The following is a 133,284-nucleotide window of genomic DNA, read 5'->3' as shown; positions in this document are numbered from 1 at the left end:
GGATTTTGGAGTTCAGTTATTGATGCAATATGTGCTATTTTTTGTGGGAAAAAATAAATCTAATACTCTTTCCACCTTAATTTGAAGATAAATTTGTCTGATTGGAAACTTTGTCGAGGAAAATCGGTGGTCATGAGGAACATTGTTTCTTTTCTTCAAAATGCTTTCACAGCTTAAACAAATTTAATAAGACTTCTTTTGATTGACAGGAGCGGGCTCTCCCACAATGTCTTCTTTTTGCTCTCACATTCCTCGTCAGCAGCTGTGCGCCGTTTTGAATGAGATGAAGGCTGAAAATCTGCGCTGCACACACACACTATCGACTTGGAACAAGTGGGACTTTTATGCAAGTCTCCGTGGGCCTGAATGTGCTACTCATGACACATTTCAGAAGTGTTATTTTGTTTCATTGAGAGTTTGTAAATTCAGTCGGTTTACACTACAGGCTACAGTCACATCACAGCAATCATCATTAGATGGTGTTTTTTGGGTCAAATCTTTGAATCTGTGAAGGTTTCATATCAATTCATTTGAGTTTTGCTGGTCTGACATTTGCATTTTTGGAGAATGCTGCAAAGGAAGCGATGCATTTAGCATTTTCTGTAGCGGCAACATGCTTATTTGCACTAAATAAAAGGGGAAAAACTTGTTAGCATGAAGACTGACAGACAAAAGAAAGTAACACCACCTGCAGAGGGTCAAAAATAAAAAGGAAAAGGAAGCACAGCGCTGCCAAAACATCAGTGTTTGCTTGAGTGATCTCAAGCAAGGCGAGCACCAAAGATAGCTCACAAATAAAACCCAGATTACCACTTTAATTTGTCGTCAGTGGAGATTATTTGCTAGCTTTTCCAGTTCTCCAGTGCTGTGTTTGAGTGGTAGTTACGTTCGTCAGGTTTCCCAGCTTCAGTGAGTCAGAGGCACAGTGGAGGTCTGTGCAGGTGGCACGGCTGTAGAGCCCGGCGGGAGTTTTCTGCTCCCCCCCCCCCCCCCCCCCCCCCCCCCTTCTCCACAGGTGCTTATTAGCATATATGAGCTGCCACATGTTCCCAGCCCGGCCACCGCCCGAGGGGGCAAAATCAGTCTTTGCCCATAATCTTCACAGGCTGACCAGGCCCTCGCTCCCACTAACAGGGACACATGGCGTAGCGTTTATGAAGCACAGCAGAAGTATTACCCCGGCATTTTCTCTCTTTTTTCTTCTTCCCCTCCCTGAACTGCTGGATAAACTTTCTGAGCATCTACCCCTTTATTTCCATACTCCAAGCTTAAGGTCAGGATGAAAAGAGATATCGATGCGCATGATACATATATGTAAGAGATATCTATTCTCGAAGGCAAAGGGTAATTCAGTCGCAGATTTATTTTTTTTTTGTTGCAAATGTTCCGTTAACAGATATCAAACAGCTTAGGACTTTGCCAGTACTTGAAATGTTTTGCACCTGGTCAGCATGACAGAAACCCATTGTCATCCTAACAGCCCCCCACTCTGTGAGACGTGAATGGTTCCGCTGTGTGTATGTGAGAGGGCAAGAGGGGGAGCGCGGCTGGATGGGAGCTGTCCGTGTTTGAAGTGGGCATATGGTCGTCGCATTTGCATTTAATGCCCTTCAGATTACTTATTTTAACTCGTGCTAAACACCTCACTCGGTTGGGGCTAATTTGATGAGGTCATGGTATGACCCCGTGACCCCCTCTCTCCATGTTCTCTAAGTGAAACCAGCTGAGTCACAGAGTGGGAGAGGATTGGGTTGAGGGGAGGGGGTGGTGGGTGGGAAGGGTCTCCGTGTTGTGGCTGGATTGGCCTGATAATCACTGAGCTTCACTTACCCATCAATCTGGAGCGGCGTGTTTGCCGCTCAGTGGACACTTGGCTGGTGTGCCGCCCTCTCTCAGAGCTCCGCAGCTCCGCAGCTCCTCTCCCAAGCAAAGCATCTAGTCAAAACACATTCAACAGACCTGGAAAGAATAACAAATGCCTCGGTCTCTTATCGCACTACTTTCCACTTTGAAGATGTTTGCAAGAGCAGATTGCGCCAATATACATTCAGCTAGATGTGTGTGTGTGTGTGTGTGAGTGTGTGTGACCTGCAAGACCCCTATTAAGACATTTATTTTCCTTTGGCTGGCTATACTGTCTTATGTTTCAAAATCCTTAACAAGAGGTTTAACAATGACTTTTCCAACACAAGCAATCTTCAAATTCTAGTTTTTAAATTGGGGACAGTATGAACAGCGTTGATTGATTTTTACACAACGTATTTGCTGTGCAATGTAATATCATTTTGAAATAATGTTAGGATGTTAATAACAACGCACCCATAAGCATGCATAGATGTGCATAAGAAAACACATACACACGCACACACGCAGATGCACGCGCAAACCTCTTTCAACATGAAAGGCCGTCCATAGAAATAGTAAAAGCCCTCTTATGGAATGTTAGTGAGGCCCATTGAAGCACTGATCCACAGCGGCAAACCGGCTCTTTTCTATTGCTGCAGACTCAAGTGTTGTCCAGACTCCAGAGAATAGTCCCGTTTGGTCTGAGGGGCTACATTTTCCTAACCTCCAAGGCCACCGCCGCGAAGGCGCCTCAAGAGAGCCTCTTTCGTGTCAAAGGGGGAAAGCCATTCAACTCGAGAATGGCCTCTGGCTTTTGATCAGTTCACAAGTTACAGTTTTGCAGAGGCCCTTTTTTCATGCAAATGGGAAATCTTCAAACACTGTGCGGAAATACATCTCTTTCGGATGTACCTTAATAGGTAGTGCTTTAACATGGGAACTTTCACAGCCAAGGACTTGCTTGAAAGCCTCCTCAGAGTAGTGAAAAGCACACTCAGCGCCCAGGTGTAGATGGTCCCCTTTAAGAGCTTCTTTCTGTCCCGGGTTCCTTCCCGCCAGTGGCTTTGTATGTTCACTGGAGACTATATTGACTCCCAATTAAGGGATTAGGATAAAGATTATTGGAACCATTTTCAAAACACATAACATTTACTGGCTTTCCCACAGCACTTTTGTTTTGGCACACTTTAACTTTATTGTTATAGATGGAACAGCTGTTCCTGAGCACAAAGTGTTATGAAAATCATTGCTCTAATACTTGCAGCATCCAGGATAAACTGTTTTCATTCCTTTTCAACATTGTTTTTTCTAAGCTTGTGCGCATGCATAAATTACACATTCCCTTTTACTCTGCTCAAATCCATACATAATCCTAATTTGAGGAGCTATTTGCAGTGTGGGGTTGCGCAAATACAGTGCGAACTCTATTCCGAGAGGTCTTTCCCATGTGGGTTCAAATTCAAAGGTGTTGGAATGTCAGGTTTTATTTGGGGTGTCTCTGCGTTTCACATGTTTCTCTTGGCACCCTGAAACTGCCCATTATGCTCCTATTAAAGTTGCTGGAATATTGGGAAGAGGGGGGGGGGGGGTGAACCAAACTCTCGTCAAGGTCATGTTCCAATGGAAAGAGCCAACAATGCCAGTGCTAATCCCTCCCCCTCCACCGCGCTCTGACCCCATCCCGTGGCTTGTAGGACTCTGTGGTGGGAGAGGACAAGAGGCCCGGCTTGTTCCTATACTCAGCCCGGCATTAGGCAGCCCAGAGCTCCTGGATTATCTGCCAATTAGCACCAATTGTGCCGGACGGCATTAATGTAATGTTCTATATTTTTTAATACCATTTAATTTTTGCTCCTCTTCTCTCCCCTCCTTCTCTTTCGTCTAATCAAGATTGTCAGCACTCTCTTTTGCCTTTTCTCATTTAAAATAAAAGAGTTGGGGTTTAATTTGGCATTAAGGAGCGTAGAATATGCCTTGCCAGCAGAGCGTTTGTTGGAGGGAGAGAGTTAGGAGGGAAAAGGGGGGAGAGAGAAAGAAGGGAGAAAATCATTTTATGGGAGATACTGTGAAGGACTTGTTTGAACAGGCCACAAGCCTCAGTGTCCTGCTATATTAGCGGGGAAGTCAGCTTTGTGCCGGAATAACGTGTTGCCTCACTATTGTGCCCCCTACGGTGGAAGGGTTTGGATTAGGAGACTCCATTACATTACCCTAATAACTGGATAAAGCCGCCTCATCCAGTGCAACTGATCCTCAAGTATTAGCGCTCATGGCTCGTTACAGCATTTCAGCAGCTGATCTGCAGACAGTTGATTTCTCATTATAACAGAGTGATAGAAAACACACAGCAGCAGGAGACGGTGCCCGAGCATGCCAAGATGTGCAACTTTCATCTCAGAGCAAATGTGTTACTTGTAAAAGAATTCCAAGAAACTATTACAGTCGTTTCCCACTGATTTAGATTGCAGTGGCAGCAAACAAAGTCAACAAACCTCTCCCCAATTTAAGAGGCTAAATGATAATCTTTAGTCTGCTATGAGGGAATTTCCACAGAGGTGAATTTTATTACATGTTTTACACTTTACACATAATTGACTCTGTACTATCCACAAAAGTAGCTAATCATTATAAAGCATGGCAGTTTCACACAGTTTAATTATATATCTGTTGCAGGTGTTAGGGCATGTCAGAGGCTGCATTATGAGACTCACGGTGCATTTTTTTGTGATTTTATTTTTTTTTTCAAAATACTCTAATTTACTTTTATATAAGCTGTTGGAGTTGTTTTCACAAGGTGGGAGAGAGAGAAATAAAGACTAGAAGAAAGAGGGGGAGAAAATGAAAAAGTGAGTGAAAGGGTGTGTAAGACGACAGCAAACCGAGCGGTGAAAGCGACGAAGGATTTTTTTATTAAAATGCAAAATTTTTGTCATTTTAGATCAAAGTGAATTGATGGAGAATGACCTTCATTACAACGTTTGAACATACAAAAAAAGCGCCGGCATGAGAATGTGGCAGAGGAGCGAACAGATTACATATAAAGCCCAGCTTCTTTGATGTTAACTGTCCAGACCAATTAGGCCCGAGGACATGTGTGAATCCTGACGCTTTCATGGATGGATTCAGGTTCACTCTCTATGCTCTGCAACCACACACCAACCCATCCCCGAAATTCCAGCTGAATTAAATCACATTTTTTCTGATGAGTTTTAAAATATGAAATTATTTTTATTAGTTGTAGCAGAATTAGTCGTAATAGCAGTTTCTGGTTTAATGTGCATGTGGGAGTTCTCCACATATCTACATAAAAGTGAATCAAAACACGCAACTAAACATTCCTACAATAAAAGTAATCTACATCTTATTTCTACTTCATGTGTTCAGACTGTAAATGAAAAGCGTTCAATCTCCCTACGTGTACTCACGTCTGTCAGTGTGTCCGGAGGTTTGGCTGCTGTATGGGAGGAGCTCAGGTGAGGCCAGAGGCCAGCGGTCATTAGCGATCCAGCTTCCCTTCATAGTGTTAATATGGGGTCAGGCTGTGGACTAGAAATCCACAACCACAGCTGGCACATTCAGCATCTCCACGGTTGCTGTTTTCACTAGTGGAGTGAAAACAATCTGCCTGCTGTTCCCCCCGGTCCGCCGGGCTGACCTTGCCCTTGGGCCACACCACCGTACACCACCCCAGCTGTTGTCACTCTGCAGCCGGGGAAAAGAGCCCCTCCGCCTCGCCTGCCCCTCTCGCTGAGACCTTTTTCTTTGCTGTGGGCCCTTCCTGCAGGTGTGCTAAGGTCCTAGCTCCCCCTGTTTGATTACTGCGCAGGCCAAACACCAGGGCTTGCCTCCACCCGGGTCCTGCTGGTTTGATTCAGGGCCTCCAAATGCCTTTTAGATCCCTAATCCTAAACACTTAAGCCCTTCCTGATGGGTTCAGCTCCAGGTCCCAGCGATTTAACCAATCCAAATAGTGAGAGCACTGAGGGGTCGAGTTCGGCCGAGTTGCCTTTTGCCCTTTTTTTCTTTTAATTCAGTGTATTAACCCCTTCCCATTGATTAAAGAGCTATAGATGCAGTTGTAAAAACATAAGTGTTGCTCATATATTTTAGGAAATGTTACTCTTCGCTCCTTTTTAAACTGCCACTGGCGCTTCTATCCTCACAATTGCGTCTTCATTTTACAAGTGAGTCCTGCTCATTCAATCAGAGTTGCCTTTAAGTGTGACAGCAGATGAAACAGCTTCTAGTAGAAAGTCTGAAAGAGGCATGAATAGATTCTGAGATCACTCGACTGCGAGAAGAATCAGTGTCGGGTACAGTGCTGCACATACATGACCAAAAAAATGCCTGTAAACTTCACAGTACAGTTATTCTCACCAGGCGTTCGTGTTGGTTTAATCTTTCCCATTCTCCACCGTGCTGTTTGAGTAAACAGGGCTGTCCGGGCCTCCACCTGTTTCAGGGCGCTTGAGAAATGGACTTTTCCTGAAAAGTCTGTGACCTCTGACCTCTGCAGAGCAGGAAGGGGCTGCCAGCAGGCAAATGCCCTCCTGTGTGGCCAACTGCCATTTAACCCCATAATTGTTACAAGGCAGCTCCTGGCCGTCCAAAACTTGGTTTCCGGAAATCGCTCTTAAACAATCAAATAAACGCACATGCAGGGAATTTGCCATGCCCAAGGCCCCGATGGAGCTTGTGAAGCAGTGATTACAGATTCACTGCTTGAACTTGACACCTTTGTAAACATATAAAACATTAAGAATATATATTATGGAAGAAATACGATTTTAAAAAAAGCTTGTTTTGAAGTTATTTCAACCACGAAAAACATCAAAAGCTCAAAAATATAAATTTTTCGTGTAAAAAAATTGCTGACAAGTAAGGTTTTTGTGTCAGTGTGAGTTATACAAACGAGTGATAAACTAATACAGTTCTTTAATGAAATAACGGGTGAAATAATTCTCTTATTTTAGCCAACATTTCACCTGTTAAGATCGTTCAATTTTTGTGTGGTGTTGAATCACAGCCGGCCTCAGGCTGTGTTGTAGATACAGTATCCACTTTACCTTTATCATGCAGCGCTCTGGCCCATCAGGCTTTCTATGTGGTTGGCTGCACTTGGTTATTTTTTTCCATCCCTGCACATTTGCTTTTTGCTCGGCGCTCACCTCCAGACTCGGGCTTAGAGTGTTTCCCCAGCAGCCTTTCTGATAGCAGTGCGCTCGGTGATTGCTTCCCAGGATCAGAGCGGCATGCAGCACGAGCAGGCGGCTCAGCATACCACACATGCTGCAAGATCAAAGGTCATTCTTGGAGGTCTGGGATTATGGGGGAGGTAAAATTATATTTTTTATCCTTCTGCTTTGTTTTTGATCACCCTATCTGACCCACCTCAACCCGCACTCCCACGCCACCTCTCACTACAGCCCTTACACTCAGGTGTTAGTTTTCAAGAGGGGCTCGGGGTGAAGGAGGGTTGAGGTTTGCTAATGCAGAAAAACAACAGACAGATTGGATGCAACCTTGAGCAGCGGGTTTGGTAAGAGCTCTAAAGAGACTCCAAGGTCAGTGGATGTGGGAACTGCTGCTGTCTCCTGGGTCTGACGGAAATAGTGACCAAATCAAAGACGGCTCATGAGTGATACGTTCACTGAGGTCACATCTATTTATTACTGCAGGGGGAGAGTATCACATGTACAGCAGGTTCCCTAAGAGAAGGGACAGTAATGATGCCTGATGTATGTCATCAGCAGGTGTGAATGACTTGTCATCATGGAAGTTATTATCCAAGTGACTACAGCTTATACAACTGACTTCAACCCTGTGTTCACCTGTGTGTGAGGTAACTGTGTGTGTGTGTGTGTGTGTGTGTGCTTGACTTAAACTGCAGTCATACCTCTTTTATTTTGGTGACGGCGCTCTCCTGTAACTTTGAACCACGTAGAGCTCTGCCTTATTTGCATGCCACAGAGGGTGTAATTAACATAGAAAGCATTGCATTGTATTAATGTCAAAATTGTTCAAATTTGTAAACAAATAAAGCAAATACACAGTGAGAGTGTGTCATTGACTTAGTCTTGTAATTTCAAGGCTATTGCAATAAATGTCATGGTGCTTCCCACCATTGTAGGGACACGCAACATCAAACACTTGTAAAAGAAAAGTGTGTATTGTAATTATTAATTCACAAAAATATTATCCTATGTGTCAGAGTGTGTCTCTGGGGCATATTTGCTTTGTAAATATATTTTAAATATGTCTGCCACCCATGTATTCGTTCATCTGGCAGAATTAATTATGATGTTTAGTAAATGCTGGATTTTAATGTTGACATTCAGGGAGTCAGAATTTATTTAGGTATATTTATTCCTGTTAAACAACAAATAGAAAAGTTTAAAGCCCACCAAGAAGTGAGTAAGAAGAGTACTTTCATTTAGTTTTACCAGTGTTGAAGCACATTCACAATTAAGCTGAATTGTGCGAAATATGAGCAAAGGGCACAGATGGGCATTTTCATTTTAAACGTGTGTTTTCGCACAAATGTTTCATGAGACATATTCTATGGCTTAAAGGAACGCACAACCACACCACTGAATATCCCTGTTAATTCAGTGAGGCAGTGCACATGCATCTGCAGCTATAACAAATAATCATTTAAAGAGGCACAAAAGTTATAAAAAGTTTTGTGTATCTATTTATTCAAATGGATTACCTTAATAAGTAGCTCCAGCAAAGGTCATGAGAAGCCTTCAAATGTATATTCTGAATGCAGCATGTGTTTCAAATAGCATTTTTTCCCCTTTGTTACATGTAAAATAAAGATGCAGGCCAAGATCATTTTTGTGATGCCCCATCATTCAGTTCCTCTTGTGTGTGTGTTTCTTTTTTTATTTCCTTTGTTTGTTTGTTTTCTTGATATATCTCATGGTTTAGTTTTCATACTGTTGTGTCTGAAAGGATCAGAGGAAATAAGATCAAAACAGAGAGACAGTTGGTTAGAGGGTGGAAATGAATATTTTGGATTTTGCACACGAACAAAAGAGAAACATATTTCACTTCTATCCTATAACCAACATTAATAAACAGTTAAAAAAAAAACAGTCAGAACATCCTGTAATATTATTGTGAACTCCCATAGTCTGTATTCTGAAATGTCTCTTAGCTGTAGCTGTAATATTCTGTGGATGAAAGAAGCGAGCCTGATGAATAGTGGATGACGAGACCCTGTGGAACGGAGAGCAGAGAGGAAGATGCTGCCCTCCATGTGATTCAAAATGCTCTGACAGAGTGGGAGAGGACCATTAAGCGGTGTGTTATTTACACATCATAAGCCAGTCTATTATATTGACATCCAGACGACCCAGTCCACCACTGTCCTGTGCGCGCTGCGGCCTCGCTCTCTGTTTGCTCTCAACACCAGCATGCTGATTGGGTGATTTCCTGATATGACATTCCAATGCTCTGGACTATGTGCAAGATCTTTTTGTCTGAAATAGTCTGAAAGCATTCATTACCCGCCGAGAAATGAGACAAAAGGTCAAGGAAGCGGTGTGACAGGGTGGAGCCATGTGAAGTGGAGGTGGGGTTTACAATCCAATTGGGGATTAAGTTATCTCTTATATCTCTTACTTACAATAAATCCACACGTCTCCATCAGAAATGTCTTGTTTAAACTGTGGAGGAGCATGAAGCAAATGTTTGACTTTATTTAAAATTCATTGTTCAGTATTACATCGCCGGCTGGGGTGAGCCCAGAGATTGCAAAGGTGAGCAGACAGGCTGTATATTTTTTATTCTGATCCAGAAATTGCAGAATTGGCATCCAGTTGTTGTCCTCCGCACCATTCTGCCATTTACCAAAAGCATCAAAATATTTGACATCCTATAATGGGATCGCATCCAGAGTAATTCTTGTAACTACTGTTGACTTAGGTGCCCCAAGTAAAATAAATCTATTTTGGCCATTGATGTGAATGAACTGTCTGTGAACCATTTAAAGCATTAATGCAGATAAAGGAGAATATGTTCCCTTTACTCAGATCGCTAGAATAAAACTACCACTGAGTTATTACTGTAGGCTCTGCCGGGAATACTTTTAAATTTCAATAACATCTCTATAAAACTGCGGGAATGTGAAACAATTATCTGCTCAGGAGTGTGTGCAGTTCAAAGCTACTGCATGTCTCCAATAGGATGACAAAAAAAAGGTGATCTAAACATTTATTTGCAGGATATCAGAGGTGTTGTTAGGAGTTTTGCATTCAAAAAAAGAAATTACAAAAAAGTCATGTTGCAGTTTGTGTTCTTCAAAGATCTCTCTCAGTATCACACACACACACACACACACACACACACACACACACACACACACACACACACACACACTAGTACAATACAGTAGCCTTTGAAAATAGTCTTCACAAGAAGGGGAGAAAAGCAATTATGAGAGTTCATTTTTTACCCCAAAATATTTGTGGAACTGTTTCAGGCACTGCAGCCACAAGTACAGTACATGTTATTAATTTTGACTGATTTCAATCAATCATAAGCACTTATGCACAAGCTGAGAGAGAGAGAGAGAGAGAGAGATGCTCTTTAGAAAAACATTCATGGTTTCAATTTATGATCACAAGTAATCCAGCTGGGTTTTATAAATGAAATAAATTGAATAAACAAATAAGCATTTTTTTTACTTTCTTCTTTTTTTTTTTTTTAAATCAAATCATTATTGGTTTGTGTGTCAGCATGGTGTTGAATATGTAACTCTGCAAATAATTCTGTTATTTTCCCGAACTGTAGGTAGGAGATAACAGACACAAACTCAGATCAAAGCAGTCATTCATGTCAACCTTATTACAGGTTTAAACTCTAGAGAGTCAAATAATAAGTCCTTTTTATACTGGGGAGCCCCTGTGAGACTCATGGGAGTCCACGAGCCCCAGTTTGGGCACCACTAGCACAGCAGACACAAGTACGATCTCAGCAAGGCCACTCCAAACGTCGTAATTAGAATGAAATCTCTCTCTGTTTATGATGTTGTTACCATCACAGTTGTTTCATTGCTATTTATGGTCTTAATTTTTTATGAAAAAAAGGATTTAAAAATGTCCACTTGTTTTAACCTGTTTTATTTGTTTTACGGTATTAAAAATTAGACTTCAGATACTAAAAGAAAAGAAGTTTGAAATATTAAACAAAGTACATTTGAATGTTTATTCCCCCGTTTTACAGTTCGCTGTGCATGAGTCAGGTCATGATCCAAGCACAGGGACTAGAGGGTCATGTCACAGAAACACAGCATTGGTTGTAAGAAGACCGTCTGTGTGTTTGCATTTTAACTCAAATGTGGGAACTGGCTGAAAAAAAAAGTAAAGTGAATGATAGTACATCTACGCTGTAAATTTTTCTTTGCTTCAGCAGGAAAAAAAAACCAAAACACTATGTTCCTGCCCTTTAAACAATTCTGTAGAAATGGAAAAGCACTCAAGTGAGCAAATAGTAATACTAATGTTTATGTAAAGAAAGAATCAAGTTAAATCAAGTTATGTTGAGCAGAGTTACTTTTCCTTCCTAAATCAACTGGATTACACATTTTATTATTATTTATTGCATTAGACATGATAGGCTTGTTTCCTTCTTATTAAATGCAAGAATTAGCAAGCACTTGTCACATTAATTGCTCTTAAAGGAAGTGAAGTATTTCAATAAAATGGAAAAACCTGGAGCAAATTGCAAAAACTATGAGGTTAATTGAATTAATGAGCATTTTTATACTGATTAAAATCTGCAGCTACTGGAAACTGATAACCAATCTCATCCAAGAAAACTGCATCAGCAATAGTGCCGGTGGAGTCTTTAACAAGTGTTACCATTTACTGTTACTGTCCATGTGTCATCAGTACTCCACGAGAGAAACATTAGATTAGTTTGAGAATTATTTGAATGGGAAAGAAATGTTACAAACAAATGCTGAAGCTGATAGGGATCTGTGGTAAACTTGGCAGACAATTTCCTCTCCTCTCCTCTCCCATGAGAAGCAACACCCAGCAGGGCTCCTGGCGTCCCACTGGGAGAGCCTCTCTGTGGTTATCATACCCCATCTAGTGGCTGCAGTGGGTTAAAGGAGCGAGGAGGAGGACAGAGTCAGCAGCACCCCTTAGACCTCGACTAGCTGCTCTCACCACCAATGTTAATGCAGTCAAAAAAGACATAGATAGATAGATAGATAGATAGATAGATAGATAGATAGATGGATAGATGGATAGATGGATAGATAGATAGATAGATAGATAGATAGATAGATAGATAGATAGATAGATAGATAGATAGATAGATAGATAGATAGATAGATAGAGAAAATCTAAAACTGTCTTGCTTTGGTTGAAACTTAATAGTGACTTTGGATGCAAATGACTGTAAAATTAAAAGAAAACAGAGACATCATTTCATACAACTTGGTCATACGTTTAAATGTCTCATTAAGAAGAGCTTCAGTGTCGTCTGATAATATAGTAGTGCAAGACCTACCAGTCCTGTAGGTGCAAATTGAATTTGATTTAGGGGGTAAAAAAAAGGCTTATGGAGGTGTTGAGACTGAAGCGGTACACGGTTCGTGTTACAGAGATATGAAGCCATAAGAATGTGTGAAAGCAATGCCCTCTAGATCCCCTCTTCACAACCCTATTATCCAATTGAAAACTGATCTTCAGCGAACTCCCATTGTGTGCCTTTCTCAGAGAATAAATGCACCAAAATTGATCTCAGGTCTCTGAAGTGGGCCTGCAGAGCTGCAGTTTACACATGGGACCATTTTATTCACTTCTGGTGGCAATTTACAAACATGCAAAACTGCAAGCTCTCCACCGCGACCTGCGAGCCAAATGCAGGAATTCCACCTGTCTCATAACCTTGTTGGAGCACAATTTTCCTGCCTACGGGGAGTGGGGGGGGCTGGGGGAGGGTGTAGTTGTGACAATGTCAAACAATGTGTGTTAACAATTCAACTCAGTACAGTGGGAATGTCACGCAGAAGGAGCAGCCAGTCTGAGGATCTGCTAATGTATTGTGACTCCTGCTGTCAGCAGTTCAGCTCTACACTCTCTTCCTGTAATTTTCAGCCATCTCCACTGCACTGATACCGTTTCAAAAGCCTGCTCACTATCACTCAGACTGAAGCTGTGGGGGCTATTAACTGTTTGCTCTCGTTTTCATGTTTCACATTATATGAGAGCACAGAAAGATGCTTTCAAAACCTGTGTGGCCCAGCTGAATTAAAGATGTTCCTGCTGAAAGGATGATCAAATTGTTGTGTGCAGCATTTAAGGTCTCCTCTTAAGTTCCAGCTTCCATTCTTGATATTTGAGGATGCAACCTGGTAATATCAACAAAAGAACCCTGTGAAGCTGTTTGTGAATGCAGACTCATTTCAGAAATCAAGCTTCAATTAAATGATAAATGTTTTACAACACAATATAGTATAGTAGTTAAAAGGACATGTGCTTATTAATGCATTTGTCAATATTACATATAATATTCAAGATTTTTACAACATGTTGACAAAATGTACACTGTTATTAATGGCAATACATGGACGTTATACCTTATTTAAAGTGTTTTATTACTATTAACCAAATTATGATATTTTGACAGCTACATTAAGACAGGGTTTCCACAGTAATACACTAAATTGGTAAACTAGTTTTAAATATATATTAACAAAACCAGTTCATATAATGTGTGGTGTACCACAAGGATCTATTTTAGGACCCTTATTGTTTCTTATCGACCAATATATCAATGATTTTTCATTAGCTTGTAAATTGTCTTTTCTCATTTGGTGTGCTGATGATAACAGCTTGATTTTATCACATACAGATTTCCATACTGTAATGAAAAATACTGATGAGGAAAGTATGCTAACAATAATGCTGAAGTATCAGTAAATGGAGCAGAAATACTTTCTTACACATGTTTTTGAGCATTTTGATGATGAGAAATTGAACTGGAAAGAAGATGATAGATATGTGAATATCACAATATCAAGTGAATCTTATAATCAGGGAGTCTGAATCTCTCTCTTTGGACCATACTCCTGACTTAACGTGCAATACTCAACCCCACTATGTCAGAAAAGATAGATAGATAGATAGATAGATAGATAGATAGATAGATAGATAGATAGATAGATAGATAGATAGATAGATAGATAGATAGATAGATAGATAGATAGATAGATAGATAGATAGATGGACTCAATTTTTAATTAAGGAGCTGTTAGATGGTTAGATGGCTTATTACAGGCAATGAATGAATGAACTGGCCTCAAGTGGCAACCCTCTTGGTGGTGATAGACTTAAGCACTGCAATATTCTCACTCTAGAATAAATGAAAAGACAAAAAATAAGTGTGAGTTGAGGAAAAGTTGCTCAATGTAACATTGCTCTCCCCTGGTTCACAGCAGCACCGGTAATGAGTTGTAGAGTTGCCCTGATATGGAGAAAGCTGTCACAATCCCTGTTATATCGTTTATAATTATAAAGCCCTCAGCTGTTTCAACCTATTTCCTGAGCATCCTTTTAATCAGGCCATAACCACCACTTCATTTGTTCATCCAGTGGGTGATGCAATCCCTGAAGCCAAAGCTCTCTATTCATTAGATTGTTTTAATGTGCCTGAAAGCAGTTGTGCAAATAAACAAGCCGTTACAGTGAAAAGAGAGGAATCCCTGAGTCTGTGCATTAACCCAGGAGGGACTACAATTCCAACTTGTTCCTTTTATCTTATTAATCCCACGCAACGTCATTTTGCAGGTCCCCGAAAAGGACTTATAAATTGCATCTAATAGGCTTCAAATCAAGCACTAATTAAAACTGCATTAACCTTAATGAATCAGAAAAATTGAGACCCCAATTTATTGGAGTTGTGTTTATACAAGGGCTGGTTTCAATAATACATGACGCAACCGGCTGTGTGGGATGAGCCCGTCTTCCTAATGCGAACCTCCTGTGAGTGTGTGAGTGTGTGTGTGTGTGTGTGTGTGAGTGTGTGTGCGTGCATCAGTGTGGTGTGTTTGGGCCCTTGTCGTCATTACAGGCCTTGTTAGAGGTTAACTTTAGCAACATTCAGGCGTCTTTAGCGCCGTGGAAGTGGACGGAGCCATGGTGCCAATCAGCGTCACAGGTGTTCATAATTGTCTGTCTAATTGCTTCATTACTGCTGAGGAGGCCTGAGCCCCGTCTGCGCTTCCACCACATCTGGATTTTGGGAAGCCCTCTCCGGCTCAAATGAGACGCCTCTCCTGAGTTTTAACATGTATCTGCTTGTTGCCGTGATTTCCCAGGAGCACGTCATTTATTTGTACGCCGATTCTGACTCAAACGCCTTTAATGGAAATTCCCATGGCTGATGGGGGTGGAGCGCTTATGGCAATTTGTTGATGGGGAGAGCTCACGTGTTTTGCAGTGAATGAGTGTGAAGCAACATTTAAAAAAAAACATTTATATAAATAAATAAATAAAACATGCAAATGATGTCAATGTAGTCTACGGCTCCAGTGAAGTGCAGGGAGGTTTTTCCTTCCTGTGTCTGAGTGTCTTTGCGTGTTATTCCAGTCACTTGTATGGTTTGAAGACCCCTGAGATTTCCCTCAAGAGACCAGCTGTTCTAATGAATCAAGCCTCTCCAATGTGGGAAGGACCTGAGGGGGAAAAACTGTGACTCTTTATCACTGAAGCTTCAGCAAACCTGCCAAACTCACCAGAGATCCCTCTCTGCTCTTGTTATGTCAGATTATTGATTGAAGTTACAAACAAAAAACTATATGGAAAACCCTTTATTAAAATCTTCAGACACTCCTCATGTCTGCCTGATTAGTCACCTTCTAATGGCGGCAACAAGGAAATGGCTGATAGATTAGGCTGAGGTCACCGCCGTTAATGAGACATTTAACATGACCATTTACAGGAAGTGTCCCAACCTCTCCCCTATCACAGATAAGCTGAGGCTCGACCTCAAACCTCCAGCCGCCCCTGCCCACCCACACGGGCTGTTATGTATCCATGCTAACATCAAGCCTGGGCCTGTGCGCCAATTAACTCAGAGCCATATTGATTTCAACTGTGGCTTTTGGCAGATGTTTGTCCAACCCATCGCTCAATTTGGCGCACGAGGGATTTAGTGTCACCTTTTGGGAGTTTTGGAGATTTCTGACAGATTTTGATTATCATTATCATCAGGTGGATTGCTGTTTTCCCAGAAGTGAAATTAGGGCCCAACATGGCTGTTATTTACACACAGAGGTGATCTCAGCCACCGGCGGTGCCAGCAGTCACTCATGGGAGTCACCTGTAAAATCTATGCTCAAATTTGATGAATATCGTGGGTTATATTCACGTCCAATGATTATATTTCTCCCCTCAAAAAAGAAATAAAGTTAATTCCACTCTAAAAGCGTTTGGATGCACAGGTCCTTCCTCCCCTGTCTCCTGTCAGATGTAGATGGGCATGTCTTGACTTGATTCTCCCTGACAACAGAGCTACAGGCTGCTGTGTCTCCAGTCAGGCATGCTGAAGTCCTCTGAGGCCTCGCTGGTGTTTCATGTAATGTCAGCACTCTAAACACAATGTGCTAGTCTCGATTCGGATCATGCCTCAGACATTTACACCTCTTTCTTGCTGATGCCTGGTGATTACACACAGGAATCCAGCTATTATGACGTAATTAGTCATAATGGCAGACAATAAGCACTTTATACAATCTATCAGCCTACTGTGATAATTCTCCAGCAAGTTGAAAATGTGCTTTAGTTTGCCATTACAGGCTACATTACAAACTGGAGAGAACATGTCCCCCTATTGTCTGCCCCAAATTGACTTGACAGTGGGTATTTCAAATACAAGTGGTGAAATATTTCATGTTCTTTGCAGCTTATGTGCAATAGACTTGGCAGCAACACAATAGCTATGGGAAGTGATTTATTTTCTTAAAGTAATTAAATGCCTACTTGATCATTTTTTCTGGGAAAATGTAAGAATGTGGCAAACAAATTAAAAGAGCACTCCATGACTAAACCTATCCCTGGGATTGGTGGAGACATCACAAGCGAAACAGGAGCCAAACCTTCTTAATCTACATAGCTACATTTGGGAGTTTCTGAGGAAACAATTCGGAAACATGCATTCTATTTCTGTTTCTGCCCGATTATTAATTTCAATTTATGTAACCCCACTTACTCCCACAGTTTAATTAATGATGCTTGTTATCAGCTGTGTTTAAGAGGTAATGGACAATGCTGAATTTTGAGTGTTTACAGTGCTGGAGAAAAATCCTGCGTTACCCCTTTGTAATGGACTGCCAGCAAACAAGAGATTAACAGTGTTTGTCACTCTTCCTGCAGCTATAATGCAAAGCAAGAAGGGGAGGGGGGTGGTGGTGGTGGTGGTGGCATTAAGCACATAACTTTGAAATGGTGACTTGAAATAGCTACCATGGTCAGAGGAACTGGCATGCCCCTCCATCACCTAATCCATACCATAATTCCTGATCTAATTAGAGGAAGGCTCAGCGCTAGGCCTGCCATAACAGAATAAAGAACACAGACAGACCATGCGCCCAAGGAAAGGAGGGAATAAGAAGTCAGTGAAATAGAAAGAGAGAGAAATAGGAGTAGAAAGAGGGAGAGGCAGGAAAAACAAGTGAAGTGAACAGGTACGCATGACTGATTAAAAGCATCATGTCAGCCTGCTCACAATCAGTGTAATGAAGTGTATATTTTGCACATGCTTTTGACATATTATATATTTGACTGATTTGATGAATTTTATTTATTTATTCATTTATTTAGAGCTTCTTTTTTTTTACACCTGGTGCATGCAGCTTAGGTTTTTTTACATTCTTATATTTCCTGTAGCCTACTCCGGTGCTATGATTGCTCCTCCCTTCAGCTCTGGCAAACCAGTCATTGCTGATTAACATAAAACACATCACTAGTGGTGATTTAAAAACTCCTGTGCATTGCCAAGAACATGCTTGTATCACACATGTACATGAGGATGCATTTTGGAGAGTAAACCTAACCTTTGTATGTATATTGGGCACCGTTAATTCACACCCAAATTAGTAATTTGTGCAGACTTACAAATCACAATGCTAAACATATTATTTTGCACTGCAGTATTAGTATATGTACTTAATGCCTGCAACTAAAGCTAGACAGTGTTGCTGAAACCAGAAGTGTAGTTTACAGCTGTATAAGTATTAACAGAGCATATCATATGACAGAATTTGTATGTATCTAAGTGGGCAAGGGCAAGTAGCTAGCCTGCATTTAACTATGCATAACCTGGGTAACTACAGGACCATAACAGTAATTAATAGTACAAATTACTGATTCATGCCCACAAAAAAGTAATTAAGGTGTACAAATGTCTAATTTGTGGACATGTTACAAAAACTGACTCCTAAAATTCTCTGTGGACTACTAGTAGTAGTGTGTAGAGCTCTTCAGATGATTACTTATACAGCAATTACTCAAGATAGAAGGGGAGAATGTAACATACATCACACAACAGTCTTTGTTTGCAGAAATCTGACATTTCCCATTTCACCTGGACAAGATGAAGTCATTTAAACAGCCTGGTCCTGCTCGGCTTCAAAGTGTCTGTTTGAGGTCTCAAACTGGACATTTGCTGCAGGTGCAGTGTTGGAAACACTGATGCAACACCAGAAATGGTTGACCCCTTTCCATACGGGGGGCGGGTGGGGGGGGCATCCAACGTCAGACATGCAGCCTAAATTCAAATTTTCCAACATTTGAGGACCTTTCAAAACCAAACTGCATAAAACCAAGTGGGGAGATAAGATGCCTCCCCTGGGTACTCAGGTGAAAGTAATAAAAATCACACTGCTGCCTCTCCAGATACAGTAGAGCTACAATAAGTTAGCTGAGGATTACTCTGTTGAATAGCCAGAGGCTGTGCGTGTATCATCAGCCTGGATAACTGCGCTATTGCGTACTACACAATCGTGCATTGCCAGTAATGTAGTCTGTACTGTGAATTACATTCACGGGGATGTCAGTAAACTCCCTTGTGATGAATCTTTGTGGGCTAAGAAATGAAATACACTGATCCACAAGTAAGATAGATGTGCTTACCAAGGTCAAGGAGGCTCCCCAGCGTAATTACACGACTACCAAACACAAAGGGCATTGTTATTGGACAAGTATAATGCTGCACATTAGCAGAGCAACACAGCTGTTTCTATCAGTGAACACTAGCTTGGGAAGACATAGGGCGGGCATCAATTTAGCCTACTTATCTAAAGTCTCTAATTACTTGGTTTATTTGATAAACAGAACAAGGAGAATCCTTAAATGATTCTGAAAGATCCAAAGGGGATTAATTTCTTACTCCTTGAAAAAACAAATCACTGGTAGAATCCCTTATTTCACTCTTTAATCACGCATTAATTAGGAGCAATAGGGGCACCAGTTACACTTGGCATTTGGTGAGATTGCAGGAGAAAAAAGGGGCCTGCATTAGCCTCTCCAGAGGAGGAGGCGAGCACATCATGCTAAAACAAAGACGACACAATCAGACAGAACAGCAGGAAGTGTGTGTTGGGAGAATGGGGATCTGAGCTTCTCAAGCCCCTATCCCAGACAAAGCACATTTTCCTCAGGCAAACCCAGACTGAATACTCACACTCACTGCACCCACCACTGCACTGGAGTGAACATTTGACCGCTGTTTTATTTATTTTTTTAATATAGGTTTTCTCACTGTGGCTGATAAGCACATCCGTACTGATCTCACAGGCCAACTTCCCATCCATCCTAAAAACACCTTCATCCCCACAACTTCACATATCCCTGCTGGTCTTCAGTGGGTAACACATCTGTTATTTTGCTAATTTAGTCAATAAAAGTCAATAAAACTGTTTCTTGTTTAGGGAAAACACGTCTTGATAGGAAGGGGAAAGCCCACTGAGACCGGACAAGAAGTCAGAAAACAGAACTGTCAGAAGAGGAGAAAAGTTCAGCAGATATGAACACACACGAGTTATGACACAGCAGAGAACGCAACAATTAACACTGTTAAATAAACCGTTAAAAGCAATGAGAACACATGACAAAACATGCGACACCGACACAGGGGTCACTGAAGTGAGAAACAGTTTCACGTGGACCTGTAAATGTCTGTAAAAGCGCTAAAAGTGTCCAGTTCAGAGCGTGTGGGGGACGTGTGGAGTGAGGAGCGATCAGGGGAGGCTTGAACTCTGGGAGATTTAGCAGCTAAAGAATAGCACTCCGGGAAAAAAGACTGAATACACGGTGCAAAGCAGGGGCTAAACACATCGGCTATGTTTACACGCATGGACTGACTTAATGAATGTCCAATTAAGGTTTGTTTGAGTTATGCTATTTACAGCCAGCTGGCAAAAACAGAGGACAAGCCTGTTTGACCATGTGGGTTCTTAAACAGAGGAAAGAAATGATGCTTCCACTTGTAGTAGCAGCCATTATTTCTAGCTTCAAAATACATCCATAACAGATATTTCTACTTGCTGCTGATGTGCTGGTCATTTAGCAGATATCAGCAGGTAACCCTCATCATGTGATGAGCTGGCAGCTTGTTTTGTTTCATGTCACTTTTAGATTTTCAACTGTTTGTTGGACAAAACAAGACATTTTTTAAATGGACTCTGGGGAATTGTGATGGGCATTATTGTCACTGTATGAAATGTTGTATACTAAATTAAAGATTCATCGGTAATGAAAAGAAGATCATCTGTTGCAACTGTACTGCAAAAGCCTCCATTTTTATTATATATTTATTCATCTAGCACAGTTTTCAAGTGTGTTTGTAAAAAGATTCCTTACTTTTTCTATGCAATAATCCTGTTGTTTGGTCACAGACTGTGCTGTTAATGCAAAAATAAACTAACAAATGAGAGTTTCAGTTTCCCATACTGGTCTACAGCAGAATCTAGACCTGATGTAAGATCTTGACAATATTCCCCTAACCCTAGAACTACCATCGTCGATCCTCTGGGTTAACAACATTACATTCTTTTGTATTTTGGTTGTGCAGGACACGCTTCTCCGCATTCTTCCTACAACAGGCTGTGAAATAACATTTAAAAAGCAAAAGAGAGTTACAGCACCTGAGCCAAACTACTACTGAAATGGCTTTCAAATCTTCACTCCCAAGATGTTTTGCTTGACTCTTTATCCAAGATGAAAACCGTATCGAACACAATGAACAAAATGGCTTGTAAAAATGTGTTTTGAAACCATCCTGCTCTCAGTCTGTTTTCTTATTTCGCGAGCTTGAATAAAGAGGTAGCTTCTCAAGCAATCTCGGCCTTGTTTGTTTAAGGTAATTACTACTTGTCCTCCCATCCTGCCGGCCCAGATGATGCATGAAAATTACCATTCCCCTACTTCAATCAAAGCTGGAAAAAGAAAAGGGAGAAAGGGGGGAGCAGAGGCGAGCAGATGGGAGGGGGAGGCGGTAAGAGAGGAACTCTGTGAGACACACAGAGCTCCCTCCCTGCATGACAAGAAAGGGCACTGTCTCTGATTAATTAGCTGGAGTTGGTAATCAGTTTAATAAGGCTGAAGTTGATGGTGAGAGGTCCCCTTTGGCAGAGCCACGCTAAGCTTAGCACTCTGTTCAGGGCCCTCGCTTTCTTCCACCAAGTAAACACGCAGTGTCTATTTACATAAACAGTTGTTTCTTTTTAGTGGGGGGCTATTTTTCCCTCCAAACCGCCTGAAAGCCTAACACCACCGCTTAAGTCACTCCCAACAATGGCAGCAGGAATTGCAGACAAATTCATGAATTTTGAACATATGAGAACTAATTAAATTGAGGCCTTTTTGAAATGAATATAGTGTGAGGTACTCACTAGCCCTACGCACACAAAGAGGGTATAATTCAGCGATTGAATTCTGGCGTGATAGCATTCAGCCTTTTACCATGGTGAGCTATACAGATGGCTGGGGTCCTTTTCATTCTTTTCTTTCTTAATGGCAAATCTCATTATGGCAGTTATCACTGTATGGAGAACAAGAAGGGAACGATGAGCCACAAAGCCACACGGTGCAGCAATTTGGTACCTGTCTGCTGCAGAACATGGTACTTACTGTTGGGTCAGATCGTGATCAGAATTTCAAATTACTTGTGTAGATGATTGTTGTTACAGCACATTCAGATACGATACTGCTGTTTCTTGATACTCTCAGTTTTGTCAACAATAAGAAAAGAGATAGATCAAATATTACTATACTATGTTAAGGGTTTGAAATTGACCTTTTAGAGGAATATAATTAGACTTTTTTTTTTTTTTATCATGAGTGACATGAGACGACTGACACCACTCCCATACCCCTGCAGTAAATATGAAGCTGGAGTTTGGAAACAGTTTGCTAAGCATAAAGACTGGAAGTGGGCAGAAACAGATGTCAATGGTGACAAATGGTTAAAAATCTACCTACCATCATCAATAAAACTCACCAATAAACAGGGACTCTTGTTGTCACCATGAGGCAGCTAGCAGAAACCACAAGCCTGGCCAGGAAATAGTCCAGCACACAATGACCTGTAAAACTGCAACTCATCATTTTTAAATCTTTTAAATCTAAAATTTTTTTATTACTGAAACAGGAGTAAATAGTGTGTTTGTTGGGGACTATTTTCAGCTGCGGTGTAATACACATTTGGTGTACTAGTGAGTGAGTGTACAGAGGGAAAACATATATCAGGCTTTGGCCGCATAGAAAATACTTGTCAGTAGGATTGATTCATTGTTGGGTTTTTTTGTTTTCGTGGAATTCGTTAACTACACGAAAAATATTGTATTTCAACAGACTTGACCTGAACCTTTCCCAAATGTAAATGTGTGTCTATATTAGCAGTTAGAAAGTACATTTGCAGTTTGACATTTTTAGCTCCTCAAACTCAGACAAATGAAATAACGGACAGCTTGAGTGTCTTCTCTAAAACTACTGAAATATATTTTCTTTTATAATGTTTAACCCTCCAGATTCTCTGCAACTTATTCTCCTGACCACTGTTATAACTGAGACAGCTTTTTGCCTTCACCAATTTTATTATTTAAGATACAGTACTGTGCAAAAGTCTTAGGCAGCTGTGAAGAAATGCTGTAAAGTAAGAATGCTTTTCTAAATATAAAATCTAATTGCTTATTTCTATCAATTTACAAAATGCAAAGTGAGCGAACAGAAGAAAAATCTAAATCAAATCAAGATTTGGTGTGACCACCCTTTGCCTTCAATACAGCACCACTTCTTCTAGATACACTTGCACAAAGTCAGGGATTTTGTAGGATCGTAGTCGGGTGTATGATTAACCAATTATACCAAACAGGTGAGCACAGCAACAAGACACAAGGTAGTTATACTGCATCAGCAAGGTTTCTACCAGGCAAAGATTTCAGAGCAGACTGGGGTTTCTAGATGTGCTGTTCAAGCTGTTTTGAAGAAGCACAAAGAGCAACGTTGAGGACCGTAGACGCAGCGGTCGGCCATTGACACTTAGTGCAGCAGATGAAAGACACATTATGTTTACTTCCCTTTGAAATCACAAGATGTCCAGCAGAGCCATCAACTCAGAACTAGCAGAAACCAGTGAGACCAGGTGCACCCATCTACTGTCTAGAGAAGATGGAGAGGTCTTCATGGAAGAATTGCAGCCAAAAAGCCAAACCTCCGATGTGGAAACATGGGCAAGAGACTCAGCTATGCATGAAAACATATGAACTGTGGTGCTGAAAAATGGCGGCAGGTGCTCTGGACTGATGAGTCAAAATGTGATATATTTGTCTGTAGCAGAAGGCAGTTTGTTCCCTGGGGGGCCGGAGAGCAACACAATAATGAGTGTCTGCAGGCAAGAGTGAAGCTGGTGGAGGTTCTTGAAAGTTTGGGGCTGCAGAGAAATACAGACAGACACTTATCCATCATGCAGCACCATCAGGGAGGCGACTGATTGGCTCCAAATTTATTCTGCAGCAGGACAACGACCCCAAACACACAGCCAATGTCATTAGGAACCAATTTCAGCCTTTAGAAGAACAAGAAGTGCTGGAAGTGATGGTGTGGCCCCCACAGAGCCCTGACGTCAACATCATCCAGTGTGTCTGGGATCACATGAAGAGACAGAAGGATCTGAGGCAGCCCACATCCACAGAAGATCTATGGTTAGTTCTCCAAAATGTTTGGAACAACCTTCCTGCTGAGTTCCTTCAAAAACTGTGTGCAAGTAGTCAGTAAGTAAGAAGAACTGATGCTGTTTTGAAGGCAAAGGGTGGTCACACCATACATGGATTTGATTTAGATTTTTCTTCTGTTTGCTCACTTTGTATTTTGTAAAGTGATGAAAATAAACAATTACATTTTCCATTTTTCAAAGGCATTCTTACTTTACAGCATTTCTTCACACCTGCCTAAAACCTTTGCACAGTACTGTATCTTAAACATGTGAAGCCTCTCGCATGACAAAACCTCTGTAAAAGTATAATTTTACTTTCTTCATTGTTCACTCTGTTACACTTAAATCTAATAAGACATGACTTAGACTTGTCTTGGAATAAAAAAAGAAGTTGTTGCTGTCATGGCCGAGCAGTTTCTATCTAAAGTAAACTCTGAGGACTGAGCCCGAGATAAGAGAGCACCACATCACCCTGTGGCGTTAATGATCGTCCGCTGTTACAACACAAAGACAGACACAAGTAGCAGATAGAGCACTGAAATAATTTAGGCAGTGCTAAGTGGTCTATTGTCATTCAAATGATAAATTATGCTTGGCAGAGGTTTTAGAGTCACTTTTACAAAGCGTTGGCATTGTTTGTGTGGAGACAAGGTTTTAAGGAGTCGGAAAAGAGGGAATTACTTGGGAGAGTTTGGAGTTTCTTGGGGTTTGGACACAAATTGGTTCCTCACTCATCGGGCCTGCCCTGACTGTTAGACAACCTCCAACATGGCAACATTAGTGCGTACAAAGGACTGCACTACTCAGACAACTGTGTGAACGAAGATTTGGAGTCAACACGGAGGTTTGATCAGAGAGGTGATGGAAAGTGATGTTCAGGTGGGTCAAAAGTTGCATTTCTGATGGCAGTTTAAAGGAGCATTTCACCCATATAACTTATCTCTGTCAGGTATGGACAATATTTACTGCATTTATTGTGAACCACACCTCAGCTGTGCTTAGCACCACTCAGCCACACTATTTTACACAGCAAGACAAATTCACATTTGACACATTGTAAGCGCTATCTACATGTTTTATTTCATAAAAAATGATGTGACTAAATAGATAGCTGTTTTACATACTGTTTACAAACCGATTACAATTATGTGAAAGGATATCGGCTGTTACGACTCACATAGGGGTGTCCGGACATACCGGTATGGGTGGCAACCATAATGTTCAAAAACATGAAATATGTACAGTATATCATGTAAATAATACACTCACATGATAATATTGTGTAAATAATCCTGTACCTCTAAATCGTTTCCTTTGTCTCTCTCCCCCAAAGCACCCTCCCCCGACACAGACACACTCACACACTCACACACGCCTGAAGTGAAGCTGTAAAACAATAAGAGTGTGATTTGTTTCATGAAAAAGAGACAAAACATGCAATAAACAAAGATTCTCTATACATGCGATAATATTGTTAAAGCTAAAGATGTAAAACACTGACTGTATTGTACTATAACCGATTGTAATGCAGATCATTTCTGACCCTCCTATGGCAGAGTGTGGGCTGGAATATATCTAAAGGTTAATTCAGCGTACTTTGAACTGCCACTGTCTTGTTGCAGTGTAACTACAGTAACACCAGTATTAATTGATCAATAACAAGTCTGGAGCGGGTCCTTCCCCCTTCTAATCAAGCCGATGTTTGTAATTACCTGCTCTACAGTAGGTGAGTGTTCTTCATAGGAATTTAGCAATAAATTACCACACAAGCCAGACTTACTGAGGTCTTTTCCTGGGACAAATCAAGGTAATGTTAATTACACCATTACATTCACTTGCTCAGTGTAAATCCCCCCCGGCTGCTGTAGATCATGCTGTGTCCATTCTTGAGCTACAATAGGATTTCAAGTCCACGGGTGTAGATATAAAGTCAGGTCAGGGGAAGTTATACAGTAAAGGCGTGTTTATACACTCTGACAAAAGGGGAGGTTTGAGATTAAAACACATTCATTGTTAAATACAGACTTCGATAAAAGCTTTAACATCTAAATATATCTTCATACGTTGCACAATGTAACCTGGATGGCCACATTAATGATATTCTCTCCTCTCTCTTCAGGTACTTGGCACTGCTTAAGATGTCATTACCTCTGTTGGGACTGTTAAACGGTTCCATAAAGAAAAATGAAATATTCATTAACTTGGTTAATAATTCATTCAGATAAAATGCAGTATGTGGTTTGCAGAGTGAAGATGAATGCATAATGAGTGCATGCTCAGCATATTTGTGCATGGGAATGTTTTTTATTTCGCGATAGCAAAAGACGAAATTAATTGAAAGTTCATTTTCATTTTTTTGTTCTATAAGTTATGCTAAATGATAAAATAGATGCTTTCCAAGCACTTTCAAACTGAGAAACAATTAAGAGGGTGTATAAGTAACCCACAGAGGACAGTATGGGTTTTAATTATGGAGTGAGTGCATTCAAAGAGTCTTTATCAAACTGTAAATGTTAGCTTGACCTAATTGCCACAGTTTGAGGAAACTGTGTAAAGAACTTTGTACTTTTCTGCTTGAAAATTGGAACCATAACCTCAGCTTATCGTGTGACAAAAGCCTGCAGAGTGAAACAGAATATTCATAATGTCATATGAAGTTTTGTCATTACTGAAAATATCCAGTTGCTGCATCAGATGTCACATCAAACGTCTGCTGACTCTCCCGTCCAGGGGCAGCAGCGAGCGTCTGCACGTCGCTTCAGTTAACACTGGAGTGGTAAAGTGTTTCCACACTGTAAACACCGCTCATCCAAACACTGTCAAACTAATTTCCTCACACCACAGAGGTTCACTTTGGCTTTCAGATGAATCAATTCACCCTCTAATTATCAATTGTGACACCCATAATCACTGGAAGACTGTAGCACTGAATAAATGGCAGGTCTTTTGTGTTATAATTCTGTGCATCTTGACAAACATGACCCATTAAACAACCCTGTGGCCTTTTCAAGAGCGACGATTACACTAATTAAAACTGCAAAACATCTGAGAGGGCGACAGACGTGCCAGAATTAAACAGGTCATTAAATCAGCCGAGGAATACGTCAACATCCACACTGCCTGTCGCTCCCACAACATGTTACAGCGTGAGGAAAAGGGACTGAAATGTCCCCACACTTTTCATGATATCACAAGTAACATTTGGGGAGTTTTCTACGGTGGCCCCGAGGTACAAAAGGCTGGATGCAACACATTAACGAAAAAGAAAACACGACTATGTTTAACTATTTGGTGACAACATTATTACTGTTGCTTTCAGAAAAGCCATTTTGCTCCAACTAATGTTGTGTTTTACCCCTCTGGATGTTTTGCACCGTTCTTTTCCAATGGGAACAAGTGAGAAATTCCCAGAGAAAAATTACCTCTCTCTTTAAATACACTACCCTAATTAAGGTGAAACATCTCATCTCATCTCATCTCATTTTCTATACCGCTTATCCGTCAGGGTCGCGGGGGAGCTGGAGCCTATCCCAGCTGACATTGGGCGAGAGGCGGGGTACACCCTGGACTGGTCGCCAGCCAATCGCAGGTCCACATACAGAGACAGAGACAGACAGACAACCATTCACACTCACACTTACACCTACGGACAATTTAGAGTTAACAATTAACCTAATGTGCATGTCTTTGGATTGTGGGAGGAAGCCGGAGTACCCGGAGAGAACCCACGCTAGCATGGGGAGAACATGCAAACTCCACACAGAAAGACCCCAGGTTCAAACCGGGATTTGAACCCGGGACCTAAGGTGAAACATTTCATATATATCTAATATTGTGTAAAACCTTCATTTACAAAGAAAAAAAAGTCAATGAGTGCACATGTAATTAGTTTTAGTTACACAATAAAACACAACATTGCAGCATAAAACTTTATTAGAAACCTTGAACACCAACAAAGCATCATTACCATGTCTGATCTACACTTTGCATTAGGTGTGAGGTGCTCTGAGCCTTTATCAGCTGCATCTCATAGATCTCTGCTTTGAGTTAATCCTCTTCTAGTCGGCGATAGCAGCAAGCGATAGTGCTGATGTCTTGTTAGCAGCGACATATGTTCCCTTTCATACGACGGCAGTTTTTCAGCCATTTAATGGGATTGTTGTTGTTGTTGCTGCGTCTTTTCCCCCCCGCTCCACACAACAAACACTTTTCCTAGAAGTGGTTCGACATGTGCTCTAGGAATTTGTCTCCGCGTTTCACAACAAATCAGCCTAGGTCAGGGGCTAAGATTGGCCTGCAGTAACAGACTATTGAAAACGGCTCCTCAACATGATGAGAAGGGAAAGTGGATTTTCCAGCTTAAAAGCAGAATCGTCTCTGCTCAAGGCATTATCCTGTGTTCCAAGAGATTAATAAAGTGAGATGCTATTGATACGGCGCCGCGCTGCTCTTGGATCAGCGCTGGTCATGTTCACTGACAACTAGCAGCTTTAAAAAATAGCTACATGCCTTTTACATATGGAACATATTAACAGATGCCTTTTGGTTTTAAATGTCCTTCCACAGAGATGATAAATGTAATGCTGAATACAACCCTCTTGAAAGGTTATTTTTTTCCGAGAAGTTGTGCAATTTATGAAATAAGCAATAATCACACAGACATCCAGCAATTCTCTGTAAATAAAACAGACTATTGAACCCGTATGTTGTTCTCGATGAGTTATCCAAAACTTTCAAAGGCTCTGAAATTCATCATTTTTGTTAATAAAGCATCTCTGATGTTTCCTCACTCCTCAGTCAAGATATATTTTTCATAGCAGTCATCAAAGTGAAGAAATCCCATGTTGTACTTTGATGTGCTTAACACAGTTTTAACTCGCGTCTCATTACAGAGATAATTAATGGTTTAATTAGCACCAATTCTCACCAACTGACAGCTTCTCACACACACAGTCATGTGATTCACTTGAATGGAAAATGATCCAAAAAGCTTGATTTTTCAAAATTCAGCATGTGTTTTTATATCTAGGTTTCAGCTCAGGTGTTTCTGCATCAAACATAATTACATACAAACTTTTATTTCTGATGTTTAGCTCATTTTTCTTCATACAGATTCAGCCTACGCAGCAAAAGCCACGAGAACACTGCTTCTTACCAGGGGACAAGAGCGCCCAAATATGTGCACCACACAACAACTTAGGTGGATTAATTTTAATTCTCATTACCTTGAAGCAAAGCAATCATTTTCTATTGTTGAAAAAAGTATATACAAGCAAGCATTATGAATAAAAGTAATTATCATTCCTGTGCTTTTTTTGCATGCGCTTTGCAATTAACACTTCCTGGAATGTGAATGAGCATTTCAGCAGTGTAAGTAGCTGCGGAGGCAAACGCTGCAAATCAAAAAAGATCAAAGTAACAGTGAGTGGAATCGACGGTTTTAGACGAGTTTACAGATGCTGAAGAGAGCTCATCACACAATGAGCGGCGAGTGTAGGCTTCGAGAAACAGCGCATGCCTCTTGTTCGGGCTGAGATACAATAACATGTCTCCCAGCATGGGTGAGGGCCAACAGCAAAGCCTCTGTTTCATGTCTCACCCCCTCCCCTCAACGTTCACTCAACTTCCAGTTTACAACTGCTCACAACTGTTTACAGCAGCCAAATTTCATTTTCTTCTCCCAAATCCTATCGCACATTATCCTGTACATTGCATTAGGGCCCTAATCTTTCCTTTCTCTTCCTCAGAAGAAGAAAAGAGCGCCTTCATGATTAACCCACTTTACAGCAATAAATAAACGTATCATCCAGTAATGTACACCAGATTTAATTTGAAGGGGGGGAAAAAAAAGGCCAGAACGCTCAAATCACTGAAATGTAATGAAAAATAACACAATGCAGACACCAATGGGCGCCTTAGGAATTAATTTGAATGCTCCATAATTTTTTCTCTCTCTTGTACTCTCTGGATTGGTTTTTTCACAGCCAACTGTGTGACTTTTCCCCCCTCACACTCTGCTGTTGTGAAGTCTTCAAAAATATACAAAGGAGAATAAAAAGAAAAAGGATCAGTCCGCCATAAAAAAAACACTACTTTTATTGAATTTAATTATATATGTAAAAAAAAAACAAAAAAACGCAGTCTTTCTCCTTTTCCCCTGCGTTTGTCACATGAAGCCCATGTTGCTTTTGGTTTCCCATCGTCTTTTAGCCTCAAACCTGCAACACAGAAAAATCATTAAATTACCGAACCCTTTATGAATACATTTTAGCCGTCAACTTCAATCTCTGCATTAGTAATCATTCAAAGTCCAGCTAATGCGGGTTTGAGTCGCTCTATCTTAACTGCACTTGAATCCAGAGCGTCACACATGGCAGATATGATGGCAAACATAAACATGAGGACAGAGAGAGATGTCGTACCCCCAGGCTATTTCCTTCTTCCTTTTCTGCGCTGCCCTCAAAGCTTCCTCTTCCTGTTTGCGTCGCACAAAGTCACGGCAATCAGCGGCTTGAGCGATATTCACAGCCAGCTATTTAGAGGCAGACAGAGGAGAGAGCCATTAGAGAATGGAAATCAGTGTGAGGCAAGGAGAAGCTTTCTGGCTGATGTGTCAGTGTCTCTGCCTCCCTGTGCTGCCTCCTCCACACCAGAGCAAAACCGTTACTGAGCTGAATAAACACATGAATGCTGTCCTTCCATCCCAGGGTTCTGCAAATGTTACATGACATTAGGACAAAACGTACAATAAGTGACAGCCAGTAACTCTGAGACTGATGTCACCGAATCACCAAAATCAATGAGCCATTAAACACGATGCAACAAGATGAAGCTGCAACACAACAATGTGAAAATATAAATAACACATGAAACAGATGTCAGGAATGTGTGTGTGAGCGTATAGCGACGTATTAAATACATGTATTTGGCTTTATTTTCGGAAAAACTGATTCAGCTTCAGTTTAACTGCAATAATAGTTTTGCAATGTTAATCAATTGTTCTCCTTAAAATGTCTGGTGCTTTCACTGTGGTCAATATGATTTTTCTGCAGGTGATGAAAACTTCTGAATTGTTCCTATGATGAAATTAAGTTTCCTGTTTCTGAAACGGACATCAGAGCTGAAACGATTACTCGCTCACTTGATACACTGATAATCAATTAATCGTTTCAGTGAGGACAAAATTGCCAAAAAATTAACTGATTCCATCTCTTCAAATATCAGTATATGCTGCTTTTCTTTACCTTCTATGAATGTCATTTGAATATCTTTTGGTTTTTGGACTGTTGGTCAGTCAAAAATAAGCAATTTGAAGATGTCGCCTTGGGCTCTGGGGCTCATGTTTCACCAGTTCCTGACATTGTAGAGACCATGCGATGAGTTGAGGAAAATAATTGGCAGATTAATCAATACTGAAAACAATTAGTGGTTGAGATTGAGATTTACGAAGCGCTTCTTGTGTTTTTCTTTAAAAAATTCAACTCCCCAAGTTGGGAAATCTCCAGGGCAAAGGCCAGTGAAAAATAAAGGTGTAGGACTAATGTATGAATAACAGCGCTCAAAAATGTTACTGGTGAATGTGTGTGTGAGTGAATATGTGTGTGTCTTTTGAATGGGGGGGGGGGGGTTTAAGTGCCCCATAGCTCCATAAATTATAGGAGCGTTCTTTTATTAAAATTATTTCTAATCTATTTTGCCTTTTGTTTGAGGTGTTTTAAGCGGAAGTCATTTTTTTACGCTCCTGGCTTATAGTCGCTCTCGCACATTGTTTCTTTTTGATGACTTCTTTTTTTCTTGTTTAATGTGCAAATGAAACAAGCGAATAAACAAACAATGAGAAAGAATGTTCAGCACTTTGCCATTTTTCCTCCATCTCAAAAACGTTGCAATGGCATTTTTCACTCATCACCAGTGTAAAAGAGACTTTTCTGTTTGGAGTACTGCAGGCAGTCCCCGAAATCAGAAGTGAAGAGAATGACCGTGACTGCAAGAAGCAAACATTCAAATCCCAGGGAAGACGTATGTATTGTGAAGCAGAATAATCCCAATAACCCCAGTCACACAGAAGCACGGGAAACAAAGAGAAAAATCCTGCCTCCTCTGTCACTCCTGAGATAGGTTTATTATTCAAGCAAAGGCAAACTTTGATAAACAACTTGGAACAATTTCACCAAACCTTTGGGTAATTCTCTGTAATATTCAGAGTACAATCAGGGGGGAAAGAAAGTCTTAAGGTAATGAAGAAATGTGCCACCACTGCGCCACTTGAAAAAAAAAAAAAAGACCTGCTGGAAAAAAATGTTTCAATTATAATTAAGTGGGATAAACTTTATTAGAAAGACTGAAACTAAAATATCTCCTAATGCATGCTGGGATTAAGCAGGTCAGAGCGAGCAGGCAGGAAAAATTAAACTCTAAAGGCTTTTTATCACCATATTTCAGGAACCAAGGGTGTAAAATGTTCTAATTTGGGATACATTAAAAGCCATAAAGGTCTTTCAAAAAGATTAATGGTACTTTGCTTGGATTTAAGATAAGGGCTTCGGCTGACTGCAAGTACTGGGCTCCGGCTGGGCCCTCAAGGCATTCATCTATACAGTCACTGGAAGATTTGTGAAAGCGTCTGCACAGCCTGAAGCGTACATACTGACAGTTCTCCAGTTCTTTGCCATTTTATAGGTTTTAAATTCCTCAAATCATGTTTTCTCCTCTTAAAGAGAGTTATAACGGGTAATGGCTCTTACATTTGCGGTAGATTTGCGAGCAGATAAAACCACACCAGGGTTTTTCCTGCCTCCTCGCTGGAGTGGTGTAGGTGCTAAACGCTTGTCTGCGATGCACGCAGAGATTACAAACAAGATGTTTATTAAATTGTTGACAAATCTGAGAACAGCTCCTGCTCTCTGTGTTTGCAGGAAAACACTCATTGGCTCATTCGGGGGGCAAATCAAATGAAGCTGCATGATGCTAAACGGTTTCATTTGGAGATTTACAGACAGAGATTTTTCCTTTTTTTTCTACACCAGGATTATCCACATTAACCTGCTCTCCTGTGGGGCTGCATTTGAAATGCAAAGGTCTTGAAAATGCGCCTTCTCAAACATTCCAAAAGCAAAATTAAAACCCACTTCCATGCCCCTCATTTTCCCCTCTTTTAAATTCACAACATAGCGTTTACTATATTTAAAGCATTAAAGGTCTTTAATTTTTTTCCTTTTTTTTTTTATCAGTTTAGTCTACAATCCCTGATTGTCTTTACTGGGGCTCAACATTAATGTCAACCAAGTTACCTAGGAGACAGAACAGATCAAAGAGACAAAAAAAACCCTCAAATGTCTGATTAATCAAGCCTGCAAACAGCTTATTTCTTTTAGCCTGCATGCAAGTATGAAAATGAGATTCCGAGAGCAGTACATTGTGCAGATTTGTTCATTCTTATCTGAACAAAGCCAGCGGCAGCTTATTTCATGGATCACTGGCACTGTCAGCGCTGTGGCGCCGAGCAGGTGACGGCTCCTCTTTCTGTGGCGAGAACAAAATTAGCAAAAAGTCGGCACAAATTAGCCTCTCATATTTTCAGTAATATGACATTATTTTTCATTTACTTTTTTGATCCACTTTTCAGGATTTTTTCCCCCTCCCCTCGTGTGCATCTTAGTGCCAAATCCTTTCACATCAGAGGCTGGTGAAAAATAAGAATGAAAGTACAAAGCTGGAACAAAAGCAGGAGACAGGAAACCTCCTGCATTCTTTGTTTGTGTGGCTCCTAAAAGCCAGTTCTTCCCACTCCATCACACGTTTATATACAATTAGGTGTCCATCAGTGCTGTGTTTCTGTGTTTCCTTGTGTATCTCTCTTGTGTGGCCTGGGCACAGCCCTGTTAAAAACAAGGTTTATTCAGAGGATTAATACTCTGACCTTTGGAAGATTTGAGGGCAAAAAAAAAAATCATTGTGCACAATGCTGGCACTGCAGCAGCAGCAGCTTAAGGCCACTAGGAGGGTTAAGTCAATAGCACCGTTTTCTGTTCACTCATGTTTGGGTCGTCATGGAGATTCAAGTGGAGACCCAAACATGGGGCCTCAATCCAAAAAAAAAAAAAGGGAGAAAAATAAATCTGCATTGCTGCTGTATAAGCCATACACAAGATAAACCAAGTCTATCTTAATAACAGTTTCACACTCTGTTTTCACTTGTGTGTCTGTTCTATTGCATCATTTCTGAGGTGTTTGACAAATGAAAGAAGTCTTTATGAGTAGCGCAATGGTTTCCAAAAACACTGTGGCAATTAAAAAGCGAGTGCAAAAAGACAATAGCTGAATGAAAGATGAGAAAAATACATCTCCATGTGGATAAAGTGTTAAAGCTCCTATTAACAATAAGAAATAAATGATGGCTTTAAGGAAGAAATGGCCTTAAACCCATTCATAAATTTCCTATCCTGGAAGTCTCTTCCAATTAAAACGTGTGAGAGGTGGATTAACAAGGGCTATATGGCTTTGCCTCGCTAAATCACCTCCCCGAGCTGCTCTGCTGCATTTGACGTGTAAACGATTAATGACCAGCCTAATTCCCTTATCACACTACCTTAATGCCTAAATAATGTGGCCTTAGTCAACTTTGGAAAGCAGGGCTATATAAGAAAGGAATGAATATCAGATTAGGCAGCTCGTGTGCTTTTTCAGCATAATTTCTCAGGACTGAGGCGGAGGGGGGAAGCAAAATGTGTTTCTGGCTACAAAGCCTCAGTGTTGCAGTAACACTGAGAGGGTCAAGAGATCAAGAGGTCAATCAATACCACCCATATCGCCTTAAAAAGGAAGGGATACAAAGTTTAATTCTGTTAGTTCATTGTGACCTCTCAACAGTAAAGTAATAGACTGGCGCACACACAAAGGATGCTAATCAGCCACCTTTCAAGTCTTGTATAAGACAATAGTGAAGCAAAAAAATAATAATCTTAATCTATTAATCAATTATCCAAATTGTTGCAGTAGTGGAGGAAATAATAAGATTCTTGATTGAAGCAAAAGTAACAACACTGTAAAAATACTCCATTGCATTGAAAATGTAACTTAACTAAACGCACATAAGTATAACTATTGAAATATAGTTAAAGAATCAAAAGTACTCAATGTGTAAAAATGACCCCTTTGAGTTTGAGTGTTCTATTATTATATACTGTACTGTACTATTACCAATTACATTTAGAGACATCTCACTGTTGTAGCTGGTGGCGCTTATTTATAACTATTTTTTAATGAAGGTTGCAGCTAATGATTATTTTCATTGCTGGTTACTCTTCAACTCTAAGCCCCAGCAATTGTTCAGTTTACTGTAATTTAAGACAAGGAAAAGGAGCAAATCCTAACATTTAACAAGCTGGAAACATGACATGTTGGGCATTTTGCAAAACTGATTAATATAATTCAGACTTAAACAGTTTTCAAAATGTTGACCTACTATTCGATTAATCGACTAATTGTTCCAGCTCCAATTTCATATACTGTGTAGTTTAATGTCTCATATTTCACAAGATCATCATATGTTTTGCATGTCAGATCTTAGCTTCTCTCTCTGAATGGTGGCATGGAATGAATTAACGCTAAATAAATTCCTGAGAAATTTTGAGTGTGCCTCCTGCTTGGTGTGTATCCCAGTAATCACTTTTCTGTTGTCCAAGTGGATGTGAGGAAGCACCGACATGCTGCCAGACAGTGGGTGTGATTGTAGCACTAATCCCGGAGTACCTGAACAACTATTTATGGCAGTAATAGTCCTACCATTACATCAGGGAGTGTTATGAGTGCTAATATAAGTATTACTAATGTACACCGTATCATAGGGACAGAGAGAATACACCGAGGCCATTGTCACAACAGGCATCACGACACTGTTCACATCATTAGCACTGCCAGCGATGAGCTGCTGTTCGATATGTCCAGCTATGAGAAGACAAAATGGCAGACATTAAAAAAGGGCTCTGTGAGAAGAGCCAGCATTGATATTAGACGGAGTTGGACAGTCTAACTAGCCAGTCAAGCCAGGGGTGAGTTTGAGCACTGATTTCCCTATGCTGTGGAAATAAATCACAGTTTTAGTCAAACCACAAAGAAAACCCCCCATTCCCATTCAAACCACATATTTTTCGCAGATGTTTTGGCAATGCAAGTAAAGTGCACTGCATAGAAACTGAAATTAAGCATGTCAAATTTGTGCTGACAGGTGGAATCAGCGATTCTGGACAAAGATTGTTGATATTTTGCTAGTTAGCATATTTGCATGGTTAGCATGTGGCAGGTCCCTCTCTCTCCCCCTTTCTCCCATCTCCCCTCCCCTTCCTCCTGTCATGAACGCCTCCTGTTGCTGATTGGCTGGGATAGCGTTGTGTGGCTCGGTCCGACCCTCTTTGTTTGTTTCCTGTTTACAGATCCAGGGCAAATGGAGCGGACAGCTAGTAGAATCTGTGTATTGAATTAGTATTGCAGACTCCACCTTTAAGTACAGTTCTTAAGTAAATGTATCACTCGATTGTTGGAGCTTGGCTTGGAAGGTTAATGTTATATTCCTTATATTTCTCTGAATAACCTCTACTAAAGTCAGCAACAGTAAAATCACTGTTAAACGATGTATAATGTGAAATCATATACAGTTACAATATGGCATCATTCCCATTAAAATGCAAGTCCAAATATCACAGCATGCACCTCCATGTTGCTATATTCCCACATTGTTTCATCAGTCTTTCATGGGGCAGCCTCATAAGAGCGTTGTGTAATCTTTGACTCCACTTTGACAAACAGAATTACATGCCAAGCAAAAAGAAAGCCACTCCAGGGATGGCACAGTAGAACAGCCATGCCTCCGTTCTCTCTTCTAGTAATCTGATGCTAGATACACATGACATGTCATCTTTAGGGAGTAGACCAAAAAAAGAAAAAAGGAAAAATCTCTGAAAGTTCGCCTGCTTTGTGCACATTCCATTATCTCGCCTCTTCTGAGTAGGGTAGGCTTATTAGCAAGCTTTGAACTCACACTTACAATAATATGCCATCAACAGTTTTATAAGCTAATTAGAAAAAACAGTTTAATTAATGAGTGACTGGCAATAAAATGGCAATCATGAAAAAAGAAACCGAGGGTGCTAAGCTTCCACTACCACCAATTAAGGCCTAATTACAAACAAATTATATATGTGTTTTGCTGTGGGCTTTAATTTAAAAAAAAATGGCTTTAATTAAAAGAGAAAACATGCTAATTAATTAAACAGCACACAAATCTACATTGAAAAGTATGCTTTGTCTATCAAGTAATTAATGAAATACAATAATCCAAATGAGATTCCCAGGCATTTGATAAAAGCTTAGTACCCATTTCAAAATCCATTTCAAAATTAATAGGCGAAAATTTAATGTGAGTCATCCAGAGATACAATAAAAGTTCATTCAGTGATAAATTGCTTATGCTGAAGGAAAAATGAACAAAGAGGAGAGTTTCCCTAAACTCTCTGCGAGGTGGCCTGGGGGGCTTGCATAGGAGACAGAGTGATGTGGGGCGGAGAAAGTCAGAATCTGATAAAGCCCACTTTCCACAAAGGCGCTGCTCGTTCATTTTTTTGATTACAAACATGGGGCATGGCAGAAAAAAGGTGGTGAGAAGAAAAAAAAAAAAGAAAAAAAAGGTGTTAAATAACATGAATATCATGAAACACTCTTAGTTCAGCTCTTTGTTTCAACTAAGCCACCATGTCTCCTACGACAAAATGCCTCGCCACCTTTGTTTCACAGCATTTAAGCGAGGCTTTCCAAAGGGTAGATTTCAAGGACAGTGGGGCTTTTCCTTTCAGCTGATGCTTCTATTGAAATACGAGCCGGAACATAATGAGGGATATTATAACCATCCACCAGTTCAAACGCTAGAGCAAATGGCTCTTGTTAATACATATTCATATGATTAATTATTGTATATTAAGTGATCCAACTGTTAGGATGAGGCACTTTTTGAGCAGTTTATACGGATAAGGTTAATCAAGCTAAAAACAGAGACTACAGAGAGGCCCATCCACAGTCCAGGGGGCCACTGGCCGATAGATTAGGATGAATCCAGCACAACATGCAAAAGATATGATTCTATTCTGTAATATGGCAGGAGCAACTGGGTGGAAGACAAAAAAAAAACAAAAAAACACATTCACTAAAATGTGTTTCTGCCTTTTACACTCTGTTTCTCTCTGAAAGAACATTGGATTTCTCAGAAACAATGACTAAAATCATCAAAAACTCTCCCTACCAACGTTTTGAGTCAGAGTTTGCAGAGATGATGAAAAATATAATAGTAAACCACACATCTGAAAGACATTTCTCTGCGTAGGTTCTTATGACACATACAGTAAAAATGAGTAATAGTAACAGAAGCTTGGACAGTCTGTCGATGATTGTTTTACCTCGACAGTGAAAGCCTCACTACAAAACCATGCAAAGACCATCGTGCTCTTAAGTTCATCAGTTAAATAACCTGCTTTTGTTTAGTTGTGTGTTAGAATAAGCTTCTACTCTTTTAGAAGTTTAAACCATGATGTCTGCTTGTGTTTAATTTACTGTAGCTGTGAGCCTAACATTCTGATTATAAAGTAGTTTAAAAGCAAAAACAGAATAAAAATGCTCCAACCTTTTCATAAACCAATCAAAAGAAAATTGATTTAACCTGATTCTGAAAAATGGTGACTTCCAAGCTGAACTGGACCTCTGCGGACGATACAAACTCTTAAAGAACTGAATGTTACTGAACGACCAGATGGTAGGAAAATAATGACCTATTCAAAGAAGTCCACGAAATGCAGCCGGGATCGACCGAAACGTTGAACCGATGATAAAACTGCTGGAAAACTTTTAAGACGAAGATATGATGCATTCATGACTCTTGTGCATATCACACAGCTGGTCTGATAAAATGTGTCAGCACATGTAAACTGAAAACCATATAAGATCACGCCCCATGTAAAAAGTTGACCTAAAGAAAGTTGCAATGATTTCAGTCAGAATGAAAAAAAGTGTGCGCGTGACCACAGCTCAACACCTGAATAGGACCTGAACTGGGTTATAGCCAGGAAATCAGGGTGTGAATGAAAAGTTCTATAATTCTAATTAATTTGATCATCACTTGGATTAATAATCTGAATAAAGGTCCATTTCCAACTACTCTTGAGTCTGCAGTGGGAAGGCTTTCAGTCTGAATGCTTTGATACCAGGTATGTCTTGCACTATATAGACTGAAAAGAAAAACTGCCTTTTAGAACATAGCGGTGCCATTTGAAGGCCCGATTCTTTCCCGTTAGTTCAGGAGAGGCCAGCAGCCATGCAACTACTTTTTATTTTTCATATTCTTTAGCTCCTGGAAGTCTTGAAATGGACTTGACACGTCCTATTGTATCAGCCTTAGAGAGTTTCTGTTTTGAAGTGGTAATGCCACTCTAATAGCTGTGATGAGTGCTATGGGGGAACTGTAAGCTCTAACATGGCGTGACGGTCTTTTGTGGTGAAATATACCCACTTACTATATATAAAGTACAGCTCCTGACTATTTCAAAAGACCTCAGTGGCTCTGTTTTATAAAGAGAAAAATGAGTGAGGGAGTAATTATTTGTTGTAAGGATGATGCTGTTTGAAATACTGTAATGAGAAGGTGGATTAGCGTAACAAAGAAAGTACTGTACAGTAGCAGTCATCTTTAGGGTACAGTGCTGAATGAAAACACAAATTTCTTTCGCCATTAAATTTTCATATAAAAGTTGTGGGGTTCAGAAAATCATATGGTTCAAATTGGCCTTTTGAGACAGACTTTTGATACAGCAAATACTTGTATTTGAGTCAATGAATTTGTGGTTGTTGTTTTCTAATCATACTACATAAAGTAATCATATTCAGTATGTAGATATGAATGGCACCTCATTAGATCTATGAGGAGCCCCACAAGGATCAGTCTTAGGACCCTTTCTCTTCCTCACATACTTAAATTATATTTAATCTGCAGTTGTTTGTGAGCGTTTTCTGTATGCTGGCGATCTGGCTTTGTTAGTTCAAAAGATTGCCAATAGCGTGCAGGATTTAAGAGCAAGTTATGTGTACAAATGCATAAAAGGCCCTGCACAGACCATTTACGAGTGTCCACGACAGACACTTTAGATGATGTAGGAAGCCCCACCGTGTTTTGCAGCACTGATGAGTTATCAGCTTTCTGCACTGGTTCATTTTCCAGGAATAGCAGCGAAATCAATCTGTCAAATACAGTATGAGCTGCTGGATGCTATCAAGCCTCCTGACAGGCTGAGAGCCGTTTATACTATATGTGTCAGTCACTCCATGCTTTGCTAATTACTGAATTATTAGCCCATGTGTAACTTGTAGCAGTGTAAAATAATGTACAGTGATCACAGGATGGAGACCCAGTCATCTTAATTGGAAGACTTGCACCTTTTAATCTATTGAACTACTAGGACTTTGGAGGCGAGAGGCTTTTTACACTATTTTGTGTCTCTTAAGGATTGTGAAAAGAAATCTCAGCATGCTCAGAAGGATCAACAGACATCTTTATGAGAAAAGAAACCCTATCTGCACAGTTTAAAGGAATACATTAGGGAGCTTTGTCTAAGCAATGTAGACATAAATAATATTTTGTTACCTAAAAGGGGATGGGATTTCTTTGTGCCATCTTCGTGGGTGTTAATACTTTCACTTAAAAACGGAGCATGTCTTCATGAATTCATCTAAAACAAAGACTTACAGCCTTGGGAAGCATTTGAAAACTGTAATGAGAATAAAAAACCTAAACCTGCAATATCCGAGCAGAGCGTCTCAGAAGTTTGACAGATGAAAGAACACATATCTCAGAATTTGTAAGGAGCTTTCAAAACAGGTTTTTACCAAATTGTTTTAATGTTCAGATTAAAAGAAGAAAGTAGAGCAAATGGAAATCATTAATTGATTTGAGGGAGCTCAAAACAGCAGAAACAAACATATTCGTCTTTTTAAAAGGGGGATTCTGACAGCAAGCTCCCTATCTTCCTTCCATTTCCTTTTGCTTTGAGGAGATAAGTGGGGAACCGTTAGATTGGGGATGAAAATATACTGAAACATTGTCATCCAACGTGTCCCAGCGTTTTCTTTACAAAACAATGCCTAGAGGGACAAACGGGCCTCTTTAGTTCCTCACAGCTGTCAGAATGCTTTTGCATTTTTTGCGTAGAAAACCTGTTCCTATTCTTCCGGTGAAAAGCCTGCCACAATCTTGTCTTGGTGTTATGACCGTAAACAAATTAAACATCTAAGCCATTCCGTGCCAAATGAGCCACTCAATTATAACCTTGAAATTGATTCTGGCCACAGCGGGGATTATTGATCCTCTAAATGTTTGTCACAGTGCTCCTGTCGAAAGTGAACAGGAGTGCTGTAAACAAACATGCTGGTCCTAATGCTATCTGTACTGCAGGCTGCATCGTTTAAGATATAATATAATCCTTTCTAACTGATTCACAATCCTTCAAACTTTTTGGTTTTCAGCTGAAACTTCCCTTCATATTTTTATCACTGCCTTTCTTTTTGCGTTCAGGTGAACGATAAAAGAACTTTACGTCACCTGGGTTTTGGGGGATTTCAAAATGGTCAATTGACTATACTCGTGAAATGAAGTTATCGCTGCTAAACAATGAGTTGGGGCTGCCAGACTGCTGTCACGTCCCATCATGGTTCTGGCAAGACGCGAGGCAGGTGCCAGGCGGGCGAGAACCTCGGCTCGTGCTAAAACCAATCCACCAGCGCTCTAAGAGGCTTTCTGAAAGTACAGCGCAGGTGCCACTCACAAGAGCTTTCATTTAACTCCCCCATATTTGACTACTCTGCTAGCAGTTAAGATGGGAATATGAAAGGGCTCTGATGCTGCACACTAACGTCCATTACACACAGGAGATATGGGGGCCACGCATGTAATGGCAATTCAATGAATAGTACAACTGCTTTTTTTTCAGTTTTTAAACACAGACCTTGTTTTCGGATCCTACTTATTCATTCAAGTGGGAAAGTACTGAGACCAGTAGGAATCTCAAGCAAATACACATTCTGTACCACTGTTTACAGTTAGTGGTTTCATTTCTTGTTGAATATCATTGTTCTGGGTGACATATCTAAATAATGTGATTTACTCTTGCAGTGTTCTTGAGTTGTGAAGTGGAAGGAGCTATGTTGGGTGCTCCTGCATCTGGGATCAAATATCCCATTCATTTTTCCCATAGATAAAAATAATATCATTATATGACTGACAGGTGGAGCACTTTTACGGCTTGGGAGGACATGACACCCACCTGGTTTAATTATCAGTACAGAAGACCAAAAAAATATCATAAATATTCTTTGATTAAAAAGTCAAAAGTATGGACCAAAGCCTGTGAACATAAAAACATACAAAAAGAGTGTGACTATGACTCCCAAGTTACTGATCCCCATCAAGTAATAGTCTGGCCCATGACTCCCTGTAAAATGGAAATTTTTACACTTAAATGTTTCTACAAATGAGACAAATGTGCTGCTTGGCTGGCTTTGGATGTGCTGGAAGGCACATTTTGTTTATTGAGTCAGAGCCATTTGCTCCTGCTTTCATTCTATGCTAAGCTAGCTGGCTGCTAGCTCTAGCTTCATATTCAGCATGCAGACATGAAGAGGGTATTAATTCTCTGATCTAAGTCTCTGCCTTTAAGTGAGGAATGAGTAATCCTTTACTTCAGTTTTGAAATCGCTACAATTCTCTGACTGGCTTCTTCAAAGACAGAGGTGTATGGGTATTGTAGTATTTAGAGCAGTGCCCCATGCTAAACTGATGGATGAAATATGATTTCCTGGAAACTAAGTTGAAATAATTGAAGCTGATGCCCACAACATAAACCTATAGTATAGGATCAGTATATTATACAGGAAATTTCAGTTTTTCAATATTCAGAAAATTTGGGGATATTATAAAAAGAAAAAAACTGAAATGGTAATGCAGAGGGGAGGCGGGGAAATATTCCCTTGACCGGCAGCCCCACCTACTATGCAACGCTATTGCAATCCAGGACCAGCAGTCTTACACATGTTTGTGTTGCTATTATTACAAGATGAAAAAGCTTACGGGATGCTGTAAGCAACATGCATCATGAAACAAAGAAGTTTAACTTTGATGCTCAAAGTACAGCGATTCCCCCAGTGGAGAAGTAACACTGCAGCTGTATGTCTTTTTAACCACAATTATATGTGTGTGGGCTACATTTTATGCTAAATTAGTTTCAAACCACTTGATCCTTGATGCCTGCCAAGGCGGTTAGTTACAAAACTTCAGGCACTGCATTTAGGGACATGTACACTTCAAAGGTATGAAACTCTTACCTGGAGAATGATTTAACAGTTGGCTTGAAAGCAATGTACCCTTCATTAAAAAGCAGAGCCAAAAGTCCTTTAGACACTGCAGCACTTCAAAACTAAGGGGAGGGCTTTCCATTAACTCAATGGAAAAGGGCTGCAGGACTGAATGGTGGGTGTCTGCATGTGTTTTTGTTCCTCTATGTCTTTGCAGCAGAAATGGCCACGGATCCATTAGCCTGATTTGTCACAGCGGGAGCAGCCCAAAGATCTCTTATCAGCACAACGTACCTCTCGAGTGGCGAGTCTGTCGCTCATCTCCTCCGCCTTTGCAATGTCCCCTTCAGCTATGGCCCTCTCTATGCTCTTTTCTAGGCCGGACTGCAGAAGAGGGGAAAAAAATTCAGATTTTTTTTTTTTTTTGAAATAGGGGTAGAGAGAAAAAAAAAAATCAAAGAGTAACTTCAAAAGTCCCCAGGGCCTTATTTTTAATATGATTGCCATTACTACAAATATGTAGATTTCCCTTCACAAATGAAAACCTTTTTGATTGGATATTAGTGGGGAAATCTTAGAAATGCTACAGGAGATTACCAAACATAAATGTGACTCTTTAATTACACATTTCCATTACAGGCCTGTGCAGAGGAGGGGGGGTGGTGCAGAGGAGCCCCCGGTTACTGATGGCAAGGCAGTTCTACTGTGATGAGCCTATCTGAGGAAGCGGAGCACCAGATTTCTTCGGCCCCCAAAATTTCATCATGCTGACAAAATACACTGGAAAGAGGCTGTAATTATTAATGTGTCTCCTCTTATGTATTGTTTGAAGACCTTGACTCAACTGTAAAAGTACATGGATAACACCATCAGGCCCAAAAATGTAGAATTAGTAAAACAATTTCCTCTGTGGTTCTAGTTGCTTGGTCTTGATTTTGCTTCATATAGTTTGTTATTCTGCTTATAAATGGAGGCTGACACTGATACAGCCTGACTTGTGATCTCAATTATCGTCCATTGTATCTCACAAACAAAACTCAAACTGACAGACCATTATCCTTTGTGCCATGAAATGTGTTTTTAAGGTCGCTGAAGAAATGCTTTCGCAGATGAATTAATCACATCTGGCTGCTATGACAGCTTTTTCCTCAAATGACTATGTGAAAGACTTGGCAGAAATAGAAAAAAAATATGATATATTAATTACAAGGAAATGCATTTGAGGGATGAAGGAGCTCCTCATTATGTTGATGTGACAAGTTCTGTTTCATTCAGCTTGTTAATCATTTCTTTTATCTTTTCATAGTTGGCCTATTCAAAATGGGGCTAAAATCAGCAAAAACTCAATTTTATGGTGCTCTGAGATAAATTAAGCACAAAATACTCCAAAATAATCATTAAAAGGATTTCAAAATGGAATGAGAACAGTTCCCATTCACTGGGTCAGCTATAACGTTCATCAAGCTTGCAAATATTTTGCTTCATTGGCAATTTGCAAGCCTTTGCATAAAATGTTCATTCATCTCTAAGTGCAGAAATGTATCCGAATGAAAAAAAGTTTAGTTATAATTTCTTCAGTGATGAATTCCACAGCACTGGTTCATGCCCACTTGTTATCTTACCATTAACCTAAATGTTCTGTCTGCATTCACAGATGCTTCAGGAGGAACTCTAACCCTATATTTTCATTAGGTTTCTAGCAGAGGAAAAAAAAAATTTTTACATTTGACTTTAATCTGAACAACGCAAGAATTGAGACTCGTCCTAATCTTATCACAAAATGTAGCCAAACATAATCCTTAATGTTCATCTCAGTGTCAGGTTGAGGCACCATAAGGATTCCTCTAATCCATATGTCACACCACATAAAACAATGAGAGGATACAGTGGCACGGGCACACAAAGGATGGGAAGGTGTTACTAACAGCTACGACAGACACAGTATTAAACCTCAGCAGATAAGTTGGAAGGCAGGAGTCTTTGTTACCTTCGGAGGGGGTTTGGAACATGCGGGGGGATGAAATCGATCATTTACACCAAAATACTGCTTAAGCTCATCCCAGTGCTTCTCTCGCTCCTCCTGGTGCTCTCTGCTGACAGAGAAAATGTCTGTTAGTGTTCATTACTGGTACACCATCACTGTCATACGGCAAACTACCACAATCCACCCTACAACTGTACTCTGTTTCATTCACGATGCTGAAATCAGATCTGTATGTCTTCTGTGCATGCTAATATCATTAGTGCTGGTGAAAAGATGCAATGTTGGCACGTTCCCTCAACACAATACAGCTATGACGTTGCACTGGATGACACTCCAGAACATACTGTATGTGTGATTATCTCTATTTCTTGCATGTTCACCACAAATAACATACACAGCCATTTTCTAAGACATATCACATTTTCTTCTACTGGATTAAATTCAGTCAGTGTGGTATGAGAATCAGTTTGCAGACTTGTAATTTGTTTGTGGTAGATAATCCATTACAGCTAACATCATGCCTGCCTTTATATTTGTCTGAGAATGTTGTTGTTGTTGTTGTTGTTGTTGTTGTTGTTGTGTGAAAGTGCCCGTTGGAAATACAGCTGCTGTGAAAGTCCAGGTGAGATTTAAGAATTGGCTGCAGTCGCAACCTTTTGTATTTGGCAGTACACGCTTTCAGTTACACATTTGCCACAGTTTCATGAAAGGAATTACATGAATCTTTTCTTGTATAAACTAATTAGCCTGGTTGGACATTATAAGTTGATACCTCGTCTCCGTAGGTTCCTCACTTTCTGTTCCTGTAGAATAACAGAGGAGACACAGTTCTAAGTTTGTAAGCACCACATTGGCTTCAAGTACAACAGGTGTGCCAATTAGAGGATCTATTATATATAGTATATAGTATTAACAGGGTGGCCTAAAGGTCTAATACGCGCCATTTCTTGTTTATTTTTTGCTCTTATTTTGCCATAAACACTAACAGAAGCAGCCATTGTAGCTCAACAACACCATACTGTGTAAAGCATTACATTCTCATTGTACGATCACTGACACCTTTCTTGTGCCGTCTTCTTTTCCTTCTTCTGGGGACTTTTGTCATCTTCATTTCTTCATTCTTCTTCCGTAGATCCTGGAATTTCTTTGGCACACACAAAGTGAATTCATAACAGCACCAACACAACATCTGCTGTGCACATGTTCTGATTATTATGACGCACACATAGTCCAACAGGGCTTTCATTAACCACATGTTGCTGATTCAGTTCAACAGATATTATAAATACGTGTTTCCTTTCAGATTTAGCCCTCACTTCCAGACTACATCTACCCCACTGCCTGCTTGTGGTTCACAGAATGAATGCTAAGCTAACTGCATACCAAATGCACATACTTGCCACATTTCCTGAGATATACCAGGCAAACTGCATGTCGGGAGATCACTGTCTGCATCACCGGCAGCTTGGATCGTCTGAGCTTCCTCCACTGAGCCTGTGTTTTCCCGAGCTGAGCTCTCACACTTCTCACCCTCACTCTCCCCCTCGTCATCTGGACTGAGGTCGTCTTCGGTTAAACCATCAGGTAGAAGTCCGCTGTACATCACGATTTAGTAGTTTACACTCAGATTATACAGTAATTCATATTTTCAGTGCACTAAATTCGACCAGAAATCGGTGAAATATAGATTTTGACAGCAGTTTTAGAAACAGGCTCTCGTTTCCGGGTAAACACAGTGACGCTTCAAGTAAAAAGGCACCGATTGGCTGTTAGCTAGTGAGGGTGAGCGCCTTGTCCAATCAGAGCCGCACTTACAAAGGCTGAGCAGCGGAGTAAGACGACGAAACGAAAGCTCCTATTGGTCCTTTTTTGGTACGAGCAGCGTTCAAGAGTGCAGGGCTACGTGTGTGTGTGTGTGTTTGGCTAGCAGGGCGGCTGTCACTGGTCTCTTTTTGCGGTTTTATTTCCTCTACGGTGTAAACTTTCCCGTCATGGAGACAGTTACAGCTCAGAAGCAGTCTATGCCAGTGTTAGCAGTGAAGTCAAGTCAAGAACAGGCTGTTGTGGGGCATTTCTAATTGAGGTGAGCCAGGCTACTGACGGGTCCGAGAATTACCAGGAATCATTCAAATGTTAACCTATATTTGTGTCATGTTCTCGGCGAGATAAGCTTCCTTCTATGACCAATGGTTCGCAATTTGCTTAGAGTGCTTTGGGCATTACATTATTATTAGAATGATTAGCATGCAAATCTTGTATAGCCCCTGGCACTGGCACAGGCACATCTACCCTTAAATTGCTCTTTCACACTCATTCACATTAGCTTTCTTTTGGTTGCATCTCATTGCAAAGCCAATAATCTACATAAATTATAGCCTGTATTTTGTGTGCCATATAAATGTAGAATAAAGAGTGAGACCTATAACACCAATGTATATATAAAAAGGTCAACAGCCAGGTTCATGTAGGCTGAACACTGTCCATGGAGGGGAGAGTGTTTCTGGAAGAAAAAGTTTTCAAGTAATCCAGCAGTTTTGTTTGGCTGGGAATTATTCAACTGGTACTGGTTCAATACTGATACCGAACTTCTTTGCCAAAGCCATAACAATACTTTTTAAAGTATTCAACAAAATACAGTATAAAATTGGCCGGATTATTATTTAAAACAGATAAAACCAACTGTCCAGCTACACGATCAATGTAAAAAAAATCAAATATTCTCCCAGCTTCCCTTTTGCTGCTTTTCTCTGCTTTTGTTATGAATGAAAAAATAAGCAAAACTAATTTAAAATTGAATGTCTTTGAGTTTTGGACTGTTTGTCCGACAAGATATCTGAAGGCTTTATTTTGGCCTCTGGGAACTTTTGATTTCTTTTACATTTTATAGGCTAGACGATTGAAGGATTGATTGATAATTGACAGGTTTACCAATAATGAAGATAAGCTGCAGCCCTAAAATCAGAAACGGTCTGACCAAAGTATAAGAAAACAAGACCACAGATGGGACCGGGCACTTCGCCTTGACCTTCTTGTATCCTAAGATGAGACATTTACGCAGTTCAGCTTTGCAAAATGCCGTGCATATTAAACTGGGCTGATAAGGCTTATGCTATATTGAATGTCATCTGGTACATGTTAAATCTCTATCTCATCCTCTAAAATATACAACCAATAACTGGTATCACTCACTCAGCATTATCGCGACTTTAATTACTTGTGTGACAAGTTGATGAGCACGGCGGCATCTGAAGGTAAATGAGAGCCACAAAGTCCTGTTAATACTAAACAATTTGCCCATTACAGGTCTGAATCATTTCCTTATTGATTACTAGACTTTGTGGTCTATTTCACACTTGAATTAATGTCTCTCAGCTTTCCCACCATCCATCTCTGTGTCCCCCTCCCTCTCTCTCCGTGCATCTCTCTCTCTCTCTCTCTCTGGCATGTGCTCCAGTTCATTATTTCCGTCATTTCTTGGTAATTTGGAGTTGGCTGTTTAAAACTTAGAGCCTCTTATTAAGTTTTGGCCATGGTGGATAAGAGGCAGGACTGTAAGAGCACAGAGATAAACTAATCATCTTAAAACCCTAATTATTAGTATCTTACTGTGACAGACTGTTTTTGCGAGCCAGCCAAATTGAGCCTCAAATGAGGAAAGGCATATCTGTGGAAGTGGTAATAATTTTAAGTCATCTCGATCTGGCTTGGTGTGGCAGAATTCATTAGTGCAGATTAGCACTGTGTGTACAAAGTAAATGAGATATCTAATAGCAAACGTGGAGGTCCGGGGACTCTTAATTTCCTCCCCAATATGAGGGATGATGTTAAGAGGTGATTATATATGTTTTAACATTGTGACTTCTGCTATGTAGATTTGTCTGCTCCTCTACCAAGCGGTTACACTAAACAGTGTCGCTAAACCGTTGACCTCTCACCTCCTTCTGTACTCCAGCTGTAAAAAGGTGACAAGAATGAACCCAAAATCAGATTAAACTGCGTCAGTCTGATGCGCAGGCAAGCAGATTTTTTTATTTTTTTTTACAAGGACATGAAGGAAGTTAATTATGTGTGTAAGGAGAAGGTTGGGGAAAAAATAATAAGATTACAAAGAATAATTTGCTGATATAATTACACCAAAATTGGGTACACACAATTGTAAAATACATGTATTGCTTGACCTGGGTTAGCCAGTGAAATAAATCCTCCTTCTATAGCCTTTGTTAATTTGTTTTTATCATCTCCAAGTGGTGTTTGTGCAGGCAGTTCAATTTGCATGTGTAATTCCACTGTGCAAATTGACAACAAGTAGATAATTCGAGGAAATAGGCTGGTTGCAGGCCCCTGCTATCTTCCCAAGCCTATTCATTTTGAGGAACCGCTGAGGCATGAAACTCATACATCAACTATTTCCTGACAACGCTTAGGCTTATTGTCCCCTAAAATGTCATTACAGCCATTATTTATGAAGCTAATTCATTTATTAAACCATATTTACTCTGACAGAATTTGTCACATTTTATCCATATCCCGAGCATTACTTTTGAACAATGTCTTTCAATGAGTATGTGTGAACACGTACGGCCTCACAAAGTTTTGAATCAACCCTATTTGTCACTCATAATAGTTGGAAAATTGCACAAAAAAAAAACGCCAATAGTTTTCCATTTTATCTGCTATATTCATGGAAACTTTTCATGGCTGAAGCCTGTACTGTGTGTCACAGACATCCACTTAAAATAGCGGTAATAACCTGCATCTTTTTTTATGATTTTGTCCTCAGAGAGCGCAGTTAACATGAACGTAATCAGATGGATTGCAGCTATTTTAGTAGCACTGATAAATCCCCCCTCTGACAGCCTCCTTCTCAAATGAGTGTGTATTAGTCACTTTTAACGCATTGCAGTCAGACATTTGAAGCTAAAGAGTTCTCGCGTCGAGCCTCCTGGCCTGTTGCTGCTGACTTATGGATCTGTCAGTTTAGCGCAGCACACTTCGTGACAGTGTGGATAATTTGCAATTGTGAGTGATGAAGTAACACATGGGGGGGTCATACATTTTAATGTTACATGTTCTCTCTGGATTATTCCAGTCATACCATTCTCCTGCATCTCCCTCTTTGGACTTACCTGTCACCCAAAAGCACTTATCACAGCAGTGGCGATGAGTTGTGTTTGAACTGTTTTACAATATTGATTTGGAGGCATGACATTTTAATTAATACTGGGTGTTAGCTGTCATATAGGCAGCCAGCCTCATTGGTTAGAATATAAGACAGGCGAGGTGGGGGCAGTGAAGATAAGACTAAAGCACTTACTGTGAAAAGGCTGTAAAAAGGGATCAATGTGGAGGGAGAGAGACAGTCATGGGTTGAATTTAAGGTGGAAAAAAAGTAATATCTGTGCTCACTGTATTTCTGTCAAGGTCTATTCTCTGCCCGATAACACAAATCATTGAGACACAGCGTGCTTTCTGTCTTCCACAGGTTGCAGGGTACATCGTGTTGTTGGGAATCTGTGTTGCCAGCATGCTGAGAGACAACCAGGGGGGAAATTAGGTAACTTTGTAGCACTCCATTGAACAGCAATAAGCTTTTAGGGCTTAGCGAGCATAAACACATTAAACTGATGAGATTCATCAGCACTCTTGTGTCAAATCTATTGTGCCCACAGGCAGAGCTCAGCAGCAGCAAACTGCAGAGCAAGAGAAGGGTTGGAGACAAACCAGTTCTGTGTCCTCTGGATGTTTCCTGGTTTACCCAGACTGAGTCAGGTGATCTCTCAGCCAAAAGATGAACCCCAGAGTTCATTATTGATATTAACCTTTGGAAATATTAACTGCCTGGAAATAGCAAGAGCTTCAGTACAAGGTCAAAACATTGGCTCCAAAAATTCAATGATTATTTTCAATGATTGAGTTGTTGCTCATTTTTCTGCTAATTCAATTAAAGACTGAACCGTATTTAACATGAAATTTGATCCCAAAGTGGTGAATTTGCTCACTTAAAAATGAGAATCAGGATACAGATACAGACATACAGCTAAACAAATATAAGCAAACATAAACATGTAGCAATTATATACAGCTAAGAGCTGGAAAGCAAATTGTCTACAGAGTTGCCGCTTCCTCCATATGGCACTGGTGCTGTTGCTACTGCACAATGTGTACATTACACTGTACACGATATAGATATACAGCAACATGCATGCACAGAACTTGCTTTAACTGCAAATATTAGCCATTTTTACATGAATAATTGACTAAAACCATGAATCAAGCCACAGTTTTAGAATCAAAAGCTTTCAAGTTGATCAACGTATCAATTCATTGACTAATAATTTCGGCGCAATAGATGTTTTTTGTGTTAAATGTACATGCAGCAGATTAAGCTTATTGTGGTCGTAACTGAATGTGTCTGAACAGCATAATGCCAACTGGAGCACAGGAGCACATGTGGTGTTTGTTCATTTGCAGTTAGTTCACCATATTTGATGTTTAATTGGTGTAATCTCAGAGCTGCCAAGCTGGAGGACTTTACCCTGATGAAGTGATACATTTAAATTGAAATATTTCTTCTCAAAGGTAAGAAGGCCCTTCAACTCCATTTCACCATTTATCTGTTGTCTGTTCCTGTCCAAATCACTATAGCCTCTTGCCTTTTGGATAGTTTCACAGGAGGCAACCAGATCGGCATGAAATTAGCTCCGTCTGAATCTTTATGTGGTCCAATCAGATGAGTTGAGATTTAATCTCGACTGGCCTGCCCTACCAGAGTCCAACCCCTCAGATGAAATGGACTACATATTCATACGTTCACTTGCATGGTTGATTATAACAGCATAGATGGAAGGTACAACCTTTCTTCTGTTTATCTTCGTTCCAATTTTCCTGTGTGAGAACGAAGTTTGAATATTGAATATGATCTCTCCTGCCTGATTGAGCCAAAACCAAAGGACACAGTGACATGACGGGCCTTTCACCAGTCCAAGTTAAACTAAGAACAAGTACCATTTGCTTTTACACGACTACTCCATGTATTTTTTTATCCCGCCCCATGGCTGATTGTGTAAGTTTTCTATAATTTCCAGCAGTCTCACTCTCACATAATTTTCACTGCAGACATTGTTGTCTTTTGTAGCTAAATAGTGTATGTGCTCTCATAGCCATTCATTACCATGCCTGACATAAGATAATGCTTTGGTATAATGGGAAATATTACCTGATGAATTAATTATGATGATAGCATCTAGGGTAGGAGGCTTAAATGTCATCTTAAATTACACGCAGACATTAGAAAACTTTCTACTTGTCTCATTTACATAAAAGGAGCACAAGTATTCATAAATACAAAGGCTTCCTTAGGAAAGAGGCAAGTGCAGTGTCTGGGAAGCCTGATCAATTTATTGTAGAAATTAAAACTCACACAGTAATGAGAAGAGAAAAAAAAGGTAAAATGCCCCAGTTCATCTCTCTCTCTCTCTCTCTCTCTCTCTCTCTATATATATATATATATGTATATGTATATGTATATGTATATGTATACACCAAAGGCCCAAAGGTTACACCTTATCAATTTAAAACCAAATTTGTTTGTACAATGAAGCTGCAATTTTCCCATTATTTTTATTTGAATGTCAGAAGAAGCGACAATCGTTATAGTTCAGCATTTTTAATTGACTTATTGGACAAAATGCCAATTTAAAAACAGGAAATTAAAGTGGTCAGTTCCCTGATAAGAAATGCTCAGTTGTACTGCATCACTGATGTAATTGTTTTGTTTCACTTTGTGCATTATGAGCACCTCGACTAATAATTTAACATGAGGTTAAAAGTGGTTTGTTAGGGGAGATCTTTAACTAAAGCCTTTTTATAGCCATGACAATGTTCTGATTAAAATATAACTATTAATCGTCATAATAATAATGTGTAATTGGCTTTTGTGGCCGTGGCACTTTTACCAAAACTTTCTCCACCAATTGATTTCTTGTAAATTCATAATGCTCGTTTTCAAATGTCTCCCCAAGCGCTTCATTATCATTGACAGAATTGTTCGTACTGTATGCCATGTATTTATTTGCAGTGCATCGAAAAACAAATCTATTTTCCTCTTTCACACAAGAGCCCACAGCTAATTAAGCTCATGTGCACCTACAGTAAGTTCACAGGTAAGCTCTCCATCATGGCATCATGGCACAGGAGGAGGAAAAAAAGCCCCCATATTGTGAAAATCTCCTTCTCCTTAAAGAAAGAGAGGGGGAGAGAAAGTGGGAGAAGGAATGCCTTGCCTTCCTCATTACACTGCTGTCATTTACTCTTCATCCCCCGTACTCTTTAGTGGCATTAAGACGGGATGTAAATTTGACAGTTAACGCTGTTAGAAAATGGCTAGTTCAAGAAGGGCAGGAATTAGAGATGGGCATTAGACGCTGATAAGCTCCTTTCCTCTGCCGCGGCGGCTGCTTAACATTCATGGGAAAGTCATCATCAAACAACGTTATCACAGCTCTGTTGACGGCTGAGGAACATCATCACTATGATAATTTTTTTTATAGCTGTGAGCCAAAAAAGCACTCTTTTATTTCAGCGGTTTGTTAATGAGATAGGAGCTTGTTGGTATGGGCAAATGCAAACTTGCCACTCTCCAGCGTTTGTTTGAGTCCCCCATCCTCCCCCACACGCCTGCCGCTGCACCCCCTCCACACTGTTTAATGTTGCAGGGAGGGGGGGGGGAGCATTTTTATGTACTCCTTTCGAAGTGCTCTGTGTACATTGCTGAAGGAGGGCCTTTATGTGTACCTTTGCAGATCAGTCGCTCAAAGAGAGGAAAACACGGTTATATCAACAAACGCTCTCTCCTAACAGCCCTGTAGCTGGCACCTGTCACTCACCTGGGATTTAGTCATAGATCTGAATGGAGGGAGAATGTTGATGGTTATTGAAGCTGCGTAAACTCCCACCAGCAATAGCATGTGATCAACTCTGCTTTTAATGATGAAAAGGCTACTTAAACTGTCGGATCTTGCAGTCGTCTGTGATTATGGCTATAAATAATTTGCATTGTTTCCTCTTATTTATTCATTATGCTCCTAATAGCTCGCTTTAGGGGTTTCTCAAACTCAGTTACCACTGGAGTCAGCTCACATATGTGCTAGCTGCCAAGGCTAAGCAGCTTTCCTATGGATAGGGATGCAAACTGTGGACAGTAGATACCAAAATCTGATTTTGGCTTTATCATTGTTTGTGTTTGTGGAGTGGGTTAAGGGAGACTTAATCTTTGGAAATCCTTACCAGGGGAGATGACAAATCATCTCTAACTTGCTCTAATTACTTCTAAAAACTTTTTGTTTGCATTACAGTTGGTGAGCAAAGGTAGTTGCATGATATGTAATGAAGTCATTATATTTCAAGTCTCATAATGATAACTTATATAACTTAAGATAACTTATCTCTCTCTCTCTCTCTCTCTCTCTCTCTCTCTCTCTCTATATATATATATATATGTATGTATATGTGTATATATATATGTGTGTGTGTGTATGTATATGTATATGTATATATATATATATATATATATATATATATATATATATATATATATATATATATATATATATATATATATATATATATATATATATATATATACAAAGGATCTGTTGATGTACTGAGTTGAGTAACAATTTTGCCATTCAGCAAATTGATCTGATTTAAAAAAAAAAATCTACAACTTTTCAAGACTGTCAATTTCAGTATTCTTAGATTGTTGCATTAGTACAATTTAATGATTCACTTTGGGAATCATACTTTATTTTGACGGTGTTGGCAAAGCACAGTAGTAAGAAGGCTCAGAACTCTCACCTGCACTCCACCTCTGGTCGTCTCCCAGTGGGGAAGCAGTTTTCTGGCCTTCTTATAGGTTATGATGGTCAGGTTTAAAGGAGTATTTTGAGTATTTTGAAATTGGTGCTACATGACCAGAGAAAACTGGCTGTGGTGTTCTCTTTGCTTTAACGGTAGAAAACTAACAACAACCAGAATGCACTATGCTGCCTCTTCCTCCTCCGTGATTCCTCTGCAATGTATTGTCTGATTCCAGCAGTAAACTATTAAAGGCCTTTTCTTACGGCGGGCATTTAAGAAATGTAAAATACAAAAAAATACAATCTGTACTTTTAACAACCGAAAGCCCAAATACGTCATCAAGCGGGTAAATGAGCAGGGATCTGTGGGTGCAAGCATTTTGGATACAAAGCCAGTTTAAGACAGACAAAGTCCCCCTTTAAGGATCCAGTACAAGATCCAGTAAATGTAGACAATCCTCATCTCTGACTTGGCGTTAGAGCTTCAACTGTCAGTGTTTCATCCTTGTTAACTAATGAGACCCCTCTGTGTTTGTGGTGCTCCTTGTTCACACATAGTGAATCTTGCATTACAGTTGAGATTTTTAAAACATTTCTGGCACACAGCACAAAACATGTCAAAACCAAGTAGTGGAGCACACAGCAGCAATCTGGCTGTCTCCACGATGCAGTGAAGCTCTTGGTAATCATTATGGCAGATGTAAAACCAGCAAAAGTCAACACTTTCTAGCATAGAATTATAGTAGACACAGAATCATGCATAACATTTCAGCGTGTCATTTAAAATCCTGTGCGCTCAGGTACTGTAGTGTGTAGGAGTGTTTATCACAGCTTTTTGACTCAGAATTCATAATGATAATTGCCTGGTACTTATAGGAATCCAGCTACATGAATGGACATAAAAAAAGGAAAACAGTAAAAACATTGTTAGATGATTTATGCATGGAAAACCAGAGTTTGTTTTAAGTTTGTTTAAAAAATTTTTTTGCATTACTGCTTTTGCTAATATGTTTTTTTAGTATAACTATGTAGTACAGTATGAAGATACTCCATAGAAAGTAATTCTAGAAAAAAATCCATTTGACTGTTGCTGTTGCTTGAGACTTTGTTTATGAATCAATTGGACCGGAGACATTTTTTCCGCCGTTCGATATTTTCATTGAGCGACTGAAACGGGAAGTGACAAAGTCGCAGTGTATCTTTGCGTTAGTCAGCTTGTCGTACAAGTTCGGTGTTGTTTCATTCCTCTGAAAAATGAGTACAATGCAAATTAATTGCAGATGTGCTGCAATCCTTTTAGATCCACAGTAATTGTGCCTTTTGAGTCGATTCCAGAGTATTACCTCCACTTTGTAGTGGTCTCTGAATCCTTTGTCATGTTAGTTCAATAGTACTCTGTACTGTAAACCAGCATTGCTCTTTGTGTAGTTATTTAGTACCACTTTGAGAACGTGGAAACAGGATAGAGCTTGATCTTGTGCTTTTGGGCACAGAGTTCCTTAGCAGGGTTGGGAACCCTGAAAAGCATGGGAACAGATTTCATCATTTAATGAGACGGGATTCGTTTCTTTGAAAATCCTTTTTTCAGTCTTGATAGACGACTACACATTCAATTAACCCACCAGTGACTTCATAGGTTTAAGTGTTTGTTACTGTTAAAGTATTCATTGCCACCTTACTCTGATGACTGACCAAAATCCTGAAATGCTGCCAACAAAGGAAGTCTAGGAGAAACGTTAAAAGCTGTTTTGGAGTCTTTGGCTCACCGGCTTGTAAACTCCTCATAACCAAGCCACAGTTTGGTTTTCCTTATTTATGATAATGAAATGTAATTCCGCCCTTCATTGACATGCACTGCTCTTATACTTGAGTAAATTATTCTCCTTTTACCATTGCTTCCATATTTTGAAACCATTACTTAATCACATTGTCAAAATCCCCATTTCCTCTCATCAATCCTACGTTGAGCTTTATTTGTGATCCCCTCTTTCTTTTGCCCTCGCCCATTTTATTCACTCCATTTCTCTCGTTCAATTTCGCTCCACATTGGTGTTTATTTTTTTTGAGGATGACTGGATTACTCCTACTGAAATAGCTGTTACTCAGATTTTAGGTCATCTACCAAATCCATTAGGGGGAAATATACAAATAACCCCACTTTTCTCTGCCATGCACAGTGGTCTGCTGTTTCTCATCTTGCGGCTGCCGAGGCTTACGCTGCTATTATTAGTAGGTAATCTGCAACAGTTTTGTCTCGTAGTATATTTATTGTTGTTGTGTTATGAGAAATAAACACTTCATGTGGATGGAGGCCATAGTATAAATGTCTACCAATAGTTACTATAGCTTCACCCCTTGCTCTGATATATACTAAACATTAATGTATTACATTATTATCAATAACAGAGAGGCAGTGCGAGAGCCGGCTGTAGCAGTTTTCCTAATTCATAATGTGTTAATTTATAATTAGCGGTTTTAATGAAACTGATACTGCAATATTAGTTATTAGGTGTACAGTTTCAACAGAAACAAATCCGCTCATTCAGTACAATAAAAGTGGCCACATGAAAGAAATAAAGTGAAAAAGTAAAGAGCATTGAAGCTAACGAAGTGTATTACACACTTATTAAAGTAATTTTCACTTTGCCTCCCAGACCTGGCCAAAAACACTTTCAAATTCTCATTGTACTCCAAGGTAGGCTATTTCCCTGTTAACTTTGAAGTAAGCTCAAAAACGTATAGGTAGACAGGGGTGGCATCAAATAATCAGCAACTTCAAAAAGCATGCTGCCACTTAGCACTCCTAAAGCTAATGTCCCCAAGACATTCAGAATGGAAATTATTCAAACTCATTTAGTGGCAGCAAATTGGTCTAAGTTCAATCAGAAAACAGACTGACACTGAACAAGAAGTGCAGCCTAATTATACTTGTTTGTCAAATGAAAATTTCATTTGGGCAGAAATGAAACCTTCGAGCAACTTCTTTTAAGGTGAGCTCCTAGTTGTATTATCAGCTAAATGCAGTAAAATCCATAATCATATGATGATAATGAAAATGGAGCCAATGTTAACATTCAGGCATTCAATGCCCCGGGCACATGGCGATAAAAATTAAGTACCATAGTCCTCTGCCAGGCACGCTGACACCCGGGCTGGTCTTTAGCCTCTTAGATGCGTTTTTGCATTTTAAAAACTTTATCAAAGCACTGTTGCAATGTGGAAAATGTCAACGTGAAATGCACTGAAGGCAAATTGGAATTTCATTAATAGTAAAATTATTGCTTTTGACTGATGTATTACTATGCTTGTTAAGAGCTGGAGAGTGGAACGCTCGTCTGTCTGGTCGGCAGTCTTGCCTCTTCTTGTCCCATGCCATTTGCTGAAAGTTAGAGATCTACTTTCCAACTGAAAAATATGAAGTTGTTAAAGTTGTTGAGGAAGTAAAGAATATTTGGTTGAAGACATGCATTTATAGGGTGATACACTATGAGCACTAAGTCTCCTGACTTGGATACATGTGAAGACACTGAGGTTATTAAAGAGAACAAGAGAAGGGATGAACAGGATAACAAAGGCTTTATTGTGTTAGATAACATCGACAGTGATATCTGGGTAGTTTCATACTTGCTGCGTCTCTTCCTGCTTCAACATGGAGCTGATGTTCATGTAATGAGTGACCAGCACAATGTGGATTTGTGCTGCAGAGCAGTGAGTTGTCTTCTCATTGTTAAACGTGGTGACATCTAATCTTAACTATAGAGATCGGGGCCCTAGAGGTCCCCACTGTGGAATGTTATCACAGGTAAATAGACCTAACCCGGTGTGAAGGCACCAGTTCACTGAGACCTGTCCTCATTCATGATGCCGTGGTGTTTATTGATTTACCTTGTAATCCTCTCAGTGTCAATGGCGTCAATGATGGAGGAGAAAATGGGAACGGCGTGTCAGATGGAGGACATTTTCTGACAGCTAAACGGGACGACAGATTAGCTTTAATGGGATACTGGTATTCATGTTCTCCTGTGGGGTTTGGATATGCGAGTCTAAAAATGGACTAAAATTATTTGCTTGACAAGTGTTTTTAAAATGTTGATAAACCAGCTAGTCACTGTACACATTCGATTTACATTTAATGCCTCTGAATGTAGTAATTTTACATTTTTTCATGACCCTATCCTGCATTTTGTAGAACAAAAGCCAGGAAACATCTCAGTGAGAAGGGAAAAAATAAGGCAAAAATGGGAATTAGCATAAAGAAGTGTCAGTATTCTGTGGTAGAAACTGACTGCCTCAAAAATATTTTATGGATATCATATATGTATATTGGTGATACAACAAGACAGAGTTAGCTTACTAGTTTTGAAATTAGGTTAACTATATATTTTTTAGTTTCTCTCTCTGAAGTGTTTAGGCTAACCAAGACAATTAGCATACAGGCTAATGTGTTCAGGTTGAAACAGCTTTCTTTAGGAATTTAAGAAATGTTTTTTGCTAAATGTCTGGCATGGGAAATGCTTAATATTTCTTTACTGGCTAAATAAGCTTGTGTTTTAACTGTGGCAAGTTTTCATGATACAGGAAGTGCAGTTCATGAATTGATTCCCACTACTTCAGTCTGGTTTTCACATCTGCTTGGTCTTACTATGCCTTTGTTTCATGTTGGCTTTGGTTTATCTGTCATATATTCCATCGTAGAGTCACAGGGTAGAAAGATAACAAATGAAACAAATTGTTATTCTGTTAAGTCTACCACAGCCTCATACATTATTGCAACACAAAAATCTAAGACCTCCTTTAGTTGGCTTTACAGATTAGCCTTGTTATAAAAATGACTCAAGACTTTGTCTTGTCAAATGAAATAGATATTGAATGTCCTGTATCTTATGTGCCCTTTTCATCCTAAATATTATTGCAGTGCTTTGATATTGAAGACACAGTAAAGGACCTGTGATTCTGTGACTTTATTGTAGCAGCTAATCATATTATTGTATTACTATAGAATGCCTTGACAGGATCAACTTACAGTGAGCTCTACCTTGTGAATTTTAAAATGTACTTTTCATATCAGATTTTAAATGATTGATATAGTATTATTGGTAGCAAACAAAATTTGACCATGCTCTCTAGATAAACATATTGAAAACGCTGCCTCACCGAGGGTCATAGCTCAGCTCATAGCAGTCAGCAAAGCCCATAGCAGCACCTTCCTCAATAACGTCTACATTTAAACAGCACTGACAAGTTAGATCGCTACCTGGTATTCAGCTGAAGGCTTTCTGTATTTTAAATCACACAATGTTGTCACTCTTTTTATCTAGTTTAATGACACTATTAATTGGATTTGTAATGATGTTTTAAGCAAACTTATTTCAACAGACATCTTTCAGGCAATGGCCTTCATGATAACGATGAATAGTGCATGCCTGGCATACAGCAGATGTGGATGAGGCGCCAAAGTACTTCATAGTATTTGTAGTGGAGCTCTGACCTCTTGTGCCTTATTGTGGAAGTGCAAAATCCTCATGCTACACTGGCAGCGGGGGTAATAACAAGCTCAGTAATGCAATATCTTTGTAAGTATGCACTTTAATTTTAAAAATTAAAGCTTCTTGGAGGCCCCTTTCACAGTTCCTCCATATGTAATACTTTATGAACCCCTCAGGTGACTTCCAGAATATAAATAGTCCCTGTAGGAACGGGTTGGATTATATTTTGAAAAGCCCAAAGAAATTTTCCACAAGGATCCATGTATGGGCTGTTCACACTGGAACTGTGAAGGAACCTTTATCAGTTTCTGAAAGGACACATACCAGTGCAGGCTGACCCGGGCTACTGTACCAACGCGTAATAGAACACATTTGGAGTCAGCTTCATCATCAAGTCTGCATTTAATTAACGCACTGTGTGTGTAGTGGTGCCCTGTAGTTCTATTGTTTCACCTGGTTCATGACCTTCGCTGTCTGACATCCCAGACTCTGTCTCGTCATTCTTGTCACCCTCCTCTACACGCAGTCAAAGCTGAAATGCCACGAAAAATTCCCCAATACTTAAACAGTGCTGCTTTAACGTCTGTCATATGTAACGATGCAGCAGGATAAGTGACCTTTTACCACATTCTTCCTCTCGATGCTACTGTTGCTAACTTGGACAATCAGTCCCACCTGGCACAGTGCCAACTAGCAAAACAATGGGAGTCTGTCACTGATAGTCTCTCAGAGGCAGCAGATAACTTTTGGAGACAGACCAGTCTGATATTATCAAAAATCCACCAGAAAAGAACCCTGGTATGCTACAGAGGGAAAAGTGTAATACACTAATACATAGGGATGTTACTCTCAGAGCGAAAGTAGAGCATCACCTGACCTTATCATCTGTTGATAGCTAGTAACTCAAGAAATCAGTTAAATGGAGGCTCCAGAATCAACATGAGATAATGCGGAAAAACAACTTGTATCACGTTGACCATCATCCTCTTAATGTCACTATACTGCTACAAAACAGCAACAGTAGTTATGCCCCTTTAAAGGCTTTTTTTTAATCATTATAAATACCTTACTGTTTGCAAACACTTGCTATAAAACAGAAAGTAGGCAGGCGAGACTACAAAAAATAGTTTCAAAGATACAATTAAATAATTCAGTACATGCACACACCAGGGACAAATACAAGCATAGGTGTTTTCATTTGATTCAGCTTTATAAAATCAGGTCTGATGGCTGCTGAGTTCCATATATCACCGTCAGTACAAACATGATGGATGGATCTATTAAGGATGCAAGGTCTGGTGCACCAGTATTCTTTAACCTGCTAAATTTTCTCTGAGAGATCCTTAAAAATGTCTTTAAATAAGCTTAAGATGTTTATGAATATTTTCACCATAAAACAGTAAACCTCCCAAGAAAGCTGGCAGATTTAAGCACATTCAGTTGTCCACCAGCATTTATAGATGAATTCAAAACCTTTTCTCTAAAGGTGTTTCACAGGAACATTTTCCACATATTTAAAAACATTTTAAATATGTGGAAAATGTGACTTTCATGTGGCACATTTCATATTTTTGAGGAACTTTTCTGAAATCATTACCTTTTAGAGTGTGAGTATTCATCTTTATTCTCGTGCTGTCACCTGTGATCTGTAAATCTCAAGCTGTAAAGCGCGTATTAAAGCCAGAACAAGGGAAGTATAGAGATTCATGGAATCCTGCATATTGGTTTTGCTATTGTTGATTCATCTTACGAATCCATCTTTGTCAGCTCGATGAATCCTAATGAAGCAGAAATCTGTCACATTTACTCCACAATGAGGGTAGCTGGCAAACTTTCTCTGCAAAATGAAACTATTATCTTCAACTAGACACGCACAGGGCTCAATATAAATAAATAAAGTCACACTTATCTAGTGGCCAGTGTGATTACTGTAGCCAGAGCTGACATCCAAATTGACTGTCTTATCATGTCAAAGTGATTTCAGCTGAGTGGAGACTGTAGATGAAAGCGAAATGATCTTTAAATAGTAGTTAAAGATGGTTGCTCGATAAGTTGTTCCACAACAGTTTTGATCAATGAAGCATGCACTCACTATATTGCCTATTTAGATATGTTAGATAAACTTAGTTGGGCTTCTAAATGATTCATAAATTATATTTCCTTCAGCACAAGGTAATGACTTTATGGCCTTGTTGAATTCTTAATGTTGGGATGTATTGTGAATGCTTCAGGGAAATCATGGTGGGCTGGAAAAGACACATTTTGAACATACACTACTGCCTCATGTGTTTTGAAGTTGATTCAGCTTTTAATGCATTATATATATTTAAATATGTATATATATTTATCCCAGTTGTTCCAACTGGCAAAGATACGTTTTTTAAAAATATAAACATTTATAATACGCAAGTGTCCATTCTTGGCCCACATATATGGATGTTGACCACAGTTCGAATAAGTGAAAATGGGCCTTTAAGCAATATTTCAGGAGGAGGCTTTGACTACCTCATGTTTAAAAGCCTATGAATTGAATTTATTGGCTCCTGACAAAGCCTGTCAGGTGGGAGCTTCAGCTGTAGAAAATGTCAAAGCTATTTTCCTCTTTACTAGTCAATGCAATGCTTGTTTAATAATAATTGGAATCTTATCCTGCTGTTTGCTCATCATTTCCTCTGCCTAGTTATTCCACACCTAAACTCCATTTAAGTTTTTAATAACATTTTAGAATAGTTCCCATTCAGGTAAACAGAATCTGATTACCTTGATGGATTGAAAATGTATGTATGACGGTAGTTTATTTGATTTATTTATTCAAGGGGCCTCAAATGGAGGCACTTTAACGGAGGCAAACAAATGGTTGTCGTACCTTTTCCAAGAGCACAGTGGTTTACAGACACTATGAGATTTTATATTTTGTCAGCCGCCGCACTTCTCTATTCCACTGTGGAGAGACACTGAGAATAAAAATAATGTCAGCCAGACGTAGCTTGTTTATTCAGTCAGAGCTTTTTTTTTGCCAGCGTATTATTGTTGCAACAAATAGTGATGGGTTCCACAATTCACCTGTACAGGAGCAAAATACGGTCCAGAGGGGTCATTTATTTGACTCTAGATGTTTCTAAAAACTGAATATATGCACGCTCCATGCCAGGAGCCAATGAGCAGGAGTCTAAAACTATTCTGTGATAGTTTTGGATTTCCCTCTCTCCATAAGCCTCTCATTGTGTTAGAGGACCTGCTTTGTACAAGTGCTTGCCAGCTGCTTACCAAATGAGGTTATAGTGTTTCCCTATCAACTGTAAATTTCAATAATTTGTTGGAGGGGCCTCTCACTGTCAGTTTTTATCATATTATCAATGACGACTCAATTTTCCTCTGCCACTCCATCTCAAGCACTGACCCCCGGCCCTATTACAGTCCTGTAATGAAGTGCAATGGAGTGGTAATTGGTCCACATTATACCAGATCAGGTAACATTAGACTTATTTTCTTATCACAATGAGCCCTGCTGGTGACTCTCAATGAGAAACCAAACACAGATCCTTTCTTATGCAGGCTATCATCCAAATAACATTTCAGCTAGAGACCCTTTCCCCATTTCAGTTTTCCATTTCAAGATTGCACCCCGTGTCCTCGGACTGTGCTTTGTTTCTAGTTTCCTCCACTTTAAGAGTCTCCCAAACAGCCTCAGAGGCAGTGCAGATATGAGGTAGAGCTTTCCCGGGATGGGGAAGTACAGTAAATGAGACGGTAACATGACCATTATGTCGGCGATATTAGATGTACAGTGCTGCGCTCCCCCTCTGTTACAGCCTCTCCTGCCTTGGAGTGCTTGGTGCTCAGTAACTTTAGTTTTGGCATTTTTCATCTTAGTCTGTCATTGTAGAATTACACACTTTTCTGTGAACTAAACAAATTTCATTAGCTCATGAAGCTGGTTCAAAATTACCAGCAATGCTAAAATAAGTTGGGGTTTTTTCTGTTCCTCAAAAAATTACAGAGTTTTCATCCTGCAGGCGCCTTATGTGGAAGTTATTGAAATTAAATGCAGTCATAATAATCATGCAAAAAAATAAGTGTGCAGTTTGCAGTAAAATAAGCCAAAGATAGTAGAGCATACATAGAGCATTTTATACATGTATGATATTTAGTGGTCCAGCAATCATCAAGGCATGGCTCAGGTAGACTTAAACTAAAGATAATGGTTGATGCGGTCAGAAGTAAACTGTTAACCGTCCTGTATGTAACATTGACTCATCCAGTGCCTGTATAGCAGAATATCACCAAGCTGAACTTTTGTGCTCCTAGAGGCAGGATGTCAGGTCTCTGCTGTGAACTGACGCACGCTCTCTGGCAGAGTCGCTCCGTGTGCTGAAAACACACTGCAGACTAAAAAGACAGGATATTGGATAACAAGGTTAAAATATAGGAGCAAAAATATTCTCTTATTAAACTCAGGCTGCAGGGATTTGATTTGAGCCACCTAATAGATAGTGGTTTCAAGGGAGCCCAAACAAAAGGTAACGGGCCGGTCATGCTTTTGGTAGCTAATGGCAGAGTTAGAAGAAATTAGGGGATTCTTTTTCTACAGGAAATTGTACTTAAAGACGGGTCATGGATCACCCTGCTCTTCACAGGCAGCTTCAGAAGTCAGAGAGCGAACTTTTGCTGCGGCCATTAAAAGGTCTACGTCGGAGAGAGAGGTCAAAGCAGGAACCAAAGTAATTGTATTATTGGAGAAAGGCAAAACTGTGTAAATTGATTTTGTGGTGAAAATTCATGGTTAGACAAGTGAATAAACTATGATTAAAGTAACACAAGATTGAGGACCTACAAACCATTCAGGCCAAAACAAACCAAACACCAACAAAAAGTTTTTAACCGTGAGCCACGTAGAGAGCTTCTTGGCTTTGATTCCACAAGTGAGCAGAGGTGTGTTGATGTAATTCTTCAAGAGATGTAATGCTTTGGTGTTTTGTTGACGGCAGTGGAAAAAGCTGTTTCAGGTGCTGCTGCCACAGAATCCCTCGCGAGCGCTTTGTTGGGCTGCCATCAGGTTCATCAGCTCTCATACAATGATCGTGATCACTGATGACTGCCTTGTATTTATTGGCATTTACCTCGCCTTCCAATTGGTTTAGTAGGTCTAAACCATGCCAGGAAAATGTACCTCAACTTTAGCCTTCAACAATTCTCACATGCAGCATAAATTAATGTCTCTGCTGCTGCCCAAAGCACCTGCTCACGTTTCAGATCGAGCTTTTAGTCAGCTGATTCGTCTGTTTTTGCTTGTGTGCAAACATCCCAGGTTCTTATGTTTTTAAGCGACCAGGGAATTGAGGTAGTGGACACTAATAAATCATCGTCACTTTGCGTCACCGCAGAGAGGAATAGAGTCACACAACGTAATTAGGTAATGCACTTTTGTAATTACGCATTACAGTGGTAGTGTACATGCCATGGATAACACTTATTTTTTCCATTGAAGATTTTTATGAGGTCACTAAATAGTGCAAAAACTCAACTAAAATGGCAGTCATGTTGTGTTGTGCCCTAGGTAGTAAATAGAGAGACACAGCCATAGTGCATTCCTCCTCCCAAAGCAAAAAAAGTTTCTATCCTTTTCTTCTATGTAACTTCCCTGAGTAAAGTCCTTGTGAAGTCCATCTCTGTGCGTCCACATTGAAGATATGTCCGTATTCTTCCAGAACAGTGCAATCATCCTCCTGGCCTGCAGACGTCCAAACAGTTTTCCTTTGTTGATGTGGCATGGGCATGTTGTCTTTGGCTCAGCCTTCCACACCAGCTTCATCTTAAGCTGAAGAGGAGTTGGTGTTTGAAATTGTTTTTTTCCAGTGGAGTTCCTTAAACCAACTCCCCACACTTAGAGATATGCTGTTGTATCTCTCTAACCAAAACAGTGCATTTAAATAATGCATTAGACCCCACGTATGATGGAATATTACTGCTGAAGTTTCGTACCACACTTGTATGGAGGTACCTGGATGCCTCACCTGTCTCCCCCTGTGGTGACTGCCTTCGTCTGGTGGGTGTCTGCATGCTGACCGCTGATGAGTCTGGTGGCAAGTCTATGTGATTGTCTGCTGCCCTCTAGTGGTTGTATCAGTGCAGTGCTACATATTGTTGCAGTCATCTCGCGTCACAGGAGGAGTTATTCTTGAAATCTGGAACTTCAAATACTAAGAAATAGTGACACCACATAAATGATTCATTCACTTGATTGACTCAATCAGTTATTTTCTTGTTAAACTTTTGAAATGCATTGTGTTTGTATGTGCATGTACTTTGTGATGACTTTCAGCCAGTTTGAGCACACAAAAACAACAAAACTGAAAGTAGTACAAGTTTCATCCTTGACATTTCTAAAGCTTAGAAGTACCTTAAGTGACAGTGACCCAGAAACTTTTATTGCCTATAAAAGGATAGATGTATGTATGTAAGTTCAGTATTACATTTTGTACCAGTGCCTCTATGGTACTAGAGTCTTAAGGTAACCTGATCATCGTTTTGCTGTTTTGAGATAAGCATGTTTATTTCTTTTTTGATAAAGTTTCATAGCTTCAGTGTCTGGACAAAACGTACCCTGTTAAAGGAAGTGAAAAAACGGAAGCATGTGACTCATGTAACAGGTGAATTGATGTGTCTGTGTCTATGTTTGTGTGTGGGTGTGCAGTATTTTGAGAACAAAAAGCAAACGCATATCAAAATGATTTCCTATGCAAAAGACTACTTGCTTTGTGTTAATCTGCTCTCTGTGTCAAGGTCTGTGCCTGCGTGCCTTCTTCTTTTCTTAGCTTTAGTTTTTGCTCTGAATAATCAACCATCCACAAATGACTAGTGTGAAATTGCTGACATGTTGCACGACATGACAACACTGTAGTGCGTTCTCTCACTTCTTCAATTGTTTCAGGAAGTGGGGCAGAGCCACCAAAATCAGGAAACTAAGGGTTGGTATTTATACAACTGAGCAAGGGGCAGTAGCTGGTGATAGCTAATGTAGCCTCAGTTTGAAGACGAAAGAACTTAGGAAACCAAAAGGACACATTTGGGATGCTCATTGTGGGCTGATTTTGTACACATTTGAGGCTTTACAACCATGGAAGTACCCATTTCAAGTGTTGAATCAGGTAAATATAACTTATCTTCCATAATTGCCTTTTAAGTCAGGTCCAAGTAGTGGAAATATAACCGAAAGACATATATTTGCATAGAAATAGCACTTAACAGTTTGTCTTTTATTACACAGTGTGGACTATGCTTTTCTAAAGTTTTCTTTTGAAATAGAAAATATTATTTCAATGAACTGTATTTAACTCAACTTTCATTGAAAAAAATTTTCCTTAGCTTATAAAAAAAAAAGAGGAAGCATGCAGCTCAGCCTTCCTGTATGGTTAAATTCATATGTCTGTTACTGTACAGTTTCCCACACGTCTAAATTTGAGTCAGTCATGTTATTGACCCATTAACAAACAGATGGCGAGTGTCTCTGCCCTGTCATCAGCGGGAACTGTGATGGAGGTGAAATAGTCGTGTTGGGTTTCTTTCCCAGTTAGCGTGTACAGAGGTGAACTTGACCTGATTAAACACTGTAATGAGTCAAACAAAATTACTCTGACCAGTGTTGACATAGTGCAATGTTTGCACAACTCCTTGTTGGCTCTGCACTGAAATATCAAACAAATCGGACATTCATCCTCCAACCACAGTCACCTTGACATTTCACGGCCGGACAGCTGGTATGTTGTGGAGCATTTCCCCGACAAATACTACCTGATGCAACATGGAAAACCAACACATAATATGACCAGTGTCATATCATTAGTGTAGTGTTTGAGCTGATTACAAGATTGGGATTCATTTCGTGCGGTTAGGCCGGATCAGCAATGCTTAAGAGCAACTAATAATAAATATTATCCGGTTTTATGCTTTGGTTAAGGCAGATTTGAGACTCAATGCGTGTACTGTACATACTAACCACTCTGTATTATGCTCTGTTTTTCAGCAAAGCCCGAATCACTCTCAGCAAATGAGCTGTTAATTCTGCACACACCTGAGGCGCACGAATGGGGAATATATTTGCAGCAGATCTTGAAATCCTCCCGAAAGTTCCACAAAAAGTCTATATTGCTGTATGCGGTTGGCCCGGATGATCAGCTCCATGGATATAACTTTGAACATTTCCGAAGCTCCAAATGCATTGTGCTGCTCCTCACGGGAGCATTGCTGGACATGCTCTGTGACCCTGAGCTACAGAGAGGGCTCCAGAGACTCCTTTATCCCCCACACAGAGTGGTGGCGCTGCTGTGCGGCATCTCAGAAGACGACATACTGACGGAGACCTTCGAAGACTGGCCGAGCTGGAGAAAACTCTCTGCTGAGGACGAGCCTGCTCTCTACATTTCCACCATTTTGGAGTCCATCACTGACAGTACGCAACTCATCACACTTAATTCCTTTTTGCTGTGCCTTTAAAGACCTCACACATTTGTGGTGTGTTGTTATTACATATTGTATTATTCTTACATGTCTGAAGCTTTTCCCTAAAAGGTTACAACTATTTAAAGTTTGGATAAGATGACATAAATAAAAGGGTCAGTTCACCCAAATTACAAATACACATTTTATGACACCTGTCATGGTATCGTGATAAGTAGATAGTTTCATCTTTATGTGGTAAAGATATCAAACCCTACCTCAGCTGGAATGGAAGTCAATTCAATTTCATGCAGTACATGTTGGTCAAGATTTGAATAAGAAATATTTGAGAAAAAAAAAACCTCATGAGCATTTTGCCTTTTGAGAAACAATGTCCTGAATAAGGTAAAATAAATGATGATTGCAATAAAAAGCTGGTTAATCCACAGAACTGGCAGTTTTCACTTGGACTGATTTTTGCTGAAGAAACAGCCACTGTGGAAAAAATGTTCAAGCAGTTCAAATGTTGAGAGCAAGACAAATGAAATTCCATTTACATTTATTATGCTAGTGTGGTGGCAGATGTTTCAGAGGTGGATACCTCAAACTTCAGCCTATTAAAAACAAAACTGTCTGCAGAGGTAAGCAAGAAAATGCATGTACGAAAAGGGAGCTTTCGGCTCCTGCTGAATAATTGGAGGCTCATGAAACTACCTTTAAACTATGTAGAATATTTTGACCAAAGAGGTCCTGGATTTCTGATAATAATGTCTGTGTTTTTTCATTCAAAGGCAGACGAGTGGAAAGTGAATATGTGCGCGAAGCTGCGGCTGCAGCAGCGGCAGAGTTGCACATCACAGCGGTCTCTTCAACTGAAAATCCCACTGCTGATGAAACAGAGGAGGTGGTGTCAGAAGAGCAAAAAGAAACTGTCCTGAAGGATGAAGAACCAGTGAGCACGGGGGATTCAACGAGCAAGGAAATTAGGGCTTCCACACACCCCACCTGTATCACCGTCCAACCAAACAGAGTCCTGTGCAGGGTAAGGCTGAAGTAATTACATATTAAGAACATCAAAGACAAAATTAGTATGCATCAGTGCTGCTTCCAAAGCGATACTACATGTAACGAGTGTGTGATTTAATATTAGTTCCCACTTTTTCTTCATTGACTTGAGTGAGAGAGATGATTACGTGCAGCCATATACAGTATAGCAATTACATCTTATTATTGCTGTTGATTGAAATGTAGTGGAATCTATTGAATACTTTATCCCAATACATGTTTTCTAGATATGAACTAGTAATGTCCTAGCTGAAAATAATTACTTAGAAGCTATATTAATTCTGTTTTTCCCTTTTTAAAGGAACGGGAGACACTTTTTATCATTTTCACGCACAAAGTAGATGATCAGTCCGTGCTGGAGGTGGAGTTTTCATCTGAAAATGTAGCAGCAAAAAGGGTCCCAGGCACTCTGGAGAACGAATGCACTATAAGTGTTACTGCACCTGGCAAGTATCTCCAGGAGGTCATGTGACCATAAGTTGTTGTTTTTTTCAGGGATGATGGTAAGATGTTGAAATGTATTTATTTTTTGTCCAGATATGCCTGCTGGAGTGGTATCGCTCACCCTGTACACTGACCAATCCTGTGTCAGCTTGAGGCCTGTCACTTATTATACCTATATGGGAGAAGTCAGTCGGTATCTCGAAACTGCTACTGATCCTGTTAACTTCATCTGTCAGGTGAGCAGTGATGGAAGAAGTATTTTGATCTCTGTAGTAAACCACATAAGTCCTGCACTGAACGTGTTACTTAAGTAAAAGTGTGGAAGTATAATGTACGAATGAAAAGAAATGTACCTGAAGTATTAAAAGTAAAAGTACTCAATACAGAAGCGTAAAGTGAGTAGTAACTAAAGCTGTCAGATAAATGTATGTACTGTAATGGAGTTAAAAGTACTATACTTCCCTCTGAGATGTAGTAGAGTAGGAGTAGAAAGTGGCCTCAAATTTGTACTTTAGTTCTTGAGTAAATATACTTAGTTACATGTGACCACTGCAGATGAGACATTATTTCATATAGTAAACAGTGTTTTGCTCAGTTAAATAACTCTATGGTATTAATAGCTAATTTTGCATTTTCAGGCCTTCAACTTGACATCCAGTGCAACAGAATCACTGGACAACCTGCTAACTGACTCGCTAAAATCCAGTATGCCCGCAACTGGTCTTCAGATGTTTGGAATCAGACAGATTGAAGAAGACAATATGGCTTCCTGTGAGTACAGAGCTCTGATTTCTTGTTCTTGTTCAGTTGCGAGTGCTGATTTATGTGGGTCAGTTTTCCCACACCTGTAGATATTTGCTCCACGTCCTCAATGCCAGTTTAGTCTATCAGGATGAAACCCCTGAGAGCAAGAGCTTTAAAGGAGTCAGTATGCAGTCAGATGAATGGTTGTATCTGAATGCTTCTTGTCCTTCAGATCAGCGTAATGAGGAACTTCCCACGTTGCTCCACTTTGCTGCTAAGTATGGCCTTAAGAAGCTGACCACCATTCTCCTTCAGTGTCCTGGGGCTCTGCAGGCCTACAGCGTGATGAACAAGCATGGAGACTACCCAAACACACTGGCAGAGAAGAGTGGCTTCACTGACCTCAGACAGTTCATGGATGATTTTTTTGTAAGTCCAGTGATGAAATCTGTTTCCTCTTTATATATAGTATGCAACAATGTGTTGGATATGTACATGTGAAAGTTAGGTTCTTTTGTGTTCCAACAAATCTAGGACACAGCAGACCTGCTCAAGACACACTTTGAGGGCTCCGTCAAAACAGAGGAGAGGGCACAGGTGTATGAGATGATGACTGCCTCAGAAGATATCATGATGAAGTTCTCAGGTTGCTCAGAGGAAATATATGAGTCAATGCTGGGGATTGATCCTGAATGTGCCGAGGACCTATGTAAGATTAATAAGATTTCATTAATTGGTCTTAACAATGATGAACAACATAAAACTGGTGCTTAAACTGTTTTTGTTTTTCAGATGAAGTTATGAATGCAGTAGATGAGAACCCTGAGGAAGCTATGCTTAGGAAGTTCTTCCAAGGTATACATTTGAATAACTTTCAGCCTTAAATAGCATGTTCATGTTCAAGTTTACTGTCATATACTTTCTTAATAATGCAAACATCTACAGTAATGTCATTCTGAGACTCAGAGCCAACGTTACATAGTGATAAGTGATTCAAAGTATTTAATAGTGATTATAAAAGTCTAAAATGAAAAGTAGCAGAGCTGAATAAATACCATAAAAATATTGTCAAATAATAATTATAGTTATAGCTTGTTTTCAGGAATGTAATACCAAGAGGTAAGACAGAACAGGTATGCGATTCAAACACACAGTGCAATGTAACGCACTAATATATAGTACAGTGTGTTACGTTGTTTCCATCAGCAAAACCACATGCCTCTGTAAACAAGGACGAGAACGAGCACCTTCAAAGTAAGGAGGAGGAAAAAGATGACCGTGATGCTTTAGTTCAAACTGAAGAAGAGGAGAATCCATATGACCTCTGCCCAGAAGATATCTACTACACCGTGGATGCAAACAGTACGCAGAACGCAGGAATCCTTAACCGTCCACCAGCCCCCATGCCCAGACCTGAGCCCGAGTTCGAGCCTGAAAAGCGTATGGCCTACATCTCTAGAGGTACTGAACTGTCTCTTTCTCTTTTCCCAAATGTCCTCTCTACATTCCTGCCTATCACATTTCATTAAACAGCTCTCCAGGCAAAAACAGCTAACCCAGTGTTTTTGACAGTATTTTCAGATAAAGGTACGTCCCAGAGTGGAACGATGGAGGCGGGATGTCCTGCAGGTAAAGCCCAGTTTAAATGGTTGGAAGTAGCACTGAGGATCTTCGTCTGTTTTGTGATTATTAACATTTAAGTTTTATTAGACCAATATAAAACTTGATAATCTCATTTGATGTGGTCAGTCCCTGTATGGAAGGATCCAAACTTCACATTATTGATTTTGTAAAATACTCAAAAGGTGAATGGAACAAGCCTAACACCTCATTACATTGAAAGTTGTTCTTCACAAAAGGTTGAGTTGATTCCCCAATGTTAGATTGTCCGTTGATTCAGTACTTCAGTGTACTTGTTCAAAAATAACCCATGAGCACAATATTTAAATCTTCACTCTATCTGGTCACCCATGCGTGACTATTGCAAGGCATTCTGGTATTAATGCTGTGAAACGCAGTGCTCCCCAAGACACCAAGAAATCGGTAACCACAGCTGCCGGCTGTCTCTGTGTTTACAGCTATTTGTGTGCTGGGGGATTTTGAAGCTTGCCTCCAGAGTACAGCATGTACTGCTGTACTCTGACAAAATACGCATGGCTGACTGAGACCTAAAAGTAAAAATAGTTTTATCTTCTGCAGATTTCTTTGTGGCTAAAATAAAGATGTAGGTGTAAAAAAATAATTTAATCATATACATTTTGTTTTAATTAGTAATGAGGCATCATCCTGCTCTTTTGCCTCTTATGCCGTGTGAACATTGGTTTACCTCAGTCTGTGTTACACACCAAGGAAACCAACAGTCTCAACATTTTGCTCAGAAAACAGCACTGAGACCATTTTGCCGATGTCTACAGTATTAAACGCTTTAACAGAAGTCATCAGCGTTTTTAACTGCATGCGGCCTTATTCGCATCACTACCCCATTAAAAAAAACAAAAAAAAACATTTTAATGTTTTCCCTGGACATGACATTATGCGAAGTGGAACATTTCACCATGTTTGATAGCTCGTCTGTTTTTATTGAATGACAGCTCCAGTTGAGCCTGCCCCCCCCTCTCCCGTGTACGACCCCTATGCTGGGATGAAGACACCTGGACAGAGACAGCTCATATCTCTGCAGGAGAGGGTGAAAGTGGGAGAAATTACTGTGGATGAGGCCGTCCAAGAGTTCAAAGCCTGGCAGTTCGACCACGAGCGGAGGGCCAACTCCATACGCTATCAGCAGGTCCGTCGACTGCACCAACTGTTTGGGCTGTCAGGTGCTGATTAGTGGTCAAGGACTGGATCTAACGTGTGTCTGTGTTTTCTTTAGGAAAATCTGAAGAAATTACGAGACAGCATCACCAGGCGTCACAAAGATAGACAGAAGACAGGAAAGGAACTGGGTAGAGAAAAAATATATTTATTGTATTATGTATTTGGAGTAAAACGGAGCTGTAACACATATCTCTGCTCTGGAGGTGTATCTTGCTGTTATGAAATGATTAATCTATGTGCAGCACCGTGGAAGATCACATCCTGTTGCTCTAATAAATGCTAATATTTGATGTGGTCTCCACCCTCTTAGATTACGAGATCAGCGCTCCGCTGCAGAGGAACTTGTACTGGGGCTCCAATATGACATTAGAGTGCTCCGTGTACGAGGCGACACCGAGAATGGTGGGGCCCCCCCCACCTTCTGCAGGCCAGGTGATCCATAGAGGCAGCTGGAAGACAGGTAGCACGTCCAGCACATCCAGTGAGTCCTAATACTTTTTTTTGTTTGTTTGTTTGTTTGTTTGTTCAGCTCAGTGATTAGAAGTGTAACTAAACAAGGAGAAGCGAAGCAGAAGCTCTCAGCTCCTAGATGCAGGAGCAGAAATGCATTCTCACACAGGGGCGCTCGGAGGCAGCGGTGATATTGGAAGCACCAACATCAGCTGCTGTTAAAACTTTTCATGAAAAAGCTTTAATTTTCCTCTTTTTTCCATTTAACAGCTGGGTGCAGCTTGGGTAGTAGGAGGTAAAAAATGCTTGAAGTTAAATCCAGTGGAATAATCCAAAACTAGATTAAGTAGTGCACAGAGTGGATTTGACTCAAGAATGTTTTTTTTTTTTTTTCATACAGCAACAAGAGGGATGTTTGTATGCTTGTGTCCTTTACGCCAGTGATTCCCAACCTTTTTCATGAGACAAACCGCAGCCCACAGCCCTATCAGATGAACCCATGATCCCCCTCACTGACACCACCCTTCATTTTCCAATGTTCATTTGTATATAATAAACTGCATAGTAACCATTAATGGTACAGAAGTGAATATTGATACAGCGGAACTGTCGATGTAAAGTTTGCATTCACACATAAACCACCTGTAGTGGCAGATTCCGGCTGTTTCTGGCTGCCAGACGCCACCTTTGCATAAAGGAAATGGTAAAAGTCATGATTATTGTAGCATCTCATTACCTGCTACATTTTTAGAACTTTGGTTAACGGTCTAACAAGGCCAAACAAGCCATAGTCTGTCATGTATCTACAAGCAAATTAAGGTTTAGTGCAGACTGAGAGCTTTGCCCTTCCCTCTTTTCTTGTGGCCCATCATTACCATTATCACTGATTTGATAGTGCTCTCCCTCAATACTGGAGCCTTGATTTATGCACTGTCTGTGACCTGTACCTGAATGGGGCTGTTGTTCGGCTGCAAAAACATGGATTTTCTTAGAAACAGCATCTCGAAATTCTTGCTAATCAGAAACTACCCCCACACAAACAGTTCTTAAAGGCATCACCCTCTGCTGTGACAGTGGCCTCTTTCTACGACGTATTCCAAACTGTAAACACATGCAAATTAGATCAAACACATACAGTGGAGCTCTCTGTGTTTAAATTTGCTTTTGCGCCGTTCATTTGCTTTTGCGACTTTAATTTCTCAGATTAAAGTCATCCATAAATTCATTCTGAACTCATTCTCATTCTAAACTTATTCTGATGAAATTTGCTCAACAGGTTGCACAACAAGATGTCCTGAGAATTCTTTCACATTTTAAGTTTGAACATTGATGTGTTGACAAGAATTAGCTGACAGCTTCATGGTTCTCACATTTAGTTGAGAATTCACATCTTTCTCTCTTTAATCTCACTCTCACCTCTTCCTGCAGGCGTGTTGTACAACTGTAACATGTTTATTGTGAGACTTGAAAAGTTATTTCTATCCACATTTGGTGAAGCGGTCTTACGACATCTTTCACCACAAGCACTAACCTCAGAGTAGCTTGAAATCACGTGTTTTCTTTCCGCATTAACCCAGTTTTTTTTTGGTTTTTTTTGTATCAGGTACTGAGAGCAACAGACTCAGCACTCACAGCACCTTTAGCTATAGCAGCGGGACAGAGCCTGACTTGGAGGTGAGCCACAAGTGAACCTTCACTTTCTCTTGCAGTGATGCACATGTCAGACCATGGCATGGCAAACATGTGCATCAGAGAGGAAGACAAAAACTGTGTTGTTCACTTTTATTCACTGGCTACTTCACTTCTTCACTTCCTAAAATCCTTGCAAGTATAGATCTACTCAAAATTAAACACTTAAATAGAATTAGATTGTTAAAAGACTCAAATTCAACAAAAACATCTTTTTTTTCTTATGAAATCTTTGAATGTTAGCAGACAGCTGCTCAATCGTTTCTCAGAAATCACCCGTCAAAGTGTGATCACAACTGTGATGTTTTTTTGGCAGGTTTTATGTTTGACACTCTTACTGAAACCTTCTCATATCATGAGGGTATTTTATCTGTTGAAGGACAGAACTGCAACTAACAACCAACTGCAACTGACTCTTTTCTTTATTAATTAGAAACTGCTTGTTATGTCCGACCCAAAGTCTAATACCCAAAGATTTTCAGTTTTCACACAAGCCCAAGAAATGCAGTAAATTCTTCATTAACTAATCATTTCAGCTGTAAAGGTAGAGCAGAGTGCAAGTTGGATTTGTAAAAGTGTTTTATTTTCAAATGTTTTCTGTCGTGTACATTTGATTTTTGTTTTTTTTCTTTAAAGGAGACAATAGAAAATCTCCCTCCTCCGCCACGACCTCAGCGACCGTCTGACACAGCAGCTCACATTTCTGCACCCAGGATTCCTCCACGGATCCCAGAAAGGTCAGTTTAATGACCAGTGATCCAGTTTACAGATGTTACAATGCAGAAAAATACAGTAATGAACAATATGATATAATACTGTTGTATATAAACCAAGGCGAGGTTATTGCAATGTAGCAATGCATAATAGTAATTATAGTAACAGAAGTGTAGCTATCATTAGTGTGTGAATGTGTGACAAACCGAAACAAACCAAGAAACCAATAAAGACTCTGTAGACACCAATGAGAGAGACAATAAAAGACAAAGAGGAAATGTTCACCCACCAATGATTCACAGCTGTGCATTAAAGAGGAAGCCAAAGTAATAAAGTGATGAAGGCAGTGATGGTCATGCTGTGTAAACTTATAATTATCTACCATACGTAGAGGTGAGAGAGTGAATACTGAGAACATTGTAACTCTGCTGTCTGATGATTCTCAGTGATAGGGCTGTTATCTCTTAAAAAGGTCATGTGGGTAACAGCACAGCGTGTACTGCAGCACATCAGGTATTAACTAGCTGCCGTTCATTTTTATTATATAACGTTCTTTATGGGGCATGTTTCTTTCATGTAAATGTTGCTGTTTGTGCCGGAAGAATCAAAGTTTCTTTAAAGTGACTGTTTGGATTTTTTGAAGTGGGATTGTATGAGGTGCTTGTTCATAGTCCCTGTTTGGAGAAACAGGCAGGAGTCCTGGCAGACACGCCGAGTGCACTGCTGCAGACAGGGGCAGCAGAAACACGTACTTTGGCCACCTAAAAAAAATCAACATCACCTCTTTATCTTACATCAAACAGAAGCTGCTCTCTCTCTCCTCAGAGCTGCCAGACCCCTTTGAAAAAAAACAGTAATTTTACCTCACAGAACACAGGTCTTTACAATTTTACAGGGTTTTCTCTTCTGTAGCTGTTATGTCATCGAAAAATGTCACTGTTACTCCACATAACTAAATAAAGCCGTAGATAAATCCCAAAATGCTGTATAATAACATAAAACAGCTGAAGTCCTGCTAAAGCTAACAAGTTTAATCACCATCAGAGCTTTTGACTTTAGTGGAATTAAAGAGATTTGTTGTGATTAAACTACATTTTCCCACCTAATGACGCATGTAAATGTATTAAATTAAATTCTCTCGCCTAATCTATTACTGACCTCCATCATCCACTTCACTAGCAAAGCAAGCTAAATACAACATTAATTTTTATAAGCATAATAAAACTGGAAAGACAGAAACAAATCAGATATAAATAAATGAATAAATATGTAATACTGTATATAATATATGTGTTTGTTGCTCATGCTGCCGTTTACTCTTATTTTCATATTTGTCTGCATCAGAGCCGATGATCTTACAGTGCAGGCTGTGTCTCGCAGGGTGCCAGAGAAGATGCAGCATGAGCGTTACATATCCTGCCCGACCCGAGCACTTCCTCAAATACCCACTCAGAGGCACACAGACTCAGCACCTCCCATACCTCGGCGCCTGCGGTGATCGGCACGTCCTCTTCTGCTGCACTTAGTCTCTGAGGTGATTATGTGGGTTATTTTGATGTAGGGTGGATGGAGGAGCCGGACAGGCAGACAGACAGACAGACAGCGAGTCCTTCTGTAAATAACCATCAGATTAATATGATGAATCCACGCAGAGAGACAGTGTTTTTTAATGTTATTTGTTCTATGTTTTTTCATTCATTTTATGTATCAGTGAGCCTAACAGAGCAATTCAATTCCCATAATATTTAATTGTGTGTGTGTGTGTGTGTGTGTGTGTGTGTGTGTGTGTGTGTGTGTGTGTGTGTGTGTGGATGAGTGTTACATTCAGTGCACATAATGTGTTTTTATTGTAAAAAATCTGTAATAACTCATAACATTCAAGCATTTTACTGTGATAATTAAAGTATTCGAACAGAACTTGCTGTAGGTTTGGAGTGTTTTAGTTCTTTATGTTACTGGTTTTACATGTAATATGTTGAAACGGGGAAAAAAGGGAAATAATTTGTTTTAATTTGGAATTTTAGTTCTGATATTTAACCACTGTTGATGGTGCGGTTTCCTGTAAAGTTACCGCAGCCAGTGACATTAATGCTGTTCAGTTCACCAGAGACATATATATGATATATTAGTGCTTAGTTGTGAGTTGTCTGTGACGATATATTTCACGTACTTTACCTCATATGATATCACCGTGACATTTGTATCTTATATATGTATTTTTGTTATTTGGATAATTCATGCATCAACATGAATTAACAATCAACAACAATGAAATACAAAAATCTGTTCCTTTTATACATTTCAACGTTTCCTAATGTTTCCTTATTTTAATTGGCTCCTTTGCCAAAAAAAAAATAAATCGATTACAGGCATTGATTTATTTTTTGTGCAGTATGAGCTTTGGTCGCTTGGTGGTGCTCCACATCCTCTCAGAGTTGGGCTCGACTGACATTTTATCCACATTTGTGAAAACTTTTCCCAATTTCATTTGGTCTCATTAGGCATGCAGAGGTTTAATCAAATTGCAAATGACTTCACTGTTATGAATATAAATGAACTCAGTACAGCAAAGACATGAATAAAGTGTGAGAGAGTGCAGCCAGCTGGGACTTCTGGTCAAACCTTTCAAAGTAAAATCCTTACTGATAAACACACAGTATCAAAGTGGAGAAAATGAGTGCATTACAACAATAACATGCTTGTTTAGTTTATTCTATCATTTGCTGTATAGATTTGTGGCTTGATATCATACAAAGGTTTTTCTGCATTAAAAGTGTTTCATGGTGAATATGTGGAAAAAATGCATTGCACAAAGTTATTTCAATCTATATTCTATATAACAGTGTTTCAGCCAGTGAGAATATACTCAAGTTGTTTTATTTTTGTATGAATAAGCTGACTATGCAATGACTGGCAGTCAGAAAGAACCAAGATCCAAGGCACTCTGATGGTGATTGTCCTTTATTATCCTTTATTAAATCATAGATAAACCAATGTGTTTGTAGATTAGTTTTGTAGAGTCTGTCTCTTGTCTCTTGTCTCTTGTCTCTGGAAGGGACCACATAGAAGACCTTACCACATGCACATCCTCTGTGTTTGTTTGTATTCCTGTGTGCTTCCTGTGGCCTTTGTCTCAGACAATATGGTCTGCGCCTCAAAATGACAGATAGCATGACTCTAAAAAACCCTGGTTGTTCGACTGATTTCATGTTCAGATCTGACAAAAGGAATGAATGAAACAAACTTAGCCTGCAGCACTTTGACAGTTATCCTCTAGCTGCTGGTCACAGTGGAGCATTTAGCAGAATAATAACAGTATAAAGGATGGAAAAGGAAAGTGAATTTCCTTTAGACATCAAACTACAGTTGAAAATTTATTTATTCACCATTGCTTTTAACTGTCACTCTTCCTTTGTTTTATTCTAATCTTTTACATATTTTATTGTTCTTTGTCTTCTTTTGTTTTTGTTTTTTTTCTATCTTTCACACATTGTTCTTAGTATACCTGTTTATACCTGTATACCTGTTGTTTGGTATGTGCTAGTTTTATTGTGCAGTATTTGCACTTGTTTTAATCTACCCTTCACCACCTTATCATCATCATCATCCTCATCATCGTCACCATCATCACCATCATCATCATTGTTACATGATCATGCTCCATGTTTCCTGTGTGTTTGAATGTCGCTAATTGTTAACGCATATATGAATATGCCTGACTCGGGGCTTTTATTGTGAAGGGGCGGCGGCCCGGCCCCCGGCCCCCGGTGCTCGATGCTCGGTGAGCCGGTGCTGACGCAGCTGAGGCCGGTGAGTGTGAAGCGCTGACAGGACGCGGGTGGAGAGCAGCGGTCGGCGCACGGAGCTCAGTGAAGTGTGTCTGCAGCAGCGAGCTCAACACTGGATCACCAGCACACAGAGGTAAGAGCGCTCCTGCTCCAGCCCTGCTGCTTTATTGTTAGTCCATCATGTCACCTTTTCAGTTTTTCTTTTTTTTTTTTTTTTTTGCACCATAACTGACTTTGTGTTATAATGGTTTGCTGCAGAACCAGCATCTCTCACTCAATGCGTTTGACTCACTGGGTGTGAATTCTGCAGAGTTTCTCAAACACGCCTTTGTGAGTCAGTCACTTTGGATGTTGCATCCCAGCAGAGAGGCGCTCAGGCTGTGGGACAGTTACTGCAGCAAACAGAGATCCATACAGGGGAGATGCGACCCGCCATGGGTGCCGCACTCTGAGGCTCAAAGCCCAGGAGGAGAAAACCCAAACACTCGGGTCTGGGAATGAAACGCCTCCTGACTTTACACCACGCTGAATGCTGCCTGGTGCCATTTAGATAAAGACCAATTAATCTTTTCTTGTGTGGTTGTTTCTTTAAGTTGGCAGGCAGCAGTGAGGCTTACTAGCGGTTGTCATTGGCAGACTAAGGGCTACTCCACATGCATGCAATCAGGCTGTGACATCAGGACCATGCATTTAATGAATGCATATTATGCGGCATGGAGGCGTTGGGATAGTTTATTGACTAGTGTTTCACTTCAGACCCTTTGCCAGGTTTGATTAGATGAGTTTGAAGGTGAAAAAAGGAAGTGAATACACTATAGCAGGTGTTTAGCCCAGGAGGTGCATTTAACTGCTGCATTCCTAGGTAGTAATTGTACAGGTTGTTATTTTAGAGGAATATTTTAGCACCGTTTCATATTCTGCACTTGTTCATCCAGTGACATCCTTGTGTGTGAGCTGACGGACTGAGCAGCTGTGTTGTGTAACTGCACTGTAGTAATAGTGTGAGTGTTTCTGCAGTTATTGACACAGTGGATCTGAATGTTAAACTCCATGTTCCAGTCAGACAAACAGGTCTGCCTGAGGCCTCGCCATGAACAACATGCCAATGCAACAGATAATTCAGTATATACTCACCTCTTGTTTTACATTTTTTGGTAGAACAAAGCACAGCCAGAATAGGCTTTTTCACATTTCCCAAAGTATTAGAGAGGAATAAAACGGGAATAGTGGATTAGAACAGTACAGAAGAGCACCGATCATTGTGCTAATTTTGAGCTTAAAAACAAAGCTTAAAAAACTGGCAATAAAAAAAAAAGTTCCAGGGTTTTATTTCCTGAAATAGAAAAAGAAAATAAATCATCTCCCTCATTGCAAAGTTAGTTGCTCCATTATCAATGAGCTGTTTCATTTCCTCCTGCAGATTTGTCCGTCTCTGCTTTGTGTTTTCATTCATAATTTTGCTCCAGTAACGATTTCTTTTTCACTCCAAGGGATCACGAGAGTAACACGACGCTAAACAAGCTCGATAAAATATTAACCCCAACACAAATAATTAATCAAACTGCTTCGAGGACACGGGCAAAGCAGTCAGACGGATTTTCTCCAAAGTGTGTGTGTTGTTATGTGGACAGCGCACTCTCCTCTGCTTGTCTTATCACATGTTCGCACTGGACACATCAAATACAAGATACTGTATCTGGACAAGTGTTTACCCAGAAAGAGCAACACCTCCGTTAGCTTCCTGCGGGACGTTCTGAGGAGTTGTAGATGTTTACACAGCGAAGGTTTTAGGTGTGCGTGCGTAAATGGAAGAGAAACATCAGTCATATGTTTGGTAGCCAGCGGCTCAGCTGTGAGCCATTTGTTCAGTCAGTCACTCAAAGAGCAAACTCTCATGACCTTTTGTACATGTTGTGCGATTAAAGTCAACTGTGAACTGCAGAAGTTTTGTTGGGATGAAGACGATTCAGCATATGCGGGTATCCAGTTTGTAGCGGTACGATTTATCTTTTACAGTATCAACTCTTGAGATGGCTAAAAATCAGACTGTAATCTGGAGCTTTTCTTTCTGTTGTTCTCATAATAAGATTTTGGGATGCAGAGCGCTGCTGTACTAAAGTTTATTCAAACAGAATGTGAATGAACACGAACATGTAGTTCTTGCTTTTTCAGAGGCACAATAAATCAAGTCAAAGCGCTGCCTTTCAGTCCCTCGAGCTTGACAAACAGAAATGATAACCTGCGAGGTGAGGATGGGACCTGTTGGTTTGAGCCCGGCACTGATGTTAATATTTTACGAGGCTCGTTCAGAGTCACGTTGCACGGAGCCCCTAGATTTGACACGAGCAACCCCTCGGAAACATGAATCCCAAAACTGAATTTCAAAGATTTGCCAAAGCCAGCTCATTTTTCCAACGTGATCTCCACTTGGTTTGGACACAGAATCCCTGAAACTATGAACTGTTTACAGTCTTTCTATTTGAATTAAACTATCACATAGGGTATGACGGTGGCAAGAGTCTTTTACTTCTTGCTTTGACACAGAAGATATTTCCTTTGTAGTGTAGGCCTGCTGAGCCCATGGGTTCAGAACGAGTGTAAACTAATGGTTAGCATTATTTCGGGATACTCAGCTGGCTTTGTGTCATTACAGTGTGGGCAGCATATGTAAATAAACAATGTTTGACTTTCCTCCGTGTCGCCTGCAGCCACAGCTCCCCGCTCGTATGTACTCCCTCCAGGGCTGTTTGTTGACTGAATGACTGACTTAACAGGAAAATAACTGTAATTATTTTATTGTGTATCGAGTAGTATCAGCTACTAGAGTCAGTAAATGGTGGACAATGGGCCGCATGGTGAGTGGGGAGCTGTGGCTGCAGGCGACTCAGAAGAAAGCCAGACATTGTTCGCATGCACACAAGGGAGTTGAAAATTTGCAAAATTTCCCTTTACTTGCAGTTGCGAATGTCATTAAACTGGACAATAGCAAAAGTAATTGGATTTCTCTCTGTCAAGGTATATTTCTTATACCCAGCCTTAGTTATTAGTCACATCTGATGCATGCTGACTGCTTAGTGAAGCTGGATGCCAGCATGGCATGGACAAAAGCCTGCGTAGTGACAGTATTTGTAGAAAACAGCCTTGTCTTTACTGTGAATAACGGATGGCTGTGGATCAGGCCGGATGTTTCAGCCAGACTCCAGGTTTCTGTTTTCACTCCATTAATGTTACAACAGGTCGCTTAGCAACCACACATCCCTCCTCCCTCCCCCCCAGTCGGCTCTCTCCACCTGCTGCCATTGGCTGAAGTGGACAGTGAAGTGAATTGTTATGTTTTGGTTTTTCAAGGTCCGCAACACAAAGAAGCCCCCCCCCCCCCCCCCCTCCGATCATGGATGCATGTAAACAAGGCAGTGAAAAGACAATTTATGCTTCAGTGAGGGATTTAAGCAGCACTCCTCTCCACCAGCACCGCACCTCCACCCTTCTCTGTCAGCAACCGATGGAAAACAACAGCGTCACAGCAGTTGTTGGCAGATATTTTAATAAGAGCCAGCATGTGTCCTTACTCATCATCCTCCAGCACGGACCACACCAGAATTATCAAGTGACAGTGATGCATGGCAGGTTTATAAATCACCCAGGACAAAATATAATAAACAATAATGAAAATCTGATATATGCGCTGCCACCTTTGAAGCTAGGCTCTTATTGACGGAGCTGCCTGCTGTGTTTGTGTCTGGGTGTGACGGGACGAGTCAGACTGGGCAGGCATTCCTGAAATAGACAGATGATGGGGACCCGCTGGAGTCCTGCTGCACGCTCATTTCACACGAGGATACCTTCATAGCACTTAAAATTGCTGGATTATCACATCGCTGTTTATATTCACGTTTAGCCGCCATATCCTATGACTCAATTATCAAGTAGTCCTGTCACATAGGCGCTCGGAGAGTTATATTAGGGAACGCGCTCACAGCTTCCAATCCACGACGGAGTCAAAACATCCAGCAGAGATGAGGAAACACTTTCAGCACTCTCTCAGACAATGATTTGAATTGTCATCGCAGCTCACCTAATGTGCAGTACGTCCTATTATCTAAGCCAGGAGGAATCTATAGAGCACAGCTGAGCTTGTTATCTAGTGATAACACTAAATGAACAGCATGTGTGTCTCTTACTCATCTTCCCAAATTAAATGCTAGTGTATTATTTCTAGGAATTTATCATTACATTGTGGTTGTTGAGGATTTCTTTCCCAATTATGTCATATCCCAGTTATGATTATCTCCTTATTTGCTTATAAGCTTTTCTTCTTTAGAGTTTTTCACATTGCCCCTACAAAAGTAAACTCCTTAAAGCCCCTAAAGACACACAGCAGGGCTACTTGAATATTCAGTTCAATGTTTATCCTCACTCCGGGGCCTGTGATCCAAGCTCTCTCACTCTTGGAGTGTAGCCGGGAGCCCGTGCTGTGAAGATGTATCACCCTGGATGAACTGTCGGCTCACTGACATTCTTATTACACTGGCTCTAAAAGCCTAGCAGGCACGTTATAAGCAGGCTGGCTCCCTAACACAGCATCTGTAACAGGCGGTTTGGTCCATGTGGCCAACTGCAGTCCTCCCCAGGACCTTCACACGTGCCAACCAAGTGTTCTCTGTCCGGGGGATCTGGCCATGGTCACGTCCAGTAACTGTCAGGGCTTCTCATGGACACACTGGCAGGCTGCGAGCCTCTCCAAGCTCAGAGGGACACATTTGTCATTGGCTGGTGTGATGGGTGCTTTTGTTGTTTGCCTAGAAAAAGGGATGTTTTATCTCCAAAGGACACAAATGTCCTCAGAATGAGTCCTTGGATATGAGTGCGATGCCGTAGGATCAGTAGGAACTCATTAAGTCTGTATGTTACTGTGATATTTCATTAGGTTTAAAGAATTCAGGCATGGACGCATTGCTCATATAGACTCAGCTTAAGCGTCGTCCATCATCAACACAAATGCATAACCTGCTCTGAGCTTCTATCATGACCACAGTGTGTAAGTTACATACATTTCCTTTTATGCTGCAGTTGTTTGACATGAACTTCAAATAGCTGGTGGAGGAATGTGTAGAATCCCAGGCTGCCGTCCAGCGTGGAAGCTGTTTATGGAAGAGAGTTGGGAGGGTGGAGGGGTAGGTGGGGGTCTCCTCTCAATTAGGGGGATAAGCTGCTGCTCCGGAGCGGCCCTTTCGAGCCATGTTTGGAGCTATTCGGTGGGATCCACGCACAGAGCTGGATAGCTTCTCTCCTCTCTGCCATTTGTTGACAAAGCAGAAGTCAGAGCGGTGTTACGTAACAGCCCTTTCTCTCCGTCCATAGTACAGCTGAGCGTGTGATGAGAGCTCTTTTGTGTTAACACAGCTCACTTTTAAGGCGGCCTCTGATGGCGACACAGAGACCCCCCTGCGTGAAATACATCATAGTTCAACTTGGTACCACCCTGCCTTTGTTTAGATTTCACAGGGGGGGGCTGACTCAGATAAAGTGATTGTTGCTGCCAATAGAGAATTCTCTGGTCCACTGGATATGAAATATTGAATGTAATAAAGCAATTCAGGGAAAGATCTATTTTCATAAAACATGTGTGTTTACCAGGGTTAGACCAATTCACTGGATATCATCATTTCATCCAGTTTGATTCTCCCTGATCACAGCTACATAAAAGCAGCCGTGCTTTCAATGTTTAATTCATAACTGTATTGTTTCCGGTAAATTAATTCTTCAAATTAAGTGACAACCTTTACACCTCCCCATGCTATTCCTAAAGCTGTGGCCAGTCACACAGCTTTAGTCAGGGCTTCGTTTAAGACAAAAATCTGTGGGAAAAAAAATCATATTTATATGATTTCTATAATTTCTTGGAATGTAGCTGAATAGATTTGCAGATAAAGGCACTAATAAAGGCTTTGGTGGAGTTAATGCTAAAACGAAGCTTTCACTAAAATATTAAGCCTTAACTTTAAGGAACGACACTTATTTGCGTTCTTTTCTGGAACAGACAGACGGTTAGTGTAGCTTAACACAGACTGGAAACGGGGGAAACAGCTAACTTTGTCCTGTCTGAAGTTGTTTGTTCGTTCTGTACAAAAACCAAAGTAGGAAAGCCAAGCTAGCTGTTTCCCCCTGCTTCCAGTCTTTATGCTAAGCTAAGCTAATCACCTCCAGGCTCCAGCTGTGTGAGTGATGTTGATCCTCGTCAAAGCAAATAAACATATTTCCAGAATGTTGAGCTGGTTGATCTCATAATTAAAGCAACACAGTGAAACATTTACTGTTTATTCACTTTATTATTTACTTTATTTCATTTTTCTTTGTTTAATTTCATTGTCTTTGGGATAAAAAAAAAAGCCAATTTGAAGTTGTCACTTGTGGTTGTGCGTGTCTTTTAGTTTGAGCATACAATTAATGAACCACTTTCAAAATGTTGATAGAGTAAATAGAAATGTAAATATATACAGTATATGTCAAACTACAGTGTCTATATACACATCAATGTCCCCACTATCCTACAATTCTTATCACTTTTTAAAGATTTTGGTACCATAGGCTTAATCACACATTACCGCACAGTCAGTAATAGCAGTCACTGACCATATTTCATGATGACTGAAGTACTAAGACCGTTTGGACGGCTGAGTCATCCAGTAGCGAATTCCAGCCGTCCCCTGACGGTCTGTCTGTCTCTCATCTACTGGCCCAGCAGGAGCATTTCGAGAGGGTAAGAGGATTTTATATGGTGGTCTGCACAGTTGTTGAGTGGGTGCCACATTCCCAGGTGGCATGTGGTGACAGTTCCATCTGAGCACGCCTGTTGTCAAAAACAAACAGACCCCCAGCATAGTGAAGGTCAAGGTCAAAGCTGGGACCGTCCCGCCCAGACGAGACCCTCAAAGCTCAGCCAGAAGTCTCTGGATGCTTCAGAGGGAGCTGATGTACTGTACGAGGACCAAGGCCTCGTGCACAACATCAAGAAGGTAATGTGCCTCCCTGTGTCTTGATGCTTTGGGATGATCATAGCCTTTTGTGAGTTGCTTGTTTTGGAAAGGTATTTTAGTGACTCCCTAGAGCATTCAGCTGGACTTTGATGTATCTGTGTGTGTGTGTGTGTGTGTGTGTGTGTGTGTGTGTTTGAGCATGACGTGGAACTGAGAGCTGCAAATGGGATGAATCGTCTTGCCTTTGCTGCACATTCCTGCTTTTAGGTAATAGTGCAGGTTTGAGCTGAGATGGTGTTTCCTTGGCTGTGATTTCCTGGTATGAATTTGGTATGTCACTTTTAGTGCATGAGTAACACCTGCACTGTCAGAACTGGTTTGTACAAAGTCTCTCAGGTCCTGTGAATTTGGACGTCTCAAGAGACTATCAGAGCACATCTGAGCTCAGTGGGACCAGCTGTGACGGTTTATGTGCACTTCCTCATTTTAAGGAAACCACTAGAATATTGTTTGGTCCTAGTCCTAGACTGTTATAACACTGCTGGTCTAATCTAGCAACGTCAGATTAATACGCGGCAGCTCACCAAGAAACCCTGGTAGAGAATGTGAACTTAAAGCTTAAGAAATGAAACACTTTTTAACCGTCGAGCTCCCCACTTTAACTTCATATCCATTTGCTTTTGCCTTAGAGATCAGCCAAAGACATCTAATTGCTAGATTATAAGAAGTGACTGTGTATTTATCTTAATTGCAGTTTTATAGAGGTTTGGCAGATAAAGTCTCATCTTATTTTCCTGTTTGTCTTGGCCCAGTCACTGCTGGCCATCCCAGCGCTCCAGCAGTGGTCTCCTCTTTTTCACAGGCTGGATTGATGGCGTTCTTTGCCCGGTTCAGCTCTGAAGCATCTCTTCCTAAAAAGGCCAGGGGTGGTTTCTGCTCTCGTGTGTTTATACAGCGAACTGAGCGCTGCAAGATGTCATCTTCCCATTATCTATCATACATGAGAGGCTCAAAAAAACTCCCACATCTCTCTTTATATTGCATATTCACCATGCTGGGGTTCATCTGAGGATACAGCGGAAGTACAGTTGAGATCAGTGTAAGCACTCCTCAAAAGAATGTCTGTTAATGGTTTTAGAAATGAGATCATGGATGCTTTTCCTCTCAGGGATGCAGGGGGGCCAGGAAGCAAGCTGATTTTATTAAAGAGAGGGGAAATAAATACTCAGAGTTTCTGATGCTCGGGGACAGCTCAGCTCCAAGGCTGTTTTAAAAGGTTTTTTTTTTTTCTTTGTGTCCCGATGGGACTTGTTTGGAATGGCTCCCATTTTCCCTCATCCATTTAGGCCTATTTGTGGAGGTTTTCAGCTGGAACACGAGTCCCCTGCCTGTTCTGCAGGTTGGCTTATTTACCATCATGTGTAAACATAGTGAACACACATCCCACACAAACTCAGAGTGGAACAAGCGAAGGTGTAACTTTAAAAGCAGCTTGAAATTTACATGATAGAACTAATTCTAGATGAATTTTACTGCTCATGCTTTTTCCATGACCATTATTCGTAGCTCGGAAATGAAAATGCAGTTTGTGTGCTCCTGCGGGTGTATGTTTGCGCTTGAGTGACTGAACGCCTTTGTGTGTGTGTGTGTGTGTGTGTGATTGCGTCTCGACTCAATCAGCCCTTTTCTTGGCCTTTTAAAATGGGGACGTCTCCTAAATCAGTCGTGCTGGCTGAGCACAACAGGAGGCCCAGCGGAGCTATGGGAAGTGTTTCGCAGCTACTTTTCTGGTGGCCTTGGTGTTGCTTCTGTATGCTCCACTGATGCAGCTCAGATTAACATATGTTTGTCCTCTCTCACACCCTCCCTCCCTGTCCTTAAAGGGGAACGCAGATACAATTTTGAATTCATATCAAGGGTCCAAAAATGAAAGGAAGCAGCAAAGTCAGACTTGAGATGAAAATGTCAAGCTCTCAATGTATCACAGGTCAACCGCACCTACAGAATTGTTATTAGCTGTATATCATCCACAGTAAACAGCTGTTGATATCACTGTTTTGGCTTTATAATGAAAGATATGAGGACAGAATACCACATGAGTAACAGTGATATTAGGACACAGTCAGCAGATTGTTCTGGCATCTGATCTGTGCTGTTGTTTGTTTGACTTTTTATAGCAGAACTAATAAAACTTGCTTTTTTATGTTAGATTTTGCCATATGAAACACTAGAGGTCACTGCTTTTTAAAGCAATAGCTTTCCTATTAATGATTCAGTTGAAGGCATGTCTGTGTCATTAAATACCAGTAAAATATGGAGTCTTGTGTGTTCTTAAAAGACTTAACAGAGATGGATTGAAGTTCACCACCTTCCTGTCTGTATTCATTGTATCTCCTTTCAGTGTGTAACCCAACCAGAGGAGTACTACCACCATTTCATTAGCTGTATGTGGTCCCCACTTACAGCTATTGGTTGCAGTGACTCCATTATCTCTACAGTAGAAGCTGCAGCCAAGCCAGCCCTTTCAAGAAATGTGTAATATTGCTTCAGTGCTTGCAGTCTCCCATAATATAATACACTGCATGCTGCAAGCTGACACTGCAGCAAAGCGCTGGCCTGGTTACCAAGACGTACCCTGATCCAAAACTAATATTAAAGTCCATCTAATGTGAACTTTCGTGATTCTGATGGCGCAGGGGGAAAGAGAATCTTACGGAGATCTTACGTATCAGCAGATTACTGTATCTGCATGCAGTGACATTGTTATGCTACGGATTTGTCAGGCTGAATACACAGTAATTCAAATTTGCGTCTATAAGTGGAGATTTTGTTAAGATTAGCGGTGAAACAAACAAACCAGAGGGCATTTCAGTTCACTTCATTTTCTTAACTGGATTATACAAACATCAGTGGTGATTTGACTGTGACATGTGATTACCTTTGTGTATCTGAGGGCTGATGTTTAATGATAGATTACTTGTGTTTATGTGCTGTGTACTTCCCAGATATCAGCTCATTGTACTTGACAACACTATGTTGAATATTTGCATCCCTGTGTCTCTCCTCCAGGGCTCCCCAGAAGAGGGCAGCATAACACCAAGCGCATCGCCCAGTGAGTCATTTCATTCAACAAACAATCCAGCAGGCCTAATTCATAGAAGTACCATGGAGTAGTTATAATGCTTTTGGTTTAATAACTGGATGCTGATGGAGCACAAAGACACATTCCTTGTATCTGTTTCTACATTTTTTCCTCCAAAGGGGGTGGTTTTACATTTAAACGATGTCTCCTGTCTCCCTGTCTTTGTGTGTGTGTGTGTGTGTGTTTGTGGATGGGTGTATTGAAGTCCCATCAGGTCCTCGAAAGGTGTGCGCTGTCAGGATCACGCCCCTGAAAACCATGAAAGGCTCTCCTGACCTGATTCCTGCCGCAGGTGACGTATCCCTCCGCCTCATCAATGTTTCAGGGTCTACTAACTGTGGGACACCTCACACTCACGAGCAAAACTTTCAGAACTGTCTTGTTAACGATGTGGCGTCACTTTAATAACCTGTGTTGAGACAGGACAACCTCCAGCTGCTCTACTTCCAGCTCTGATAGTGCGATCAGGCAATTAGTTTTACAGGACAGTAGGATATTAATTTGATGGCCTGGTTTGTTCTATTTTGGTCATTTGGGGCAGGAGGTAGTGATAACTTGAATTCCCAGCAGCTGTGAAGCAGGAGCCCTCTCTGAGAATACCGAATAGATAAGACCGCTATGCCTGAACGATGACGAGCTGTGGAAGTGAGACTCTTATTTTGAATGCCTTCAGATCTGGACCCCAGCAGAGTGTGCAAAGGGAAAGGAGTCGTCACCCTAAGGGCCACCCTCGTCCACATAGATGACGAGGGCTGCATCAGCGAAGAGCCAAATGTCATCACAACGCCAAGTAAGTCCGAGCGAGTGCCACAGCTGTTTCATAACAACCCTCCACATGATGCAAAAATATTTAGAGGACAGTAATAGTTGCGTGGCCGTGTGAAAAACCGGACAGGTCACTGTTGAATGTGGACAGAGAATGTGAATGTTGCTGTAATTTCGACAGCATTTCATCATCTTCTTTAGTTGTAAAAATTCCTCACATGCCTCTCAGAGTTCTGTTTTGATGTCAGGGTTATATAACTAGTCATGTTTTGAAGTGTATGCTCAGTTGCCGGGCACACTCAGCGTCGTGATTAAAGGGCGATTGCTCATATTTTCATGGGACTGTCAAAGAGCTTTTTTGTCGCGGCCTGCCTACGCTGCACTTTGGAGCAGGGAGCCTTGACTGTGGGCTTGTTTGTTACGTAGAGCACATTGGAAGCGGACTGGAGGCTGGCCAAGGCTTTTGGGGAGATGCTTTAATTGTTGTAGAGCCTGAATATAAAGGCCATTGGAACAAACGGCCTTTGCAGCTCACTGAATAGGCGCTTTGTTCTGGTGACAAAGTTCAGAGATTGTGGGAGAATCTTTTTTTTTTTTTTTTTCTTTCCTGGGCATATTAACATCTCTGTGCATGAACACCACCAAGGAAAGCATTCACGCCCTGCGGGATGAAATGAAGATTTATTTGACCAGCAATGAGCTGTTTTGGTTTTGTGGTTCACTGAAATACTGTACTTTTTAGTGTCATCCTCAGTGTTTTTTATTCTTGCTGCGCTGGCTTCCAAACTGAGAGAGTTCTGGACTCTTTTTAGGTGGCTGGACAAGCCAGATTAATGGAGACAGCTCTAAAGCAGGATTGGCTGAGGGAGGCAGCAACATCACAGCTGATTTACCTCCTGTAAACAACACTCAGTGCCAGGTACGTTTGCTTCCACCCCATTTAACACTGGATCTTTGTTTGGCTCTCTGTGGTTTTACAATTATGAGAACTGTGGGGTCTCTTTATTTTGAGGTCTTTTATGAATTTTACCGTATATTTTCTGTTACTTTCAGGCCAATTCACCAGAAAGCATAAAGGAAAATCAGGCTCCGTCCCCCACTGACATTCAGAACTGTATCACATCGGCCTCCAGCTCTGTTTATCCCTGCACTAGCACAGTTAACCCCACCATAGTCCTGCTTCAACACAACAGAGGTGAGCACACCGGTCTGTGAGTTGGGATGAGGAGCATCAAGAAAGAGATTCCAAAATCTTTCAAGTTTGTCGTGAGCATCAATTAACGTGTCTGTGTGTCATTTTATCAGCAGAGCTTTGTGGTACTCTTAGCAACTGAGTCTTGTATTGTGATCCATTTAGCCTCGTCTTGCTCTGTGTTACAAATAACCAGTGCTTTCTCATTTTTATTTCATCGCTTAGTCACATTTCACTGTCCTGTCCTTGTCTGTCCTTCTCTTACTACAGAGCAGCTAAAGCATCTGTCTCATTTCGAAGGTATGCGCTGGGGTCTTGGTGATGTCTAACAGACATGAGTAATTTGTTTTTTTGGACTAACACTTGGCCAGCAGCAGTCCCAGTTTTATTACATAGCAATATTTTTTGCTCTTCAACTGAACCGTCTGTCACCCTCCTACTGCTTTGACAGCCGGCTAGATGTGTTCATTACGAGCCTGGTGAAGCGAATGAGTCATGTTTAATGCTTCAGTATGTTATTAATGTTCATTTGTTGAATAGGAATGTGCCAGACTATACAGAAACATCATGGTGTGGCGATTAGCACCTTTGCATTGAGTACTGACGGTATAACACACTGTGATTGACTTCACATTCTTGTGTTTAGAAATACCTGGTTGTTAGTGGCTGTTAAAGGACCGTGTACTGAAAGACATGAGTCCTTTGTGGGGTTGACTGGTGCATAACTAAAAATATTATCTTTGTCAGACTCTGACTGGCACCCCGGCTCAAACCGCTACAATGGACATTGTTTTGTTTTTTTTACTGTATAGTTTTCTGCAGTTCACATTCTATTTATTCTACGTATTTCTAATTGCAGACATGGTCAGCCCAGACTTTAATTGCCCACATGGCAACAGTGCAACGTAAAGGTTAACACTTACTTGACACCTGGCACATTTCCTTCTTGGGGACCATGTGTCACATGCTGCATATATGCTACAAGGTTTACTGCAGGGTCATTGAATGCCTTTATTACCATGAAATGAAATGACAGACTTCACTCATTCTACCTTGTTTTGTGTTACAAAACACATTCTGTGATATATGTAATAGAACCATTGGTGAATGTTATATGTAAAATGGGAAGTCTTGATGTGTTCAGTGTCACAGAATATGTGTTGTGCACAAAATGCAGCATATGATGCAAAAAAGTGTCTTCTGTTTATTTCCTACAATTTTGTGTTTGCAGCTCACTGTATTTAAGCCACAGATGGGACTAATTTCACTTAGATGTAGTTAAAATATATATTTAATGACTTTAGCGTAATTTGTATTTTGCTGGACAAACAAAATATAATGTAAACAAAACGCTTTAAGAGCTTCTACTTGTGTTTTTAAAAGTAAATCATTTTAAATGATTAAAATACATTATTTGATTTGTCCTTCTATTCTCAAATGAGACACATTCTTATCCGCACATTTAAACTGTAGAAAAATTCATATACTCAATATACTCAATTTTCACTTTGACTGAGAGAAACCACCCAGCATGCACCTCTGAACTGACAGCCTCCCTCCTCCAAAATGTTCTGGTTGGCCATTTCACATCTGGCCATCAGAACATTTTCACATGCCGCTATTTTGTATTTTATTTTGATGACTTTTATGAGCAAGTATTTGTCATTTGTAACAAGATATGTTTTTATGTATTTGTGCTCATCTCTGATTTTACCATGGCCTTCACACCAGACCCCGAGCCTAAACTGTTTACATTTGACCAGAAATGTGCTGTTTGGTAAGTTTTGCCTGGCTTACATGTTTTCTGTGTTTGTTTGTTTGTTTGTTACAGAACCAACCCCAGAAAGGGACAAAAGTCCTGATCCTGGGAGAGACTCAGTCAGTCCGGTCCCTGATATGGACTGGAAGAGGCTGCGGCTGTCACTGAACTCCCCTGTCCTCAGTCCTCTCAACAAGCCCATTGTGCCTGTACGGGTGAGCAACAAAACCTACTGTCCAATGAAGACTAATCTACTCACTGCAGATGTTCAGTGGGTGTTTCATCCAGATGGTGTATGGGCTGATGTGACAGTAAACGTTTCACATCACTCATTTTGTTGTAACAGTAGCATGATTTTTATCTCTTCCCTTGTCACAGCAGGTGAAGCACAGGTGTAGCTAATAACTTTGACGATGGCTCAGTACCATTTAGGTGCCAGCATACACATCTTAATGGAGTGCAGCCATTGTTAATGTCGCTGGTTACACTTGTGTTTGAAAAGTCCAAATGTCTCTGCTGTCTCCTGCTTGAAAAGTCGAAATATCGTTTGTATTCCGATTTGTCATAAATTAAAACTCTTCACGTCTTAATTTCAGAACACTGAAAAGTCCAAAGACTGGTACAAGACAATGTTCAGACAGATACACAGAATTCCTGGTAAGAGAAAATCATCACTTCCGCTTGCTGTGTGTCTGATCAGTGTTGCCTACCATGTTTGTCTGTCCCTGTGTGTGTTTCTTTATGTGTTTGTATGTTATGTCACACTGTGCTCTGTCTCTCCATCACTGCACTCAGAGCCTATTGAGGAAAACCCTTACCGCCCCACCTACATTTTCCCAGAGAACTATGACATTCAGATGAAATCAAAAGGTATCCGATGGCAGAGACTCCACTCTTTACTAATCTGCAGCCATACTGGCCCCTTTCAAATACTTGAGCATGTTAATCTGTCATACCCGTCCAGGAAGTACAAAACCACATATCCTCAAGATGGCCAAAGTATTTGAAAGGCTTTTACTTAATCTTTTCCGTCGTCTGCTCAATACTATAGGGCTGCTATTTCCATGAGGTTTAAAGACACTGCAGGTTTCGTGCAGACTTTCTTCTTTAATTTCAAAATCACTAAACATTTTGGATTTAGTAGGCCTTTTTCACAGAAGACATGTTGCAGTAGGAAAAACATAGGTCTGAATAATCAAATGAGTGATGGGCTGAATTCTATTTAGGTGCTTCAGTTTCAGGAACAGAGCCGTCATTAATGTTATTAGTAACTCCTGTGATTTTCCTGTCTGCTATGAAAAAGGTCTTTGGACCGAGTGGTACAAATGCTGTTAAAGGCACAATCTGTGATTTAAAATAAATGCAGCATTACCAAAAATCAAAAAATACAATTATACTTACACTCTTTAATTAACTGATAAGCTTTAAATTATTTACTATGTTGAAAAATAATAATAGAATTAACCCTAATGATGTCATGGGAGTTATCTCCAATAAGCTTGAAGAAGCTTTAAAGACACTCTGCAAGGCATTTCTAAAAGTTATCAGCGTAGCTTATCATTTTATGGGAAATGTAGTGGTTTTTGGAGCTTGGCCTATACTAAGGACAAAAGGTCAGGCGATCTCAGACTCTGCTGCACCACTGTTAACTGTTCTTTTTAAGTCTGTCTCTTGAAAGTCCCCCAACTTTATTGAAGAGAAATACTAAATTGCTGGAATACCCCTTTAATAATTTACTATGGTGTTAAAAGTTAAAAAACCTGCAACCATTGTTGTGTTTGTGAATTTACTGTACCTTGTAATTAGTATTGTCACAAAAGAAAATACAGAATGGGCCTTTAAAATCTTCATTTAAACTTAGATAGCTCTATACAGGCCGACCTGTACAAACATCTTCCCGATGATGACATGTTGACAAGGGTGATGCACGAAGCCTCGGAGTGTCTGCTCTCTCTTAACAAACTGTAACAGTTACTCCTGGCCTGTCTCTTCTGGCTGTTAACCATCTGATATTAAAAGCTTCAGATCAAATATCTCGTCATCCGCGAATGCTCATTCTGACAGAATTGACATCACGCCGAAGAGCACGAGTAGTCTTTTGCCGTAGTGTACTATTGTAGCCACTAGATGCTGCTGCAGTCTTTGCTATGCTGTTCTGCCGCAAGCTGAGCGTCTGAGGCAGCAAACAACCTTCAGTCTGTGCTCTGCTCCAAACAAGCTTCTTCATTCAGTGTTGTGTTGATGGTTTAGGCTCATGGTTTGAGCTTTGGGCAAAGAGAGCAGCCTGACTTTTTACTCTTCTTCTTCAGCTGCACCATGTACATACAGTATATTTCTCAGTCTCAGCTTTGCATGATTACCTCCATGTGTAGTTGTGACTGATATGATTCTGTGAACGTCTCCCCACAGAGATCTTCCTGTATGTGGCGTTTACGGCCTTTTTGCTTTACAGCGCATTAGTTACTCAGAGCCTTGACACTCATTGATGCTTGGATCCCTTTTTAGCTCAGTAATGCTTCCTGTAAAGTGCTTTTGATTTGACACTTTGATAGTGTCTTGTCTTGTGACCCTGTAATGCTGGGTCTAATGGAAGGTGTGAGGGGAGAATACAGGAAAATTGTCTCTCTAATGCCTCATGAATTATTTAGTTGTGTGCTTTGCTCATTTCTTTTGTGAGTAACAGATCATAGATGAATAGGATTGTGATAAATGATTTTGGATTGTTGTCTGCCCCTTTTTCCAGATGATGGTCCCACCCCCTTTGGTTACTTGAAAGATGGTGAGTTTTGGCTTTCCTTCAAGTACAAAACACCATATTTAGAAATAAAATAAAAACAGTACATCAAGTATTTATTGAGATTCGACTTAACACTCAGCTTGCAGCATGTACTTAAACACTGGTACCGTTTCAGTTGATGCATCAATCCAGCTGAGTATCATGCTGTTGATGTCTGTCGATATTTATGTGCCTGTTTACAGTAAAAGCAGTCCCACGCTCGAAAAGTGATGCTGAGGTCGATTCAAGAGGCCGGTCGATGCCTGTGCCAACACGGTCCTCCTCCCTCAAACCTTCTGCCAATAGGTCAGTGTCCTCCATCTGCTCCTTATGATATTAACTTTGATATTTAACACAAGCACTATTAATCTTTGTTAGTGAAGAAAGGAGCTGCTTACAACTCAGAATATTTAAAATGTCATGATGTAAAAGTTAAAAACTTCATAATGTGTATGATGTGAAAAAACCTGTACCTTGTTATGAGCAGTTTGTGTTGGTCTTTATTTGCACACAGTGCTAGAAAGCATGACATAAAAAAAAAACCTTAAAAAAGCAACTCCCTCCATTGCAAATCAGCAAAAAGTTATTACGTCTTCAGTGGCTTCCACTACTGAGTCCTCCTGTGTTTTTTCACTCAAGGTTTAGATTAGTCTCACCCCCCCACACACATGTCAGCACTGACACAGGATGATCTGCTCTCAGAGAAATGAGTGATAGGGTGATGAAGGAGGACAGCTGATGGAGGATAAACTGTTGTCCACTAGAGCTGCAGATGACATGTCGAGGACTGACCTTCCTCTTTTTCCTCAGTGGTTACGTATGATGGCGTGCATTCGGAAACACGTCTTTGTCCATTTTTGAAAAACGATGCTTGATGGTCTTGACACTCCACAAAATATGTAGTTAAAGAAAAAGTGGTGAGAATGTGTGTAAGATTGTTTTTTTATTTTTTTTATTTAAGAGTCTTATTCTAGTCCATTTCCTGAGTAGTAATTTCATCATTGATAGTCCATTAAGAAATACTCCCAGGAAAGGCTGCACTGTTTTTTGTCACCGGGTCAAATCTCGTTTCCCTGATCAGATTACCGATTTGGCTCGACGGTGAATTGGATTTTCTGTCATAGCATCATTAGAGAAACAGAGGCACATGAGGAGAGAGAGCGGGGATAATGAGGGTGGACGTCATGTTTAAATTGAAAAAAAAAAAAAAAAAACATCTTAGCCTATGCTGGTTGCCATGGAGACTACTCGATAAAGATTGGCTCTCTTCCATCCCGCACCCCACCCCTCCCTGACACGCGCCTCTCCACAGGAACGAGTGGGTGCCCCCGGATAAAAAGGTAGACACCAGGAAGTATCGTGCCGAGCCCAAGAGCATCTTTGAGTACGAGCCGGGGAAATCGTCGGTGCTGAAGCTGGAGAGAACGGTATGCTAGACGCCTGCCTGTTTGCCTCTCTCTCTCTCTCTCTCTCTCTCTCTCTCCTCCTTTCTGTCTGCATGTTGTGTAAGCTGTCCCCCACTCCACCCACCATCCACCCCTTCCACGCACCACCTCTGTATCTAAGCTCCCGGGTGGCAGCTTCACTAACAGCTCGGGGGGGCGACGTATGTGTAGCCTGAATCGCCATGTGCACCACATTCCTCAAGGGTGTCCCGTTGCGGTGACAGATGATCCCGTTTGGCAGCAGGAGAGTATCACTTTCAAGGATAGCCATTGTCTTCCCATTTTCAATTTGAGGTTATTGGGCTGAATCCGCTCAGTGTGAGAGGATCCCGGCGCAGACACAAAACATGGATCCTGTGTGTTTTCTTGCGAGGAAGTCTGATGCTCTCTACCCCGTTTTCATCTCTAACCTTAACAGTTTGTGCTGAATCAAACGGTGCGGCATTACTCAGTGTCCTTGAGGGCTGTCTTTTGAGGACTAGCTTTGTTAAATGTAATAGATAATTGGCAGCTGCTGCTTAGACCTACAGTGTAACATTTACCAAAGGAGAACACATAGATGTTTTAGGTCTCAAGTCTTTTATATTTCCCTCTTATGTAATAGAGGACATGGAGGTGTTCAGTACTGTGATCAAGTGCTTAGTTGATTATATAATTATTGTTCGTCTGATGCTCATTTACATCAAGCTAGTGGATGTTGTTAGCCGAGATCTGGCCCGGTCCAAGTGGCAGCAAATGCACTCATTAGAGTGAGATCGCTCCAGTTCATCCTGGGACCGCCGTAAAATAATGGACTCTGTTGTTTTCAATTACAAGCTCAGTTATTATGGATCAGTGCCATTTCCTGCATTAGATCCATTCTTTTTACTCTCCAGTGCTTAAAGTTTCATTGGCACTTATTTACTTTATATCTTCCAAAAATGTTTTTGAAGTTTTGAATTTTTAAGACAATAATATTGCTTCTCAAAAAAGTCATCAATGTTGCTTAGATAGAGTGGAATAAAAAGATAATAACAGATTAAAACACAGCACTTTAAACATTTGCTTAAAGGATGGGTAAAGGATGTGCCAATATTTGCAATGACACAGATTTTAGTGACTGACGTTGCTCCTCCTGTACATACTGCACATACAATGGAAGCAATGCAAAATTACATTCAGAAGCACAGCTGAAGTCTTTTTAGTACAAAATACCTTTTGCATTTATTTGGACAGTGTTTCCTTGCTGAGCTCCAGTGGAGAGACACTAACACCATGTATAGGAGCACAACAACGACACAATTACTGTCACCTGTCACTTTTTTTAATGTACACATGCGTATGTGAGTATTGTGTAGAATATATACTAATAAGAATGAGTTTTTATGATTGATACTACTCTTATATCCATCCATTAAATATACAGCTAGACTTAGCAGCCTCTTAGCTTAGCACAAAGACTGGAAAAGTCTCAAACTATTACTTGTCTAGAAGGAGTGAGCAAATACATGATTTTCCAAAGCATAAAAGTATTCTTGTAGGATAAAACTTTGCATGAAAAAAATGTGAACCTGTCCTTTAATTCACTTCAGTAGTCATCTTCTTCAGTTTTCTTCTTCACCTACAGTGTTACTGATTACTTTATGGTGTCAGGCACAAACATTGGCTCTTTCATTAATGTCTGATAGGCTCATTACCTTGGTGTGTATATTCTGTGCTGTCTGAACTGTCTTCTCTTTGTCTTTCTCCTCCTCTTCTCGTTGCCATGCCCCTAGACTCAGGATGTAAGTCCAGAAGATGTAGATTTAGAGAATGAGCCTTGGTATAAATTCTTTTCAGAGATGGAGTTTGACAAATCGGTAAGTGGTCGCTGTCTTTAAAGTGACAGTATGTTGTATTTTATTGCATGTGATAACATCCATGTTCGAATAATGCCTAAGCAAACTGTGTCTGTCTATAAGGACTACTTAAGTTTCTACTCCCACTGTCACTTGTAATATTGTGCTCAGTGATTTTTTAATTCATCGTGCACATAAAAGATTATGTGACGGCATGCATAAGAGGAAAATGTGTTTCCTCTTGAACTAAATTTACTACCATGTGTCCCATCAATGTGGCTGAATGAAACCAACTACTTATCAACTTTTATGCATCCCTATTTTTTTCATCATAATCTCTCCGTCTACTTTAAATTTTCACTGTTTTCATCGGGACTTCCATCAGCAATCCTATCTGCAGCAAAGCACTTGATGTAGCTACTGTCATTCCACCATCAACTCATACAATTTGAAAGGATTTTGTCCCCAGTTGTGTCTAAAACAGTCGACTGAGGTCTATTTTCACCATCTTCAAAAGTGCCTCTCAGCAATTTCTCTGTATCTGCGAGGCTGAGTGAGCACAATCAGCTCAGGCAATACAAAACTGTCTGACTACTATGGGTTTTAATCTGTGCAATTTAGATAATGACTATATAATGAGGCTGATTATTGATTGGGATTTATTATACTCCAGTTGTAGCACAGGTGCCCATGATAATTAAATTATCAAAGGGCTGTTGTGAGTTTATCGCTGTCATATTTCCTTTACAACAGGATCCTGCGATCTCTTGCCAACTGTGGCATCCCTGTTCCTCCATCTCGTTAACTCAACACCCAAGAGGAACCCTTTGTTTTGTTCATTTTGAACAAACCCTGCCAACTAGAATACATATCATAAGCCAGAGGCCTGGACCGGATGATTCATCCAGAAGTCACTCTTCACTTGGAGAGGCTGCAGTCCACGCGAGCATTAGGCTCCAGGATAATCCCCAGCCCTTGAAATAATAATTGCTGCCTGTCTCCTATCTGGTATATTTACCAGGGTATCCAAGCGGGCGCAGGCATGCTGAAGCAGTGTACGGTGTCATGACAAATCCATGCCTCTGGCCTTAGTTGGCACCAGACAAGCGTGGCACTGGCTGCCCACAAACAGATGTTGGGTGTCCTCGCTCTCTGTCAGTGAGAGTCACACCGCCACACCCTGGATCACATGAGGTGTAACTACGGCGTGAGGTCATGTCCTAGCATCAGTCAGACTCAGAGGCTGAGTCTCCTGTTGGTGTATATGTGGAGGAGGTTTAGCAGCGGAGGCGGCCGACTCTGTCTCATGGCAGCCTGGATGTTTGCCAGATGAGCTCGGCTTGATGACTGGCTCCTGCTTAATGTCAAAGTCACTTCTAAAGCTGCACCTGGTATGTGCAGTATTTGACCTTAAGGCCTAGCCAGACACACTGGCTCATTGGAGTTTGATTGACATATTAGTACTCACTGGGAGATATGGATGGAAGTCTGCAAAAATGACAGCGGTCAGGGCCCAGATGAAGAGCTAGATCCGCATGGCTCTACTCCAGCTAGCTTCTTTATTAATAACCTTCAAAGTGCTGTGGAGAGCCACTTCTACTAATGGCTAGTAGTGTTGTAATGACAATTATAAAGTACCAGTAGTATTATAATAAGGGGAAACTTCCTGGTTGTATTAAAAGTTCATCTGATTCCATTGATCCACATCTTAATAAGTCTTTTTGTGGTTTCACACTGCTAATTAGCCAGTTGTCAACCAAATACCTCTAACAAGCAGGCTTACTGTAAGTAATACGTTAGATAATCCTGCAAGACTGCACTAATTTCTCTTCTTGTTCACTCTGTCAAATCATCATTACTCATCCGCCAGTGGCCACTTCTAGTCACCTAATAGCCACTGAGTAAGAGTGACACCTGTGTATAATCGCAGTAATGCTCCTCATGATTAATATTAACAACTTCTAGGTTCCAGAGGAGCCTGGAAACGCATCCAGTGACAGTTACGGTCAAACATAGGCTCATCGATATTCATGGCTAGCTGGAGCTGGGATTCCACACATAACTATGGTTTGGAAGAGCATTTTGGCCCCCTACAACCGACAGAGTGACTCCATCTGCCGAGCATATGCTGACGAGGTGGCTGTTGCCACACTGTCTCAGGGCTGAGTTACGTAGAGCCTGCCCCCCACCACCTGACATTTTCTAAAGGAGGCAACTCCGTAAGCCCGCCAGCTCATTGTGCTTTCATATTTAACCTCTGTTACACACTTAACCTTTACCTTTAAGCATTTAGCAGAGATGAGATGAGGGCCGCACATGGCTATAACAGGCCATTCACACTGGGGGAGCTGTTTGTTTTCATGAGTATATATCAACACAAATAAGGTACTGGAAAGAATGAGATTCATGTTACCATGACCTAGTCATGATTGCTATTTTGAATATGAAAGCGGCACACAGGAGCCGGAGCTCTGAGTAGCTGGTGGCGGGGGGGACACCTGTTAGGAAACATGCACAGGAAATTCTGCAGAAACGTTGTCATCTGTGTTCCATTGACTCACTGAGGCCTTCATTCATGTCCATATACAGCTTCGGACATTTCACCCTGTTGCTGCTTTAAACGAGTCGTTTCATCCTCTGTGTGCGTCTTCATCTGATAGACCACACCAAGTGATATCAGTGTAGGATTAGTTTGAAGAGTTTTACCCTTTTACATAAAGAAAGGTTCACAGAAACTCACACTATTCAGGCATTTTGTAAATAACCAGATTAAGATTCCATTCCTTTACCCCAGATAAGCCTTCCACGCTTGTTTCCTGTTTACTCTCCACTGATGCTGTGTATGTAAGCCCAGTTGCCCAGGGCTGTCAGAGGACACTATCTTCTCCCCCCGATATCAGATTTGAGGGGGATACAAGATGTGGCAGAGCAAGGAAGAGCTACAGATTATACTCGCGTGTTCCCTGAGTCGACATGGAACATTTGGTTTTATAAATAGATCAGACTATAGACCTGCCAGTCTGATGTTCTGTTCTTATAAAGATAGGCATTTATTCTGAAAGGTTATTAATGATTGCCCTGCCCTGGCAACTAAGTGGAAAGGCATGTTGTGGCAAATGAGCTGTTGAGAATGCTCCTTGTCTGGTCATCGGTGTGGGAAACGGAGGCTTGGCCACGCTGTGGGGAAGTGGATGTGGTATTAACAGCAGGGCCAGGGTGGCTCGGATGGGGATTGTGCAATCGTATTTGCAAACAACACTTGTGCTCTTATTCATAGTGCCTGTGTCACGTCTGTTATTTTTACCTGCTGTGACGTCCGAAAAGAGGAAAGCAACAGAAACAGTGGGCTAAAATTAGTTGGCTCTAAACCATTCAAAATGCTAGTGGGTGCTGGCGACCACCCCTGTATTTTGGAGATCTGCTATCTAGATCTGAATGTCTGCTCCTAAATACCAACTAGATTTATTCTTTTATTCCTTTAAACATCTATTCAGTCACTTTTTATTTCTTTCTACCTTTATGTTTCTGCTCATCTTTGTCCTTGTCTGTGTGTTTCCACAACAAATATGTTTAACTGTGTTCTGTACTTTGTCAGTATAGCATTTTTGTCTCTTTTTGACACTTTCAATGTGTGACATAGAATGTTGAGTGTATGTATGAATGTGTATGTGCGTGTGTGTGTGTGTGTGTGTGTGTGTGTGTGTGTGTGTGTAATTCGGCCTGCTTGCACCACCAGCTGGTTAATTGTCCCCCGGTCTGGTCCAGTGGTAATGAGAGTGACTCAATACCAGACAAAAGAGACGGCTTCACTGGGAGACAGCAGCCCATTGGCTGAGCCTGTGACAGCCCCCTCCCCGCATGGGCGCCCCCTGACCGATGCACGCCCACCAACCCCCCCCACACCTCTCCACTATCCTCACTGCCGCCTGTTTTCTCCAACTTGCATGCAGGCCAAAACACACGCTTACTCCTCCATGCCAAGCCCAGTCCAGAGAAGCTAAGAACCCCGGCTGCTCGAGACAAAAACCCAGACCAGCGAGTGAACGCCAGAGAGGAAAAGAAGAGAGAATCTGGCCATAGCTAATGCTCCTGCCTCTGTTCTAGCTGGAGGAGACCTTCCTGTGGATCTATCAATGACTTCTTTGTTTGGTTTGTTGCAGAGTGCCCCCTCTTTCAGCCCCCTGGAAACAGCCTCCGACCTGCAGCAGTAGTAAGTCCATGCTTCTCCTTCGTATTTGAATACTTGTGCTTTGAATCCTGCTTCCTCCTTCCAGCATGTTGATGATTATTTAAGGCAGGATAAATGTCAGTGAGAGATTTCTCCACCCTGTAGAGCTCGCCCACATACAGCGGGGGGACTCCTGCTTCCTGAGGAGATCCTGTTAATAAGGCAAAAAGCTACAAGAACAGCGTGTCCTCTGTCTGTATTTCGTGGTGTTTTTTAAGGGAGGGTGGGTGGTTGTAGTGTTGAGACATGACTGCTATGTGGTGATTTATTTAAAGACAGCAACCTGGATGTCACTGGGATAGAGAGAACTCACCCAGCTGCTGCATAACTTAAAAACCGTTATCTCCTTCTGAATGGGTGTGTGCACTGAACTATGACCGGCAACTGGATTATGAAAGAGGATGCTAGCTGTCATTAAAACAAAGCCTGCCGAGCCCTTGATCTTTTTTGTTTTTGTCTGTTGAGATTTACGTCTTCTATTTTTGTTTGTGTCATAAAATGTAAGGAATTTAGGACCAAGAAATGGTGACTGTCTCACACTACAGTCCAGGGAAAATAAACGTCTCCCTCCATTTCTGCTAAGAGCTCTCCATCTGCTACAATCGTTATGTTACCATCGCCAAGTCAATGAAAAGAGATTTCCAATACAACTTTTTAATCCACTGATTCGTTGTTAATTTTTTAAAGGCGGAGGCTCCTGATGAAGTGGTAGCTTTAGTTCACTCACCCAAACTTTTCCAAGGAAACCTGGAGTCATAAACTGGCTTCCTTCAAAGGCACATATATTTAGGGCAGGAAGCTTTTTATCGTTGGTGTCTGTTTGAAATCAGACACGGGACGAGAAGAACGTTCTAGTAAAGACACCATTTCATTGTAAAAATGCAAAACCACATGTGACAGTGTCTTTAGATGAATGAATGAACCCATAACTAAATGTGTGTGTGCATGATTTTGTTTATCTCTTAGAAATATGCAAGACTGATAAAATATCTAGTGCATAGTTTTAAAGTTTATGGAAAATTGCTATATATCAGTAGAACACACTCATACTTAAAATCTAAGGGAGCTCCTCATCATTCCAGGAAATTAGATAAACATTACAGTGAACCTGCAGAAGGCACTGTGACTGGCAGCATACTGACTGTTTTCAGAGATTGTCTTAAATCTCGTGTGGTTCCTGTACTGCAGATTTCCTGTATAGCATTTATGTGACTTCTTGTAGGTTACCTAGAGCCAACACGATTTTCATGGCTCTTCGCCATGCACATGTTTTTCCTAACAGCTATGAAAGAGCTTCTTGTTCATGTAGCTAACAAGGAGAGTAATGTATCCATACATTTGTGCACGCTTATAAAAGTGCGACTTGGCAATGCTGCCGATGTAAAAACACATTTTGGAAAATACATTCTTCTTTTTCCTAACAGTAGTGAGAAAGGGTTTGGTTGGGTTTCATCACACCCAGATGACCATGGAGACTCTGTCAGTTTAATGGCCATGTTTGTACAAACAGAGGAGCAGTATGTGTAACTCATGAGCAGCATGTGAAAGAGAGTAAACGTGAGAGTTGTACAGGTGCATGACGGGGCTGATGCACCATGTGGGAATGTTCAGAGAATATTTATAGAAATCTGTCCTGTTGGCCTCTCTGGAATGCTAAGATATGTGTGGTAGCCAGTGCGTTGTCCCAACATCAGCCTCCAGATTCTGCACTTTTTTTTCTCAAGTTTGGCTTTTTCTGTCTCTCATTATTTAGTCTCCCACGAGTCTGCGAAGACAGGAATTACCTCAAGATACAGCAAATAAGAACCATATGACAGTTCATTACCCAATTAACATGCCCCTGTTTATCATAAAAACATGTAACACAGCTTCTCTGAATGGATTCGACTGTGTTTAACTAGCTGTCTGCGTTCCTCTCACCGTTGTCTAGCTCCTCGAGCAAGTCTGGACACAGCGAGGTGGAGAAGGACAGTGGATCATCCACGAGCGAGCCTGTGGCTCCAGAATGCGACCGCCATGTTTACAAGACTGTCCTGGAGGGCGGCGACATTCCCTTACAAGGTCTGCGGGCCCTAAATAAGCGCCAAGGCAGCTCCTCCTCCTCTAAAGGTAGGATACCAGCCACTTTACATATGTGGCCAGTAAACTGGCAAGTGTGTGTATGATTTATGGATGTGGATGTGGGGCGTAGACAGTACAGCAGGCCATTAAAGGCCTTTCCTGCTGAGACAGAACCAATGAGTTACAGACACTGAAGTTGGACCCTGTAAAGTGTCAGACAGGGATACATGTGTTTCCGTTTACCTTTCTGTTGGAATCCACACATTTTCTTTGCTCCCAGACCTCACAGCATTGGCCAGTCACCTCGCAGCATTCATTTCCCAAGCAGCTTTTGATTCATTATTGATGCCATGGATGTTTTCATCAAACTGCTTTGGAAAACTCATGGAGGGAGTGAGATTGTCTTGCTAAGTCGATGGAAGCTAACCTTGGGGATTTTCCCCCTCTTGCTCCAGTTGTGAGCAGCCAGTCGCTAGGCAGGCTTAGGGCAAGACTCCAGAGCGTTCCAGCGCCAGGGAGCAGAGGGCCAGAGAGGGGATGGATGAGAGGGGGACGAGCGAGATAAACAGAGCTGTGCTCTTCACAGCCCGGCGACCAGACAGGGGTGAGATAAACAGGAGGGACACAGAGGGTGGGTAGGTATGAGGAAGTCAGCTGTCAGTGTGAGGTCAGGGGCTGGAATGCCTGCAGACATGAGAAGAGAAGCGCTGGGGGAGGAGATGAGATGAGACATAAGGAAGAGAAAGGAAGGGACAGCGTGACTCAATACATGTCATTACATCTGGAAGGACACACAACAGATATAAGTTTAAGAAAAGGACACTCAGAGTTAAAGCTTGGTGTATTTCAGCTAAAAAATCTGAATATTTTAAAAGAGGAATCATTTAAGATATGAAGGAAGTTGTTTCAGCTTTCACCCAGTCGAATTGTGGAGCAGTAAATGGAGACACTCCAGTCAACTGACTAGCATGCTCCTACATTAGCCTCCTGGCCAAAGAAATAACCAGAAGTGCAAGAAACCAAACACTTCATCATGTGTTTCTGTCTTGTGCTCATGAAATCTGTATTAATCTTTGTGTTTTAAAGAACTTCCTTAAGGGCTTTTCACTAGCCAGAGCTCTTTACTTGCCACACGCCGTGGACACAGTCTAGTTTACTTCCTCGCTGTGTGTTTTTCTCATAGATATGAATGTGACAGATGGGTCACTCGTGCTACTGAAGTGTCTCACAGCATGTGAAAATGTCGTGTCATTTCCCGGTGCCATCTGTGGTGCTATCACAAGCATACTACAGAAAGGAACTGACTTACAGCCAAGAGCTGACTCTCTGAGGTTTACAGTCATATTTTAGGTTGAAAGGCAGGTTGAATCAGGATACACTTTTTATTTACAACCAAGCAGAGGAGTAGTGTATTAACAGTGTTGCCACGGGCCATTTATCACCGCTGCCACCTGTCTAATTGCTAAAAGTAGAAGAGAAGAGTATATGTAGGAGGTTACAGTGTGACAGGCAGCAGTCATGTGGGAGAAAGTTTCAGCCCCAAAACAACTGGGAAATACGTCACAGAAAAGATTTGAATTGGTCTCTTCTTTTTTGTTGTTAAAATCGTACTGATAGTGCAGTCAGTGTTGAGAATTCCTATATGACCTCCAACATCACATAACATTTCATGGCATATTGCTGTTTTGATACTTTATGTTTCACTTGTTATGTTGCTGTTTACAGTGATATTGATAATGCAAGAATCTACTAGTGAATTTCCTCCCCTGTTACATTTTTACAAAGCATAATTCTTCACTTCAGTGCCATGCTGTTAGTATAAGTCATCTATTACTTGATGCACAACGCATCAAGTCTGCTTCCTCTTCTCATCTACTTTTGATAGAACTTGCTCTTTACTTTAGAAATGTGCCTGACTCTGTTTTAGTGTGTGTGAACCTGTGACCATTGTAATCTAATATGTTGTTTATTCTGTTGTCCTGCATGCTTGCCAGTGGATTATAAAGGTGGGAATGGCTATATAATTTCACCCTGCTCCTCTGTAAATAGTCGATCGGTTCTTGCCAGTAATGCAATAGGTAACCAGTGTAAGAGTATGAAGCCTCTATCTGCTGCCAAAGCCTGCATACCCCAAATCCTGCCGTCTAAATTCAAGCCCAAGCTGCTGCCGCCCAGTGGTGACAGTCAGGAAAGCAGGACTAAAGCTGTCAGACACCCAAAGGCCCACAGCTGTGAGGATCTGTACACTGGGCCATGTGACACAAACTTTGCAGGAGCAGAGGAAAGGGAGAGTGGGCAACATTCAGACTCTAAGTCCAGCTGTGGCACAGAGTGTGCGGACGGCCTCAGGAATGTTTCCCCTGCAATTAGGAGGAGCGCATCTGAGTTTTCCAGCCTCTACCGGAGCATGCATCACATCCAGCGGCCCAGTTCGGCCGGCTGCAGCCCCCACGGCAGCGTCCGCAGCTTGGCGTCTCTGTTTGAGAAGTCAAAGGCCGACGGGGGTGAAAGGTCAGAGGCAGATGACGGGGGTAACATTCCACGGGAAACAGTGTCGTCACGGGTCAGCGAGTTTGAAATGATCATCCAGCGGTCCAGCTCTGCTCCCTGCCGCTCCTCCTCCCTACCCACCCTGCACTCCAGCCACAGCCACAGCCCTAACCACAGCACCGCCCACCTCTACATGGCGTCTGCAGTGTCAGCGGAGTCCCTTTTGGTAGCTGACGCCAACCACACGGATGCCTGCTCCCCAGAGGAGCTAGAGGGCAAGAGCTGTGCAGAGGAGGCCTTGTCACCAGGCAGTGTGAGCGTGGAGGAGGCTGCTTCCTCCTCAGAGGACGGACACAACGTCAGGACTGAGTCCCCTTCTAACACTGAAGCTGAGGTTGAGCAGATTTTCAGTAAAAGGCCCCCAGAACTGAACCAGCAAAATGTCAGCGGGTCAAAGAGTCCCTCTGCACTGCTAACAGCTTCCCCTCCACAACACAACTATATCCACAACCACCACCACCACCACCACCTCCTGCACCACCTAAACCATCAGCATCTCCTCAAACCAAGCAAATGCAAAGGCTCCTGCCCGGCCTCCTACACCCGCTTCACCACCATCCTCAGGCACGAGAGGCAGCAGGCCACCATCCAACAGGAGAGGCCACCACCTCTGGAGAAGAAGACCACACTTCCTGGGAACCTCTTCCTCATGGGCCCTGCTCCCTTCAGATTACGGAAGAACCTGCAGTCCCACCAAACTCGGAGGACCTTGTTAGCCACCAAGGTGACAACGGGCGCCCAGAGGCCCTGCACTTTGTCTCCTGAGCTTAGACCTCTGATCCCCCAGCGCCTGTCCTCCCTGGAGGTCCTGGAGAGGCTGAGCAACGGGGAGGGAAGCGACACTGACCACCTGAGTAACGGGCAGGGCTTGGACGCCAACGGGAACCTACTGCAGCCGCTGGCAGCTCACCGCAGAGGTGGCTATCTCCATCCCTTCACCACTGTCACCCTCCTCTCTCTCCCTCTGTGGTCACTCATTTATCCCGACTTTCTCTTCACCTTGTGTCCCTTTTCTCCACAAAGCGACGCCGCCACCCTCCATCTCTAGTCTGTGTGGTGTGTTTACAAAGTGACAGGGAAGCCTCCATCTCATTCTGAGTGTGCTGTCTGGTGCTCTTCCATTTCACTGTGAATCAGTATGGTACCGCAATCGCACCAAAACACTTCAGTGACTGTAGGAGGTTCAGGCAGCTTTTGGTAATGTATATATCTCCTGGTGACATCACATTTGAGTTGTATGCAAGAGTGCTAGAGCCTGCATAAGCATTACATCGATACAGTACGAATTCTCCATTTTATTGCATCATTACGGTGTAAGACAAGATCCACAATGAGATGTCAAATCTTGTGCTTACACAGGCAATGACTTTAAAAGTCTTACCTTTTAACTGCAATCCCAGCATTCCTCTGTAATGTTTAAACAGGATATTGTAATAGAACATTGCATACGTTCTCTCAAATTGATGTCTCACCATCTCTGTATCTGTTTTTTTTCTTCTTTTGGGAACAATTTACATCTGCCATCTTTCATTCTCTCACTATGAAAGGTTTGTTTTAGCCAGACAGGATGTTCCCTGCTTTGATTTCATTCACATAACAGCCGGTACATCAGACTCAAAGCTGAATCATTGATAGTTGTTTCTTGTGGCCCATGCAGGGACACAGAATGAAACATCTATGGTGGTGTGGGGGGCGGGGGTTTAGTCACGAAGATGTCTAGCTAAATAATTAAGGTGAATTTTCAGGAAATTATGTATCCTGGTTGGTCGATCAGCAAAACCATGATGTCTTGTTTATGTTTTTGACCAAGATACAGCAGGTTTCATATTTTCTTTCCTGCATTTGTTTTGTCATGAACACACATTGGATCATTATGTGTTCATTCCTATGTGCATGCAGGAATACATTTGGCTTTTTGGATGTGCGTGTGTGCTTTTTGTTTTAGTGTTGCAGAGATTATGGTGTTCAGTTAAAGCATGCATGGTTATATTGTATTTTTATGATTGTTGGAATTAAGGAGTTTGACTGCAATATCATCATCTTAAATTTGAAAAGTTTTGCTCCTGAATTTCATGTGACTTGAAGCTGTCAGTAAAAATGCGTCACAGCGTAATCCTCTTTCTGTTCCTGTTTCAGACTCGTCTCCAGCTCACGGGGAGAGCCAGGATGAAGTACTGCGGAGGCGTCATGGGGACAAAGAGGTGAATTTCAAAGTTTCATAAATTGCACCTCACTGACAATGTTTTAGCAAAGAGAGCTGTCTTGTGAATGTGAAAATCATTCATTATACATAACAAAGAATGTGTCACATGAATAAAAGAGTAGAAGAGAAGCATATCTGGAGGGACAAACGGCTGAGTCTGGTTTCCTGGCAGAAAATCTTGGAGGAGCAGCGGCGGCTGAAGCGGGAACAGGAAGAGGCTGACACAGCATCCAGGCGACACACAGGCATTGTCCCAACGCACCACCAGTTCATCACCAACGAGCGCTTCGGAGATCTGCTCAACATCACAGATAACACAGAGAAAAGGAAATCGGGCATAGAGGTACAATACAGGGCCGTGTCTTATCCTTCTGTAAGCAGGAAAAAAGACGGCAGATGCTTTGTCAGTTTGTGTGTGAGTCAGGCTGCGAGGGGACCAAGGGCTTGTCAGTGGGACTTCTGCAGACACAGATGGCTTTCTTCTCTGGGTCAAAAATCCACAGCAGTGAGAAAAGGCACAGAACGATTTCTTGAGTTCATCGCTGAATATTTCCAGTAGACTTTCAGACTTCACTTCCACAGTGCCTCAGGTTACGAGCTCTGTATCTAGATGCAGGGTAACTGGTATTAGTTGCACCCTTGTTGTGTTTACCAAGGTGTGCCTGCTTTTTCTTGGCAGGCCCGTATCACAGTAAACGTCCAACAGTAGTTTCTCACCAGTATGCTCCAGAGGACAAGTTACCCAGTCAGTCACAAGCACCTCATTCCTGTCATTGCTCCAATATTTATGTTCAGGCGACACTGAAAGGACAGATTTACAGCTCTCAGTGAATTCCAGAAGAATCTTTTCTTTGCACACAGATGACAGCCCAGAGAATACAGTAACCAACAGGTGACAAAGCTGTTGGTTCACGAGGATGTTAAGTCTTTTGAATGGCTGTCTTTGACTCAGTACAATGTCAAGAGTAATATTTACTTAGTTGTAGGCTTAAAACAAAAGTTCATTTTTTCTATCTACACAGAGAACTCCAGCCATGGCTCGCTTTGACTTCAGAGCAGAAACTCTAAAGTAAGTGGAAATAATCTGAGTTTGTATGTATGTAGAGGTGGACATAACACCTTAAACACTTTGAGCTGGATTGCATTAGATTGTAGAGGCATTAATGATTCTGTTATATTGTGTATCTCATAGATGGATTTAGCAACTTCTGACTGTATGATGCCCAAACATCATACAGTCACAGGAACTGACTGTTTAGGATAATAGTTTTACTAGATTTAACGTCTTTTTCATTTAACTTCTGCTCAAATGTGAACAAATATCACCCATAAGGTTAGTTATGAAGTGCAGCACAAGTCTACATGAAGTCACATTTAACTTTCAAACTGTAAAATTGTTTGTTACCTCTCTTATGTTATGTGAGTACATTAACTAACCTCTTTGGAACATTTGTAGGGAGTTACCGTTTCAGAAGGGAGACATTGTCTACATCATTCGTCAGGTGGATCAAAACTGGTATGAAGGAGAACATCATGGAAGAGTCGGCATTTTCCCTCAAAGTTATGTTGAGGTATGTGAGTTCTGTAAGTACGTGAGTACAGTAATTAGTACAAGAAGAAAAACCAGGCTAAGTTATTGAAATAATGACTTTTTCAGTTTATCGTTTTAATTGTTTAGATTTTCCCTGAGTAAATGTTTTATGTAATTCTTGATGGCAGTTTTAGAGATATTTTGCATATCCTTTCTACTGCACAGTGCAAATTAACTTGTATTTTCTTACTAGTTTTGTTATTTGTTGCCTTCCCCAGCTCCTTCCCCCCACAGAGAAAGCCCAGCCAAAGAAAAGTGTCCCGGTGCAGGTACTGGAGTACGGGGAGGCTATCGCACGCTTCAACTTCACCGGGGACACAGTGGTGGAAATGTCCTTCAGAAAGGTATGGAGTAGAACTTGGGTTATCTTATACAGAGGGATACGTTTATTCTTTTGTTATTCATGCTTCATTCCTCAACAATGATCTGAACCTACAAAAATCGTACCTGCAGGGAGAGAGGATCACGCTGATTCGCAGAGTTGATGAAAACTGGTATGAAGGCAAAATATCAGGCACCAACCGCCAAGGCATCTTCCCCGTCACCTACGTGGAAGTGGCCCGACGACCCCGCGTCAAGAACGCAGTGGAGTATCCTGACCCTCCTGTCAGCCAGTCGCCACAACGCAGCACCACTGCTTCTCCTCAGGTAGGGATTCGGAGCCAAGCTGGCATCAGTTTGAGGTCACATTTATGGATGCAGAGAATAGCTGAACGAATGTTTTTTTTGCCATTACATCTCTGAATCCAGAAATTCTCTTCCATGTTCACCTCGACACCCACCTTTTAATTGAAATGTTATGTCTAGTGAATTTGTCTCATCTTTTCGTTTCCTTTCTTTTTCCTCATCTCCTTTTCTTCTTTTCGTTTCCATCCTCCTCCTCCTACATTCCTGTTGCTCTCGAAAGCTGTATCGTAATCGCCTGACCACCTCCCCCCTGCCCCTCCCTCGCTCCCCCCGCCGCTCCGTGTCCCCCGAGGTCCACGCTGTCTCCTCTGAGTGGATCTCCCTGACTGTGGGAGGAGGGAGCCCTCCCGCCGCCCCGACCCCTCCCCTGCCGCCGCTGCCCACCGTGTCCTACCGCTGCGGCGAGTACCTGCCCCCGCCCTTCTCTGCCAGCCCTGTGCCTCCCATCACCGGCAGCCCATACTGCGTCTCACCCATGGCTTCCCCAGCTGCCTCCCCTCTTCCTCCACCTTACCCACCAAGACCCAGCTCAACCACCCCCTTCCTCACGTTCACCCCACCTCAGGGGGAGGACTTCCTGCTCTCCCCTCCCTCGCCACGTCTGTCACGCAGCGTGAGCCCCTCTGGCGGGCCGGTGCTGGAGGGCTGGCTGAGGGGGGATAAGGAGCTGACAGAGGGGGAAGGCGCGGAGGGGGACAGGGGCCGCGCAGGCCCGGGCAGCAGGCGAAATAGCCCTGCAGAGGTATCTTCTGCATGGTGTGCCGTGTTGCATCCCTGGCTCACTCTGGAACATGGGCTTCTGGCCACAGTTTTGATTCCCTAAAATACACGTTTGAAGAAGTACTGAAGCTGGCATTGATGTGTGGGAGACATGATTAACTTGTAGATGTGACCCGAAGTTAATTTTAGCCCAATGGAGGGATGAATCTGCTGGTTTAGTGGAGGCAGAATAAGTTAAAACTTGTCACACTACTTTAGGCTGCAAGTCTGCATGTTGTTGTGCGTGTGCTACAGTACTAACACACAAACGTTTTACAGTGCGGTGTTTGTTTAGTGAGTTTCAGCTTTCCCAGCTGTGAAGGACTTCGAGAGGAGTGATAGTGCCCGCATTTCCAGGACTAATTTGAGAGCTCTTTCCCTTCAGAAATTCAGCATTTGTTTGCATGTTGTTGTTCCATGCAGAGGTGTGATAACTGAGATGCCTTTGGAGGTTGGATGTTTATTTAGGACAGTGACATATTTATTAGTGAGTATTTATAGGTTTCACGTGTTGGCTTCTGTTTCAAAAGCTGCTGCGAGGCTGAAATTTCAGGGAAATACAACCTGCGACTGTGACTGAAGTTTGACAATATTTACAGCTGGTGGATACATGATGCGATCGCAAGAGAAAGGCTTTTATTTTGAAATCCCCCTGCTGATTTGACATTTTTGTGTTGCAGTTTGTAAAGAACGATGCTGGCCATCATGGACGGAGCTCCAGAAGCCCTGTGATGCTGTTTGACATCCAAGATAACAACAATGTTAACTCATTTGCGGTAAGCTGGTGCAGCGTTTTCTTGGACCTCCAGCGAAGAAAAATATGTAGGATGTAGTTTGTTAAGTGACTTCATCATCTGCTTAACTTTTTAACCCATCACCATCAAAGACACATCATCTTTAACTCCCATTATGTCTTCCATATTTGTGCTACATTTCAAGTATGTGAGAGATCAGAGGACTACCCTTTCATTAAAGGAGTAGTTTGACATTTGGTAATGTCACTCTCGTGTTTGTCTATTCAGTGTGAAGCTGGAGGTAGTTTATTTTAGCATAAAGACTGAAAACTGTGGAAAACAGCTAATCCGACGCCTCGAAAGCTCACTAATTAACAGCTAATGTGCTTATTTGATTATCTAGATGCTAGAATGAACTCTCTCTTGCAAACTCTGTGTATTTTGAGGAAAAATTAAAATGTTAAAAAGTTAAGTTGAATCACTTTGAACAAACCAAAAAAGAACGAGTTTGGTCGTTCAGAACGCACATTCACAGCTCACCTTTCTTTCTGGCACCAGGAAGTCACTGCTCCTGGCCAGGAAATGATCCAGTGAATTACTCTCTAAAACTGTAAATTGTAGGTTTTACACTTTGTTGTACACATTTTCCCCTGTTTTCTGTCTTTATGATAAGCTAAGCTAACCAGCTGCTGTATTCAGCTTTATATTGAACAGATACTTAATGAGAGAAGAATCTATCTTCTCACATCATCAAGAGTAGACTACATTTATCCAGAATGTCTCATTATTCCCTTAAGCTGTACCTGTCAGCCTCCCTTAAATGCTGCATGTTCATTCTGAACAGTACCCTGTGAAAAAAAATGAACTAATCTTTTGTGTTTCCTGTCTACATTCTCTCACCCTGGTGTCTTGCCTTTTCATGCCTTTCCTCCTGGGCTCCGCCAACGTCTCCTCTGCTTTTCCTCCCGGCTTTTAACGGATCACTTCCCTTTCTGCCTTGCTACTCACTGGACCTACCTTCCTGTCTCGCCCTTCGCCTCCCCTCCCTCTCTAACTCCTCGCCTCCCCTTTGAACTTCACCTCGGCCTCTTCCGGGACTGTGTGTCTTTCTCTGACGACTTCACCCACTACCACTACTACTACTAGGAGGCAGTGTGTAATGAAATCTTGAATATAGCTGAGACCTCGGTGAGGTACTGCAGCACCTTGTCCCACCACCCTCATGACTCTGTCCATAGACTGCTCCCCCACCCCAGTAAACAATCTTTCATCATTTCCCAGCAACCCCAGTCCCACAGCAGCAGCCCGGAGCCGGGCCGTCTCAGCTGTGGAATGTGAGTAAGATCTGTGCTTCAGTTTCTGTTTCACACCATGACCAACCATTTCATCTGCACTGTGTCCTCTCAGCTTTGCAATTTTACCAATTTATCCCTGCATCCCTGCTGCAGTTTCCAGGCTCTGTACAGTTATGTGCCGCAGAACGAGGACGAGCTCGAGCTGCAGGAGGGAGATCTCGTCAGCGTCATGGAGAAGTGCGATGACGGCTGGTTTGTCGGTATGTGCCGAAGTCCTCGGGATAGATTCCTCAGATATGCAGTCACACTCACCGTGTCACATTAATCCGCATAGGGTTTCTGCAGAATGACAGCAAAGGACTGCACGTGTGCAATGTGCATGCTCAGGGGTCCTTGAGAAGTAGAGTCATTTTCGCGGTGTCACATCCTTCCATGTAGGGTTTCTAAAGAATGACAGCACATGATCGAGTGCAATGTACATGCACACGTCCTGCTCTTGGTTTTAAATATAGAAAAATAAATTATTTTTGTCATTTTAGCCTTTAATATGAGAAAGAATCCTTTTGCTTTCGTTTGCCTGATCCTTCTTTCCTTTCCTCCACAGGTACCTCAAAGAGGACAAAACAGTTTGGGACTTTCCCTGGGAATTACGTGAAGGAGGTCAAACTGTAAAGATGTCTAATCTGGCTGTAACACATGGTTGCCTGTCAAGCTTGGGAAGTCATTACTATCGCGCATGGCTGTTGGTTAGCATAGTCATTTAGCCCGGCGAATCCATTTTGTCTGGGAAAGTGATCGGTTCGGCCCGAGGTATGTCAAACTGCACGAGGCGGAGACAGAGACAGCTCACTGCCCAAACCTCAGTATGGTGTACACCTTGTCTCCATTATACACGCTTCTTGACAGAATTCGTCCTTCTCCACACGTGGAATTCCTCTGTGAAAAACTACCACAAAGTAGCTTTTATTGTGCAGATAATAGCTTACATTTTGTCCATGTAATTTACAGTACACAAGTGTTTAAGTAGCACCGCGGTCTGGAGGCCGGCAGCCGAGCAGTATATGGATCAAAGAGTGGATCATAATTACCTGAACTGGACTTGGGGGGGATTCAGAATGTATTTTCATGTGATGTTGGCTTGGAGCTGTTTGTCATGAGCTACCTTTCAGGACCCAGAAGTATTTATCACAATCAGCAAAGTGTGATGCAAACTGTGCATCTCATGATTGAGAAACTTTTTCACTCTTTTAGACGTTGCTTCCAAAAGAAAACCTTTGGTATTTGGATCAACATACCACACATGTATGAAATGTAATGTGGTGCTGCATTCTTGGACTCTGTCCAACACTCAGTTTAGATTTGAGAAAATTATTTCCAGACTCAAATACTTAGATACTTTAAGCCTTATGTATGAAGCCCCTTTAGAAACTGGTCTAACATACTTCTTTTACGTTTTCTGGATCATCATAAAGTCGGTAATGTCTACTTTTAAAGAACATCACAACAGTCACAACTCAGTGTCTCTCAAAGCTTTAGATACCGGTTCAGTATTGCCTTCACTCTCTATCCAAAGGTTGTTATACAACAGTTATAAAGCAATCATGTGCATGAGGAAGCGAACACTAAAATGTTGAAGTGTGCTGTCAGTTTCACAGTAACCGCAGCAAACACAAATGCAGAGAGTGTGCTAAAGGTGCAGAGAAACTGTCCATATGCACCTCCTGTATTTCCAGAACCTATTTATTGTCCTTTTATACCTCTTCTTTCAACATACCAGTAAACTGTGTTTGCTGATGGCCAATACCTGTAAGGTAGCTGGTGGTAAACCCCTTGGCTCCAGCACAACCACAGGACAGGCGTGGTAGCACTTAACTTCCTGTTTGGACATTTAGGGAGATGCCACCTAACAAGATAATAGTATATTAACCATTGATGACACACAAAGCTATTTAATGTTTTAAATAAAGCCAACAAGGTGTCTTAGAAAATAATCATACTGATTTTTAAGAGCATATTGAGATTTAACCATACCTTTACTGACAAGATTGTAAGTTTTAGCCATGTAAATGTGTACAGAAAACTTTAAGAGGCCTTCCAACTATGGCTATGGCATATTTTCATATGTAATGACTACAACTTGGGTAATGCAGTTAGTGGAATGATTTAAATAATAAGTTCAGCATGCACTGTAAAATCAGTAAGAGATTGATAAATCAAATCCGAGCATGAAATGCCATCACTATATCTGCCACCTTTTATCTTAAAGAAAACAGATGACAGGGTTAACGGTCTGCTCGCTGAGCTTCAATAGCTCCCTGAAGGAAGACGGCTTTGATTTCTGCCATCAAAGCACCCGAGCCGTCTTCCTGCGAACACAGAGCTCCCACATCTTCGGCACAGTCAGATCCCGTAACAGACACCACATGTCAGACAAGATCTCCTACACGCACAGATAGAAAGATGATAGCTATTGTTTTTCTTGTGTTTTCATCAGATTCCTCCTTGTCATCACCCGCTGCACTGTGCGCATCAATCCTTAGCGGAGCTGTCAAAGAATACTTGGAAATAGCGCTTAGTGCTTGTTATGACCTGCTCCGTCTAGCAGATGGATGCAGTTGCTAAAGATGTATTTCAAAGTCTGTTGAGGTTAAACCAGGAGGCCTGACGTAGTGAGTCATCTGATGCTCCAAGTAGCTGAAGTCCAGTCCGTCTCCAAATCCACGCGTTTCTCATCGAATGGTGCCAGACTATCAGTTTTAGTCGTAACTCCTTATGAGTGCCTGAGTACACAAAATCAGAAACATAATGTGAAGTATCGACAGATAAAACAGTAGCTCTCACTAGATCTGAAACTGTATGTTTACTATATCTTTGTTTCCTTTGCGTCTGAATGTTTTAGCTACTGTACAGTTGTGCAGTGATGATAACTTATTGGTTTGAAGCTGTATGTGGCTGCCGCATAGGTCATATATGAAGTTTAATATTTGATGAAGTACATTCATTCAACAAAATTCAGTAGCAATCAGTGTTTCATCGTCTCTGGCGTCTGTCCAGGCATCACCACTGACAATTTTTGCCAACATCAGCGAGGAAGAGAAAACAGTCACTATGACACACTGTAGTATGGGTTTGCCTGTATAGCACTGATATAATATTCAGGTATTTTGTTACACCGCAAAAGCATGTTTTTCCCTCCACTGCTGGCTAAACATTTTTGTTCCTGTGCAGCTCCAGCTCTGCATGAATGTGTTGATAGGTTGGGAGCCTGTCGACCCGTAGGCTTTTCTTCTTTGGCAGAACAAAGGACAGAAGTTCACTTTGCTCCATCTCAAACACACCACATGATGGACAAACAATCACTCAATTAGTCATGACACACCTCACGCTAGATTGTTTCTGTGATACTGTGCTCCATAAAACTTCACAGGATGTATGAATGTATGAATATATGAATGTGGCGCAGTGCACACAGAATATGTAAAAAAACGAAATCAAAAAAAACATGCAGACTATCGAGCAGCATGGCACAAGAAGGATTGTAAATATGTAAAATAAAAAAATAGTCTGCGAGCGATGGGAGCGTCAGATTGAGCTCTCTGTCACCCGCAGCGGTTTATTTACCTTGAAGGATTTTCAGCAAAGCACAGAGTGGAGCGTTTCTGAGCACAGGAAGTTTGACGCAGATGAACATTACGCTGCCATTTGTGAGGATCATGATGCCTTATGTTAGACGCAAAATTGTGCCTCATTTTTCATTTAGGTTGTTTTTGGAGTATCACTGAAATGTACCCATGACATATTTAATGTAACCATGGTTTTCCCATTAGTCCTAATCCCTGCGATGGGAGAACATTTACTAAGAACTTGTCAGTTACTGTGCAAGTACCTAAAAGTGTGACACAATGCTTTAACTTCATGATTAATAATCATAAGAATGGAGTAGTTTGATGAGACGCACAACCTGCAACAGGTTTGGTTTGTTTGCTTCAATTTGCAGTGCTGTTACATTGACAATATTAAAATGAAGATACTATACACTGCTGTGACTTCGGTATTATGCAATATTTAATAAAACATTTAAACCATCTGGTGTGTGTTGTTTTCTGAATGATCGCAGAGACGGAACTTGTTAAATGTTCATTTAAAAGCACAAAGGTTTATGGGAGAGTACACGTGGTTTTTATTGGCACCTTCTCCGTGGGGCGGTGTGATCCTGACAGTGGTGGAGAGGAACTAAATACATTCACTCAAGTACTGTACCTAAGTACGAATTTGAAGTACTTGTACTTTACTTGAGTATGTTCAACTACTTTATAGTTCTTCTTCACCGCACCTCAGAGACAAATACTGTACTGCTCCACTACATTATATTATCAGACAGCTTCAGTTACTTTTCAGATTCAGATTAACAATGCAAAATATAATCAATCAAAACAATTATATATCATATATCATATCAATAAGGTTTTATTGGTTCCCAGTGAGAAATTCACCATCTACCCAGCAGTATGTAAAGTAATATGTAAAATTCATATACATAAATAAAACAAAATAAGCTCCACATCTACCAGCTGCAACATTAAAGGGATGAACACATGAATGCATCATGAATTATAATTAAATTATAAGATGTATTATTGTGATCATTCTGCATAGTGAGTACTTTTGGTACTTTAACTATATTTTGCTGATATAACTTTTGAACTCACATCATTAAGGATACACCCTGGGCTTGTATTGAAAAGAATGCTACAGGGGTGAAGTGAGCCGGTTAGAACTGTTGGAGGATAACTTCTGTAATGAGTTTGCAGACATAATGCTCAGTGAGTCCTGGATGTCAGGTGGGTAAAATCCCATTAGGGTGATGATGCTGACAGATGTGTTTTTACAGCAGGAGCAGATGTACTTTTCACTTGATTTGATGCTCTACTTTGTCAGGCCTTCACTTTTCCAGAAGCTGAGAGGCTTCACGGGCACGTCTGAGAGCCTCTTAAGGATGCATGTAAACCCCACAAGAAAGGACGTGTTTCATCCAGTCGGTCCGCCCGCAGCATTTTCTCTCCCCTTTCAGCAGAGGTCTTCTTGCAGGAATTCAAGTTTTGGGAGCGGCACATTCCGCATCCTGGGATTTGGCTCTACCATAAATGGTAAGCTTGCATATAACACAGTGACGTACCGGCAGGCCGACGTCCTTAAAACAAACACTGGAGCTCATCTGAGAGGAGCAAAAGAGGAAGAGGGATCACTCTGCTCTACTTCCAAAGTACTTTCACTCAAGTTATGGCCATCTGTTAAGCTGCATTTAAGTGCTAATCATTGAACTGTAAGAGCTCATATAAAACTTTACTATAATTCTCCAGTTCGGCTGAGAGCTGACGGTCATGTCTTTGCTGGATGTTTTTGATGATGTTTAGAAATTACATTATCACGTTTTTATCCAAAAGCTCCTTTCACTCCAAGTGAAGACATTCATCTTTAAAATTGTATGATAAAGTCTTGGTTGTGTGTCCTGTCGTCATCTGCACTCCAGACTGTGACCACTATGATACTGACACCTGAAAACTAACAGCAGTTATTATAGTTTGGGATTTTTTCATGAGTTTCTATTCTTACTTGGTTTTTCATTTTTGTTTTCATTTCAGTTTAGTTTCAGGATGGTTTGCTCATTTCAGCTCAGTTTTCCGGTGGTTTTTAATGTTTTTATTATTATATGGGGCTATTTGTCTGGGGCTTTGTAGCTACCTATAGTACCCTTGCACACATATTATGGAGTGACCCACTTTGCTAGTAGACGATCTTTGTGCTCTCACCTATCAGCGTGCAGACTGTGGAGCCTGTCTGCCCGCTGTGAGCGGAGGGTCCTCCCCGCCCTCCTGTGCTGCTGTCCGGCCAGCCTCTCACACTTCCCTCCGCCTGTCGGTCCCAGCACATGTCATATGCCGCAGGAAGTGAAGCCGCTACTCTGACGCTCATCTTTTAGACTCACACAGACTCCGTTAGAGACCCACGCCAGCGTTATGCCTCTCCGGGTAGTGGTGCAGGGTCCTGGCCCCTGGGGGTTCAGGCTGGTGGGGGGAAAGGACTTCGAACAGCCGCTCACTATTTCCCGGGTAAGTTTTACTTCTGTTAGCGGCTGCGGTGTAACTCGGTGTTACCACACCTGGGCTTGTCCCGACGAAACTTTCCCCTCTCGTGGTTTCCTCTCGACTTCACCAAGAGATGGTCTGACAGAAACCTGTTGTTAGTCAACGTTAGCTAGCTGCTGCTAACGGAGGGCTAACCAACGTTACTCCACCGAGGCTGAACTCATACTTAGCTAACTTAGCTATGTGTCGGTATGTTGTTACTGTCCAGCTAATAATGACTTTTTGTTTGACTTTGAGCAACATACATAGATACAAATATGCTTGTGTCATGAGACAATATGAATTATTGTGTAATTTAAAATGTCTTTTTTTGTTTGTTTTAATGTAACCGTACACTAAGTGTACAGGTTAAAAAAGGCAGTGGTCGAAATAACAGTATACCAGTATTTCATTATATATACTTTTCTTTGAAGACACACAGCTGCCAGTTTATTAGGTACACGTATGTAAAACCAATGCAGTCTAATGCAGCAGTCCTGCAATGAATTTATCATTTTGGAGGATGTAGTTTGTTGTGCTGTTCAACTGGCACTGGCAGGTGTTTCTATTATTTTGTCCTCCCCATTTATTTCAATTAGAGCAGGCTAAATGACAGAAGCATCTCTCTGTATTAGTACAGTACAGTTCAGCACCACTACAAACTACATCTATCAAAGTGCCTCCATACAGGATTGGACTGTTGCATGAGGCTACATTAGTTCAGCCAGGTGTGCCTAATAAACTGGGGACTGAGTGTACTTGAGCTGCCATATTTTATCTTTCTTGAGGCCCAACTTCACTTTAAAAGCACAATATGAAGGAAAATATTGAAGTCACTGGTTTTATCATCCCCGAGTGTCCATGAGCCCCTTCTTCGGCTCAGCCCATTGTGCTACTTTACAGCAGCATGGTATTCATAAATGCAAAGCTTCATTAGGCATTGTGCACGTTTTACAGTGCGACACTGCTGTGACAGTAATGGATCAGATTATGACTCTCCATTGTGTACTTTGCCTGAGTGGAGGCTGCTGCCCCTGTTGTAAATGTTGTTACAGTGGTCAGTCCACTCCACCCATGGAAAAGTGATTGGGAATTCCTGGACTGTGCCAGAGCTCTCTGCCTCGAGCCTTTATCCTCTACAGGGTGTCTGCCCTCGATGCAGCTCTCTGCCTGAGACTAAAAAAAAACCTCTGTGCAAGAGCCTTTTCCTGTGTTTACTGTAAATAATGAAATGTATGCAAAGGTCCTTGAAGGTCAGAATTTAACAGAGCAGCAAAAGACTTGAGCTCACATTAGAAAAGATGCTTTCAGACTATAGGGTTATATCTGACTATAAATCTAAGTGATTCAAGTTACTTGATGTATAAGAGTTTTTTTTTGTAAGAATATTTTGGAAATAGAATTTTAAAAAGACTTTGCCTCTGCAAGGTTTTTTTTTTTTTTCGTTTTTTATCAGTTACGTCTCCTGTGTTGTAGGTCACCCCTGGGAGTAAAGCTGCCCAGGCCAACCTGTGTATCGGAGACATGATCTTGGCCATCGACGGAGAACCGACAGAGAGCATGACTCACTTGGAAGCGCAGAACAAGATCAAGGGGTGCACAGAGGAGATGGTGCTCTCCATAGACAGGTAGGATGTAGCAGCAGTCTGATCTGCATAGCCACGGGCCTGAAAAACACTGAGTAATACGAGACAGCTCAGCCACAATCCAGGTGTTCAGGGAGTGACGGGGGGTTTATTCATTCCTCTAAAGAGCGAGTCTGCCCTTTGTTTTACTGAAATGTTAAGTTTGACACGTGTACACGTGCTAAGTCATGTTGTAGTTCTGTGCTGTGTCGGTGCATTAGATAGCTCTCTGGCAGTGGATGATCTCAAGCAGCAGAGATCTTGAAATGATCTCAACAGGGCAGGTTGAAGCAAATATGTTTGTTCACATTAAGGGAATGTATTGAACACGTGATCTCATGTTCATGTGCAGGAAAACACACCCAGAAACGGAGGGGGGGACAGCATGTTATATTTAAAGCTAATATTTTTCAGCCATACTAATGAAGACCGCTTGTCCTTCCTCTGTTCTGTAGGTCAGAAACGAAGATGTGGTCGCCACTTTCCTCTGAGGAAGGAAGGACACATCCGTACAAGATGAATCTTGCATCAGAGCCACGGGTGTGTGTCTGCTGTTTCAACATCAAAGCTGGATGTAGCTGTTAAAATGACCCCCCCCCCCCCCCCCCCCCGCAACTCTCTCATTTAGATTGAACATGGGGAAATCCCATTTACAGGTAGCCATGCAGTTTCTGGAAGCCTGCACGTTCCTTTTCCTGCTGCGCCCACAAAGGCTTGTGGATTTTTTTTTTATTTTCTAAATGCTGCCAACGATGAAGTCATTGTTTACTTCCCAACAGGAGGTTTCCTAGGAGACGGTAGTTTATCAGCCAAGCTCTGACGCAAGCCTCAGTTCCTGCCCACTGAGTGGAAAGTTGAGGCCAAAGTGTGAATTCATGTAGGAAACGGAGTGATGTGTCCCAGCCTCTATGTGTTTCACAGTCACAGATGTTGTGCAGTTTTCTCACACACACAATAACCCGTGTTTCAAGCACTTGTCTGGAGTCTGTCACTTTGGCGCCTCTTCACTGCTGTATTGCTTTAAACCGTTGCTTCATTCTTTTTAGGCTGTTGTAACATGGGTCAGTGCTACAGTGGTGTTGGCCGTTTCTTTGTGTAAGTTTACTTGCTCGCAGAGACTCTGGGGTATTCTGCAATTTAAATGTCAGATGCTTGAAGCATGAGCTATATTTGGAGGCATTTCCGTGTTCCCACTGTGAAGCATGAGCTAGATTTGGTGGTATTTATGTGCCCACTTTGATGGCATGCCAGTGCCATGACGTATTTGTCTTTAAAGATGGTGAGTTGGTTAGCTATAATTAAGACAAAATCCCTAGTCATACATTATCCTGCTAAATTATGTGTGACGTTGAGTCAAACTAGAAGCAGCAGTTTGACATTTTCACTGAACAATGTTTCCAAGTCTCAGTTTTCAGCGTTTGCAGTAGCAACATTATTGAGTCCATTGTTGAAAACACAAGAGGTTTGGTGTTTTGTTGAGTAATGTAAATAAAACACATGATATCTGCTGCAAGTTTGTACATGTGCAGGCTTGTAAAAAATGTGAAATGTTCATCTGAAAGACATCAAAAGTTGTGACCACCATTGCATCCAGTTTGCTGTGTGAGTGTTGCATGTTTTCGACAGTGTGCGTGTTCTGTCACAAGTATCAGCTACACCGCTTAGTTCCTCACAAAAAGCTTAAACAATATTATTTTACATCCATCTTCACAGGAAGTGAAACACATTGGCTCGTCCCACAACAGGAGTGCTCTGCCGTTCACTGGTTTTGGCTCCAAAATTGTGACCAACCAGTACAACAGCCCCTCTGGTCTCTACTCCTCAGAGAACATCAAGGACTTCAACTCTGCTGTGGATGAAGTTCAAACCATGGCCACCGTCAGTGAGCCCAGCAGCAAGTAAGATAAGCCTGAAATAACACCACTTTAGTCCCATCTAAGTCAAGAATGGATCCTAAAGGGATCAAGATTTAGTCAAGATGGACCCCAAAACAAATGCAGTGCTGTTTGAGCTTGAGTTTTCTAAGACTCAGTCAGTGTGATGGACAGTGGTTCTCTGTGGACCATATTAACAACAGCATAATTATTGATATCCATCATGACAAAAGATTGTACTACTACTACTACTGTACAAATGCAGTTTACTTTTAGCTGGATTGTCAAATAGGGTTGCAACTAACGATTATTTTCATTATCAATTAATCTGACAGTTATTTTATTGATTGAATCGATCATTGGTTTCATCTATAAATATCTATCTTGGTTTCCCAGAGTGTGCATACTGTTCGCCCCTTACTCTTACCATCCCCTTTGAATCAGGCCAGGAGGAAGTCTTAACAACGAGCTCCACCTCCCTCTGGGTTTCTTACAGGCTTTGGCTTAATGCTTCGTTTTGCACACTTGTTGTTTTGCTTTACTGATGTTTCAAAGCCCATTTGGTTGAAACAACCCCCAACACACCAAGGATGGGTCATGATTTTTGAATATGCTAATAGTCGGGCAATATTTTAAGAATCTTGGAATATTTCACAGTGACTATCGAATAGTATATTTGGTTGAAATGCACGTCCCCACAGCACACTTATCTACTCATTACTCAACATTATTAGTACTTTGTATTTATACACATTTGACATCGAAGCCACTTTTTGACTGTACATATAATTCAGAAAGCACTATTTTAAAACTTTGATCAGGAGTTCCAGTGTTTAAACTTGGAAGAGTCTCAGTGCATCCCTACAGAGAGAGACCTGCAAGATATATTGTGTTAAATCAGAAACGGCTGTTATAATACTCTGCCACCACAATTCATTGACAAAAACAGTAATTTTACCTCACAGAATAGGGGATTCACTGGTCTACTGCTGACTCTATCGGTTAATTTGTTTGTGTTATTGTGTGACTTTGGTGTTTTAATAGGTTAGTTCACACAACAACACAAATGAGGCAGCAGTAGATAAGATATAAGATATTTATTTATTGATCCCTCAGTGGGGAAACTTTGCTGTTACAGCAGCTCAAAGGGACAGACAAAAAAATAAAAGCACACAGTTAAGAATTAGAAAAATTAAATAGCAGAATATAATAGAATTAGAAAAATTTAAATAGCAGAATATAATATAATATATACAGTGGTAAAAACCTATGTACACAAAAAAATGTAATTACAGAGACAACAACAACAGGGTGAAGTGAAGTGGGGTGAGAATTATTGTACAGTTTATGTTATAGTAAAGTGCACAGGTGGTGGTGGTGGTTGGTGCAGCAGACTATAATGCAGCATTGTACAGTCTGACTGCAGTCGGGATGAAGGACCTGCGGAAGCGCTCCTTCTTACACCTGGGGTGTATCAGTCTGTGACTGAAGGAGCTGCTTAAAGCCCCCACAGTCTGATGCAGAGGGTGGGAGGTGTTGTCCAAGACCAGCAACTCCTGTGTTCTGTCAGGTAAAATTAGTATTTTTTTGAAAGGAATGTGGTAGGTTTTAATAGCTCAAAACAACCGCTGTTTCTGGTTAAACAAAAAAGTGTCTTACAGGTTTATATCTGTCGGGATAGTTTCCATAATGTCGTTGGATACTTAGAATAACAATCAAGCACTTTAAGTGGAGGTACTTTGATTATTCCAGTTGCCAGCTGCTGGCTGAGGCGATCGATTGGACCAATTCCAAAACTTTGTATACGTACCAGTTATTTGGAACCCAAAATATACAAAAATAGGGCCCAGGTTTAAAAATACCAAAGAAAAACAGTTTTTTTAATGTATTAAGGTACTTTACAGAATGCAGGTCAAGCGAGAGACACAAGGTTTTGTGATGTCTTGGACTTTTACAATCGTGCTCTTCATGTATGACATTTTAGCGTCCTGTCACTCCTGCACACGGAATTGAAATGTACGCACTTGCTTTGTAGAGCTCCATTGGATCCATCACAGACGGGCAAGCGGCCGTCTGTAGCAGCAGATTCAGAGGTTTACAAGATGCTGCAGGAGAACCAAGAGTCTGATGAGCCTCCACGACAGTCGGCTTCGTTCAAAGTGCTTCAGGAGATCCTTGAGACAGGTACACATCCCGGTTATTTCTCACAGCTTCCTCAAAGGGCAAGCAGGCATTTCTGTTTGACAATGTATGGATTTAGGGCACACAGATATCTTTCATTTTTAATTGGATAACAGATTTGTTGAGTTTTTTTCGTTCCTGATGACTCAAAATCTTTTGACTGACAAAATCTTAATGAAATAGATATTATATTTATGTAGTATACTGTATAGAACCAGTGAAACCTCAAAAACTATGTTAGCATTGTTTATCTGTGTGTGTCTGATGTTTGTAGGTGACTCTGATAAACCATCGGGGTTCAGGAGTGTGAAGGCACCTTCAACAAAGATTGGATCGTCTGTGGGGAACACGGAGAAGTTGCCTACGTGTGACAAGTGTGGATCTGGGATTGTGTAAGTGTTTTATGGCTCCTTCACTAGTGTTTTAAAGGTAACGTGTTTATTTTGCAGCAGTGAGGAAGAAGTGAACCAGAGCCATGCATTGGCTTCATCTCAATCCAAACCTCAAGTATCAGTGCAGATCTGTGTTCAGGTCTCCCCTCAGGAGAGTCTGTGGTACCTACTGTGCATCTTGCCGAGTGTTTTTACACAACTTTGTGATCCTGACGCAACACAAGGGGCCCCAGAGTGTCGTTTTCTCTGTTTGGAGTTTGTCTCCCCCTTGTGGTAGGTACATCAAAGACTGTTGCTTTTGTTGGCCATGAAATTTACGGATATGCTTCGTGGATTTGTAGACTTCCCTGTGTCAAGTGTGGTGAAGATGTGCCCAAACGCTCTCCATAATCCTTTTTGATTTTGAGATTATTTTTTAAAGTTTTGCTGTTGTTTAAACATTTAAAGTATCTATTCTGTAATAAAGGCATGAAAATGGTTTTAAGCTATGAGAGCAAATGTACATGGAAACCCTGTTTAAATGTGTACTTTTGGTCTGGTGCAGTTTTTCACATTTTTGGCCCCTTAGTTCCAATTAAGGGAAGTAGAAATGTAGAACTCTGGTATTTTTAAACGTTGGACCTAGTTTTTGATATTTGGGGTTTGAAATAACTGGTATGTTTGAAATGTTTTGGAACTGGTGCAGTAGATCACCTCAGCCGGCAGCCGAGAACGGGCTACAATGGCTGTAATGTAATTCTTCGGGGCTACCGCACCCATCAATTTACAGGCTCAGATTGTTATGTGAAGTGGCTGACAACATTAGGGAAAGGACCCCTTCAGACACAGACCTGTAATATCCTGTTTGTTTAACCAGAAACAGCCGTTATATCACAAAACCACCAGACTCCATTGACAAAAACAGTAATTTCCCCTGGCAGAAGAAGATTTGCTGGTCTAGTTGCTGTGACTTTGGTGTTTCAACACGTTAGTTTGGGTACAAATGAAGTCTTTAAAACTCCAAATTCACGCAGTAACTCAAACAAATTAACCGACCGAATCAACGATAGACCAGCAATTCCCATGTTCTATAATGTACGTGTACTCTGTAGGGATCCTTTCCATAATGCTGTCAGACACTTCAAATAACAGTCTGAGCCTGTCAGCGGCAAAAATAAGCAGGTTTTATGGACGAGGTGGGCGGCCATTGTAGCTCATGTGCAGCTGCTGACTGAGGTGATCTACTGGACCGCTTATAAAACTTTTTGTAACAGGAGTTTAAGAATACCAGAGTTATCCTTTAACACTACAGTCTGTGTACAGGCTTTTAGAGAATAGTGTGCCTTCATCTCTTGGGCAGCACTTTCAACATGGCAGAGCTCCTGTGCACAGAGACGGGTCCACTCTGACCTCAGAGCTTGAAAAACTACAGAATGTTATGTTAATAAAGTTCAATATGATCTTTGTATCTGTGCTTCAGGGGGATGGTGGTAAAGCTGAGGGACAAGTTCCGTCACCCCGAGTGCTACACCTGCACAGACTGCGACGTCAACCTGAAACAGAAGGGACATTTCTTTGTGGAGGACAAGATTTATTGCGAGACACACGCACGCCAGCGAGTGACTCCGCCCGAGGGCTACGACGTGGTCACCGTCTTTCCCAAGTAGGGCGCTCGCTGAGCTCAGCCTCGGACTGCACGCCACGACAGGACGCCATGACGTAATCCAAGACATCGTAACATTTAGCTCGTGCTATTCCTAAGACTATAAAACTGTCTTCTCTCGTATTATGCTTCAGTACAGTCACTGGTAGGCAGGACAGCATCAGGACATCTTTGAAAACGTTGATTTGCACATTAACTTGGCATCTACGAAAGAAAAATCAGTGAGATGACATTAATTTTTTTTTCCTCTCCTCCAAAAAATGTTTGAATGGCAGCCACTGTGTTTAATACTTGTCTTTGTACATGTTCATTATGTTCTTTTGATTCATGGAAACAATGGACTTTTCACCCCCGAGACATGTTTTCTACAGTTTTATTAAATAAATAAACCTACTTTTTATGCAGCAAAAACATCTCGAAACACATTTGAACGTCATTACCAAATAAATATTTTAGCTTAAACAAATGACCTGGTCTTCCTAAATCATTGATAGTGTGATTGTAAGATTTCTCTGCAGTGGTCATGAAAACACAGTCTAAAAGACTTTGTCTCAAAAGTACCTCATCTTTTAAATGGTAGTTTAGAACTGTTTTGTGACTCATTTATGAATTTAAGTGCTTTGAAAGAATAAATACACCTAGAAGGTAGAAAATAAAATGCTGCTGCACTGCTCTGTGTGCATGTGTGGTCCAGTCCTGCTCCAACACACGATTTAAATGATCAGTGGTCTCTTTCCTCTACAGCGTCTCATTTTCCTATGTTACCATTTCCTTATATCATTTATTTTCACTGTACTATTGTCCTTTTCATGTATTGTTGAGCACCTTGTATTGCGAATTTTGCTCGAAAGGCACTATATAAAAATTTTATTTGATGGCAGAAGCATGTTACATTTGTGGCCAGATAGGATCTCAATCAGCGCAATCAGTCACTGCAGGTGATTTTCTTTTGATTTGATGGGAAACACCTGCTCTGTCATCACTGAACAGAGTGAGTCTACAAGTGCAACATGCCTTAACTGTCCAACCCTTAGAGCAACATTTCCTAAACCTGTTTCTGGAGGCCCACCGCCCTGCAGGGTTTAGATGTTTCTCTGCTCCAACACACCTCATTCAAATGATCTGTTTGTGGGCCTCCAGCAGCAGCTTTAGGAAACGCTGCCTTAGAGAGCAGTGCAGCAGCACCTGTGTGTTTTATGTGACCTCTCACATGTGGGCAGTCATGAAGAGTTTCTCACAGAGACAGACATCATGAAAAGTCAATAGTGCCAAGTGTTTCTGAACTCATTTTCACCACAGAAGGACTTGAAATAAAAAGTAAGGCCGGACTGATCTCTTGAGAAAAGCTGACAGTTCATTTCGGGAGCCGCAGCGTAACAGTTTCTGGGGTCGAAGTCAGCTGAGGCGAACTCCGCAGGTGATGTCGAGTCCCTCTCTGCCGATGAAACGCTCGCCGGGCTGCTCAGGTCAGACCCCACCTGCAGGTAGTCCGGCGCGTGTCCCTGGTGGTCCGCCATGCGCAGAGTCTCGGTCAGAGCCCAGATGTAGTTGTGGGCAAAGCGCAGGGTTTCGATCTTGGTCAGCTTCGCGTCCTCGGGCAGCGCCGGCAGGATGCGTCTGAGCGAGTCCAGAGCGGAGTTCAGGTTGTGCATCCGGTGGCGCTCCCTGTCGTTTGCCTTCATTCTGCGCCTGCCCCGCGCTCCAGGTTTCACACATCTGCCTCCGTGTTTCACATCGCTCGCCAGGCAGTCCTCCCCTCCGACAACAGTCTGTGGGTTTCGAGGCACGTTTCTGCGGGAGTCCTCTGAAGTGTCCCCGGCTTCAGTCACCGGGTTGCGGACGGAAAACCTGCCGAGCGTCACTGCGTCTCTGGATGCGCGCAGGTCACTGGGGGCGCACGGCACTTTGGGAGACATCCTGTGCAATTCAAATGTTATTAAAACAAAACTCTGATCCATAACCACAGATATAACAGAACATTTGCCACTATTTCACGAGGAAGTAGTGAATCTTTTATTCAAGTTTGTTTCTAAAAATCTTTAGAGTCTGAAGATCATATTTTTCCCTAAACCTCCACCATGTTTTTAAACCAACCACTGTGCTGAAATGATTTCACTCGTTTCCAGTGCAGATTTTTACCTCTTTAGATTGTTAAAGTGACTATCTAGAAAATGTATCTGGAAAAGATCAAATAACAGATATGAAAACCCTTCAGATGGGTGGATATACAGTATTTGCCCTTACTTGACAGGTGATGCTTGGATGAAGAGACAGCCGGTCGTCCTCGTTAATCCTCTGGTAGCTGGAGGCGGTAGACACTGTATATGTTCAGCTGACAGTGAGGGATGGATGCGCATCTCTGCTATTTTATATGGCCTTTATCTTATCTTTTTGCACGGTGGGCGCCTGAATCAACAGCGCCTGTCAAGTGGCCAATCAGCTTCCAGGCAGCGAGTCCTTCACCCTCTCCCCCTCTCTCTCATTCTTCTCAGTCCTCTATCTCTTTGTGTATTCTTTGTAATTGTCAATTAA

At 41.2% G+C, this 133,284-nt stretch overlaps 4 protein-coding genes across 6 annotated transcripts; 3 read left to right on the top strand and 1 right to left on the bottom strand.

Moving 5' to 3' along the window:
- Window positions 1-30,156: 30,156 nt before the first annotated feature.
- fam204a (family with sequence similarity 204 member A) lies at window positions 30,157-47,162 on the bottom strand. 2 transcript variants are annotated; one of them, XM_070841196.1, is made up of 7 exons: window positions 46,839-47,162; window positions 46,502-46,586; window positions 46,215-46,245; window positions 45,446-45,551; window positions 43,753-43,842; window positions 30,501-30,610; window positions 30,157-30,296 (listed from the first exon to the last, which is right to left on the bottom strand). In XM_070841196.1, exons 1-7 carry the CDS (start codon window positions 47,043-47,045, stop codon window positions 30,245-30,247), a joined length of 681 nt encoding a protein of 226 aa, XP_070697297.1. In that variant the 5' UTR covers window positions 47,046-47,162; the 3' UTR covers window positions 30,157-30,244. The 2 variants fall into 2 exon arrangements, with proteins under 2 accessions (XP_070697297.1, XP_070697298.1); XM_070841197.1 differs by having other exon boundaries at window positions 45,446-45,548.
- Window positions 47,163-67,785: 20,623 nt separating this feature from the next.
- On the top strand, window positions 67,786-79,011 carry pik3ap1 (phosphoinositide-3-kinase adaptor protein 1). Of its 2 annotated transcripts, none has more exons than XM_070841490.1 (17): window positions 67,786-67,933; window positions 68,809-69,234; window positions 70,013-70,263; window positions 70,588-70,732; window positions 70,824-70,966; window positions 71,369-71,501; window positions 71,707-71,903; window positions 72,009-72,183; window positions 72,267-72,329; window positions 72,681-72,935; window positions 73,047-73,103; window positions 74,066-74,259; window positions 74,347-74,419; window positions 74,602-74,772; window positions 76,345-76,415; window positions 77,067-77,167; window positions 78,525-79,011. In XM_070841490.1, exons 1-17 carry the CDS (start codon window positions 67,903-67,905, stop codon window positions 78,640-78,642), a joined length of 2,604 nt encoding a protein of 867 aa, XP_070697591.1. In that variant the 5' UTR covers window positions 67,786-67,902; the 3' UTR covers window positions 78,643-79,011. The 2 variants fall into 2 exon arrangements, with proteins under 2 accessions (XP_070697591.1, XP_070697590.1); XM_070841489.1 differs by having other exon boundaries at window positions 78,489-79,011.
- Window positions 79,012-90,982: 11,971 nt separating this feature from the next.
- LOC139210507 (sorbin and SH3 domain-containing protein 1) lies at window positions 90,983-118,382 on the top strand. The gene is made up of 27 exons (XM_070840510.1): window positions 90,983-91,021; window positions 91,257-91,343; window positions 91,725-91,841; window positions 92,629-92,735; window positions 92,870-93,011; window positions 93,279-93,308; window positions 94,840-94,982; window positions 95,364-95,424; window positions 95,563-95,637; window positions 97,511-97,546; window positions 97,747-97,849; window positions 98,856-98,970; window positions 100,743-100,826; window positions 104,966-105,015; window positions 106,964-107,142; window positions 109,089-110,561; window positions 111,781-111,845; window positions 112,020-112,190; window positions 112,870-112,916; window positions 113,304-113,418; window positions 113,657-113,782; window positions 113,892-114,086; window positions 114,346-114,867; window positions 115,565-115,660; window positions 116,765-116,952; window positions 117,067-117,173; window positions 117,518-118,382. Exons 2-27 carry the CDS (start codon window positions 91,310-91,312, stop codon window positions 117,583-117,585), a joined length of 4,449 nt encoding a protein of 1,482 aa, XP_070696611.1. The 5' UTR covers window positions 90,983-91,021; window positions 91,257-91,309; the 3' UTR covers window positions 117,586-118,382.
- Window positions 118,383-122,758: 4,376 nt separating this feature from the next.
- pdlim1 (PDZ and LIM domain 1 (elfin)) lies at window positions 122,759-131,218 on the top strand. Its single transcript, XM_070840726.1, has 7 exons — window positions 122,759-123,023; window positions 124,515-124,666; window positions 125,119-125,203; window positions 126,377-126,561; window positions 128,573-128,721; window positions 128,993-129,110; window positions 130,570-131,218. The coding sequence occupies exons 1-7, from the start codon at window positions 122,931-122,933 to the stop codon at window positions 130,754-130,756; spliced, it is 969 nt and encodes a 322-aa protein (XP_070696827.1). The 5' UTR covers window positions 122,759-122,930; the 3' UTR covers window positions 130,757-131,218.
- Window positions 131,219-133,284: the final 2,066 nt, after the last annotated feature.

The sequence above is a fragment of the Pempheris klunzingeri genome, chromosome 12 (genome assembly GCF_042242105.1).
Source record: "Pempheris klunzingeri isolate RE-2024b chromosome 12, fPemKlu1.hap1, whole genome shotgun sequence".
Taxonomy (NCBI): Eukaryota; Metazoa; Chordata; class Actinopteri; order Acropomatiformes; family Pempheridae; genus Pempheris; species Pempheris klunzingeri.
This window is presented reverse-complemented; position numbering and strand designations above follow the sequence as displayed.

What these genes read in the sequence shown, in the direction of transcription:
- fam204a (XM_070841196.1), bottom strand. Translation starts at nt 47,045, where the DNA reads ATGTACAGCGGACTTCTACCTGATGGTTTAACCGAAGACGACCTCAGT. An exon ending in AAGAAGACGGCACAAGAAAG is followed by an intron (nt 46,246 to 46,501) that starts GTGTCAGTGATC and finishes GTTATTCTACAG; the next exon opens with GAACAGAAAGTGAGGAACCT. An exon ending in GAGGAACCTACGGAGACGAG is followed by an intron (nt 45,552 to 46,214) that starts GTATCAACTTAT and finishes TTTCTCTGTCAG; the next exon opens with CAGAGAGCACCAGGAGGAGC.
- pik3ap1 (XM_070841489.1), top strand. Translation starts at nt 67,903, where the DNA reads ATGGAAGTACCCATTTCAAGTGTTGAATCAG. An exon ending in TATGGCCTACATCTCTAGAG is followed by an intron (nt 72,936 to 73,046) that starts GTACTGAACTGT and finishes TGTTTTTGACAG; the next exon opens with TATTTTCAGATAAAGGTACG. An exon ending in GGACAGAGCCTGACTTGGAG is followed by an intron (nt 76,416 to 77,066) that starts GTGAGCCACAAG and finishes TTTTCTTTAAAG; the next exon opens with GAGACAATAGAAAATCTCCC.
- LOC139210507 (XM_070840510.1), top strand. Translation starts at nt 91,310, where the DNA reads ATGAAAGGCTCTCCTGACCTGATTCCTGCCGCAG. An exon ending in CTTTGGTTACTTGAAAGATG is followed by an intron (nt 97,547 to 97,746) that starts GTGAGTTTTGGC and finishes GCCTGTTTACAG; the next exon opens with TAAAAGCAGTCCCACGCTCG. An exon ending in GGCGAAATAGCCCTGCAGAG is followed by an intron (nt 114,868 to 115,564) that starts GTATCTTCTGCA and finishes TTTGTGTTGCAG; the next exon opens with TTTGTAAAGAACGATGCTGG.
- pdlim1 (XM_070840726.1), top strand. Translation starts at nt 122,931, where the DNA reads ATGCCTCTCCGGGTAGTGGTGCAGGGTCCTGGCCCCTGGGGGTTCAGG. An exon ending in AGCCGCTCACTATTTCCCGG is followed by an intron (nt 123,024 to 124,514) that starts GTAAGTTTTACT and finishes CCTGTGTTGTAG; the next exon opens with GTCACCCCTGGGAGTAAAGC. An exon ending in TCAGGAGATCCTTGAGACAG is followed by an intron (nt 128,722 to 128,992) that starts GTACACATCCCG and finishes TGATGTTTGTAG; the next exon opens with GTGACTCTGATAAACCATCG.